Below are 121,896 nucleotides of genomic sequence, written 5' to 3'. Positions count from 1 at the left end.
ACCTGAAGAATACTCACCTGTTTGTCTAACAGAGGTACGCTCTCGCTGATCCTCCAACACGTGGTATGCAGATTTCACAGAGAAGATGCCCCTTGTGTCATAGTGCCAAGCCGCAAAATCCTCCATATCAGTTCTCACCGGGATCGACAGAATATTGGCAACATCTTCTTCCCAGAAGATATCCCGCACCAAAGAAACATCCCAATCACCTGTATGCGGATCCAACAAGTCTGCAACTTTATTCAGAACACATCCTCCCCTAGGGGTGATCGGCCTCCGAGAGAATCCGGCTGGGATCCATGGGTCATGCCAAATATCAATTCTGTTACCATCGCCCACTCTCCAGATGAGCCCAGCCTCAAGAGCTTTTATACCTCGAACGATACTTCTCCATTAGTAAGAGATTCCCGGCCCTTCTACAGCATTCATCAACTTGCCATCTGGGTAATACTTCACCCTCAGAACCTGCGCACACAGGGAATCCGGGAAAGCTAGCAGTCGCCAACCTTGACGAGCTAACATAGCAAGATTGAAAAGATGCAAATCTCTATACCCCAAGCCTCCTTTCTTCTTACGTCGACACAACAAATCCCAAGATAACCAATGCATTTTGTTCTCCGTCTCCTGCTGCGACCAGAAATATCTGCAAATAATTGCACTAATCTCATCACATAACGTTTTTGTTAGATCAAAACAGGACATGGCGAAGGTTGGAATAGCTTGAGCCACAGCCTTTATCAGAATATCCTTTCCTGCCTTTGATAGGAGCTTTTCCTTCCATCCTTGGATCTTTTTCCACACCCTTTCCTTCAGATAGGCAAAGGTTTTAGCTCTTGATCTGCCCATATACACCGGGAGGCCGAGATACTTCTCATTCCTGGCTTCAGTAGAAATATCCAAAATCTCCATTACCATCTTCCTATCAGCTTGAGAGGTATTTTTGCTGAACATAATAGAGGACTTATCCTTGTTCACAATTTGCCCCGAGCAGCTTTCATACAAGTTAAGCACATTTTGCAGACACTGTGCACTCCTTTCATTAACTTTAAAGAGTAGCAGCGAATCATCCGCAAACAAAAGATGACTAACACTCGGTGCTTGCTGACAAACCTTTACTCCTGACAAATCCCCCCGTTCCTCAGCCGCATAGAGAAGTGACGAAAACCCCTCAGCACAAATCAAAAAAAGGTAAGGAGAAATTGGGTCTCCTTGTCTCAACCCACGTGACGGTATAATCTGGTCTGTCAAATCACCATTGACCTTAATACGATAAGTTACCGTCGAGACACATCTCATTATCAACTTAACCCATCCTTCTGCAAACCCCAAGCGCACCATCATTTTCTCAAGGAAGCTCCATTCAACACGGTCATAAGCCTTGCTCATATCAAGTTTCAAAGCAGCATAGCCCTCCCGGCCAGTACGTTTTGTTTGCATAAAGTGCGTCATCTCATAGGCTAGCAACACATTGTCAGTGATCAGTCGCTGCGGGACGAAGGCGCTCTGATTTGGCGAAATAATATCAGGGAGGATCAACTTCAATCTATTAGACAGAACCTTAGAAGCTAGCTTATAGACCACAGTACAGAGGCTGATCGGTCTCAAATCTTTCAGTCTTTCAGGACTCTGTACTTTTGGTATTAGCGTAACCACGGTGTCATTCCATCCCTGTGGAATATCCCCACCATTCAGAAAGTTCAAGACTTCTTTTGGCATACCTCACCATAATGCTCATTGGAGAGCTTTTGAGGATGCCTCAAGAAGAGTTTAGGTTCATAAATGCAAGGGAATCATACTGCCTTGTGAAGAGTCATGGAATATGTGGAGAGGACCGTTCTTAGCTCTTTGGTGGTATCGTACACTAGTTATGTGCACTTTCTCTCTTTACTGGTATCTTACACAGTTACACTAGCTCTGAATGCGATGTAACCAGTCATTAGAAAATCCTACTCAGAGATATGTATGCCTGTATATGTGGTTTACACCAAAGGGTACATGTAATGGTTATTTGTTTATAAGTTAAGATTATTTTTTAAATATTTCTTAATAATTGATATAAAAAACAAGAAATGGATCATCATTCAGATACCATAAGGAATACGGACAAACTTATACATAATAGCACAAATAGAGGCCTGGAACGTTGACCCTAGCTAAGAAATCATATAAATCAACAGAATTTATATGTGTATATGTTTAGTGAGAACTGGATAATTCCAGGCATAGCTCCTTCTAAAGTTTCTCCTCAATACAAAACTGAAGAGATTACAGCCAAGCATTATTGAATTGACTGTAAGCCTCTAATTAGAGATAAGACTGTGACAGTGACACGGAGTGAGTCAGCTCTATCCGGGGTTATGCTGCAGGCCACAAATTACACTGATTGCAACCACATTAATGTGCAATTATGTGAAGGCTTTGCTAAATAGTAATGTCAGCCTCATAGTTCAGTTCTAAAGATTGAAGAACACTGACGAACGCTAAGTTAAAGCTCATGGTCTTGTCACTTGCCATGACCATATCTGATAAGAAGCTACCGAAAAAAATAACAGTTGAAGCACAACATTACTAGGACAAAGAGCTCCATACAATCCCATTGGTGTTTTCAGGACTTGGGGTGTGGTGTTGTATATATATTCTGTTCTCTATTTCAGTGTAATGAGGCAGAACTTCTTCCATTGATTCAAAAACAAAGAGCTGTCCATGCGATTTCGACTTGTGGATAATAAGGATCTAGAAACAAAAACGTGCTGGTCACTTGCAATTTTCATCATCATCTCTGGAGCCATCAGCCATCACACATTACATCAACAAGAACACGGAGGAGATCGCGAAGGGGGGCTTCACCCACCTAGTCGTGAGTTGGCGACAGGTACCTGAGGCACGGTGGGTACAGCCGCCGAGAAGGCGAGGGGCGGAGGCTCGCCATGACCGCGCCACTGGCGATGCCCACCGTGACCACCACCAGGAGAGCATCGGAGGCGTCGCGCTTTCGGCAAACCGCGATGATGCCGTGGAGGATCCCGGGGCAATGCCCATGCTGGGAGGTGCGGGCCGGTGGCGCTCTGCGTTCTGCGCCGCGCGGTGGTGGTGGTGGTGGTGGCGGCGGCGGCTGCGGAGCTCGACCGGCGACCGGTCGCCGCCGGCCGCGGTCTATTGCTGGGCTATAGCAGATGAAGAGGTTACGGCCCATATCGTAGCCAGAGCAGAAGAGATCTGCTTTAAGGCCCACTTGTGCCAACGTGAGTACGTAACCTGCAAGTGGGCCGGAACGGCCTGTTCCTAAATATTTAGCACCAGGTATGTTCATGGCCCGGCCCATATAATTTTAGGGATGAGCAAGTCCAGGGCTCATTAAACCCTCTCATCGATCGCATCGCGCGCGCGGCGGCGGCGGCGGCTTGAGGGGGTACGCGGCGACGCGCGCTCCCGGTGCGAATCGAGGCGAAGCTTCCTTTGCTCCTCCTCCCGGCTCCCGCCTCCCCGCGACGTAAGGTAAAGCCTTCTTCCAGCTCAAATCGAGGCGATATGACACCATTCACCTCCCTCATCATATCAGCACTGGTCTTTCATAAGAGATCCTAATTTGGAGGGAAGCAGAGATCTTTAAACGAGTAGATTAATTAGTGCTAAGTGATGTGAGCAGAATCACCAACAGCATCTTGATATCATTCCCTATGTGGTATTTTGGGGATTTTTTGATCAAAAATTGCTTCCAACAGATTCCCTACTAGCTCTCCCAATCCTCCCGGTACCCAAGTCCTGATTTTTCGTTCTCCAATTCTAGCAAATTGATTTCGCTCCCAATCCTTTGCTCGCGGCTGTCTCGCGCGCGCTTGGTGAAACGTTCCCATGCAACTCCTTTTGGCGACCTCGTCTACCGACGGCGTCCTCTTCCTCGCAACAGATCGGAATGCAGCAGGTGCTTCCCCATGGTTGCCGGGCGTCGGCTTTCTTCCAGGGAGTGGTGCATGGTATCGCGCGTCGACCGCATTACACCGATGGCTGGAGGAGGACAGCCGTTGCCGCTCCCCCAACCACCGCCGCCGCCTCGATTTAGAGCACAACCATGATACGGCGTGAATCGGCCCGTGCTCTGCCTCCCGGCCAATCCTCGACTTCCGGTGTTCATGCGACAGAGGCCATGTACCAGCAGGCGCCCGGGCAGTCACTGGATCCCATCTCCCACAACGCTTCTAGCGCCATTTTGTCCATGGCTTGGTTTGTTGGTGAAGAAGAGTTCCTTCATGGAAGCAATTTCAATAAGCCCTGTCCCCAATTCTGGATCATTGTTGTATCTCAAGTCTATTGTAATTGTGTATTATCTTATCCTGCTGCTGAATCTGATGTTTGTGGTTGAGTGGTACATTTGAACTCCATATTGATAATCAATTAATAATGAAATTTGCTAGCTTAGCAGTAACCAATTTTAAATTATTACAAATCAATAGCGATAAGTGTATGAAATGGAAAAGTTGCCCTTTTTTTATCTCTGTAGTTTGTAATAAGTCTGCAAAAAGCTCAATGTTTAGGTGTTCTGTTCTTACTGTGAACAGAGAGAAAATTATAGTGTCAAATTTATATAATTCAGAAATTATCTAACCCACTTGTGTTATCTGTTATTCATAAACTATGATGTCAGGGCTGATATGAACTGTGTATATTTGAATTTGGACAGTCGTGTCAAATTTATACAATTCACAAATTGTATAAACCACCTGTGCTGTCTGTTAGAGCTTGCATTTTCATAAATAACAGTAGTTGGACATGTTTTCATAAATGAGCATGTATTCATAGTGAATTTGGTGCTATGTATTGCTGTGGCTGCTTGCTGCTTGCTGCCTGCATAGGAGGCAATAAGAGAAAATTTGCTCTTTTAACTTTCTGGGCTGAACTTTGTAAATCCAAACTACTTCTGATATATGTTATTCTGATATATGTTATCCTGACAAGTGACAATTCAGAAATTAATGTAAGGATTCAGGGATATGATTTGTGCATTTCATATACAAAAGCATATAGGAGTATGTATAGAATATAGTTTACAGAAGTATATAGGGATATGATTTGTTGCTGTTGTCAAACTTGATGCTGGAGCTGATGGATGCAGCTGGTTCTTGTTGCTGTTGCTGCTTCCTACTTTCTACGGGAGCTGCTTGCTGCTGCAGATTTCTTGTTGATGTTCTGCTTACTTGGTGATTTGCTGCCTGCCGGCAAAAGTCATGGATGAGTTGGGCGCTGGCGACCCTCTTCTCCGCCCGGGCGCGGGGAGGGGGGGTCCTCTCCTGGACCCCGCGAATGTCGGCCATCGAGCAGAATCTGAGGGGCCATGCTCTCGTTGCCGTTCTTTCTGGGCGGCAGGAGGTCTCCCCGGCCATGGTGGTGGAGGAGCTCCGTCGTTCCTGCGGCGTGCTCCATGACAATGTGTGCGTCGAAGTGACTAGACCCTCCGATTTTCTCATATCCTTCGCGCGCGAGGAAGACTGCACGGCGGTTCTTGATCTCTCAGGCTGTTTGGCTGCTGCTGGGGCGAGGATCACCTTCCGTCGCTGGCACCGTGCCATTCATGCCCGAAGCACCAAAATGAGACACATCGTTCGGCTGGCAATTGAGGGCCTCCCTCCCCATGCGGCCGAGCCTGAAGAGCTCAAGCAACTGTTGAACAAGGTGGACTGCCAGTTCATTGAATCCTTCCCGCCGAATGATGCCTGCATGATGGAAGTGCTGGCTTAGGCGGTGAACCCTTCCGCCATTCCCAAGGAATTTGCCCTCGACATACCTGAGCCGATGCAAGAATGGTGGAACGAGCCGGAGACCGACAATCCGGATATGATCGAGGTGCTCTTGGCCGAAGGGCCGCCGGCTCCACCGTCTGAGAAGCGTTGTCTCACGTTCGACCTTCTCCTTCACATCATGGAGGTGGTCGACTCGCTCCAGGAGCCCCGGGAAGGCTCTTCTTCAGACGACAACTTCGCACCTCCTCGCCGCCGCACTCATAACACCTTCCTCGGTCGCATCGATGGAACGGGGCCGGGGCCGGCGCTTGGTGGCGGACATCGCTTCACTGGTCCGGGTTCTGGTTCGGTGGGGGTTTTCAGTGGCAGTTGCAGCGCGTGCCCATTTTGCCTGCGTCCCCTCTACAGCCCCCCGCTCGGCCGGCGGTGGTGCCAACTAGCACACCTCGATGCATTCCGGAGGGAGTTTCTGTGCTGGCGCTTGAGGCTTCATCCCCAGCTAAGTCAACGACTCCGCTCCTAGCAGCGACGGCATCGCCTCCGGCTACGACGCCGCCGCCCCAGGCTGCGCCTTTCCTGCCGCCGATGTCGAGTCCGGGGGGTACTTCTCTGGTGTCGGCAGCCCCCACATTCTGGGATGCCTCGCCTTCGACGACTTCGCCGGTGCGCTGCCCGTTGTCACCGGCTCTGCCTCAGCTCTCTTCCCCAGGCTTGGCGGCTCTGGGCCCACCGTCCCCATGCGTCATTACTCACCCCCCGTCAGCCCTGGCATGCATGGTTGTGGCCCCGCCTGTCAGGGAGAGGGGTCTCCAAAGAGAGCTTTTTCCTGAGGAGCCATTAATGTCGACGCCTGCTTCGTCGTCACCGGTGCGCCCTGACGTCGATGCTTCATCGGTCCTGGCGCCCGCTGAGCGGGATGGAGATTTTTTCAACTTGCCGGGAGCGCGCCTCGCTCCCTCTTTTGTGTCGACTTTGCTCGTCCCTGGCCCATTGGCTGTCTACCGCCGCCGCCGGGAGCTCACTGGCCCGCGGGCCTTTCCTCTTTTTGGGCTGGGGGTGGAGGAGTGGGCTGACCCACGGTCGCTCCTTGCCGACCCAGTCACTCTCTCTCCGCCGCGCGACCCTTCTCAATCTCCACCGCACGACAAAGCAGCTGGCAGCCCAGAGGCGGCTGTTGATGGGCCACGGCTGCTCCCCGCCAGCCCAGTCACTCCATCTTCACCGCGTGTCTCTGCTCTGTCTCCACCGCGCGATGGAGTGGCCATCGATCCGGAGGCGTCTGCTGCCGCGCCGGCGGCCTTGGCCGATCTGGTGGGACCACCGCCTTCGTCGCTTCTTGGGAAGCGTCCCCGCCAACCTTGACACCGACATCGCTCGTCCCCGTACACTCCAAGGTGGAGTGAGCGCCTTGCCGCCCAGAATGGTGGGAAACATATCCACACGATCACTAGAGCACAACGGGTGGTGATGAAGAGACTCGGCGTCATCGAGGATGAGAACAAGGCGGACGAGCGGGATATCCTCCGGTACCTTGAGCTGTTCAAGGCTCCCCTGGCGCCATCTCATGTACAGGCGCTGGCGGCGCTCTGCAGTGTGGCGGTGCCGGCGGCGGCCTAAAACTGCCGCGTCTGCCGCAATGTTGAAGCTTATCGTTTCTCATGTCTTGTACTCTTTTGGTCTAGATGTAAGGGGCCTAAACCACCCTGGCAAGAGGTCCCTTGTAGCGGAAGTTGTTAGAACCTCTAGTGCTTCTATTTTTTGTTGTCAGGAGTCTAAATTAGATGTTCTAGATCGGTCCCTGTCGATTCAGTCATGTGGGCATGCCCTGGATGGTGTTGATTTCATTCCTACTGATGGAACAACGGGGGGGCCTGTTTACGGCTTGGCGGCGTGATCGCTTCTCTGTTTCATGTCTTCACAAGGGACGGTGGTCGCTTTCTCTTTGTTTCTCCAACCTGGAAGGTGGGGCAAGTTGGACTCTCACCAATGTTTATGGCCCCCAATTGGACAGTGACATTGTTGTTCCTGGAGGAATTGCTGGTGGTTGGGCAGCTAGTGGTTGGGGCCTGGTGCGTGGTTGGAGATTTCAACCTCTTGGCCGCGGACGGTGATAAAAACAATGGGAATGTAAATCGACGGTTGATCAACAAGTTTAGGCACACCATTGACGCCCTTGAGCTGCGCGAGGTGTATCAGTTTGGGCGTCGCTATACATGGAGCAATGAGCAAGAACGACCGACTCTAACAAAAATCGACAAGGTGCTAGTAAACGGAGATTGGGAGGAATTTTTCTGTGATGCTCACCTGTAGGCGCTCAGCTCCTCTGCCTCTGACCACTATCCCCTGTTGCTGGCCTGCGATCAGATGATGCATAGGCCGAGGAAGTTCAAGTTCGAATCCTATTGGGCCAAATTGGAGGGTTTCGAGGTTGTGGTCCGTCAGGCGTGGGCGGCAGTGCCGGCCGGCTCCAACGCGCTCAGCAGCCTTCACTTCAAGCTGCATGCAACTGCTGCTGCCTTACGGTCCTGGGGAGCCAAGCGTATCAGTGAGCTCCGTCAGCAACTCGCGATCGCCCATGAAGTAGTTTTCCAATTGGACAAGGCCCAGGATGATCGTCTTCTGTCGGCTGGTGAAAGATCATTGCGGGCATCTCTGAAAGGTCGCTGCCTCGCGCTCACCTCCCTGGAGCGCATTCGGCTCAGACAGCGTGCCCGCTTGCTTTTCCTGAAACATAGCGGCACCACGGCTCAATTCTTCCGCCTCAAAATCAATGCTCGTCGAAGGAAGAAGGCAATTCCCTCTATTTGTCAGGACGACATCATTGCAATAACTAAAGAGGACAAGCTTCAGGCTGCGTATGATTATTTTCTCAAAATTCTTGGCACGCCTTGCCCCCCGTCGGCATCCCTTGCCTTCGATGCGATCGGCTTGGCAGTGCATGATTTCTCTGATTTGGAGCGCGACATTACTGAAGACGAGGCGAAGAAGGCGATCATGGAAATGCCGAGCGACAAGGCACCGGGGCCAGATGGCTTTAGTGCCACCTTCTACAAGAAATGTTGGGAAATTATCAAGAATGATGTGGTGGCGGCTCTTAACTTAGCATGGAGATCCAATTCCTAGCATCTTCACCTTGTTAACACAGCCTCAATTGTCCTGCTGCCAAAGGAGGAGGAACCGAATCAACTGTCAGATTTTCGGCCGATTTGTTTGATTCACAGCTTCGCGAAGATTCTCACCAAGATTTTGGCTTTGCGACTTGCGCCGAGGATGGATGAGCTAATTGGGCCGACACAGTCTGCTTTCATCAGGCGCCAAAGGATACCTCCACCGTTCTAAAACGCCAGCCATGCTCTTGAAGATTGATATTGCGAAGGCGTTTGATACTGTTTCCTGGGAATTCCTTCTTGATCTGCTCCGGCACCTGGGTTTTGGGGTCCGATGGAGGGATTGCATCGCGGCCTTGCTCTTCACCACCTCCACTTCTGTCATCATCAACGGCAAAGATACGCAACGGATCAGGCTTCCTCGTGGGTTGCATCAAGGGGATCCCCTCTCTCCACTATTGTTTGTCATTGTCATGGAAGCTTTGGCGGCCCTATGCGCAACGGCTGTGCAGCGAGGAGAGCTTTCTCCTCTTGCCAATGTACATCTACCGCTGCGTGGCTCGCTCTACGCCGACGATGCGGTGATCTTCTTCCATCCCTCCAGACGCGATGCGGTGACAATCAATTTTGTGCTCAAGCTGATGGGTGAAGCATCGGGTTTGGTCTCTAATCTGCTTAAAAGTTCGTTAACACCAATTCACTGCTCTGACGCGCAAGTTGATGAAGTAACGGATGTGTTGTCCTGCCCAGTCAAGTTGCTGCCAATTGTTTACCTCGGGTTGCCACTCTCCGTCAGAAAACCGACAAAGGAGCAGATTCAACCAATGATGGATAGGCTTGCAAAAAGCTTGGCTGGCTGGAAACCCAAGCTTTTATCCCCTGATGCCCGCCTAACGCTGATCAAACATGTCCTAATGGCCCTATCTCTTTACTTCATGTCAGTTTTGGAACTCCCTGTCTGGGCGATCAATGAAATAGAGAAGAAATGCCGGGGATTCCTTTGGAAAGGTGATGAAGAGGCGGCTGGGTCGTGTAGCCTTGTAGCCTGGGATAAACTCTGTCGTCCGTTCGAGTATGGTGGACTAGGGATCAAAAATCTTTGTCTGATGGGCATTGCTCTTCGTGCTAGGTGGATCTGGTTGCGCCGAACGCAGCCGGAGCGACCGTGGGCGCGTTTCGCGCCGCCGGCGGATAAGAAGACACTGCATTGTTTTGCTATCGGCTGCAAGGTGGTCTTGGGGAATGGAGAAGATGCTCTATTTTGGAAAGACAATTGGTTGCCGGATGGTGGTTCAGTGGAAAACAGAGCACCTATCCTCTTCTCTTTCATTAAGAATAGTGGAATGACTGTGGCGGCTGCTCTCCGTAATAATTCCTGGGTCTCAGATATCAGAGGCGGCCTCTCGGTTCAGGCGTTGGGCGAATATCTAGATCTGTGGGATGTGATAGCTGGAATCTCTCTTGACCCTGCTAGTCGGGATGAGATGATATGGAAGGCAGCTCCGGATGGTGTGTTCTCTATGCGCTCAACCTATTCCCTGTTTTCGGCAGGCAGGATGAAGTGCCCGCTTGGCAAGATTATTTGGAAATCCCGTGCACCGGCGAGATGCAAGTTCTTTATGTTTCTCGCCATGCGCAACGCTTGCCTCACCGCCGACAATCTACAACGTCGCGGATGGAGCCTTGCCCAGGTGTGCCATCTGTGATCCAATGATGGGGAAACCTGTCAGCACATCTTCATGGACTGCGCTTACACCCAGCAGATTTGGGGTCAGGTGCGCACGCGTCTGGGCCTTTCGTGCTCTTCGCCGTCGGCGGATTTCACTGATTGGTGGCTTACAGCACGGAAATCTGTTGCTAAGGTTGACCGCAAAACATTTGATGCGGGGGTTATACTTGTAACTTGGTTAATTTGGAAAGAGCGAAATGTGAGGGTGTTCGATGGAATAGCGGCAACGGTTCCCGTGCTTTGCTCGGCCATGGGGGATAAATGGGAGACCTGGATGGCTGCAGGTCTTGTTAGCCCCATTTGCCACCCTGTAGCAAATTTTGCTGTGAGATTTTAGCCTTTTCTTTTCTTTTGTGTCGGTAATGGTGGTGCTCTGACGCACCGCGCAACCTTGTACATTCCTTTTCTTTCTCTTAATATACATCGGCCGGCTATTCGCCGGCCCGGTGAAAAAAAAGTCGTGCTTGCTGCTAGTTGGTGCTTTGCTGCCTGCTGGAATTGCTGGTGTACATGTTAAAAACTGGGGGTGCACGTGTACCGGTCGGGTTGATCTGCCGGCATGGTACTGCGTGGAGAGGGGCGACAAAGGGGCACGCGCGCGAGCGTGATCTCGTGAGAGCGAGGGGTGGAAACTGATTTCTGTTGAAAGTTTTCTAAGGGCCCATTTTTTGTTTTTAGGAAACCAATTATAGCTAATCTGTTGGAGGAATAAAAATTTTAACACCTCAAATCTTGTTTAGAATTCCCATAACTGAAATGTTGGGGATAGAATTTCGGGATGCTCTTGGTGATGCTCAAGTCGATTGCTGTAAAATTTGTAATACTCTCCTTAATACAATGTGGGCGGCAAAATAAAAAACATACTGGTCCTTCATATTTGTATTGCCTCCAAACATTTCAGGCGATGGAGAAGATGACCGTGGAGAAGACTTGGACCGACAAGGCCTCCGTGGAGTTCAAGAGGGACCTGGAGAAGCGGGCGATGAAGGAGTGGACGGAGAGAGACTTCAGAGAGCTGAAGAGTACAGTGAGGATCATCGCCGTTACACTCGCCCTCATCTTCATCATCTTCCTCGTGAGCTTCTTCGTCCCCATGACCAAGACCTTCCAGATCCTGTGGTGGCAGTGGGGGCTGCTCTGTATCCTCACCTCCATCATCACCCTCTGGAGGATCGAGAGGGCCTTGACGCCACTAGCCTGATGATCCGGAACCGGCTCGGCTGACCAAGTGACAAACCCTCCTATCCTTCTCACTGTGTATTAGACTAATTCATGTGCACTGTGTTGTAAACTGTAATCGTAATCGTTTGCAAGGATTCAACGTTCGCAACTCGTGCTGCTGTTGCCGGATCCAACTAGGAATTCTTCTCATTTCAAATACTAGCAATTCTGGAATCGTAAACCTGCGTTGACAACCACATTCAATGTGGTGCTGGAAGTGTGGAACACGCACAGGTAATTCGGCGGTAAGAGCTAAGGCTAATAATACAGCTGATCTGTTAGCTATAAGGTTCTTTTGTAACCTTCTCTCAGCCTACCTATATAGTAATAGTTAGCTCTTTACAATTAATAAAGGGTTCGCTTGTCTCTCACAGAGTTTCTTGATTCTTGTGTCCAAGCTGGCGGTAAGTTTACAGCCTACTTCTCCTCTCTCCCCTCTCCTTTCTCCTCCACCTCAGCATTTAGCCGGCTTATAGCATACTATTATACTTGCTCTAATATGGGCAACATAGAGAATGAGATCGAGGTGGCGTTGGAGACAGGAGTAATGCCGCCAGATTGGCCGGGAAGGTTGCTGGTGTCGGGGCTGGACGACGACGACGTCCAGATGATTGCGACGGCTATTCGCCTGTAGGCTAATCCAGAACTGTGATGCATCTATTCCAGGCACGGCATCGCGTTTAAGGCGTTTTGCTTCTCGGCCGGATTGTCCAAGCGCCTGTTTTCCCTTCTTCTCGTCGACGGAAACAAAGGTGCGATGCTGGCATTATTGGTTCTGGGCCTGCTCATCCTAGTGATGACTGCTATATTGTTAGGAACCCAAATAGGCTGCCTGTGGACTGTCAACCACTCTTAAAAAAAAAAGGTCCAAGCAAACAAATCAGGAGCACTATACAAGCATAAGGAGCAGCACTAGAGAGGGGATCGAACAGAGAACGGACAGAACTGGCTGAGAGGCTTCTCGGCGGCGGCGGCGACCTGGAACCCGCCTTGGTTCCTTGTCGATCTTTACTCTCCCTCTTCTTCTATTTGTCTAGAAGCTACTAGAAACCTTCTAGCCTTTGTATCCTTCCATTTTTCACCTCAAAATCCATCCATTATTGTAACAGGCTCGGTTGTTCCTTGTGTTGAATTTGATAATACTACTACTACTCCTCAAATTGCATTGTTGAGTGGGTTTCTAACATATATCCACCTGGTTGATGAGTGTGATCGCAGGCGGGCCAAGAGGATCAGGGCAGAAGCGCGAATTATCTTCTAGGACTCTGCTGCTTTCTCCTGTTTAATTATATTTTTTAATAAAGTTTAATTATAATTTGATACGGACCATACATTAGAGTTCATATATAAGTCAGTTATAGCTTTAAAATTTGGAGTTATATTAGTACTAGACACTAGAGCTGTGTTCTTCCTCTATTTTCCTAACCCACCTCTCTCGTTTTTCGCGTACACGTTTTTCAAACTGTTAAACGGTATGATTTATAAAAAAAACTTTATATATGAAAGTTGTTTAGAAAAATCATATTAATCCATTTTTTTTAAAAAAAGCTAATACTTAATTAATCATGCAATAAAACAAACTTCGTTTTGCGTGCCGGAACAACCCCTCCTCCGAACACAGCCTAGATCTACGTCAGCAGGCTACAAGGTAATTTACATTATATTTGTGCTAGTTGAGTTAGAAAAACAGAAGATTAAGAGAGAGAAAGACACGTGGGACTAATTTACCGCCTGTCTGCACACATGCCCATATTCCACTGCACGCGCACCCATGCATTTTTTTCTTTTCTCAATTTGTTTCAGGTAGAAGAGAAATATAGATAAGGAGAAAGAAGATATGGTGGTGGGCATATAAACAATAAAGAAATGAATCTTTGAGATGTGTTATAAGAAGAGAGAATATTCGGTGGTGGGGCCATAAATAATAAACAAATAAATCTTTAAGATGTGCTAGAGCTGTTTGTTGTAAAGATTGTAAGTTAACCTCTAAAATAAAAGGAGTAAAATACAGCAGCGATCCTTAAACTTATCGTGAGGTTTCACTTAGGTCCACGAGTTTGTAAAACGTACATCAAGGTCCCTAAACTTGATTTATTGTATCATCCCGGTTCAAAGTCTCATTTGACCGTGGTCTTACATACGTGGCACGCCACGTGGACGATGACATGAAATTTTTTTTATTTTTTTCTCCCTTCTTCTCTTTTTTTTCTCCCTTCTTCCTTTTGTTTTTCTCTCCAGCGGCCGCTGCACCACGAGCTCCACAGTCGCGCCTCCATCTCCTTTTCCATCAGCCTCCGCTCCACTCGTCGAGCCGCCGTGCCGAAGGCAAGCACGCGACAGGAGGGAGGACAGTGGCGCTGACGGGAGGGAGGGGACGGCGGCGACTTGGGGAGGAGGATGGCGGTGCTGACGGGAGGGAGGGGGACGACGGCGCATAGATGTCCTCCTCAATCTCCTCCGGGGTGAGCGCCACCAAGAACGGCACGCTTTCTGGCGTCGGGACGAGGACGGCATGGGCACCGCCGCCGCCCACAACATGGAGGCGGTTGGGCGCCACCGTGTCCGCTGTAGCGGGTTCCACAGCCTCGTTGCACCGTCCGCTTGCAGCTGTGGCAGGGCGAGAAGTGGAGGCGGAGGTGGGGCCTTGAGCTCAGGCTCGGAGTCCATCTCTGCAGGTAGGCTCTCGGGCTTCGTTGTTGTCGGCGGCGGCGAGGGTGGGGCCTAGGCTAGGGCACGCGGAGACGGTCGGCAGCGTCTCGTAGGTGACCCATGAGCTTTACCCAAAGCTCCTCGATCCCACCATCGAAGGGAGTTGGCGGCGGCGGCGACGGCTGCCCCCACGGCTCGAGGTGGTGCGTCGACGTCGCGGCGGGCAGCTTCGCCCGCGGATCCGCCGTCGCCGCCATGGCCAGCTTATCGTCAGCAGCTACGGTGGCACGGCGCGGCGCGGAGAGGCGGCGGCGGCCGAGTCAGCGAGGAGGAGACGAGCGGCAGAGAGAGAGAGAAGAGGAGAGGAGGTTTTGTGGCCACAGTGGGTCCAAAAAAAAGGGGAGAGGAGAAAAAAAATTCCATGTCATCGTCCACGTGGCATGCCACATAGGCAAGACCACGGTCAAACGCGGCTTTGGACCGGGATGATACAATAAACCAAGTTTAGAGACCTCGATGTGCACTTTGCAAGTTCGTGGGACTAAGTGAAACCTCCTGAGAAGTTTAAGGAAATTTACTTGAAAAAAAGATTGTAAGTTAAGTTTACTACAAATGATGTCGACGATATTTAAAGCTAGGCGATACTATTGATCTTGTTCTTAGGACAGTAATAGAGTGGGTTCTCTTAAATAGAAAAAGACACGCATGTTGTAAGCCATACGATGACTTAGCACAGGTCAGAGGGAGGTTACATTTGTTTATGTACAACGGTGATTACTATGAATCATCAACAAAACAAAACATAACATAAACCTGGGTTGACAACCACCTTTCTCCAACATGGTGCTGGAAGTGTGGAACAACTAATCACCACCCAAACGAACGAACGAACGACCGACCAGAGAGAGGAGATCTCCACCCTCCTCAACACCGCACATCCCGCCGCGTTGGAGGCTGCAGCTGCAGGGCCACCGTCTCCTCCGCCGCACGTTCGCCAGCCGTTGGCATTCGGCCGGCGAGCCGGCGAGCCGGCTGGCATGGGTGGATCGGCCGTGAATTGCGCCGTGCAGAACGTGTCCCTGGACACGCTCTTCCTCATCGTCATCCAGGGCGCCGCCGTCATCGTGCTCGGCAAGTTCATCCACCTCTCCCTCCGGCGCCACAACCTGCCCAGCGCCATCTCCCAGATCGTCGCCGGTGTCGCCGTCGGCAGCCTGGGCCTGCACGACATGGTCGTCCACGTCGAGGTCCAGAACGTGGAGGACACCTACGGGTGGTACGTCTCCGAGGCCCGCATCTTCTACATGTTCTACGTCGGCCTCGACGCCGACCTCGCCGCGCTCTGGAACGACGCGCACCGCTGCACCGTCGTCACGTACGCCAGCGTCGCCACCTGCCTGCTCCTCGCCGCCTTCGTCTCCGGCGGCATCTACGGCAGCATGATGCACACCCCGGTCAGGTCCCCCGAGCTGCTCTCCGCCGTGCTCATGCTCACGCTGGCCAACACCGCCTCCGTCGACGTCTCCAGGATGGCCGCCGAGCTCGACCTCACGGCCACGGGCGGCGGCCGGCTCGCCGTCTCCACGGCGATCGCCACCAACATCATCTGCATCGTCGGGGAGGGGGTGTTCTCGTGCATGAAGCTGGCGTCGAGCAGGACGCCGGGGTACAGCGCGTCGGAGCGGCTGGGGATGGGCGTGCTCGCGCTGCTCAAGGTGGGCGTCACCATGGCGCTGCTCCGGCCGGTGGCAGCGTACATGAACCGGCGCAACGCCGGGCGCCACCGCATCGGGAACTGGGAGCTGGTGCTGCTGCTCGTCGCCGTCTCCTTCGTCGGCAACTTCCCGGAGCACGCCGGGTTCGACGGGGTGCCGGCGAGCCTCCTGCTGGGGCTGGCGTTCCCGAGGGAAGGGCCCGTGGCGAGGAGCGTCATGGACGCCATCGCCTACCCGCTCCACGCCCTGGCGCTGCCCTTCTACTTCGGCGCCATGGGCATGAGGATCAACTTCGGCGCCATGTCCGGCGCCATCGTCGTGCCCGCCGTCCTCCTCACGCTGCTCGGCCTCTTCGGCAAGTGCGCTGGCACCATGGCCGCCGCCAGGTACCTCAAGATGCCGCTCGCCGACGCCATCCGCCTCGGCGTCCTGCTCAACATCAAGGGCCACGTCAACATGATCGACATGAGCTTCGCTAGCTCGGAAGGGGTAACGTGTTTGCACCCGACGTCTAGCTTAGCCACCACAATGGCGCCACTAATTTGGCCGCGCGTGCAGATATGGGCGGAGCAGGCGCTCATGGCGATGGTCGTCGGCAGCATCATAAGCACCGTCGTCGCCGGGCCGGTGTTCGCCGTGCTGTTCCGGAAGGAGAAGGAGGCGTACGCGTGCAGCGACCAGGCGCTCGAACACATGGCGCCGGACAAGGAGTTGCGCATGCTCGCCTGCGTGCACGGCGCGCGCGGCGCGCCGGCGATGCTCAGCCTCCTCGAGCTCCTGGCGACGACGCCCCGCGCGCAGCCCACCATCCACGTCCTCCACCTGTTCGACGCCAGCCGCAAGCACGTCGGCCCGAAGCGCTACCACCAGCGGGTCCAGGACAGCGACAAGCACATTGACCGCCGCATCGACGACGCCACGCAGGTGAACTGGGCCGTCGACGTGTTCACCTCCGTCACCGGCCTCGCCATCCGCCAGTTCGACGTCGGCGACCGCGGCGCCGCCATGAAGAACGCGAAGAACATCCACCGCCGCTTGGAGGAAGTCCGCGCCGGGCTCCTGTTGTTGCCGTACCACAAGGAGCAGCGCTACGACGGCAAGATGGTCTGCCGGCGAGACGACCGCTGCGAGCTCAACCGCAAGGTGCTCGAGCTCGCCCCGTGCACCGTCGGCGTCTTCGCCGACCGCCCGTTCTGGAGGGGCGGCGCCAGCTTCCGGCTGCCGACCAAGATATCAACGAGCGAGGAGACGACGGCGGCGAGGAACCAAGGCGACCAGAAGGCGGGGACCCAGATCGCCGCCGTCTTCCTCGGCGGCCCCGACGACCGGGAGGCGGTGGCGTTCGCGTGCCGCCTCGCCAAGAACGACGGCGCCATCAGGCTGACCGTCATCCGCCTCGTGCTAGGCGTCGCCACCAACGATGACCACCGCATCCCGACGACGAGCGCCGCCAATCACATCGGCATCTACGACGACGACGACGAGGACGGCGGCGAGGAGGAGGTGCTGTCCGTGGTGGTTCAAGACGACGACCCCGACGAGCGGTGCGTGTCGGAGCTGCGGCGCGAGTACGTGGCGAAGGAGCGCGCGGAGTACGTGGAGAGGGCGGTGAGCGGGGCGGTGGACGTGGCGGCGGCGTTGCGCGCGACGGCGGGGGCGTTCGCGCTCGTGGTGGTGGGGCGCGGCGGGCGGCAGCCGCCGGAGCTGGTGGTGGGGCTCGAGGGGTGGGTCCAGATGATCGAGTACCCGGAGGTGGGCCCGGTCGGGGAGATGCTCGCGTCGGAGGAGTCGCTGGAGATGGGCTCCGTGCTCGTCGTGCAGCAGAGGACGGCGCCGCCGCCGCCGTTTCATCTCAACATTCCGCCGGCGATCTGACACGCTACATACAAAACGTACAAAAAAAATTAAATCAGTGTAAGGATTATTATAGCTGTGTATATTTAGAGCGTGGTAGAAGACTAGATCAAATTTTGTATTCAGTAAAATTCGGGGAAAAAGAAACGACGAAATAGTTAACAAATGCAGGGTCATTGCCTCATTGGTCGCTTTCTCAAATCGGTTTTGCTAAATTACTCCCTTTCGCGCGCTTTCGTCGTAAAATTTTTGTTATTCGCAAGCTAAGGGGTATTTGATGCCGCCACGCCTTCGCTTCAATTCGTCCCCCAGAATTTTCCGGCGTTGATGCGGCAGCTGCGCCATGGCCACGCCATCCTCTCCGGCGAATGCGCTCGTGGCGGCGACGGTCGCCGCCAGCGCCATCAACCCCCGGCGTGGTGTTCTCGCAAAACTTCCCCGAGGTAACGCGCGATCGTGTTCTTGTCATTCTCTCGGAATTCTCAGGTTCGGCGGCCTCTGATTCTCAGTTTCTCTCGCTCCATTGTTGCAGGTCGCGTTCTGCTACGACGACAGGTTTGCTTTGCGGCCGCCCAGGCGCCCACCACCTGCTCGACGGAACGTCCCTTCCGGGTGGCTCGTTCCTCCTGTTCTGAGTCTGATCAGTAATCAGTTTCTACTGGTTTATTTTGTTTATTTTTTTTAAGTTTTTGATAATCTTTCAAACTATATGAAAAACGATTGGACGCCATCTCGAGAGGTGAATAATAGACTTACTCTAATCTTTAAGTTTGTTGCTCGGTCGCATGTCTTCATCGTGGTGAGGCGAAGCTCATTTGGTCCTGTCCTCGCAGCAGCTTGTTTCAATTGGTTTATCGTTGGTTGGATGGTTGTTACTTGTTGGAAACCAATACATCGACAGCAACAAACATGTGTTTCGAATACCTTAGTCTTAATTTACTCCTCCTATTTTATATTATAAAACATTTTGATTTCCTTTTAAGTTAAAGTTTGTTAAGTTTGATAATATTTATACGCATACAAATATCTATAATACTAAATTAGTTTTATTAAATTTAACATTAAATATATTATGTTATTATATTTATCTTGCATTGAAAATATTGTAACGTATTCTATGAGATTGGTTAAAATTTCAGAAGTTTGACTTAAAAAAATATTAACATCTTATATAATATGATGAAATTTACCGAGCAACAAACTTTGTTAATTCATGATTTTCATATGTATATTGTGCGCTGACACGTGAAAGTTGTATGCTTGCATACATCCTATTTATCTTCTTCTACCCGATGTTGTTATCATCTAGTACTCCTACCAAATACCAAAGTAACAGTGACACTCCCATAAGTTTAAAACACATGGTTTTCACAAATTTTACTAATAGTAGTACTCCCTCCGTTTTACAATATAAATCATTCTATTATCTAGATTCATATAAATGTAGAAAATGGTAAAATTACTTACATTGTGAAACGGAAATATTAGTTTTGTGTAGTTGGAGGAAACAGTACGCTAGTGTTGGTATATTTTAAGCGAGAATATTTGATGGAGAAATTGTATGTGGCGGCTAAACTACCTACTACTTGACCACCTCTCCGTCTCTCTTCCCCTTCCACGCCACCTCTCCCCTTCCCACAGTCCCACGTCGTCGCCGGCGACACGCAGACGAACGCGCCCGGCAAACCATGGCGGCGCGATCCGGACCACCCGCCGCGGCCGTCGACCCCGAGGCCGTGCTCTCCCACAGCTTCCCCGAGGTAGGTGCTAGCTAGGTCGCCCCCGCATCGCCTCCCTCTCCCTTGCTTCGCGTTCTGTTCTGATGCCTCCTCCTCTGTTCGCGCGCGCAGGTCTCCTTCGCCTACGACGAGAGGTGAGCAGCTGGCCGGAATTCGCCCCTCGATGGAAAGGCCCCCGGCCCGCTCGCTCGTCCGGTTGATCTGATCGGCTCCCCGTGTGTGTGTGTGTGTGTGTGTGTTTTGCTTCGCAGGGATGTGGCGCTGTACGCGCTCGGAGTCGGGGCGTGCGGCGCGGACGCCATCGACGAGAAGGAGCTGCACCTGGTGTACCACAGGGACGGCCAGCCACACATCAAGGTGCCCCCATCGGTTAAACACATCTCGTTTTGGTGCGAATTCGTTCTTGTTCTGACGCTCTAGTCGTTGCGATTACGCTGCTGGATTTGATTTGGGGGAAATATTGTGTTGGCATTTTGCGATTGCGCTGCTGAATTTGATTTGGGGGGAATTTCGTGCGTGCGATATAATAGTGTTGTACTGAGCTACTAGCATTCTAGATAGCGATATGGAATCGTGTGTATTGTAGGGATTGTAGAATCTTAGTTAGTAAGCCGGCAATGCTTTTATTATCTTGACCAAGATGCACATTTGCGGACAAAATTAAATTGGAACGTACCAAGACATATTCTGCTTTGCCAAAGCTCTGATGGATTATCTGCTGTTACAATCAGTGTCTTGTCTTAGTTACTTTTTGTCAGGACTTGGGGAGCTAATGCTTGATTACAGTCCTTAGCTGAATTCCATCCACCTTAGAGTAATACTATATGCTTGACAGCTTGTTCACTATGGAGGATTATGTTGACCATCGATGTCATCAAGGTGTGACTGTTGGGAATAACACTACGAGTTTATGGTGAATAAACAGTCCTCTATTCTGGTTCAGCGACCAGCAATTCATAATTAATATTGTAGTTTTGTTGGATGAGATGGTGAGAATGAAACTAAAGTAATTGCTCAGGAATTATGTTTAGCCATGCCGAGAGTCCATGCTGTTCTCATCCAGTGAATATAACGAGTCAGACATGCATAGTCGTGGGACTTACCAACGCATTGCACTGCTATCAGATTCACATGCCATCAATAAACTCTGCTCCATTTGTTTGAAACACCGAGTCTTAATCTAGAAAATGGTGTGACCGTGTGAGACTAACACATTCCTTATTTCTATTAAATCACAGGCTCTTCCTACTTTTGCTTCTTTATTTCCTTTCAAGAACAGCAATGGGCTTGGAATTGTTGATGTGCCTGGCCTTAAGTAAGATTTTCATCAGCCATCACATAATTACAGTAGCTTATGAGTTCTACTTTCCCTCCGTGCCATGTTTCGCTACCATTAGTTTTGTCACTTCTTATCCATTTATCTATGTTTTTAGTAGCTCCAATATGTATGCTCCAATTTGTCTCTTTAGCTTTTTTTTTCTTTTATTATTTTTCTTCAGCTTTGACGCAAGCCTTCTATTGCATGGTCAACATTACATAGAGATATACAAGCCAATTCATTCGCGTGCCAATGTAAGTAGCTTTCCTGTCTCAAAACATTTTGTTTTAATATTGTTGTGCTTAGAGCCTGAGATACATATAGACAATGACTGACTGGAATGATACTTATCATAGTTTTGGTCTAGAAGTTGGCCAAAGGATATTTCATATTTAGTGACTTTATTTCCAAATAATTGTCAATGTGGATGTACATATATGGATTATCTTCCTTTGGAATTGAATTTGTATACTCATGTTAGGCTGTGTTCTTCCCCATGCTTTCCCAATTCACCTCTCTTGTTTTCCGCGCGCACGCTTACCAAACTACTAAACGGTGTGTTTTTTTGCAAAAGTTTTCTATAGAAAAATTGCTTCAAAAATCATATTAATCCTTTTTTAAAAAAGAAGATAATTAATCATGTGTTAATGAGTCACTCCGTTTTACATGCGCGGGAAATTAGCTCCCAACCCCATCTAACAAACACAGCCTTAGTTATGATCAACTTTATCATCAAGACAGGATAGCTCACAAGGAGATCATTCTCTAATGTTTTGTCAAAAGAAGTAAAGAACACCCATCATTTTGCTTGTTTCTTTTATTATTATTATTATTATTTCTTGCCTTGATGAAAGAACTATTGCCCAGTAGATAGTAATCTAACTACTTACTACACAGCTGAAAATTCCTTTAGCTTATCGATATCAGGATGGAAAAACATTCTTGAGACTCCCTCATCCTTTGTGGCAACTTATGGATTCCTTATTTTTATTTCTCCAGGTTGTAAACAAGACCAAGATAGCTGGCTTGCATGACAAAGGTACTAAATTTAACCAGCTCTGCTTGTTGCCTTATTGTTCTGAAATTAATTTTTATCATCTCTCTAATCCATGCCACTGCTAGATCTGAAACAAAAGCTGAAGCATTTCATAAAAAGAAAGAAAGAAGCACCATAAACTGAAATACTTCCCATGGAGCTCCTCAAGTATATAACCTATTTTCCTGATGACTTGCTCTATTGAGCCTTTAGCTCTGCTTCTTACACTCTCTCTTAAAAAAAAGCTCTGTGCTTCTTGCAATATAAGATTTGCAACTTCAAATTCCATCTATTATAGGAATCATATGCTATGGTGAATCTTTTTTTTCCCGTTTCATCCTATGCAAGTATCAAGTTTATTATTCATAGTGTCCCTCATCTACCAGTGTTCATCCACACCAGCTGGAGTGTTTGGTCAGACCATCAGAATACCGCAGAACAATATAAATCACTTTTGATTGACTGCCATTTGCATCCTTTGAACTCTTCGACCACTTCATCAATAAAATCCTATACCCACTGATTCGAAGCAAGCAAAACGATCTTGTGCTCAAAATTGGGAAATGGTTTCACTGAGACTACTTCCATATGCAGGGAAAGCAACTATTCTTGAGATTGAGACTACAACCCATGTCAAAGATTCTGGTGAAGTTTTATGTATGAACAGGTCTGTGAGATGGCCTTACGATTTCAAACATCCCAATTTATTTATTTATAAAATATAGAGAAGCAATGCAATTGATGCTTAATGCAGGAGTACTATCTACCTGCGTGGTGCTGGAGGCTTTTCTGATCCTTCACGACCATACTCCTATGCTAGTTATCCCACTAACCAGGTTTCTCGCATTTCTATTCCAAATTCAGCGCCTTCTGCAGTATATGAAGACCAGACACAACAATCCCAGGCATGTTGCTCATTCGGCATGCTATTTTATGTGTGTGCAATTACATGTCTTTGTTGGTAATAGTGGTACACAGCATCTCAATTAGACTATAGTAACCATTTTCTTATATGGTCTGTGTTTTGATGAATTTCTGTGTTCATTGTGCATAAATCATCCAAAGTACCATAATTTGCATCTGCTCTTTGAGTGTTTTGAGTTCAAAATTTCTTTTGGCAAGACCAGTTCTATTTTGAAAAAGATAAATTTCTCGATATGTAACTTGGATTCTTCAAAGTCTGATCACTTATCATTGTTCATCCAGGCACTATTGTACAGGTTATCTGGGGACTATAATCCTTTGCATTCAGACCCTATGGTTGCGCAGGTTGCAGGGTATGTATGCCACTACCGTTTTTGCAGTGTTTCTGATGTGCTTTATTTTACCAGGATGAACGCATTTATATTCGTACACTGACGTTTAGGAAATGATTGCACTGGATCTTGCATCAGAAAAAGTTTCCAGTGTTCAGTTGTTAGCAACATATGTGATAGAAATCGAAAGAGCACCCAACTATTTGTTGCCTCTTGTTCTTATTAAACAAGTCTATATAGGACTAAAGAACTTGACAGTGTTCCTTAAAACACTAATATATTCCCTAAAAAGGCAAACAATGTTTCACTGTAGCAGTGAAAGGTAATAAAAGTAGCAGTAAGAAACTCAAGTCCATCGAGCATGGTTATCCCTTATCAGATCTATTTGGATCTTTCCCACACAAATCGATGAATTCGCGAGGTCAAAATAATTTGTCACAGATCGTTTTATTCGTATTGGGATGACTAGGCTTCAGTCCTCCCAGTAATTTTCATCATTCTTCATGTTCACATGATTTATAAAGCCCTTGACTACCAATTGCGGGATCCTCATTTACCCGGAGTTGGCTTTCCATGCATAAGATTCTACTATCTGACAAGGACTTCTGTAGGTTCACTCGTCCAATACTGCATGGTCTCAGTTCCCTTGGATTCGCGATCCGCGCTGTCATCAAATCTTTCTGCAATGGAGATCCAACAGCAGTGAAAAGCATCTTTGGCCGTTTTCTTCTGCATGTCTATCCTGGAGAAACTTTAGTCACTGAAATGTGGCTCCAAGGCCAGAGGTAAACATATTTTATCTGAATTATTCCTGTAGCTGCTGAATTTTCGCAACACAAACCCATGGAATGATTGGCTCTTGTAGGGTGCTTTATCAAACAAAGGTCAAGGAACGCAACCGCGCCGTGCTTTCTGGATATGTGTTGCTCAAACACATCCCCTCATCATTGTAAGTGCTGTATCATATTCTTGACTGGATATTTTATAAATTGGTGCCTGCCTGCTTGTATTAGTTTGGTAGTGTGTAGTGGTCAGAAAAGCTAAAGCTTTCCGGGGACATAAAATCAGGTAAATGAAGAGCTTCAGCTACCGCAAGTGGTGGGTTGCCATTGTAATGATAACAAGTGCTCTGCACCTATCTTCAAATGATACATTGCCTAATTTCTCTTCTGTATATGATTCTTGTTATTTCCTCTCTTTCTTTTTCAAAACATGAAGGTTTGATAGAAAACGCTGGGGCCGCATGTAGAAAATTTCATCATTTCCTACGAAATTCATATGCTCTGTACTTTCAGAGACTGTTGGTGTCCAAGTCCCAACGATGTTAGATACTTTTGCGTCATGCTGCTATACTCATAGTTCGAGGGTAGGGAATACGTGATGATGAACTGAAAAGAACTGAGCAAAAGAAAAGGATAAGGATGTAATAGCTGGAGAAAGAATCTGTCAAGCATAGCAGCTGCACGGCTCTTACGTTGGCATGTGGTGTGAAGCTTTTTTCTCAAGTTCCCAACTGGCTATCTCTGGATTTCCTGGGTACCTACCATCGTAGTATAGTGGCGTACTCAACAGATGGCAGTATGGCACCGGTATTCTTCCTTTCATTTCACGGTATCAACAACCAACCGCTCGTAATTCTGCAGAAGTGAAGGATTTTCGGTCGAGTTTCATACGCAGTCCTTCGATAAAAATCAGCTAAAAATATTATTCTACAAAGTAGAGAACTGAATGCAATGCCGTGAAAACGAAAGCTGCCGGCTTCGTGAAGGAAAAAATAGCTGGGTCAGAAAACCAGCCCCATCGCCAAACGACATATTTGTAAATGAGAAGTAGTTTATGAATAAAACTTTTATATACGTGTTCCTAGTGATTTAAAAGTAAAGGCTGAAAAATAAACTTCGATAAAAAAAAACCCTAAAATCAGCTCTAAATTTAAAATTCAAAATTCAAATTTTAGCTGATAAGCATAAGCGAAAAGATGAGGCCCAACAATCTGAAGAAAGATGCTCCGAAATCTCGCTGCCCATTCGTGATCTACCGGTGACACGACTTCACTCGACACGACAGGTTTCGTCAATGCAGGCAAAACCTACATGTTCCAGCCCCATCTTTTCGCTTATGTTTATGTTTTATCAGCCAAATTTTGAATTTTTAACCTTAAATTTAAAGCTGATCTTGAGATTTTCTCATCGAAGTTTATTTTTCAGCCTTTGCTTTTAGGTCGCTAAGAACACGTATATAAAAGTTTTATTCATAAATTACTTCTCGATTGCAAATATGCCGTTTGACAATGGGGCCAGCTACATTATATGAAATCACTATTCCCCGTAGAAAAAAGAAAACATAAAGCATAGGGGTACCTCTCCCGTTCCAAAATATTATAGCTAATCGCATCCTAAGACATTAAATCTGGATAGAATATGAACAGAGAATAGGTCTAATTCAATTTTAGGTTGTAATACTTTAGGATGGAGGAAGTACTTGACATGATACCGTTGAAGTTATGGTATACTCCTTCCATCCCAAAATATAAATATTTTTGGACCCAGAAACAGACTCTGAAATGCTATTTTGACCAATAATATCTATAAAAGTAAGATGCTTTAAATAAAAATAGTTGCATATTTTGATATTTTGTTTAATGATAAATCTAATAACATCAATTTTACATAATTATTCTTTTTTATATTTTTTTCTATTAATGGTGAAAATTAAAAATATTTGACTTGTCACTATACTAAAAATACTTATATTTTGGAACGGATGGAGTAGTTTATTAGCTGACCGTTGAAGGTATGGTATACTCCAGTTTATTAGCTGACCAGTTTTCAAATTTGTTATATTAGAATATGTCACATTTCGAAAAAATACCTATAGGTATCAGGCTTGTTACTTGCGTCTCGTATTTAACATGGGCACATAAAACTATATATATACTGTTTCTTCAACGTCACCCTATGTGCTAATAGTACTCGTTTGAAAAAATAGATGAAATCACTGTTCCATCCAACGGAAATGAGCAAGTAGACATTGGGGTTTTTATGATACTACTTCCTCCGTTTCACCATATAAGTCATTTTATTATTTTCCACATTTATATTGGTCATTCTAGTATTTTTTACATTCATATTGATGTTAATGAATCTAGACATAATGTGAATGTAGAAAATATTAGAATGACTATACATTACATTATGAAATGGAGATAGTACTAGCTAGCTAGCACATGTGTATTCATTTGTTCCAACAACCAACATAGTAGCAAATTAGCAATTATACGTATGTAGTAGCTCGGCCCGGACAAGGTGAAACAGGAGGATACGTTGGCAAACAATTGTGGATTGTGCAACACAGCTATTTTGATCAACTATTGCAAAAAAAGAGGGGAAAAAAAATTCTGCAGCACATGCGCCACACTTCGCCGATCTAATTTGTCCAGAATAATCCAAAGTCACGCACTGTTTCTTCTGTCTCTTCTTCCTCATGTGTCGGAGGATCCAAAGTAGTACCCGGTAGCAGTTTCAGCACATTCCAACAATTAATTAGTACTTTGTAGGAGTAACAATTAAGACGGGATTAGTTAATTTTGGTATGGATGAATCACTGTTCTTTGTTGTAGGGAGGAGGAAAGGATTGACGGTTCATCAGGGAATAAGAGATGCAGTAGCCAGAGCCAGAAGAGATGTGCTGACGCGAGTGTGAGATGTATACTAGCAGAGAGTCTGTTCCTGTACCAGCATAGATAAAAAAAGATTAATAAACGAGTACATATATCATCACAGCCAGTGTGGTGTCACGTATTACTCCCTTTCTTTTTAAATAACTGATGTTTTTTTTTCCAAACACAATAAAAATGCATGCGAACATACACTTATAGCTACAAACACACGTACTACAATGACTAAGCTACTAGTATTTCATAAAGATGCATCTCATAACCGACGAGTACATCACTTATTAATAAGTGGTGGAGCCACAAATTTAAACCTGCGGGGTCAATTACTAGTGTTTTGTATTTAAGTGTGGTCATTTCTCTAAATTATTTTGAATTTATACATGAAAATCGAGGTTTATATGATGTTTTTTAAAAACCTGTGGGGTTAGCCGACCTCACAGGAAAGGCCTGAATCCGCCTCTGGCAATAATAATTAGCCGTTAGTACAAGCACCAATAATTGACTTACTAGCTAGTTAAAACCTACTATTTTGTATACTCTAGGAGCACCCTTAGGGCCCCTTTGAATCAAAGGATTTATGTAGGAATTTTATAGGATTCAAATCCTATAGGAAATTTTCCTATTTGGCCCTTTGATTCAAATGATTGAAGCTTCCCAAATCCTATGAAATTCCTATGGAATGGCACATTACATGTGGATTTTGGAGGAAATTTAGCAATAGCTTCAACCTCTTGGAAAATTTCCTTTGAGTCTATCTCTCTTATCTGATTCCTGCGTTTTTCCTGCGCTCCAATCAAACGACCATTCCTGTGTTTTTCCTATGTTTTGTAATCCTCTGTTTTACACTTCAATTCATGTCAGAATCATGTGTTTTTCATATTCCTCTGTTTTTTCTACCCTGCGATAATTTGTTTTTGCCATCTTTTACTGGAGCTACTGTATTGGAATGGTACAGGCCGTGTAAATACACCTATATTTACATGCTACAGCTGCAGAAGATCGATCATCAATGGAAGCTAAGCTGGCTAGTAGTTGAGAGCTTTGTTCGGTTGGTGGTTGTCCAAGCTACCATTTCGATCCAGCAGAGTCTCCATCAAATAATGCATGCCGTGGCAACAATGTGGCAGGAGGCATGGCAACAGGGGGGCAAAGTGACTTAGGCCTTTTGGACGACAAGCACACAGCCACAGTACCCCCCCTACAAAGCCATAGCTCCTACCCCTCCTTGCTATGCATGCCCACAACACAAGACGGCCATTGAAAAGGATGACATGTTCCGATCGTTACAAACTACTCTCTCCGTTTTAAAGAAGAAACTCAAATCTTGACTACAAATATAGATAAGCACTTATCCAGATTCATAATCGGGATTTGATTTATTTTGTGATGAAAGATGTACACTTACAGTAAGTACTACACTATAGGAATATCTCTACCGCTCGTTTTTTTTTGTTAAGTTAAAAAAAATCAAACTAAATTTTATGTTTTTGACAAAAAAAAAAGTCCCAATCTTGTAGTATTTTGCGGATCTACGAACGGTTTTCATGAACAACTAGAGATATATATTGCTCTCAGCGGTTTTCGATCGAGTAACAGGGCTGTGAACCCTGCTGCTTTGGGCACCTTCTTCCTCGTTTTTCTCAGCCGGGTTTCCTCCTCTCTTCCTCTGATTCCCTGAGCTCTCTTTGAGATAACACAGAGAGACACTGGAAAGAGGGGAAAAAAATCTACTTCGTACTAAAGTATGATTAATTAACCTGTATCTAATCTTGGATTAGGCGTTGTGTAGTAAAATATACTACTCCGGTATAGGATAGGAGCAAGTCGTAGTACATACACGTGAATACAAAAGTCGCAATGATGCCTGCCCCGCGACGCCCACCCGTACGTTCCGTGCGTGCGCCAATCCATGGAGATCAGTCCACCCCGTTTTCTGTATGAACCGAGCAAATTTCGCCTGAATTTCATCTTGGCATTTTGAAACGTTAATGCCGCTCCTCCGTCAAATGCCTATAATTTGCATCGTGCTAATAAGTTAGTTTTATATGCTGTTAACTTGTTCTAGAGCATCCATCCAAATGTTAGTAGGAGTACTTAACTTGTTCTAGAGCATCCATCCAAATGTACTACTAGTAGTATTAGAACAGGTACAATAGCAGACTATTAACTTACTATAAATATATTTTAATGAGATAAAAGATGAGAGAGAAGAGTAGTTGGCTACAGATTGGTAAGACACAATGTGTGTATAATAGGTGGGACTATATATTAGTAGTATATTAAACAACTATTGTATGAATTGATTATTATATTGGCTATAGATAAATTAAAGCTAGCAATTGGCTCCTATTAAACTTGCTCAAGTACTAATAATAAGCGGAAGAGCATGCAGAGCCCACAAATATAATTGCAATGGATGAAATTAAGTATAGTAATGATGCATGTGATGACTGTGGCGAGCGAGAGAGGGCCGGGCTCGCATCCCGAGGCAGTTATGGTCTCACACTTGCGATGATTAGTGTTGGAGTAGGAGAGACTACTAGTGATAGTGAGCTAGTACTAGTAGTTTGCGTTGTGTTCACGGCTGCATGCAAATTGCTTCTCTGCCCGGCCGGTTGCAACCAAGCAGGAGTACATGTAGAGACCACGTACGTTTGTACTCCGGCCGTGTATGGACATGACAACGAATTACTCCCTTCAATACGTACTAGAGTAGTAGTACTAACTTCAAGTGAGGTGTATACATCAACATGCATGGTATGTAGGACGGATTAGCTACTTGTTGTTAAGTACGGAGTACTATACTACGTCATTAGTACTTCGTATACTCTTCTTCCGTATGCTCACTATACTCTCCCTCCATATAATAATCCTTCCAAAAGTCCAAAAAAACATAGTATTTCATTTTCTGTTTTTTTATAGATGAGATGGATATGTTTGTAGTCTCTATATGTGCTAAGTTAAACTATTGACTATAACTGAAAGAGTCATATATAATATTCATTGGTTGCATTCAAACATATTGTTACTCGGTTTTGTCACATATAGTGGATGGTTTTTTTTTTTGGTTTTGGTGACAGAATAAATTATTTCCTAGACTTTTGGGTGGATGGAGTACATAGCAAACATTACTATGGGACACTTAAAAGTAATAAAGTAATATATGATATTTGTTCGTGAGCACCGTAAAAAAAACATGGCTCGAGGACATCCAAAACTAATGGTTTGCCAAAGAACCAGTAGCCATTGTTTCTTTATTTTCGAAAAAAATTTAGAAAAGACGAGTTTGCACCTCAGACCAGTAACCTATTGAAACCCTCATGGGTCGATATGGTCCGAACTAGATCCAAACCCTCATATAAAAACTAAAGTATACTTTGTGATAAGATAATATTCACAGTGTCTATTTCTCTATGTGTCATTAAACCGTATCACATTTTTAAAGTATCCCAAAGCAAATCACAAACTTTTAGTCGGGTGTAACTATTTTTTGCAGACATATGCTCGTTTGCACGGCTCTTGTTTCATAATTTCACTCGTCTTTTATCTGGATTAATAGATACTCAGTCCATCCTATAAAAATTCAATCTAAGACGAGACACAACATAGAGGTTGTTTTTTTTAACAAAAAAAGCGAACCTCAATAAACACCATTCATTTTCGACATCTAAATAAGGAGAGAAAAAGAGTGCAGTCAATTTAAGTCAAACATTCAACATGCAAAGCATGATTATATTTATTCTCCCGTCGTTTCAAAGACACAGGGGAGTGTGTACTTATTTGGTCCGTGGACAATCATCGGGTGGAGCCGACAGGTGGGGCCCAGGTCGTACACCCATTGACGGGCATGGCCCACCTCTCCGGTCCACACGCCACGCAAACGGAACGGCGAACGTCCTCCGTCCTCACCCCCCGCAACCTGCCAAATCCAACCAACCGATGCTGACGTGCTGCTCCTCCTCCTCAAACTTGTTCTAACTTGTTCAACTTTCTCCGTGTTTTTTTTTGATCTCATCATCTGTTGATCTAATAAGCTAAATCAAAAGCTAAAACTTATATTTTCAAACTTGATTTCGATTTTGAAGTTGATTTTACGATATTTTTAATGCGATTTCCTTTTAACGTTGAATTTTAAATTATTACAAACAAATATATAAAAACTTTAACAGTAAATTAATTTTTATTCACTAATAAACCGTTTTAGCTTATTAAGGGACATGGACAACTGATGAGGCTCTTTATCTTTTTCTATTTTTAGTAGTAATCCTCTTTCCTTAAGTCTCCTCTCCAAATCGAAAGGTTTTCGTGATATGATAGCGACAAGATATTAGGATTGTAAAAAAGAATCTTATCCTTTTCTTTTAAAAGTTCCATGTAAATTATATTGCCAGTTTCATTTTAGTTGACATTTTTCCAAAATTAGATATTAGCTAAAAGACAATCAGATAGATTTTTTCCCGTTTCTTAATTAACACTCCAGTATAATAATCCATACTACAGTTCTTTATACAGCTCCCTACTTTTGTATAGTACTATCAGTACTCCTTTTGCTGTCATTTTGCCGTATTATCGTGTAGCAATGTACTAGTATACGATGCTGGCATATATACACTATGGTAACTCATAAATAAGCGAAGACCAAATACTAGCACTACACAGTAGTAATTTAATAATAAATAAACGGGGAATGCTACAGAACGAGATCCCGTTTAGACGATATATCATAGGCATCATTCCGTCCTAACTGGGTATCACCCGATATCTATTAAGGAATATCAAATACTCCCTCCATCCCAAAATATAAGGGCCCCTTTGAATCAAATGATTTATGTAGGAATTTCATAGGATTCAAATCATATAGGAAACTTTCCTGTTTGGCTCTTTGATTCAAATGATTGAAGCTTTTCAAATCCTATGAAATTCCTATGGAATGGCACATTGCATGTGAATTTTGGAGGAAATATAACAAGAGTTTCAACCTCTTGAAAAATTTCCTCTCATCCGATTCCTGCGTTTTTCCTGCGCTCCAATCAAACGACCATTCCTATGTTTTTTCATGTGTTTTGCAATCCTTTGTTTTACACTTCAATTCCTATCAGATTCCTGTGTTTTTCCTATTCCTCCATTTTTTCAACCCTACGATTCAAAGGGGCCCTTAAACATTTTTAGACTGACACGATCTTCGAGATGCTACTTTGACAAACGATATATATAAAAGTAAAATGTTTCAAATAAAAAGGGTTGCATATTATGATAGTTTGTTTAATAATAAATCTAGTAATATTAATTTTACATGATTGATTTTTTTTTCTATTAATAATCAAAGTTAAAAATGTTTGACTTATTACTATGCTTAAAAATACTTATATTTTGGGACGGAAAGAGTAATACCTACTTCCTCCGTTTTACAATATAAGTTATTTTAATATTTTTCCACATTCATATTGATGTTAATAAATTAATATAGATATATATGTTTAGATTCATTAACATCAATATAAATGACTTGTATCGTGAAACAGATTGAGTATGAGTCCCGTCGGAATGGGATACGTTATGTAGCATTTTCCTAAATAAACACATCTCAAATAAGGAAAGGAAATAAAAATAAAAAGGAGAGCAGCCGCATCAGTAGTCATCAGTGTGCTTGCTCTCTCTCCCATCGCTTTCCCCTCCCCTCGCTTGCCGCCGCATCCATCCACCACCTCTCCCCCTCGCGGATGCGATTCCCTCCCGCCGCCGCCGCCGCCGCCGCCGCCGCCGCGACTAGCTAGCTAGCTCGGAGGTCGGAGGGGAGGGGTGGTACGACTACAATGGCGAGCGCGTCGGAGGACGACGCCGGCTCGGAGCGGTGCTGCGGGAGCTACAGCCCGAGCGCGGACGTCAGCGAGTCGGAGACATCCAGCGACTGCTCCGCGCCGACGACCACCACCACCACCCGCCGCTTCGCCTCCTCCTCCTCCCGCGGCGTCGCCTCCTCCTCCTCCTCCTCGCTCCTCCCGACCCCTCCCCCTTCCTCCGCCGCCGCCTTCTTCCTCTCCGCCAAGCCCGCCGCCGACCTCTCCGGTTTGTTCTTCCTACCAAACAAACTCTCCTCTCTCTGCTGTTTCCTTGTTGCGTAGATCTCACTCCACCCCTCACGAGATGCTTCGGTTTGGGGCTTTTGCTTTCCAGAGGTGGACATGATGAAGGAGCGCTTCGCCAAGCTGCTGCTCGGCGAGGACATGTCCGGGAGCGGCAAGGGCGTCTGCACCGCGCTCGCCATCTCCAACGCCATCACCAACCTCTCCGGTACGGTCATGAACCCCCACATTGCCGTGATTTGCGACGAGGAGAGTGGTGAATAATGTTGCTGCTGCTGTTGTTGTTGTTTCCGAATCCGCAGCCACTGTGTTCGGCGAGCTGTGGAGGCTGGAGCCGATGGCTTCGGCGAGGAAGGCGATGTGGACGAGGGAGATGGACTGGCTGCTCTCCGTGGCCGACTCCATCGTCGAGCTCACCCCGTCAATCCAGGAGCTCCCCGACGGCGGGGGACAGTTCGAGGTCATGGTGCCGCGCCCCCGCAGCGACCTCTACATGAACCTCCCGGCGCTCAAGAAGCTCGATGCGATGCTCCTCGCCATGATTGACGGGTTCAAGGAGACCGAGTTCTGGTATGTGGATAGGGGGATCGTGGTTGATGACAGCGGCGGGCCGTTCTCGTCGTCGTCATCCTCCTGCGGGCGGCCGTCGGTGCGGCAGGAGGAGAAATGGTGGCTGCCATGCCCGCGGGTGCCGCCCAAGGGGTTGTCAGAGGATGCGAGGAGGAAGCTGCAACAGGACAGGGATTGTGCGAACCAGATACTGAAGGCGGCCATGGCGATTAACAGCGATGTGCTCGCGGAGATGGAGATCCCGGAAGTGTACTTGGAGTCACTGCCAAAGGTAAACAATCATTTCAGATTATCTACTCATTGGTACTACTAGTTACTAATAACTGGTGCTCTATACTAGAAAAAACACCACTGGTGCTGGTAAAAATGGGCCAATGTGTTAAATTGCAGTGAACAGGACTTCTTCTCACCATACATGCTTGTAATTGTAGCTCAACTGGTGAAAGTGGGAGTGCCTTTATGGCAATGTGGTCCGTTCGCTTGAGCTAGCTGTGTTGCTATCACACTATCATCTGTCTTAAATCCAATTTATTTCCATTCTTGTTTGTACAGCCTGCCATTTTTTTCACAAGGAATCAATTCATGTGTAGTAGAGTTAAAGTCACTGTTTTTCCTTGTTACAGAAATAAGCTAATTAATGTCTTTCCAGTGCAATTCTCATGTATTTTGTGAGGGGGTATTAGCATATTGCACACTGTCTTGGTTTACTTCTTGCTGCCTTATATGGCAAGATGATTTTAGCATCTGATCTGGAATCTTGCAACCAGTATTCCATTTTAATGAAAAGTTGAAAACATTCTTACCAATTATCAGTGGAAGCTGACAGTTGATGGCATTTAGAATGCAAAGAACTTCATCATATAAATTAGCTTATGATGGAGAGTATTGTAAACATTAAACAGATACCTGGGCGAAGCTCAAATTCGGCTTCTTTCTTGTCTGTGCTTGTACACCATCACGCGCAAAAATAAGCTAGTGATGCATAGTATTCTAGTTAAGGCATTAATTTCCCAAATGTAATTCATGTATAGGTTGCTCAACCTGGTCATGAATATGGCATCTAGGCGTTGACTTTTAGGCTTGTTGTGTAATGTGCTTTAGAAGACGCAATATTGAAATTCCATGGCATCTTTTTAACTTTTGTTCTGTAATTGAATATAAATTATTTGAACTGTATCTTTAAATGAATATTCAAGTCGCTTCTGATATCCTTTACTGTGTGTTTATGTGCTTAATGAGTACCTTCCTAAAAGAGTTGTTCTTAACTGGTAATGATATCTCTCTGAGTTCCACACATAGTAACCTCTTCTTTTTTTTTTCTGCAGAGTGGTAAATCTTGCTTGGGTGAGATAATTTACCGATATATAACAGCTGAACAATTCTCACCGGAGTGCCTCCTCGATTGCTTGGATCTGTCATCAGAACACCACACACTTGAAGTAGCTAACAGAATAGAGGCTGCCATCCATGTGTGGAGGTTGAAGGGCCAAAAGAAATCCACGCCTCAAGCAAAATCAAAGAAATCTTGGGGTGGAAAAGTGAAGGGACTTGTTGGAGATACAGAAAAGAGTCATGTTTTGTCCCAAAGAGCTGATGGGTTGTTGCAAAGCTTAAGATTGCGATACCCTGGTTTGCCACAAACCTCTCTCGACATGAACAAGATCCAGTATAACAAGGTTATTCCTCACATTTTATCTTAGTTGAATATGTCAAACAAGTTGGGCACTTGGGCTTAGAGTTAGCATTGTATGGTTCATTCACCTTCTATTTCATCAAAACCGAGCATGCTAGCATGCCATACTAAGATCTGAATTATATGAATAGTTACATTAGAACCTTTCTGTTTTTAATATCACTTAACTTATTCTCTTCAAAAAAAATCAGTTTACTGTCAACATAATCACAATATTCATCTTTTTTTCTTGTGTTTCTTGTCCAGGACGTTGGGCAGTCCATACTAGAGAGTTACTCAAGGGTTCTGGAGAGCTTGGCATTTAACATAATTGCCAGAATTGATGATGTAATTTATGTAGATGATGCAACAAAGAAGTCTGCCGCTGCTGACTCTGTTTCCATCTTCAATCGTGGCATTGGCGTACCAGTTCAGAAGAGGATCTCCCCAAGCCCGTTCTCAATTCAGCATACACCATATGCCTCTCCATTTGCTACACCCACTTTCTGCTCCTCCACTCCAGTTACAGGCAGCCCTGGAAGAGTACAGCCTCCATTGAACAAAGACAACTTACCGACAAAACAAGAGGTTAAAGTTGAGAAGCTGTTTTCTGGTGATATCGAGAAGGTCTGGACGTATGCCGGGAACCTTAGCGCAAGGAAAGACGCAGGAGATGCCCCTGAAAGAGACTGAAAGGCAGTGAAGAAAGTTCTTCAGATCTTTAGACGTGTCTCAGCAAGGTCAACAGGTTTCAACACATCCTGTTCTGGTCTCTAGCTAGATTTTCCCTGTACAGAAGCAACATGATTCATTTTTTTGTGCTTTCTTAGCGAGCCAAGGGTCGTCTAGCCCTACTTACAACAAGTAAGGGAATGACTCTTTGAGTCTTGATCGCATCTGAACAAGTCATAGTTTCACGTAGCTGCCTCTGTCGGACATGTACTCTTCTTGTTCATGTTTATACTAGCTGGTTTAGTTAGCAGCAAGTGATTGAACTTCAGATGCTGCAGTTCTTTTTTTTTTTTTTTGTCCCTGGAGGCATCGGTTCCCTAACAATCAACTGCACTTGCAGTGCAATGTATCATGATTTTCTGATGCTGTTGTATATGGCACCTAATGGACAGATCTGACGCTCTTCAGTGACTCTGAAGACTTTCTTATATCAACTGTGAATCTGTGATCGATCACAACTGCTGAAGGCTTCACAGTTTTGTTGGTGATCCTCCTTGACTATAATTTCCATCACCAATATTTTCTTCTCTGCAGCTGCAACTTGCAAGCAGGTTGCCTCTGCTATTAGCTTAGGCTTAGCTCCATGGAAGAAGCAAAGAATACCTTGTTCCAGAATCACACGGCGACATTGCCAGATTGCCAACTAAACCCTCAGGTGAAAGTAACTTCATGTGCAAATATACCATGCCTAATTTGATCATCAAGTCCATGGCAACATCTTGCTTGATTACTTCTCCAATCTTGCAATCAAATGGCTACTACAATATAAGCTGTGCATTGCAATGCTGTTCGAGACGTGTGCTTTAACTGTTCGACAGTGACCTGAGAACTGAGAAGAGAAGACTAGAGTTGTAGCCACACGACCAGACCGGCATGGCCGCCGCCGCCGCGGCGAACGACACGACGCCGGCGAAGGCCGCCGGGCCGCAGCTGAAGCTGCTGGTGGACAAGCGGTCGCGGCGCGTGCTGTACGCGGAGGCGCGCAAGGACGCGGTGGACTTCCTCATCGGCCTCCTCCGCGTGCCCGCGGGGCTCGCCGCGCGCGTCCTCGCCAGCCACGGCGTCGCCGCGCCGGGCTCCCTCGCCACGCTCTACGCCGCCGCGCGCGCCCTCGACGACGCCTTCTTCCTCGCGTCGCCGCCCTCCCCGGGCCCAGACCGCCGCGACGCGGTGCTCGCCCCCGCCGTTCTCCCCTCCGCCGCGCTTCCCCTGCTCGGCGAGCGCCCCCCGCCGCCGCCGCCGCCGCCGCCGAAGCGGTACTACCGGTGCAACGCGTACGCGATGCCGTGCCGGTCGAACCCGCTGAACGTGACGGACACGGCGGGCCTCGCGTGCCCGGGGTGCCGGCAGCCGATGACGGTGGAGATGAAGTGGGCGGCCGGCGGCGGCAGCAAGCCGGCGGAGGAGGAGGAGGCGGCGGCCGGCGGCGAGGGCGGGTACGTGAAGGAGGTGGTGACGTACCTGGTGATGGACGACCTGAGCATCGAGCCCATGTCCACCATCTCCGCCGTGATGCTGCTCAAGAAGTTCGACGTCAAGGATTGCTCCGCCCTCGACGAGATGACCGTCGACCTGGGCCCCAAAGAGGTAAACTTTTGCAACCCTTCTCTATCCGGAGGGAGTGGATTTTGATCGTTATTCGCATTTCACTCAAATAATTATGAAATAAAATTAATAAGATATATTAATATGTGATACGTCACTCCACAAATATATAAGTTCAAATTCAACTTCTACATATCGTATAAAAATAAAACAAATTTGACTGTGAATATACATTAACTAGCTGTAGTTTAACTCAATAAGATTAATTATGGTATGCTCATTTGGCTATGGTTCGTACATATTAGACAAGTTAGTGCATCATGTTTAATATGTTTTTATAGTAGGTTGTACCCCCATGTTAAGTTCTTCTATCACTGATATAATTTATTCATTTATTTATTACTCATTGTGTACCATGATCATGTGTGTTGTGCAGTGTGTGAAGCTGCTGAAGGCGTCTCTGGAGTCGACGACGGCATTGACGGATGTGTTCAGCGGCGGCGTCTCCATTGATAGGCTTGAGTGAGCAGGCGAGGTCGCGGATGCACACGTGTGCGAGCTGGCTGATGAACTGAGATGGTGACAATATGTTGATATGCAATGGAGAATCCAATTCATGTTTTCACCATGAAACCATGGTACATGTATGCAAATGTTATTCTTTGCACAAAAAGTAACTTAATGATCACAAAGAAAACAGGGGTTAAAGTTCAAAAGATCTTCTCTCTCTCAACAAAAAATATTGCAAAAGATCTCTCTCGCTACCAATGATTGAAGGGTCGTGTGGACCCCCGTTTTTATAACAAGAATCAATCGTGTAATCAGTACCATTTTCCTGGATCAAGTGGTCTGGTACACACGAACAACAAAAGAGCAACAAAAGGCGATCGATCCAATGCTGCCATTAGCCAATACTCTACACATATGTAACCCGGTCGAAGCTTCACCCAATGCAATATTATTAATCATATAGTTGTGTTATTATATTTTGAGATACGAATAAATATACTGTATTGTGTCAGTGCTCTAGCTGTGTGTGGGTGCATGCATGATCTGATGATATGCTTATTTCCCGTGGAAAAGTCTGCTTATATTTGTATATAATTAAGGAACCATGCAAATGACGTATATAATTGCATCAAGGTCCACAATAGACAGTATATACCAATGGTCACTAGATCGATTCCTGATTCTTGAGTAGTCAACAAGAAAAATACAAAGTTGTGTTCTTACGGGGAAAGAATATGGCAGGTCAGTAGTCGCCTAATCTCCCGGTCTCTAGCTAGCACACAACACGTTCTCTACTACTCAATCAACACAGGTTGATGATGGGTTAGTGTGGACCCCGTTTTTATAACAGGAATCAATCGTGTAAACAGTACCATTTCCCTGGATCAAGTAGTCTGGTACACACGAACTCATAGCTGAAATATCAAGTGCACATACACGAGAGTCTAGTACGAATTATTACATCATAAGCCCGCAGGCACAGTCTTAAATCATCGGACCGAGCGGTCCGGAATACATTCCAAAAACAGAAGTAGGTAAGGCAGCGGAGTTAAGGCAGCGGTATGCCATTGCCACAGGCAACGACCGTACTAAGACCTACTGAGCGCCATCGTCTTCATCTCCCTCCTGGTAGTAGGCATAGGGATCCTCCGAAGCTTCATCTCCCGCTTCTGATTATATTTGCAAGGGTGAGTACCAACCGTACTCAGCAAGCCACCACAGCAATGATGCACATGACAGAGGAATTCAAAGGATGGCTATGGTTCTTTTGCGCAAAGCAAGTTTTGTAATTCTTTTCACAAGCCTAAGACCTAGCATAGACTGATCAAGTTTTAATACCAGTGTTCATATTAAACAATGATGGTTCTGTCCACCATCCATTGTGATCCCAAGGATAGCTTCCCGCCATTGAGTCGTTATGGTTTTCTGAGGACGTCCATATTCCCGCCTTTCAGGAAGTGGCTCCATCAGCATAAAAATCATCATGCAATATCCCATCCCACACAAGTTAAAGAATTTAGAGTCTAGCCAAGTGTAATACATGTCCCGGTGCTCAATAACCGCGAGCACGGCTATTCGAATAGATTTGGTTTACTCACACTGCAGTGGATGTACACTTTACCCGCACTCCGCGACTGCCCAACACATGAGCCTCGTCCCAACACATGAGACGCGCCACGGTAAAGCCTTTTGATAACCTCGCATTGGCAGTACCCGCTCCATGAACTTAAATCCTCATGCACTCTAGACATCCATGTTTCTAGCAGTGAGAGGAGTTCTGGCGCTCCCGGGAAAGAGAAGTCTCACACACATATTAAATTATGGCTCAAGTTAAGTTCTCCCTCTTACACACTCATGGCAGTCCTACCAATGGCGACACCGATGTAGGGCACGCCTCTCGGCCCTACCTCAACGGCTGTCCCACCGTAGCGCACCTGCCTCACTCAGGGGTGAACCATCTATGCAGGGATACTGCCTCCGCTCGGCTATCTACTCCGCTAGGTCTATACCCATACGAGAAGTGCGGTTGTACGAGGGTCATTTCATGCTTAACTTCATGGCTCGGTCCTTAATTGACCGGGGACGATACTAGCCTTTTCCAGATACCACCCAAATCCTCCGTCCACCCCAGTCGAAAATAGTTATTTAGTTTATTTCTCCTTTCACAAATCATGTCCTCAATATCATGGCAATGTGGCGCTCATGTCTCCACATGCCGCATCTCAATTACCTTCCCAAAGATAATTGCCCAAGCATATAGCATTTGACAAATATGAGTATGCATGATTCTAGAATATCATTTCTAAGCATTTATCATAGTTGACTAGGGACTCATACGTAAACATGGTTACGAAGGAATAAGGGGCAAACAATAATCAAGGCATGGCATAATCACAAGTAGGATGTTCATCATTGCATGCAATTTTATTTGTAAACAAAACAATTTCGCAATTGGGATCAACATGTTCAAGGAATAGTGATGACTTGCCTTGCTCAATGTCTTGCGGGTCTTGACCTTCGCTTGGATCCGCAACTCCCTCGGGCTCTATAGTTACGTGCGAAAATTGATTTGAATTCGGTTAGAATTCAAATAAAAATCCAAATGAATCCAAATGAAAGTCGAATGCGAAAGTCGATTTCTTTATATTAACTTTACTATTCGCGAACTAAGGCAAACCCAATTTCGATTCAAACTATTTTGCGGGTATAAATATTTTGTTGTCATAAGTTTTTAATTTAATCTACCCGAGCATTATATCCATATAATAGGTTAGAAATTTCTATCGCGAGCTAAATATCGGACGGAATCCTAGAAATATTATACGATTTAATTTAGTCTATGACTAAATGATTAAATATAATACACGGGTAAATTCCCTAGTAGTTAAATCCGAATTTCTACCGTGAATCGATTACTTATAGGGATTACCCATAAATAATCTATAATAATCCATAAGAATTCATCTATTCGTTTAGTTATTAACTACATCTAAATTATTACCGCGAATTGATTTCTTATAGAAATTGCCAAGAATAATCCATAATTTATATTAAATTTTGCAATTCTATGACTATAATTAATCTATAATTAAATTCCAATTATTTTAAATTTTCTAAACTTCCCTAATCTCCCTCTAATTTCCTATTTATTTCCTTTTTCTTTTTCTCCCTTTCTTTTTCTTTTCTTTTTCTCTTTTTCTTTCTCCTTTCTTTTCTTTCTTCTCTCCCGGCTCCTTCCTCCTTTCCTCTCTTTTCTTTTTCTCTCCTCCCTCCCGGCTTTTTTCTATCTCTCTCTCTCTCAGCTCTTTGCTTCCCCGAGCGGCGACGGTGGTGGGCGCGAGGTGGAGGGGGGGGGGGAGACGGCTCACCGGCGGCGGCGACGACGGCGACGGCGGCGCAAGGCGGCGACGCACGGCGCGGCAGCTCCGGGGCGACGGCGCGGCGGCTTCGAAGGTGGCGGCGCGGCGGCGCGACGACGGCGGTGCGTGGAGAAGGGGAAGAGGGAGAGGAGGAGGGAATAGAGTGGGGTGGAGAAGGGGGATTGGGCCGGGGTTTTTTATAGGGGACAGGGGAAGAAAGAGAGGGGAAGGAGGGGGAAGGGTGAAACGACGGCGGCGCGGCGGCGGGCTTGCGGCGCGAGGCGATGAGATGGCGCGCGGCGCGACAGCGGCGATGGGACGCGCGCGGCGACGGGACATCGATGGCGACGGCGACAGCGGTGGCGCGCGGCTCGGGGCGGGATGCGATGGGCGGCGACACGACGGCACGGCGCGACAGCGACGATAGGACGGCGCGGTGCGGCGCGGCGCGGGCTTGACGGTGACGGGCGGCGACGCGGCGAAGGGATGGCTGCGCGGGGCTTGAGGCGACACGGCAACGGGACGGCAGCACGCGTGGCACGGGGGTGGCGATGTCGGCGCGGGCTCGGGGCGGCTCGGCGACGTTGGCGCGGCGGCAGGCGGCGATGGCGACGGGCGGGCGGCGAGGCGACGGCGGCACGCGCGGTGATGGCGACGGCGACGGCAGAGGGGAGGCGGAGCGGCGCACGATGCGCGGGGCACGAGGGCAACGCGGCAGAGGAGGGGCTAGGGCTAGGGAACGCGATCGAACACCTAGGGGGCAATGAATAGTGACTTTTCCTATTTATCCCGATTTTAGTGTATTTCCCATATAAATTTGATTCCACAATTCCTAATTTTTGCATATATGCATTTTACTCAATATTTGTGTTATCTCAACTAATGAATTCACCCTAGATTAATATTACTCATATTTATTTTTATATAATTTATTTGAATTTTTAATTAGGGTTAATTCTTATTCCATCGTATTTAAATTTAATTGATCCAAATATGATCGCGATAATATTTTATTTATTCCTATCCACAACTAATCTTTATTTTAATTTATATTTATTTTACCAATTTGTTTTTTAAGGTTTATTCCTAATTAACTATTCTTTACTCACGATTAATAAACTTCGAGATCAAATCCAAATAAAATAGGCAAATAAGATCGGCATGATGCAATTAATTTAAAAAGTTTTTGAAAAATCTGTATTTTTAGAGTTTAGATTTTTTTTTTGTCGTCAAATTTTCAGGGTGTCACAGGTCGCTACATGTTTAAAAAAAAATCGTACCATTTGTTAAATTGGGCCTTTCGAAGTTGTGGCCCAACTCCTCAGCCCATAACAATATCTTCCAAGATTAGGCCGGCCCAATATGCTTGTAGCCAAATCTAGCGAAGGCCTCTGGCCTCTGCTAACCCTAACCCCACCGATTCAACTCCGGCGACTCCGCGCTCTCCCCCAGCACCCGCCGGTCGATTCATCGGCGGCGTACCCCAACTCATCGCACCTTCCGGATTCGCCGGTTTCGCACTGCGCGGCGGCGGCATGATCCGCATGGAGGCGACGACAACGAGAGAGAGAGAGAGGAGGAGCAGTGTGGCCACCGACACAGCGGGGAGTAGTACAGTATCTACCAGATGGGCCGAAAGGCTGTTTGTGTTCGAGGCCTGTTGGGCCTTCGTTGCGCCGCTATGTATTGGGCCTACGTTTAATAGAGGCCCACTACGATGAGGGACGTAGTAATGGACGTTCGTTTCGCGCTCCGATGGCGCGATGGGGGCTATGCGGTTTTTGTCCCCTTGTGCCGTCTTGTTTAAAAGAAGACATCCGTTTTATATTACAAGTTATTTTTTTTCTTAGTTAAACTTTTTTTATTTTAATTAATTTTATAGCAAAATAAAGTAATATTTTCAATATAGAAAAACATTATATATATACACACACATATATACATATATACACATATACATATACATATATACATACATATACATATTCAATGATACATTTAATGAAAACTAATTTTGTGTTGTAACTGTTACTAATTTTCTATAATAATCAAATCTAAAAGATTTTGACTAGAAAAAAATATCAAATAACTTATAATATGAAACGAATGGAGTAGTATAGTATTTACTTCCTCCGTCATAGTACCAGTATATACTATAGTATCTAAACTGATTTTTTTTATATTTTATCCCTTCTTTGAGACTTATTTTACGAATAGTCCCTAAAAGGTCCATTTGACCATTCTGGTAATAAGATTCTTAGGGGCCTGTTTGTAAAGTATTTTTTAAGAAGTGCTAAATTCTAAAAATCCATCCCTCTAGTGGCCAGAGCTGATGCAAGCAATGGACTGCGAAAGAAGTGATCAGATTCCAAGAGACGAGAGCAGCAGGATTGATGGACAGCAGCGGCATGTTTTGAGGCAAAAGATATGTGCAGCGATTTGCTCTCATCATCAGTACGGGTACGGCGCCGATCGATGCATCCATCGGTCAGTCGTTTCAGGCATCGTCTCCTCCATCTATTGCTACCAGTACTGCTCTATTCCGACTGGCAGGCAGCAGCAGCTACACTACACATTGACGGATTTTGTGGTTGCATTCGCGCGGCGGCCTCCTTTCCTATCGTTTCATGGAATGGGTTTTATCAGTAATCTACATTTAAGATTTTAAAATGCTAATTATCAGCACGGAGGATCAAATAAGACCGAGGGCTCCAAAGAAGCAATGCCTGTCTTTAACACGCGTTCAAATCAACCGAGCACCATCCAGCCCACAAAGCTACTGCTCCCTCTTCCATACGATCATGTTAAAAGAGTTTTGACAGGGATTAATGTTGAGCTGAATTTATTTTGATGCTCCTGAAAGGTAGCAAAAGTATAAGGAACCATGAGTGATGGTTGGATTGAAAAAAAATAGCCTTTCATTGTTTGCTCCATAGCTGATAAGCCGTAAAAAAATAAACGAAACAACCAAAATTATTTTATAAATAAAACTTTTATATCTGTATTCTTAGCGATTTAAATTTTGGTGGAAGAGGATAACAATTAATTTAATTTAATTATTCCGAAAAATAGTATTAGTACAGTATGAAAAGAAAAAAAAGCTCATATTGACTGGCATCACCTGTTAGTAATGGCAAATTGGCAATGGCGTTAACTCTTCCCCCACCAACCGTAAAAAACCTCCATTCACCTCATCTGCCACTTTGCCCCCATTCACCTCACCTATCCTTGCTCAAAGACTGTCTTATTTATCACCTTCTCAATAATCCTCACAATCTTGCAAACTCTGCAATTCAACAACAGTGAAGTACTACAACTACTCCAGTTTCTAGTAACAAACAGTACTTGCAGCTGGTTGGAGTTGATAACAAGAAAGAAGAAATGGAGGTGATGGACGGAGCAGCCATGGCTGAGAAGCTGCTGTACCCACCACCGCTTCTCTCCCACGAGGAGGTCGCCAACGACAGAGCGGCCTTCATGGACACCCTCAGGCGCTTCCATTCCCTCATGGGCACCAAGTTCATGTACTACTCCATCCATCCATTTCTTCTCTCATCTGCTCATTCTTGATCACTAATCCATACTCCCATAGTTGCTATTAGTAAATTAATCTTGTCAATGCATGTTCTTGCAGGATCCCTGTGATTGGAGGCAAGGAGATGGACTTGCACGCTCTCTATGTGGAGGTCACCAGCAGAGGCGGCCTCGCGAAGGTCAGCCATTTGCTGCTGTCGATTGAGGCAATGTGCGATTGATTGCAAAAATGGTGAGATTTTGTGTGTGTGGGTGGGTGTGCAGGTGATGGAGGAGAGGAAATGGCGGGAGGTGATGGCGCGGTTCAGTTTTCCCGCGACGACGACGAGCGCGTCGTACGTGCTGAGGAGGTACTACCTCAGCTTGCTCCACCACTACGAGCAGGTCTACTTCTTCCGCGCCCATGGCGCCCTCCTCCGCCCTGCTGGTTCGTAATCTACCTTTGTTGTTCATCAGTTCATGTCCAAGAACGCGAATTAATCTTGATCTTGCAAGATTTGGTTTCGTCGAGTGTTTGGGATTGAGCTGCTCGATCGCTCGATCGATCTTGTGTTTGTGTAGCGTCGGCGCTGACGAAGACGCCGAGGAGGAAGATGAGAGGAACCTCCGATCAGTCGCCGGCGGCGGCGGAGGCCGGGAAGAGAATGGCGCTCCCGGAGCGGCTAGGCGGAGGTAGGCGGCCACCGGCGAAAGACGCCATGGATTCCGTTGCTTGCTTGCTTCTCCACTCCGATGATGATGTGGTGGTTGCTGCGTGCAGAGCCCTGCAGCTTCAGCGTGACCGGCTCCATCGACGGCAAGTTCGAGCACGGCTACCTCGTCACCGTCAAGATCGCCGCCGAGACGCTGCGAGGCGTGCTCTACCGCGTCGCACCACCACCACCACCACCAGCAGCACCACCACCACCGCCACCGCCGGCGAGGGGCCGGCGGCGGCGAGGGCGGCGGCAGCGCGACCCGGCGCAGCCGAGGCCGAACAGGAGCGCCTACAACTTCTTCTTCAAGGAGAAGCACCCGGAGCTGAAGGCGACCCACCCGCACAGGGAGAGGGAGTACAGCAGGATGATCGGCGACGCCTGGAACCGCCTCGCCGCCGACGACAAGATGGTTCGTCGTCGTCCTCACGCACAGCCATTTTTTCTGGTCTCGAGTTTCTTGACGATGATCAAATTATCAGAGCCTGTTTAGATTTTCACCTATCACATCGAATATTTAGACATATGCATGGAGTATTAAATATAGGAAAAAAACTAATTACACATATTGCGTGGAAATTGCGAGACAAATCTTTTAAGCCTAATTGTTACATGATCTGACAAACAGTAAATATTTGCTAATGATAGATTAATTAGGCTTAATAAATTCATTTCGCAGTTTACAGGTGGAATCTGTAATTTGTTTTGTTATTAGTCTATGTTTAATACTTCAAATATGTGTTCGTATATCCGATGTAACACGCTAAAACTTTTCACCCATAGATCTAAACACATCCTCAATCACTCAACTCCTGAATCTTGATGCATCGCCATTGTTGCCAGGTTTACTACAGGCACAGTGCAGAGGACAAGGAGAGGTACAAGAGGGAGATGCAGGAGTACAACGAGAGGCTCAAGCTTGCGCCGTCAACAATGGCTGGATGATCAGCTGAATGATAAGGTCTTTTGGGCACGCAGAGCAGTGTGTACTTACTGAAGCAGTTGACAGCTGACAAGAAGAACAGCTACAGTATTTAATTAGCTTAACCATGATGGACACCAGAACAACCACCCTAATTACCAACTTATAAATATGTGTATTATGTCAATCAGATGTACTACTACTTCCCTGTGGGCAAGCTGATCCTGGAACTGAAACTACTGGTGCAGTTCTGTGTCTCACTGGCTGCTCTGTGCCTCTGTTCCTTCCAATGAAGCTTCTCCCAGTTTTGGTTTCAGCTGAATGGAAACATGGTATGGACTTAGATCAGCTAGATGTAGTGAATTAGTGATACATGCATACAAGATTAGCCACTGAACATTGTTATGACATGATTGTCTTGTGTTTGTCTATGGACCTGTTCAAATGGAGCAGCATGATTTGTCTGAACAACAGGCCTCTGCTTGCCCGATTCTCAAATGGACACTCTACATTCTTAATTTTTTTTTGTTTAAATTGAAACTTAGTTTGGACATGAGAACTGTTGGAGGCCTACATGCTACTTTAATGTTAATCCAATATCACTTGGTGATTAGAGTATCAGACATGTCCATAAGCAACTAGGAGTTAACAACTTCAAACAGATGACCATAGTGCACTTCGTGTTAGCAGCTACTTAATATTAGTAGCAACAGAGAGTAAAATTGAATGCACAATATGGGTTGCCACAACGGAGGAAATAAAATAAAATGAACGTTGTTGCAGCTTCATCATTAACATAAACACCCAGATAAAATGTAAATACGTTTACAATCAAGCAAATCACTTGGTTAAACAAAAAGAATCATAGTTCAGAATGGCAGTGGCATCATCCAAGTATGACAAGGGGATGTCCTTATTATATGAAAAAAAAACAAGGTAAATGTGCAACGGCTTCTCCTTACTTGATAAATATTTATTTAATAGTGCACTCCAGAATCTTGGGTAGGTTGACGGGTTGCAAAATTCATCGAGATGGATTATCTTCACTGTCTCCAGGTTTGGTGTCATTGGCTGAGCCATCGGCTTCTTTATTGTCATCTTTAGATAATTTTGTACTGGACATGTTAGTTTGCGGTTGCTGCTTTGATATTTCTTCGCTTGGCGTCCCTTCAGAATTTTCTTGAGAATTTGATGGTACCGTTTCTCCAGAGAGCGCTCCAGTACCAGAACCATTTTCAGATCGACCAAGTACTTGGCTAGCTGTGACAGAGGGACTGACATTTGATAGGTTGTTCGCCAGACCATCCAGAGGGACAGTGGTTTTCTCGTCGCTTGAAACCTCAAGAGAAGGTCCCAATGAAGGCTGAACACGATCCATCATATCTGTAATTGAAGGATAGTTGTTTCAGATTAACGAGTGGTGTAAGTTTGAGAAGCTTGTCCTAAAATTAAATTGCATGCATGATTTTAGAGAGGAGGCCAGAAGGCCCTGCTTCTATTGAAAGCAGCATTAAATTGCATGCATAATAGAACTACACAAGGTTATTATTATGATGAACTAGCAAATTTCCTCTGTGATCAACCTGATATTTCAACTTTTAAGGGCTCCTTAGGGTCGATAATCTAAAATAAAATATGCACATAGTGATGAACTCAACATTATATTACCTGTCGAAGGAGGAAGCGGTTTTCCCACGTTAGGAACAGATCCTCGATTTTCCATCAAAGAATACGAAGAATCCAAACTTAATGAGTCTCTAGGGCTTGCTGAAGATGGTGTGGATTCTTGAACAGCGGATGCTTGCGGTAAAAGGGTTTGACTATCTTCGGCAATTTCGGACTCCTTTTGACTGGATTCAATAGGGGGAGGCGGTTGTGTAGAGCGAGGTAAACCTTTGTCTGCAACACAACAGATTGACTTAGCTTTGGCAGAATCTTTATCACTGGTCACTTGTCATAAGAAAATATCTAACTCTGAGAAATTCTAATAATTCTAACATCAGCAGTGGGCATGTTCTAACATGGTTTCAGAAAATGTGCATTAGAGACCCATACAGGCAAGTACCTAGCAGAGTGGATTTATGTTCACAAAGGATTAATTCAAATGGTGCAGTACCTTGTGGAGCATCTGGGGCTGGTGCATCTTGGTAAGCCTCACCAGTCCTAGTGTCCTGCTGCTCTGTTTCGTCACGTTGCTCCTTGATGTCCTGTGGTGATTGCACAGAAGCTTGGTAAGTCTCACCTGTTCCAGTGTCCTGCTCCTCGGTTTCTTTAACTTGGTCCATGTTGTCCTGTGGTGATTGCACACTAGCTTGGTCAGCCTTTTGTTGGTCCGTGCCTTCTTTAGCTACTTCCGCGCTTTCCCTGGCTGGTGACGGTTGGTTATCACCAGGTGTCGCTGAGATGCCAGCGACTACTCCAGGTGTTGCTTCCGAAGAAGGCTGGACGCGATCCATCATACCTGTAATTGTATGACAGCGGTTTCAGATTCGTGAGTGGTGTAAGTATGAGAAGATTGTCCAAAAAATAAATTGCATGCATAATAAAACTATACAAGGCTTTTGTAACGAGGAACTAGTTGGGGGGGGGGGGTTCAAAGTGAACGACCGCTATGTACGATTACCTACGAGATCAACCTGATATTTGAATTTCCAAGGGCTTCCACTTCCAAGTTGATTAGCTAAAATAAAAATATGTATACAGTGACAAACTCAACATCGTATTACCTGTCGTAGGAGGAAGCGGTTCCTCCGCCTTAGGGGCTGATCCTTGATCTTCCACTGAAGGATATGGTGTGGACTCTCTAGGGCCTGCTGAAGATGGTGTGGATTCTTGAACAGCGGATGCTTGCGGTAAAAGGGTTTGACTATCTTCGGCAATTTTAGACTCTTTTTGACTGGATTCAACAGGGGGAGGCGGTTGTGTAGAGCGAGGTGAACCTTTGTCTGCAACGCAACAGATTGACTTAGCTTTGGCAGAATCTTTCACTGGTCACTTGTCATAAGAAAATATCTAGCTCTGAGAAACTCTAATAATTCTAACATCAGCAGTGGGCATGTTCTAACATGGTTTCAGAAAATGTACATTAGAGACCCATACAGGCAACTACCTAGCAGAGTGGATTTATGTTCACAAAGGATTAATTCAAATGGTGCAGTACCTTGTGGAGCATCTGGGGCTGGTGCATCTTGGTAAGCCTCACCAGTCCTAGTGTCCTGCTGCTCTGTTTCGTCGCGTTGCTCCTTGATGTCCTGTGGTGATTGCACAGAAGCTTGGTAAGTCTCACCTGTTCCAGTATCCTGCTCCTCGGTTTCTTTAACTTGGCCCATGTTGTCCTGTGGTGATTGCACACTAGCTTGGTCAGCCTTTTGTTGGCCCGTGCCTTCTTTAGCTACTTCCGCGCTTTCCCTGGCTGGTGACGGTTGGTTATCACCAGGTGTCGCTGAGATGCCAGCGACTACTCCAGGTGTTGCTTCCGAAGAAGGCTGGACGCGATCCATCATACCTGTAATTGTATGACAGCGGTTTCAGATTCGTGAGTGGTGTAAGTATGAGAAGATTGTCCAAAAAATAAATTGCATGCATAATAAAACTATACAAGGCTTTTGTAACGAGGAACTAGTTGGGGGGGGGGGGTTCAAAGTGAACGACCGCTATGTACGATTACCTACGAGATCAACCTGATATTTGAATTTCCAAGGGCTTCCACTTCCAAGTTGATTAGCTAAAATAAAAATATGTATACAGTGACAAACTCAACATCGTATTACCTGTCGTAGGAGGAAGCGGTTCCTCCGCCTTAGGGGCTGATCCTTGATCTTCCACTGATGGATATGGTGTGAACTCTCTAGGGCCTGCTGAAGATGGTGTGGATTCTTGAACAGCGGATGCTTGCGGTAAAAGGGTTTGACTATCTTCGGCAATTTTAGACTCTTTTTGACTGGATTCAACAGGGGGAGGCGGTTGTGTAGAGCGAGGTGAACCTTTGTCTGCAACGCAACAGATTGACTTAGCTTTGGCAGAATCTTTCACTGGTCACTTGTCATAAGAAAATATCTAGCTCTGAGAAACTCTAATAATTCTAACATCAGCAGTGGGCATGTTCTAACATGGTTTCAGAAAATGTGCATTAGAGACCCATACAGGCAAGTACCTAGCAGAGTGGATTTATGTTCACAAAGGATTAATTCAAATGGTGCAGTACCTTGTGGAGCATCTGGGGCTGGTGCATCTTGGTAAGCCTCACCAGTCCTAGTGTCCTGCTGCTCTGTTTCGTCGCGTTGCTCCTTGATGTCCTGTGGTGATTGCACAGTAGCTTGGTAAGTCTCACCTGTTCCAGTGTCCTGCTCCTCGGTTTCTTTAACTTGGCCCATGTTGTCCTGTGGTGATTGCACACTAGCTTGGTCAGCCTTTTGTTGGTCCGTGCCTTCTTCAGCTACTTCCACGCTTTCCCTGTCTGGTGACGGTTGGTTGTCACCAGGTGTCGCTGAGATGCCAGCGACTACTCCAGGTGTTGCTTCCGAAGAAGGCTGGACGCGATCCATCATACCTGTAATTGGATGATAGTGGTTTCAGATTCGTGAGTGGTGTAAGTATGAGAAGATTGTCCAAAAAATAAATTGCATGCATAATAAAACTATACAAGGCTTTTGTAACGAGGAACTAGTGGGGGGGGGGGGGGGTACAAAGTGAACGACCTCTATGTACGATTACCTATGTGATCAACCTAATATTTGAATTTCCAAGGGCTTCCACCCTCAAGTTGATTAGCTAAAATAAAAAGGTGAATATAGTGATGAACTCAACATGATATTACCTGTCGTAGGAGGAAGTGGTTCCACCTCCTTAGGGGTTGATACTTGATTTTCCGCTGATGGATACGGAGAATCCGAACTTGATGATTCTCTAGGGCCTGCTAAAGATGGTGTGGATTCTTGAACAACGGATGATTGTAGTAAAACGGTTTGACCATCTTCAGCAATTTGAGACTCCTTTTCACTTGATTCAATAGGGGGAGGCGGTTGTGTAGAGCGAGGTGAACCTTTGTCTGCAAGGCAACAGATGGACTTAGTTGTGGCAAAATCTTTAGTTTTGATCACTAGTCAAAAGAAAAATATCTAGCTTTGAGAAATTTTAATAATTGTAATATTAGCCTTGGGCATGTTCAAATATGGTTTCAGAAAAGGAACATTAGATACCCATACAAGCAAGTACCTAGCAGAGTGAATTTCTATTCACCAAGGATTAATTTAAATGGTGAAGTACCTTGTAGAGCATGTGGAACAAGTTGGGCATCTGGGATAGGAGAATCCTTTTCTCCTTGTGCAGGTGTTATGCCTTCTTGGTCAGGACTTGTCTGTGGTGCATGGAGTACTTGTTCTTTAGTTGGAACAGGTTGTACTGCTGAATAATCAGTTGATTGATTATCAGGAGAGACTTCCTGGATTTTGCTTATGGCACCTAGACTATCCGGGAATTGTACTTCTCTAGTGACTGGTACAGATGATCTGGCTTTTTGATGAAAAATTGTTTGTGGAACCTCGGGTTGATCAGCTGCAGAAACATTAGTATCTTCTTTGCTTCGTTCAACAGATGAAAGGGGCTGTGTGGCACGAGCTGACTCTTGATCTGAAACACATTAAGCAAACTGTTAGTTTTGAGCAAGTTGTTAAAATCAAAAAATTTCTTTTGTCAATACTAAAGAGAAACTGGTTACCTGACAGAGTGGATTTCTGCTCGTCATGGACTACTTCAGCTGCGAAGGTACCATCAGGTTGGGATTCCAAAGTTGATCTTGAACCAGCAGTGGGTGCCATGCCTTCTTGGTTAGTTGAGGTCAGTTTAGTCATTTTGGTTTTGTCCAACACATCAGTGGGCGCATCATGTTGTGATGCAGAGTGAGGTGGAGATTCAGGAGGCTGCTGTGGATGAGTTAATTCAGGTGACTGTGCCCCTTGATCATGCAAAAATCTTGCTATAGGCTTATCACCATTGGTACCACGTTGAGTGTCCAGAATTGATGCCTGGCTTGCCATAGGTTTCATGTCTTCTTGATCAGTTGATTTAGCTTTGTCTGAGGCCTCGACAGATGCACTTTGAGTTGATGCAGGTGCCTGTGTCTCATGCTCAGGCAAATTTCTTACAGTTGGCGGATGAGCATCATCATGAGTTGCTGTCAAAATAGAAGCATCCAAGACTTTTTCGCTACCAGATGTAGATGTGGTTGCGCTCTCATCAGTAATGGCATCACGTGAGTCAGTAGTTGACCCCTCACTAAAAGAACCATGTTCTTGGCCTGCAAATGGATTATCAGTAAGATTATCACTAGGAGACATTTCCAAAACATTCCTTAAAGCATGCTGGGTATCTGGACAAAGAGATTTTTCTCTGTATGGGGCAGTCATCATACCTTCTCGATCAACAATTGTTTCTGAAGCCTTGGCTTGATCAGATGCACCAACAACAGTCTTTCTTTTTGTTGGCTCAGCAGAGAAAGGAGGTTGTGCAGAACGAGTTAAATCTTCATAAATAATGCAAGAAACAATGTTATTGCTGGCGTATAGCAAATTTAAAGGGTGTTTGTTATGATTACAACCAGTAACTATCCTTTGCTAGACTACATGGCATTTATCCATACTACACACAGACAAAGAAAGAAATTTGTTACCTGGCTTAGCAATTTTTTGCTCATCATCTGGGACAGTAACACGTTGAGGGTCTAGAAATGTTGCTGGGACTACTTTAGGTGACATAACTTCTTGATCAGCAGAGGGTTTTCCGGATGACTTGTTTTTGTCCAAGGTCTCATCAGATACATTTTGGGTGTACTCGTAGTTCTTTATTGTCTCCAAAAATGGTGGTGACTCAATTTTTGCAGGTCGCTGCGGTTGCTGTGCCCCTTGATCAGTTACAGATCTTGTAGCGTCACTTGGGACTGGTACAGGCTGACCAAAGGTCATTTGTTTTGCCTTGGTTTTATCAGCTTCAGCAACATCTGTCTCTTTCCTTGATTTAGCAGAGGAAGGTAGTTCTGGGTACTGGTACGAGTCTTGATCTGAAATACAAGATAGAGACTTAGTCTTGATCTGAAATACAAGAAAGAACCTTCGTACTGACAGGACTATTGATATTATGAGATTTATAAGGCTAGTAGCCAGTATTCAGTTATTTTATCATTCTGTTCACCATAAGATACTTCACTCCTTGTTTTGAGCATCTATCATTTGTTTGGGGATTGGCTAAACAAATTCAATAGGAAAGCCAGAAATGCTTTGTGTTCCAAAAAACAAAAAACGCCAAAAGATCCCACAGAGTTAATTCACTCCTTGTGTTACCAGATCTCGTCCTGGGCTATGGGGCGCCAAGTTGCTCAGCCAAGTGGCAAGTGATATCTTCAACGCCGATCATGGATGGAGGTCAAGGATGGAGCGTCTGCAAGGATGAAGGAATTCTGAGGGGAAGATGATCGAGCTGAAACTGGACAGCCGTTGGTCAATTATGTACAAAATCTATCATGTTCGATTTTTAGTTGGCTACCTGCTACTGCTAGGGGGTGCTACAATGATATCTCTACACCTCTAGACATGGTTGGAGGGTTGATGGAGGCAGGCTGGAGTGGGAAAGCAAAAGTGAGCAGGAAGCTGGAGAGGAGAGAATGATCAAGCCCTGATGCTTCTGGTGGTGTGGTTCCTGATACTCGCTTATTTTGACATCTGGTGGCCAATGCTGACAGTTTGCTGAGGAAGGCTGCTATTCTGTCATTTTGTCGAATGTTGAACACTTGGGAGAATCAGTCTATCATAGTATACTAGCTTTAGTAGTCTTTAGGTCTTCTCCTAATTTAGCTTTGCTTCTCTTTCTTTGGCAATTGGATGGCATTGCCAAAAAAGTTAAGTGAAAAAAACTTTTTGTTTACTTTCCCAGCTTCTGTGTTCTGCTGTAAGAGACCTTGTAGCTACTTGCTTTTCTGATAATAGAAAAGGAAAAGGCGGATTGGCCTTAAAAAAAAAAAACCCTGCTAGGTGGTGGTTTTGAGGCTATACAGAATGGGATGGCATTCTGGGATGCTACACTGGGGTAGCTGTGGTGCTTTAGCTGGTGATGTCTAGAATTCTGTAAAACTCTGTGTTTGTTTTCCTTAATGGAAATTGGGGGTCTTCCATCTTCCTCAAAGAAGAAAAGAAATACTTTACCAGATGTCATACCATGTTGAGTGTCTAGGGCTGATGTTGGGCCTGTTATATGTGTCATGGGTTCTTCAACATTAGGAGCTTGTTCATGGCTTGGAATTGACCCATCGATGTGTTGATCCTTCGGAGCGACTTCCTGAACTTCCATAGAATCATATTGGACGCCGGAAGATGGATCTTTTTCTTTGCTTACAGCAGGCAATATGTCCTGTTGACCAACTGTTGTTTGTATTTCCTTGGTTTGATCAGGTGCAGCAACAGTACTCTCTTCTTCTTTTGGCTCACTTGACGAATACTTCTGTGCAAAATTAGCAGAATCTTGATCTGAAATGCAAGAAAAGGTCTTCTGTTTAGTATCATAAAATGTTGATTTCAGGTAGTTAATATTGTGTTAAATCAGCTATAGACTTTAGATATTGTACTGTGCTTCCTCCGTAAAGATTCCATTACATTTCAAGGTTATTTTCTGTTTGGCAGATTCTATGTTATCTGGTGTGCTATCATATTGATCATGAAGAGCTGATGCTGAACGCATTCTAGGCATCTTGGCTTCTCTATCTGTAGAGGATGGCCTACCTTTGTCTAAGTCACCGTCCTGTATATATTGGGTGGATATGGAGTCATATACATCCATGAGAGGGGCTGGTCCAGGAGTTTCTGCATGTTGTTGTGCTACTTGATCAGTTAAATATCTAGTAAATGATTAGTCATATGGTTTGGTAAGAGATCATTCATTGAATCCAAAATTTTGAGCTTAGCTAGATGGAGGTATCATTAGTTTTCCATCAATAATGGTGCTATGTACATCACCTGTTGGTCCTTCATTTGTTTTGGAAGCAAGATCTGGATGAGAGACTTGTTCTTGGCTTGGAATTGTTTTGTCAATGAGTTGATAATCAGGATCAACTTTCCTTGCACCATCATATACATCTGAATATGGAGATTCTGATGTTCCTGGTGCACGTGAAATGTCTGGTTGACCAAAAGTTCTTTGCAAGTCTTTGGCTTGATCAGGTGCAGCAGACGAAAATGGCTGTGCAGTGTGATCTGAATCCTTAATCTGTTCATTCCTTGGCTCATCAGATGAAGGCAATTGTGCAGCACGAGACGAATCTCGACCTGTAATGGAAGAGCCAACATCAGCAACATCATAACTTCTTCAGGAGTTTTTCAACATTTGAGGGAAGCTTATATGCAACTAATCTGTACACATGTAGATTGTGTGCTAAATGGCTACAATAAGATGTTAAGATAATTAATTACCTGCTGAAGCTAATTTCTGTTCAGAAAGAGCTACTTCACCAGGTGCGGTAGCATGTGGAGCATCTGGAGATGCTGATGGCTTCACGGATTTAACTTTGCCATTGGCGTCAGCACGTATATCTTCAGTACGCACAGATTTGTGAGATGCAAAAGGTGGAGGTGTTTGGGTAGCAGATGGTGTTTGTGCTTGAACTGGTAAAGCACTTCTGGGAGGCTCAGTGCTACTTGTAGGATGAACATCAGCACCTGCTGGTGTCAGATCAAGCACATCATTTGAACTTTTAGTTGGGCTAGCCAAAGGTCTAGTTTTCTTTTCATCAACAATGCTGCCATGCATATGAGGAGTTGATCCTTCATGTGGTTTCAAAGACAGTTCAGCCTGGGAAACTTTCTCTTGGCTTGGAACATCAGGAGCAACTTTCTCCTGACTTGGGATTATCTGCGAAGCATATTGGGTATCTGGTGTTGGAGGCTTTCTACTGTCCGGTGTCTCTTGTTGATCAATGGGTTTTGGCAGTGCCTTGGTCCGTTCGGCAGCAGCAAGAACAGTCTCTTGTGCAGAATGACTTGGATCTTGATCTGAAATGAAAGAAGCAATGCCAGTGTTAGCGTTTTGAGGAAGTTTCTAAGTTTGTCATTGATTTTCCACATGAAATAGAGATCAATTACCTGACAGGTCAGATTTCTGTTCAGCACGGGCTACTTTATCCAGTGAAGAATAAGGTTGAGCGCCCATACCTGATGTTTGGTTAGATGCAAATGAAATGTCCTCTTGATCAGTTGAACGTTGCTTGAATTTCTTAGGACCAACCAAGGAATCAGCAGTTACGTCTCGGGTGGATGCAGAATCTAGAGCATCAGGATGTGTTGGTTCTTGGGGTGCCCCCTGACCAGGTAAAATGGCAGGTTCATCCCTGCTTGTAGGATGAACATAGCCATGGGTTGGTGTTGAATCAGGACTAGCTTCCAAACTCCGATCTTGCCAAGATAGAGATTTAGTTGTCTCTTTGTCAACTACAGCACCATAAGTATCGGGTAGTGGCCCTTCATGTGGTTCAACATCATGTCCAACATGAGAACCTTGTTTTACACTCGAGACAAATGGCATTGTTGACTTGTCAGGGGCAGGTTCTTGAACTTTTGCTGAAGCAGGTAGGGCATCTGAAATTGGAGAATCCATTTCTCTTTGCGCAGGCGTTATGCCTTCTCGACCAGGACTTGTCTGTGGTGCGTGGGAAACTTGTTCTTGAGCTGCAACACGTGGTACGGCTGAATAATCAGTTGGATGATTATCAGGAGAAACTTGCTGGATTTTGCTTATGGCACCTTGGTTATCTGAGGCTTGAACTTCTTTTGTGATTGGTGCAGATGGTCTGGCTTGCTGATGAAAAATTGTTTGTGGTGCTACTGGTGCAGGTGGTTCAGCAGTTTGCTTAATAGATCTTTCGGTGATCCCATTGGCAATCTGAGTGCTTGGAATTGCATCTTGATCCATCCGTGTTGGCATTTGATCACCAGGAGACAATCCAGTCACATCATCGCCAGAAATAGGAGTTCCATCTGGTAATGTCTTAGATGCATGCCACCATCTGCTTCGGCTGCCTCCATCCCGAGTATCTTGAGCTTCTGCTTGAGCCTCTGCATCAGTTCTCTGAGAATCCACTTCAGGCATACTGAATGCTGCAGAATCAGGAACCTTTGTTTCTTCAAAGGTGTCTTGAGTATCTTGAGCTGTCATTTCCCATGACGTAGAAATGCTGTCGTTAACAGGCTTTGTGCTGTTTTGAAGTTCAGGCTCTCTCTTTTGAAATGGTACAGTAGTTCTGCGAGTACCATCTACTTCTTGGTTTGGGAGGGAAGCAGAAGCCCTGAGAGAATCTGAGGGTCCAGGGGATGATGTGGAGTCAACAGCCTTTTGTTCTCTAAAGACATCCCTACTATCTTGAGGTCTTATAGATTGCTTGCTGGTGTCTTCAGCACTTGGATATCTTGTAGGCAAAGGTGGAGACACACTAGGAGCATCATCATTTGCTGCTTTCTTTGATGGAGTGATTGCAGCTCGGGGCATATCAGAAGGTTGTTTGGTAAACAGCACAGAGTCAGTAGTTACTCTTTCTTCATAGGTGTCTTGGACATCTTGACCCACTGTTTCCTTTGGCTTATCTCTTGGTTCTCTTGGTTCTTTGGTGGTGTCTTCAATATCACGGTACCTCCTTTGGAATGGCATAGTTGTGCTACGAGAATCAGCAGCTTCTTGCTTTGGCAGGGAAGCAGCAGCTCGCCGAACATCTGAAGGTTGCTCTCTGGATGATGTGGAATCAACACTCTTCGATTCTATGAAGGCATCTCTACCATATGGAACTGCTTTCTCTGAAGGTGTAGAAGCAGTTCTTGTGGATTGCTTGCTCGTGTCTTCTGCAGTTGGATACCTTGTTGGGGCAATTGGAGTCACACCTAGAGCATCTTTGGCTCCTTCCAGCTTTGATGGAGTAACCGCAGCTCTTGGAGTCTCTTGTGGTTGGGCTCTGCCTCCAATTATAGCAGAGTCAAGAGCTTTTGTTTCTTCAAAGCCATCTTGACCATCCTCGCCCACCGCTTCCTTTAGCTTATCTCTTGATTCTTTTGTGGTGTCTCTAGTATCAGGGTACCTCCTTTGGAATGGCAAAGGTGTGCTACGAGAATCAGCTGCTTCTTGCTTTGGGAGGGAAGCAGCAGCTCGCCGAACATCTGAAGGTTGCTCTCTGGATGGTGTGGAATCAACACTCCTAGATTCTGTAGAGTCATCTCTGCCACCGCGAACTGCTTTCTCGGTTGGTGTAGAAGCAGTTCTTCTAGGTTGCCTGCTGGCATCTTCTCCAGTTGGATATCTTGTTGGGGGAAGTGGAGTCGCACCGGGAGCATCTTTGGCTGCATCCAGCTTCGGTGGAGTAATTGCAGCTCGCTGAGTATCTTGGGGTTGTGCTCTGCCTCTAAGTATCGAAGAGTCAAGAGCCTTTGTTTCATCAAAGCCATCTTGAGCCTCCCCGCTCACCTTTTCCTTTGGCTTATCTCTTGGTTCTTTGGTGTCTTCATTATCAGGATAGCTCCTTTGGAATGGCACTGTTGTGCTATAAGAATCAGCTGCTTCTTGCTTTGGAAGGGAAGCAGGAGCTCGCCGAACATCTGAAGGTTGCTCTCTGGATGATGTGGAATCAACAATCTTCAATTCTCTGATGGCATCTCTACCATCTGGAACTGCTTTCTCTATTGGTGTAGAAGCAGTTCTTGTGGGTTGCCTGCTGGTGTCCTCTGCAGTTGGATATCTTCTCGGGGGAAGTGGGGTTGCACCTAGAGCATCTCTGACATCTTCCAGCTTTGATGGAGTAATTGCAGATGGACGAGTATCTTGCGGTTGTGCTCTGCCTCTAAACATCGAAGAGTCAAGAGCCTTTGTTTCTTCAAAGCTATCTTGGGCATCCTCGCCCACCGATTCCTTTGGCTTATCTCTTGGTTCTTTGGTGGTGTGTTCCACATCAGGGTACCTCCTTTGGAATGGCAAAGGTGTGCTACGAGAATCAGCTGCTTCTTGCTTTGGGAGGGAAGCAGCAGCTCGCCGAACATCTGAAGGTTGCTCTCTGGATGGTGTGGAATCAACACTCTTAGATTCTGTAAAGTCATCTCTGCCACCGCGAACTGCTTTCTCGGTTGGTGTAGAAGCAGTTCTTCTAGGTTGCCTGCTGGCATCTTCTCCAGTTGGATATCTTGTTGGGGGAAGTGGAGTCGCACCGGGAGCATCTTTGGCTGCATCCAGCTTCGGTGGAGTAATTGCAGCTCGCTGAGTACCTTGGGATTGTGCTCTGCCTCTAAGTATCGAAGAGTCAAGATCCTTTGTTTCTTCAAAGCCATCTTGAGCCTCCTCACTCACCTTTTCCTTCGGCTTATCTCTTGGTTCTTTGGTGGTGTCTTCAATATCAGGATACCTCCTTTGGAATGGCACAGTTGTGCTATGAGAGTCAGCTGCTTCTTGCTTTCGAAGGGAAGCAGCAGCTCGCCGAACATCAGAAGGTTGCTCTCTGGATGATGTGGAATCAACAATCTTCAATTCTCTGAAGGCATCTCTACCATCTGGAACTGCTTTCTCTATTGGTGTAGAAGCAGTTCTTGTGGGTTGCCTGCTGGTGTCCTCTGCAGTTGGATATCTTGTTGGGGGATGTGGAGTTGCACCTAGAGCATCTTTGGCCTCTTCCAGCTTTGGTGGAGTAATTGCAGATCGACGAGTATCTTGCGGTTGTGCTCTGCCTCTAAATATAGCAGAGTCAAAAGCTTTTGTTTCTTCAAAGCCATCTTGACTATCCTCACCCACCGTTTCCTCTGCAGTTTGATATCTTGTTGGGGAAAGTGGAGTCCCACTGAGAGCATCTTTGGCTGCTTCCTGCTTCGATGGAGTAATCGCAGCTCTTGGAGTCTCTTGTGGTTGGGCTCTGCCTCTAATTATAGCAGAGTCAAGAGCCTTTGTTTCATCAAAGCCATCTTGGGCATCCTCGCCCACTGATTCTTTTGGCTTATCTCTTGGTTCTTTGGTGGTGTGTTCCACATCAGGGTACCTCCTTTGGAAGGGCAAAGGTGTGCTACGAGAATCAGCTGCTTCTTGCTTTGGGAGGGAAGCAGCAGCTCGCCGATAACCTGAAGGTTGTTGTGTCGATGATGTGGAATCAACACTCTTAGATTCTCTAAAGGCATCTCTACCATCTTGAACTGCTTTCTCTGTTGGTGTAGAACCAGTTCTTTTGGGCTGCCTGCTGGTGTCTTCTGCTGTTGGATATCTTGTTGGGGGAAGTGGAGTCACACTGAGAGCATCCTTCGCTATTACTTGCTTCGATGGAGTAATTGCAGCTCGCGGAGTATCTCGGGGTTCTGTCGCAGCGTCAAGAGCCTTTGTTTCTTCAAAGCCAGCTTGAGCATCCTCGCCCACCATTTCCTTTGGCTTATCGATTGGTTCTTTGGTTGTGTCTTCAATATCGGGGTACCTCCTTTGGAATGGCACAGTTGTGCTATGAGAATCAGCTTCTTCTTGCTTTGGGAAGGAAGCCTCAGCTCGCTGAACATCTGAAGGTTGTTCTCTGGATGATGTGGAATCAACACTCTTCCATTCTCTGAAGGCATCTCTACCATCTTGAACAGCTTTCTCTGTTGGTGTAGAAGCAGTTCTTCTGAGTTGCCTGCTGGTGTCTTCTGCAGTTGGGTATCTTGTTGGGAAATGTGGAGTCACACCCAGAGCATCTTTGGTTGCTGCTTGCCTTCGTGGAGGAATTGCAGCTTGATGAGTATCCTGGGGATGTGCTCTGCCTCTAACTATTGTAGAGTCAAGAGCCTTTGTTTCTTCAGAGACATCTTGAGCATCCTCACCCAGTATTTTGTCTCCAGGATGTTTGGTCATATCTTCAACATCAGTGTAGCTTCTCTTGTGTGGTGAAATTGCACCATGTGGATCTTCAATTTCTTCTTGATTTTGAAAATGAGAATCACTTCTCTGATAATCCGAGGGCTGAACTTGTAGCGATGCAGAATCAGACAACTTCGTTTCTTTGGCACCTTGACCTCTCCTCTGTTGTGGAGTGGTGTCTTCTGATTTCATGGTGGCGTCCTGAAATGGTGAGGTTGAGCTTTGAGCATCATATACTTTGTGCTCTGGGAGAGGACCCGTAGCTTGCCAAGCATCCGAAGGCTGCTCTCTGGTAAATGTGGAATCATCAGCTTTTGATTCTACAAATGTGACTCTAGCATCTTGGGCTCTTATTCGCCTTGATATAGAACCAGGGTCTCCACGTTGCTTGCTAACAGCTTGAGGGCCTGCATATCCCTCTTGTGATGGTGGAGTCAGGCTGCGAGCATCTTTAGCTTGTGCTTGCAAAAATGGTTGTTCTCTAGGCAATCCAGATTCGCCAGCCTTAGTTTCTTCTAAGCTGCCTTGAGCCTCCATTCGCCTTGGAATTGAAGCAGTGTGTTTAGATTTCTTGGTGCTATCTTGATCATCAAAATATCTTCTATTGGATGTTGAAGCAGCAAATCGTAGATCTTCAGCTGGTGGTTGCTTTTGTGGAAAAGCTTGTTGAGAATCTAATGTTCGTGCTTTGGATGGTTCAGAATCAGCCATCTCTGTTTCTTCAATGGCATCTTGATTCATATGCCTTGGAGTGGTGCTATCTCTAGCTTGAATCCAATCATCTTGATCATCTCCATATCTTGTTTGCAATGGACCAGTTGCACCATAACCATCTTCATTCAACACTTCTTTTGGTGGAGAAACATCGAGTCCACGAGAACCCAATATTTGTGCTTTGGATGGTGGAGATTCAGCCATTTTTTCTTCTTCAGTGCTGCCTTGGGCATCATAAGGCACTACTGACCTTGGTTTAGGTCTCTCCCTACCTTGCTGGATGAACTCTTGAGCACCTTGGTACCCTGTAGGAATATGTGCGGCTGTGTAAGGAGTTTGAGATGTTGATTTCTTTGATGGCAGAGGAGCATCGTGTGAAGCATCCATAGGTTGCAATCTAGATGGTGCAGAGTCATAAGTCATTATTCCTTGTCTGCTATCATGTGCATCTTGATCCCTTGTACTCCTTGTCACAGAATCAGTTTCTCTTGCTCTCTGGGTGGTATCTTGAGAATCATCGCGTGCTGTTTGGAATGGTATAGCTTGGGCATCTTCATCTGCTGCATGCTTTGACCAATGAGCACCTTTTATCCTTCGATCAGATGATGCCTCATCCTCAGAAATTCTTCTAGCATCAGCAGCATGTTGCCAATGCGGAGAAGAAACACCCATTGTCTGATCAGTATGGGGTGTTTGAGCTGTACCTTCTGGCCCTTGAACCAGTTGGCCGTCCATACTCAATGGTTCTTGAGCAACAGGACGGATGCTTACTTGCTCTGAATCTTGTGATGGATACTGTTGCACTTCTTTGCTTGGTTTTACTTGTCGACTAGGCACTGAATTATCAATATCTCCCTGTAGATTGCGCAATCCAGCTTGAACAGCGTGCCACTTCTCAGCCTGCAGCATCTGGTGTGCTTCAGTAGAGTGGAGCTTGTTGGGAGAACTGTCTGTAGCTCCCCGGGTGGGAGATTTGCCATAAGTAGCTTCATAACTGTGACCAGTAGATTTTCTGTCACTTCTATACAAATCAGATGCATGGAGTCGGTCAGAATCTTCTTTGGCTGTTCTTGGACTGATTTGAGAATGACTAGCACCACTGATAGGCCCATCAGATTCAGAGAAATTATCCAGCGATGCTGGAGGCTTTTGTGGGGTAGGTTCAATATAGGTTCCTACTTCCTTGGATGAACTTAGCATGGATCTAGTGGGGTGCTCTGTCTCAGTGGTGTCAGGGGGGACTGAGACATCTCTAATGCTAGACATATCAGCATGAATTCTTGGAGGTTTATCAGCTGTGCTAGGGAAGTTACCCAAGCTTGGGGTAGATGAGGTATTTTTTTTGCTTGGGGAAGCTATAGATTTATGAGTAGTACTTTGGCTTGAGAATACTGATGCCTTCTCAGATAAAGAATCAGCAGGAGGAGGCTGCTCTCCCTGAGGAGCCGTGGGAGACGCTGAGACAGTATCAGGAGGAGGAACCAATATTGTCTGAGACTTTGTGCGGGTATGCTTCCGTGAGTACAGTCGAGTTCTGCGTCCAGTGGCTGTATGATACTCTCTCTGCCACTCCTGCTGCTTCTGTTTCTCAAGTTCCTCTAATTTGTTGTCCTGCTCCACCTTTGTCATATAACTCAGTACCTGATCCCAAGAATGCCGGGTAGAAATAGCATTCCACCACCTCTGCACATTCTTCCTTGAGTCATAGAGGTAGGCAAACTTGCCAGATGCTTTGATGTAGTGGGAGTTTGGCAGGTGTACGAGGTCTGCAAGAGTAAATTTATTGCCGGCAAGGAATTCACTATCACTGAGCCTTTGCTCATAAACTTCCAGAACCTCATCCAGCTTTGCCTTCTGCATCTCTAGATCATCTTCTTGATCCAAGGGAAAGGCCAGGTGGCAGAATAAGGCTCGGCTTGGAGGGTTGAAAGCATGCTCCTCATGGTGGAGCCATTGCTCGATGGAAGCCCTCTCGAGGGCATCCTTCCCAAGGAGAAATGGATACCCATGATGTTCATAAGTTTCTGCAATGTAGCGGCAGATTTCTCTGGATTCTGAAATAAGAAAAATGATAATCAATTTGGACTGGATGATTAACCGTATTGTTTTGAAAGGCCTGTTTTCAGTAGTAATGTCACATAACAAAAGAATATAACTTAGAGAATGGAATGAAAAGAAATTTCAGATAAAGTGCTAGTGCCAAAAAGCAGTTTGAGTTATATTTGAATCAACACTGGTAAATCATTGTTTCACAATGTGCATTAACAATTATGGATCCTCAAGAATTGTCAACTCAATGTGGGGGTGCAGTTCAATTTAACTGCCCCTACAATGGTCCATACTTGTAGAAGTTTGCAGCTTGCATTATCTTTCGGGATTGGATATTGTTTTTGAAAATATGATAGTCTGGACCAGTGTAATACTGTAATGCCTAATTAGGTTTATTCAGCCTGTACTGTATTGCAAGTCTGCCTACAAATACACTAAATAAGATTCGTTATTGTCCTTAAATCAGTAAAAATAACTCACGTGAACTGTGTGAGAAGGAAATGATATCATCTAAAGTTTACTTAATTTACCCATCACATCTTACATAGTTATCTACTAGTACTTGATTGCAGGCACATGTTTTGTTTCAATTTCAATGCATGATTGTGTGATCAAGTTCATATATACAACTAAGCACATCAGTACTTCTGGTCTGGCATGCTTTCATCCAAATGTGGATCTTTAGTACCTTACTATTAGCCACACACAAAATGGGCATTCGGAAAAAATCTATGCTATCTATCTTTCAAGAACAAACTACTACAGAAAAAACATACTACGTGTTTTAATTAGTGTTAACTGATAGATCCTCCTGAGTAAACATGTGAATTCTATGTTCTACCATTTTGTGGAAGCAGTATTTCTGGAGTCCGCTTTTGTAGCAGAATCAATCCTCAGATCATATGTAGTTGTTTCAATGCATAGTGTGAGGACTAATTTGCTGGCAGAATGTGTGCTTTCAAACAAGATGGTTGGGCCTCGATTAAGATAATCAGGCATCACTAGCCAAGTAGCCATATACTCGTTAAGTACCATGTCCAAATGAAATAAGATGTTGGTCTAGTGAACTACTAAAGATTTCTTTTTCTAAAAGTCAAGAAAATTTTATGTAGGTTGTAAACAGCGCTACAGAAAATTGCCACCAAATATGTGGTTTTAGCATGTTAGTAATATGTGTTCCTAATAACAGCCCAAAAGATTAACTAGCCTTGTTGCGAGCTAATTAGATTATTAATATTTAACTGTTAACAATAGAAAAGGTAACCTTCCAGAAATGTACGTCCAACATGGATGGTAACCGTTATTCAAAAATCTGAAATATTACCTTCCAGAAATGTAGGTCCATCATAGAATGGAACTGGAGCATGGGTTGATGCCTGAAGAGCGCAGGGAAAGAGAGGATGATAATGAGTTTACAGTGCATAAGCTCTTGATATGGTGCCTGAACAATTACAACAGTTAGAGAGTACCTGGAGTCTAAGTAGGCTCTTGTAAGAGGTTGTGCAAGGCTCAAACTTGACATCCTTCTCATAGAGGCATGTGAGCACCCTTGAAACATCAGGTAAGATCATAGATTTCTCATGATACACCTTCACAATAGGCGCTCCGGTGCCAAGCCCTGCCATGAGGGCAAGAGCCTATGCTGCCAATGCTGAAACAATGTGAAATCAAATGTATTAACTCCACCCTCAAATAGAATAGGTTCCCTTCCTCTTGGACCAAGCAAAGAAAAGATGCCTAAAGTAGAAAACTTAAGGATGGGCAATAAGTATAAGAGACCAAAATGGCTGGTTAAATAAAAAGAGAGTAGATAAAGGGGGGAAAGAGAAAAGGCTATGGTAAACAAAAATCAGATTACTGAGATTGGTTGACCTACAACCTATGGATCTCTCTTCTGAATAAAAAAAATTCTAGCAGGCATTCCAGGAATTGCATGTTTTCAACATAGTGAACCTAACTATTTATAGACAAAATTGTACAGCAAACTATACAGAGCATCCAACATGCGGAGGATTATGTGCTTCCTTTTTCCTGCTCTGTAAACGCCTCATACATGGAATTCCTTGCAGCTAACTGCAATTTGGCATTGGTAAACATGCATGTTAATTTGGCAGTGCTACATTACTTGTAAGACTGCAAACAGAAGTTACTGCTTGTGTAATAACAATTTTCGGTTCATTATTTGCCGGTAATCCATTACCGCATATTTTGTTAGAGATCTGGGTAAAAACTAGAAACCGAGCAATTGGCTATTTGGCCTTGACAAGGTTATATAACACCCACAAATCATTTTCTCCACCCCCTTAATAGCACATAGAACTAGTGCATTAAATTATGTTGAGTAGCTCAAGCAGAACTTGCACACTTCAACAAGCATAGTGCCTCCATGGAGTAGAAGGTGATAAAAAAAATGCATCTGGAGGGGAAGGGTAAAAGCGCTCCACTGTCATATGCAGCTGAACTGCCACTTTATTCATTCCTTGCTCTGCTCATCAAAGGGGAAGCAGAGACAGTTACGAGAGCAAAAAAGCAATGCTAACGATGCAAGTTTAGTATCAGAAGCTGCTACCAGTACAACCCCGTATAAGCTCAGAGGGCCACTGAACGGCAGTAGGAATGATCCACGTTGCCATGTCAGTAGAGAACGCACTAATAATCTTTTGTCGTCACGGCAATGCGAGGAAAAATCTTGGCACCAGAGGGCATGAAACTTTTGCTCGACCATTGTCACGAGCAAAGCTGAGCATGCAGTGCCTTGTTTCAGATCACAACTTGCAGGCTATCTGCATTTTTTGTTCGCACTCCTACACACCATGATTGACAGAGCATGTGGGCATCATTGTGTTGAGACATCCTTCTTGAACACAAAATTATTTAGAACCTGACATAGACATAAGAAACAGGACGGCACAGAACATTATATTGTCGAAAAAGAATTCAGGACAAAAAGTAAGCAGTAGGTAGTAGATAGATAAGCATAGCTAAACCACAGGATCTGGGAGAATAATGCACGCCCTAAATCTGGCTTCTTATTCAACTACAAGTTACAACTCGTCAGTAGAAGAATCAGGTCAATAATGTACACTTCACAACAACTCTTCCTATGTTACAGCTGTAATGGAACCCGGAAGTTGTACACCAAAAAAATAGTATGACAACAGTTAACACCTTGATGGACTTGCATCTGAAAATTGCTCATTAAGTCGACTGCAGCAGTCTAATCTCAATGTGGCGCTGCACCTGCCAAGGAACTGACGCTGATCTTTTTCTCAGGCCCTTCCATATGGAATGAAAACATGTATTCCCACACCATTTAGTGCCCACGCCCCCTCAAAGCTGAAAATAGTCCGCCCAGTATTTTCTCCTTGTGCTTTCCATCATGCTCATCACCAACCTGCAACATTGGTTCACAAGAACATAAACCTTCAACCATTTAAGTTAGTATGCATTAAGTTCAATCACAAACCTCCTCTGCTATTCTCTGAAGAGTTTCTAATATTTCAGAGAAATCTGGTCTTTCAGCAGGCTCCTGTTGCCAACATTTCTGAAGAAGCTCAGAAAGTTTTGCATGAGCATTTTTTGGTATTGTAGGCCGTAATCCCTGCAAATGAGGGTTACCATATTAGAAGTGGGTTTCCGTGCTGTAGACGGATATATAATTAATATTCTTAGTTAAGAACTTTCACAAAGGGTTTCATAACCAAGAGCATATTCATATTAGTATTTCACTATATTAGAATGTCTTTTATCTGTCAAAGAGGTAAACAAAAACCCTGAAGAAAGAGAGCCCCAATGATATTTTGCAATTTTCACTAGTGCATTTTCCATAATTTTCTGAAGCTGTGTTTGTTAAATTATTTATATCTCAAACATCTACTACATGATTTCTTGGACTAAAAATAACTCAAACCAATCCATGTTATCCATGTGCATTAGGCCAAAATATATGTGCATGGCAAAATCCCTTATATTTGTGTACCCATTATCAGTCTCATGCAATTATTTGGTTGGAAGGATAAGTTCCAGTTCTAAACAAAATAAAAGAAGACGACAGCATGTAGAAAGAAAAACAATGTTCACCTTCTGAACCACACCTACAGCTGCTTGTAATGGTGTCAGGTACTCATAAGGAATCTGCACACAATAGGTTGTTATACCAATTATAAACAAGTCTCAAAACAATTGATTCAGAGTTACGAATGAATGGATTAGCAAGTGACAAACAAAAGTACCTTCCCTGTGAGCAGCTCCCACATCAAAATTCCAAAACTAAAAACATCGGCCTTGTGATCATAGGGCTTGTGTTCTATAACCTACAACAGGTAAAATTTTGTGCGATGATAATGTGATATACGATCTGACAACAGAATAGTAAACTGAAGCTGGTTTACAGCAATTGCAAACTTATGATCCAATTTGGAAGGTATATTTTAAATTTTACAGCACTAAAGAAAACAGAAAACAAATATTTTGGGGCATAACATTAATAACCAAGTTCCACCTAAACAATATAATAAACAGTAGTTTGTAGAGTATAATGCTAGGACAGTTAGTACTAAAACTATGTCAATGGGTAAATCACCTCTGGAGCCATCCAACGATATGTCCCTGTTTCAGCAGTCATTACTCCAGATTGAGCTTTAACACGTGCAACACCAAAATCAGCAACCTTAACTGTCTGCAGGATGAAAAAAACCAGTGTTTCAGATAAACCTATCCGATTTTGTTATATAAATCACACATTCAAAGCCAAAAAAAAGTTTGTATTAACGCTACAATTCATCATAAAGGACTTCCAAGTTACCACAAGGATATGATTCCCCTGTAAACCGTGAGTTGATTTTTAACAGTGATGGCAAAGTTCGGGTAGTTAAAACCAAATTCCAGTTAACAGAATCTGAAATCTGAATTACAGGTGACTACTTTACCGTGGCTACTTTTCTCTTCAATTTTCATGTGAATATTGCTTGAAAACATTGTTCCATCATTTTCCTTTTTTTTAAGGAAGAACAAGAAGTCGGATACCAATGCTTGACGCAAGATTTTCAAACGAGGTAGCTGGAGAAGTACCAGTTGAAGTGAATTTGATAGGCAACAAATTCACTAAAGTAAAAATAAAATAAGGGACACGAAGCATTTGTATTATGGAGTAATTTCCCTACATTACTTACCCCATTTTCATCCATAAGGAGATTAGCAGTTTTCAAATCTCGATGAATAATATTGTTTTGGTGCAAGTAGCTCATGCCTTTTGAAACATCCATCACAACTCCAAGTAAAGCAGGGAGCTTGAATACACCTTTATGTTTATGCAGGTAATCATAAACACTCCCACCTGACATATATTCTGGAGAAGAGAAGAATACCAGGTTATTTTGTTATTACAACACTCAAAATAAACAAACAAAAACTCGCAGTGCTAGAGTTTTCCGGTTTCATACCTGTGACTATACATAGATTGGGGGGTTTAGTGCATGCACCAATAAATTGTACAACATTCTTGTGGCGAACCTTCCTAAAATCCAAAATATATCCCCATAAACTTAAAATCTGAACAGATAAGAACATAGCAGAACTAATGGAAGACAGCTTCATAAGGGTGATGCAGTTACAAATAGTTATAGGTAATACTCCCTCCATTCACAAAAGTTACACATATTACTTTTGACACCAAGACCAAAGAGAAATTAAATCACTTTGGATGTTACAAAATCAAGGAGTGAATGCAAGCATGCAACCAATGAGTATTTAGATGACTCCTTGGGTTCTAATAAAATATTTAATTTATCTCTTCATTTAAGTCTTGAATGCATAAAGACTACAAATAGGAACAACTTAGTTGGAAAAACTCAAATGTGAAATAGGTGTAACTTTTGTGGATGGAGGGAGTAATAATATGAACAATCCATAAGCAAACAAAAGATTGATATAATAAGACACTGGCAGCAAATAGCGATTGAACGAATGCATTTCAGCTATGAAGTCATTCAGCGCAACCATGGCTTTTTTTTATACGATATCATTCATGGTAGAAAAGAAGAAACAACACTTAATGGGATAAAATAAATATATTACAGAACAAATAAATGACAAACAGAGCAGATCTTGTAGCATACCTCATAATATATACTTCCTGGGCAAATTCACGCTGCATGTCCGCATTTATCCTCTCAGGTTTGAGCACTTTGATAGCAACATCTTGGCTGCAATATGTACCCCGATAACTGGAAGAAAAACAGATTGGTTAAGTGACTCATCAAAGCATAAATTGGACTTTTTCTTTAATGATAGTAATCAACAAGCACTCACAGATCACCATATGATCCGGATGCTACTTTATTCCCAAACTTGAGTAGCTTTACATCAATCTCCCATTCACTGGCACCATCCCTAGGTATTTCAACATGGTCAGCTGCTGAATTCTCCCCAATCTGCATATTTTCAACTGGAGAAGACCATGAATGAGTTGTAGACCATCCCTGCGTCTGTCAATTCAACACCAAGCAGAAAATAAGCATGTGATAACTAAGAGCGGAACCACAATTAAGTAGAAACTCAGTGGTTCACCTCATCAATCTTGCCAATTTCTTTCCGTACTGATTCTATTAAATCCTCAGTTTCCTATAAAAATAAACAGATAAGCAAACGTTAAACAGTAGAGAAAATATTTAGAACAATTATGGAAATCAGAGGTATTTGCTGGCTCATCTTTTGACAAATTGTTTGATTACAAAACTGTTGGGAAGTTAGGGAATACCAACATCACCTCCTTGAATATAGCAGCATGATCCACAGTATTAGTTACAGAATGTTGAGCATATGTGCAAAATGCACACACTAATTCCATCAGAAAAGTTTAACTCACCAACCATTGGACTGATAACCTTAAAATGCTACGCTATAAATTATCATGTACTCGCTCCATCCATAATATAAGGGATTTTGGAATATTATAGAACGGAGGGAATAATTATCATCACATCAAACATGCTAGACCTCACCAGGCTCTCATGAAAGCACAAAACGCATCTTCATCAATATCAGACCATAAAGTGCATTCTGATTACATGTTTCCGTTCAAGTACATATGCTACTCAATTGTGCAAACTAATGTAGTTCCACATGCCTAGTTAGATATCAGATAGATTTGTACAGAGAAGAAAGAAAAATTATATGAAGCATGTTATGGTTTCCATATTCTCTGATAGTCAAATGCCCACGTCATTTGTATGACATGTAAAAATCTGGTGATGGAAAATGTCCACCAATTAAAATCATAGAAAAGTGTGGTTCTTTTTTCTACTGCTGCAGGTAACAAGTGCACAGCGATGCAAGGACATCATCATCAAATGCGTAGCCAGCATAGTTCCAGTAAAATGTTCAAATACCTCATCATGCCAACCAACAACAACAAAGACATCGAGTGAGTAGCCATCATTTGTTGAAAACGCATGTGCTTCTTGAATGTTTAGACCAAGTTCGCCAAGCAGCGATGTGAGCTGGATGTATCAGAGAACATGGTATCAGTTAAAAAGTACAAATTGAATTTTAGCTATTAACATTTAATCAAGATATAGACCATGAAATGTATCAATAAAGATCTTGAACATATAAACTGTTCCTGATGGAATCTTCAAGCATGCATAGGTTTACCTCGCTAAGAAGCTTTGGTTTGTCAATGGTGGAGAAGGTGATTTCATGCATGGGTCTGTAAGGCCACAAAATACAAGGAAATTATTGTATGCTGCAGGGAAATAAGCACTTCCATAAGAGAAATGCAACAATTAAGATTCCCAATACCAATGTTTACTCCCAAAATATAATTATTTAACTTGAATATGTGGTATTACTAAGATTAAATAGAGTCACAAAGGTACCAGCAGCAGCGACTAACCTGTAATTGACATTATCTGAGGTGCTATCATGGTCTTGTCCTTGGGACTTGCTAGCCTCAAGAGCAAGGGCCTCAAGATTTGTAGATGAACCAAAGGCAGGAGGAGGGTGAATGCTGAATATAAAATTACATATTAAAACATGTTAAAGGCAGGAGGAGGGTGAATGGTGAATATGAAACTTAGATATTAAAACATGTTAAAGTACAATATTAGTCATATGCAAAACCAAAGAAATATTAAGCAAACGATGAAAAGGCACAGGTACCTCTGTTGTCTGTTCAACAGCCTTGAAGCAACCTCCTCCCCTGCAGTGTTTGAATCAGCATCAGTCTGATTCCCATCAAGAATTGGAGACACCTAATGAATCAAGGTCTTCCAATAAGGATAATGGTAAAAAAAATAGTAGGCCTCTACAGATTGCTAATATTAGTTTAAGAGTCCTAAGAAAACGAATATCTAATATATAAAAAGTAACACGTCATCACTTAGAAAACAAAAGAACAGCATTGACACTGTCAACTAATGAAAGCATAGATGCTAGCCTTGAACAAGTCAATCAATGTTCACGGGACTAGCCACAGAAAGTGTAGATGTAAATGTTCATATTACTTTAACACCAAAATGCACATCACCACCCACAAGAATAGAGATATCTGACTATAAATTAAAATTAGAAAAAGGGCAGGGTTCATATAATGTTGAAACTTTTCTTTAGTCAACGAAACACTGAGCCTACATACAATATTTTCTATTGAAAGTTTGGAACATCCAGAACTCAAACATGAAATTTGTCAAGTACACGCTACACAGCATGTCGAGGCAAAACCATAAGGTGATTTTCCTATGTTGGTAAGGAAAAGAACTGAAACAAAGTGAGACAATGAAAACACTTGCACTGCCTTCAGTGATCTTCCAGAGTGGAGTGTTCATTTGGTCACATGTTGCAAAAGTCTGGTTGGTTTGTAAGAATTGGTGCTTTAGATGCATTTTGGCCTGGAACACTGATATTTGCCAGTGGTATTAATGAATCTGAACATAATGAAAGGATTTCGTTTTTATAAAAACAAATGGAACCAGGTAATAAAAAAAACGATGTATTGTTGGATCAACTGCATATCCGATATCAAAAGGTACTGCATGTCTATGATCCAATATTTGATGGAAACTAACTGCAGCTTAAAAGCTAATCAGAAGAAACTTTTCAACTTTCTGACTTAAAAACCAAATTACAACCAGATAAAATCCCAATTGACTCACGCAGTGCAACCTTCGTGCTGATGACTTAATCAGAGAGTGAAAACAATTTGAAAAAGAGGAAATGTCCAATGGGAAAACTGGCCCCCAACCAAGCAATTATCAGCAAGCAGTCAAACCATATAATTTCGTGACCTTAAGTCAAACTATATGATACTGCGAAATTCGCGTTCTGGATTGCCTACAGTAATTGCATCGGTGGAGTTGAGAATTGCCTCCCAAAAAACTATGAGATGGTGACGAAGTCGTAGGAACACCCCACCTGCACGGCCCGCACGGCGAAAGCCGGCCGCTGCGCCGGATCCTTCGCCTGCTCCAAGAGCCGCTTATGCGTCAGCACGTCCTCCGCCCTCTCCACGTTCACATCCATGGCGTAACTGCAACACCAACCAAAAACCAACCCCCCAAATCAGTTCAGGCCGCCGCAGCAGCAACCGCAGCATCATCATCAACAACAACACCAACACTGCCGCGCTCGATTCGCGCCGCCGCAGCAGGGGGGGTCGCTCGCGCACGCACCGTGCGGGAAGGCGGTTGAAGTGGTTCCAGAGCTCGTCGTCGAAGCCCTCGCGCCGGGCCTCGGGGACGCCGCTGTCGTGGAGTCGGCGGAGCACCTCAGTGTACACCTCCAGCTTGTGGCGCTGCTGCTGCTGCTGCTTCCGCGCCGCCGCCGCCGCCGCCGCCCCGGCCGACGCAGACGAAGACGACGACGTGGCCCCTCCACCGCCGCCGCCTCCACCACCACGACGACCAGCGGCCGACGCCGCCGCGTGGCTTCCGCAGCTCTCCGCCGCCTCCTCCACCGCCATTAGCGCCGCCCTCTAGGTCTTCGATCTCGCAGAATTAGGAAAGGCAAGCGGGCGAAGAGGGCGAGAAAATATTATCGTGCGCGATATTTTTTTTTCTCAGGAGAAGAAAAAAAAATAAATCGGAAAAGCAAGCAGCGGCTGTGGTGGAGGAGAGAGAGAGATAGACTGGTTGCTCATGTGTTTTTATAGCAGCCACCTCGCCTGAATTTTCTCTCCTTTTTAAAGAGAAAATCTCCAGGGAATTTAAATTTTGTTTTAAAATCAAGTCGAGCGATTTAAATATTGTAGTTTTTTGAAAGGAGTGAGGAGTGACGTCAAAGTTTGGTTGAATTTTGGGGATTTCCGGGCCGCAACAAAACGGGGAGGATGGCCAATTCGGATTTGGATTTGGCTCTTTGGTTATAGTCAGGCTGTTCAGGTTCAGTGTGCCATGTGCTTCGCTACACTGTAAGATAGGATTGTATATTGTTCAGTCCTGTTCTTCGCTGGATCTCTAGTTCAACAAGGAAGAGAAGCTGGAATGGGCTTTATTCATCTGGACTTCTGGAGGCGGCGATCCTGACAACGTGATCTTTGTTTTGAATACTGTATGTTTTATGCTAAAAAATGGGTATTCAGCAAATCAGAAACTACCACACCACATAGACACAAAATGTCACACCGAAAGCACCAGATATGAATAACAACATAAATAATATATCTCATGATAATATTTGGTCATTGACTTGCCATGAGTTCGATTTTCCGCGGCATTTTCTCGTGGAACATCTTGATCACATATCTTACCAAGATTATGAAAGAAAAAACTAACTTTCAAATAATTATCAAATCTCAGTTAATCACAAATTTTCCTTTTTCTAGTTTTCAACGAGGGAGACTCCCCACCTGAATACATTAAACGTTAAGGTAAATTTTATTAACCTTGAGAAAGTATGAGGTATCGTATTTTTTGGTGTAAAATTTGGTAGCTCTAGTTATTAATTAAGTATCGTAAGATACTAAAAATTTTATGTAAAATTTAAATATCTTAAGATACTTTCTTAATGACTGTAAAATTACTGCAAAACGTAACAAACTATAAAAGAAAAGGAAACAAGGCGTAGAACAAGATCACGTATTATTTCAGACAAACTGAAATGGTTCGTATCTTCGACCTCGGCCAATAAATATGCAACCAATAATCGCATATTTCATATTTATATAAAATATTTTTTCAATACAAATATGGAGAGACAAGACGATCAGACTAGGACGACGCAGTCCCGCACTACTCTGCCCCCCACTACTCATCAATCAGCTGAAGCTGTGTGCTAAGCTAAACAGGATCTGCACTTGCACAGCTCAGCTCAGCTGTAGCCACAGGAGAGAGAGACACACACACAGAGGAGCAGGAAGAGAAGAAGAAAAGGCGATCGAGGTCGAGGCCGCGCGCGACGAGCCGACGGAGCGGACGGCGACTCGGGGGGCGATAAAGAAAGCGGAGGAGACGAGGGAATATGCCGCCGCGGGGGCGGTGCGGCAGTTGGTAGCCGCGCGCGTCGTCCTCCTCCTCTCTCCCTCAGAGCAAGTCAATAGTATTGCCTACTATTAGCTCCTAATTATCTATATCTAATGTAATAGCTAATTCATACAATAGTTGCTTACTATACTATTAATATCTAGTCCCACCTATTATACACATATTATATCTTAAAGTCCGTGCTGCAGCTGGCTATAAATTTATAGCCCGCTACTCTTCTCTATTCCTTTATATTTTTAAAATATGTTTATAGCTGATTTATAGCCTGCTATTGTACCTGCTCTCATCAGCGGATTGCCCTTTCTTTTTTGGCGGGTGGATAAGGAGGATTGGTCAGCGCTCAGCACACCACCCCCAATTGGGTCATTAACAAATAACCCCTACAAACCCCTAGATAATGATGGTTATTGTGGTGGTAATGATGTGTGATTAGTGGTGGCCATGTGAACCCAGTCAGCAAGATCTGCTTCTGCTACTGGGAGCTACTAGCTGTGTTTGAAAACTTTCATAGCCCATCTTCTCTCTGAATTTTATTATGCCCACAGTTCAGGCATGGGGTTTCATTCGAGAAAAAAAATATTCAGAGTTTTTTTTAGGTACCACGTTTTAGTATGAGCATGCTTGTTCTTGCTCTTAATTTTGCAAAAAAAAAAAAAGAAGAAGAAACAGTTCTGCACTTTGTTCTGCCTCTTCTTTCTGCCACATGATCTGTTCTTTCCAACAGGATATGGTGACCACAAAGTTGTTAATATTTTAAAAGATTTTGCAAACTGTCTTTCTCTTAAAGCAGGATGCAATCAGAATGGGTATCAAAACCAGGGTGGGTTACAGTTTACAATGTACTATAAACTATACATATACTGCAGTAGTACATTTCTTCCGATCCGCTTGGGTCAGCGAATCATTTCCCGGTCCTTTCCTAATACTTCCTCCGTTTCAAAATATTTGACGTCGTTGACTTTTTTAAATATGTTTGACCGTTCGTCTTATTAAAAAAATTTAAGTAATTATTAATTTTTTTTCTATCATTTGATTCATTGTTAAAAATACTTATATGTATACATATAGTTTTATATATTTCGCAAAAGTTTTGGAATAAGACGAACGGTTAAACATGTGCTAAAAAGTCAACGGCGTCAAATATTTAGAAACGGAGGGAGTAAATTTCATCGACTTCAAATAAGAAAAGAAAACAACTGTATTGAGACTGAGCTCCATATCTCCTTCACACAGAAGACGGCAAACTGTGCAACAGTTTCAACATAGTACTGTAAAAAAAATATTTCCTTCACACAAAAGACTGCAAACTGTGCAACAATTTCAACATAGTACGAGCACACATCATCAATCAGATTGTAACTGCCTATTCCTGATCCAAATCCATAGCAACAATAGTCTAAAATACAGATACTGTACGAGCATGCAATGCAAGCCCCGTACGACTGAATTTGAAAATTTCAGTGCAGTTTCATTCTTAGCACACGATATTCAGTAGTCAGTAATACTGGGTAGCATATATTACTTTTGATTATGTTTTCATTTTTGCCATGTGCTCTGATATTTCCAACAGGATAACGCTAACCAAACGTCAATATCCCAACAGTTTACTAATGAAAGCATGCAACCAATGAACCAAAGTGCGTAGGGGAGTATTAAAAACACAGATGATTGTCCTACTCAAATTTATTTTCAATGGTTCTGAAAGAAGTCGGCATTTTTATACTGCGAAAAAAAACTAAAGAATTATATCAAGAGTAGTACGTCTCTGAACCTTTTCGTGTCAGCAAACCTAACAGAAACCTGCACATTTTCTCCAAAAGAAAAAGACTGCAGTGCAAACCAAACATACGTCCACGTTTTGCACGCAGCTGAATTGAGCACGCAGGATCATCAGACAGAACTCTGACTGAATTAAGACTCGGAGGCACATTGATCTGCACAGTACTACCTCCATCCAAAAATAAGTACAACCGTGATATCCGTGTCCAACGTTTGATCGTTCGTCTTATTTAAATAGTGCATAAGTACATTTATTTTAGAACGGAGGGAGTACAGTGGTCGCTTTCGGATAGACGGATACTAATCCATTTGGATCACCGGCGACGGATGGGATGGGAATCGCCGGAGTGCCGGAGGAGGAGGCCTCTGACGCGGCGACAACTCATGGAGCGGGAAAAAAGCGCGCGAAGCAGACGTGTGCAGGGTATCCGCTTCAAACAGATTTGATTCTTGGATGGAATCCTCATCTCTGATCTCTCTCACTCTCACTGCCTCTCTTTTTTCTTTCCCTTTTTTCTCATCTCATCTGATCCCCTCGGATGCCGGACGGATGATCTCATCGGCAATATGGGACCAACGTGAATGTCAACATGCTCAGATTATCTGTAGCAAATGTCAATTGCACGCATGCGACAATCGCACAACTATCCGCTGAGAAACTAACTTATCTTGAGACAAATATTAGACTAAAAAATAATATATTTAACTTACATGCTTGTAAAATGATATATTTTAAATTTTTTTCTAAATTTTTTTATGATAATTTAGGTAGCATGCACGAAACGAAATGATATCTTCTCGAATGATGAAAATACCTTCCCTACAAATGAATCTATTTTGGGACGGCGGTAGTGCATTCTAAGGCATCAGTAGGTTTTAGAGGGCATAGAAGAGCTATAATTCCCGTCTTGATTGTGATTGTGATCGATCGATCATCGATGTCGCCATTAGCCATTAAGTCACAGGGATCAGCAATGTCTAATTCCTGAACAGTGAGCGTATCAACAGTGGGCCCCCAATGTCAGTGTCCGTGCATGAGCCTCTGCGGATACTAGCTGCCTGTTCCAGCCCTTGGGGCTTGCCAAGGGGCCAGGGGGGTGGTGGTGGGGTCAGCATGACATGCACCGTGGGACCCACATACATACATGTATACCTTATCCTCACTCCAGTATCCTGCCACTGGTGGAGAAACCCTTTGTAGTCCCGGTTCGTAACCCCCCTTTAGTCCCGGTTTCCAAACCGGGAGTACCAATCCGGGACTAAAGATCGCTATCTTTAGTCCCGGGTGAAATAACCGGGAGTAAAGATCGATCTTTAGTCCCGGTTGGTAACACCAACCGGGACTAAAGATGGCTCAGCCACGTGGCCGGCTGAGCCATCTTTAGTCCCGGTTGGTGTTACCAACCGGGACTAAAGATAGAGCTGACCTTTTTTTTTTTTGCATGCCCCTGTTGCTGCATGGTTTATATATATATATATATATATATATATATATATATATATATATATATAAAACAAAAATATATATGTTTCAATACATATATATGCATACATATATATATGTATTTATACATATATATGTTATGCAAATGCATATGTATATAGATATATATATGAACAAAATATATTTACATTATAGAAAATGTGTACACATGCATATAGAAACATATGTAGTCATGTATTAATTACAATCCATTATATGTCCTAGCTAGCTACGATTTCGACGTAGTAGTACTCGCTGCTAGCTCAGAAGCTAAGGACCGGTGAATTGTGTTTCCGTCGTAGTAGAATTCACCCTTGGGATCAAGGATTTCTTCGTTGATGAATCCCATGAGTTGTTCTTGAACCGCCGCGATAAATTCCTTGTGTGTGGTCAGGTTATCCCTCATGCGAATAAACTATATGAATGTATGAAATTGATTAGTAATTAAACAAGAAATCGCTACGTAATGAAATTTTGAATTTATTTGTACGTACATCGAGCTCTCTTGTGGTGATGATTTGGTCTGCAAGGCAGTGGCAATACTCGCACACGTAATAGCCGCACAAGTTAGTTCCCTGCTTTTGCTTTGCGCACTACAAATAAATGACAAACAACGAGAGATCTAATTAATATACACTTGTATGTATTTGAATCGGAGAAATATAAATGTAGAGCATGTGTACTCACAGGAAATTTGAACTTCCGCCTAAGTCTTTCTCTCCATTTGCCGCGGACCAAATGACGGAACCGATACCAAGCCCTACATGGAGTTTAAAGCTATGATTCGTAGTAGCAATTAACATAACAAGATTTTCTTAATTAACAAAGGAACTTATGACGGTACCTGTCTATAAGTTCGAAAACCTTGTCAAACGTAGACTCTTTTTTATCCATTGAGTCATATACGTTGACGGTGCAGGCCTCCAGGTCGATGAGTAAAAGCACCCAGTGGAATCTGCAATGTGCGTGGGATGCATTACATATGAAACACTTAGCAAGTTCGTACGGGAATGAAATTTGGTATGTAGGAAGACAGTAAAATTAAACTAACTCTGTGTTGTATGGCAACAGTATGAACGTCTTGTAATGCTGCGCCTTCAGGAGATGGACGAGATTGTCCTCTGTTTCTTGTGGATATTGGTCGAGCATTGCGACGTTTACTTTCCAAGGGTCGATGAATCCAGTATCGAAAACCCTCCGCCGTCGGGCCCTTTGAATCTCCATTCTACAACGATAAAAGGGAGTGTATTATTTTCTATGGTCTACTTATATACAAGGACCTAATTAATTAAAGGAGACGTATAGTAAGAAATCTAACTGAATGATATACTTACAAAATCCAGCAACTCATAATACAGACGTCGAGGGCGTCCAGCTGGTATAGTTCGTAGATTCCCCTGAAATTGATCCAGAGAATGTCATCTCCTTGCAAAAAGTCCGTGTCCCTGATCCTCGCTCCGATCATCTCTCTACCGGTGGCGCTCATCTCCATGTACAGCTGATGGAACTTGTACATTTGTGTGGGTAGGGACTGCAGCAGCTCAGGCTTGACAAGCGGTTTACCGAGTTCGTACATGTATTTCACTTCCGCCTTTTCGATTGGTGCGACTCCTAGCAATTGATCCGTAGTTAGACCGGTGTCAGTAATAAATTATTCTATCGTCATTTCTTTACCGGTCACCAACGGCTCGATCTCCTGGTTTGGTTGCTCTCCAAGCTGAGGGACTGGTTTGGACTTTCCAGAAGATGCTTTCTTCAGCGTTCGCTCATAGTCCGATAGCTTGATGGCCTCCTTGACAGATGCAGACATACCCCTGAAGAAGTTCCTGACACTGGGGTCTATAGGAATCTTCTTTTCTGGACTTCGAGGCTTGAATTGTCTCTTGACTTCTGATGCAACGTAAGCGTCAAGCTCCTCTTGCGTGCAATCGTACCCCGGGTCATTGTTCTTGGCGGCGTCAACTTTCGCCTTCTTTGTTGCCCTTGTGTGGGCAAGCGGTGGAGCTGGGGGGGCCCTTGACTTTGAAGGTGCCGGAAGAGGAGCTTGCGGGGGAGTAGGTGTAGGAGCACGAGGAGGAGTCGGTGCAGGATCCTGAGGAGTCGATGCTGGAGCCTGAGGTGGAGACGGTGCTGGCGGAGCATGAGGAGGAGACGGTGCAGGATCCTGAGGAGGAGATGGCAGAGCCGGAGGAGATGGTGCACGAGACGCCGCTTGTCGCCCAGGGAGGATGATGTACCGCCTGCGCCATAGAATAATGGCATGGCATGTGTCTCGTAGATGCGTCTCACCGTCTCCTCCAGGGTAATCCAGCTCGAGGTCCTCGTACGCGCCTTCGACCAACTCAACTTCGACCTTGGAGTATCCTGCTGGAATCGGCCTGCAGTGGTAAGTACCTGAAGGGTCCGTTGGGATGGCCATGCCCGACGCCACCTTCATGTTGTGAGAGATTATTTATTAGTAATCAACATATATAAGCAGCAACTAGCGGAATGGCTAAATCTTACCTTTATTGATAAGTTCTTGAAAGGAATATGCAGCTCACATGGTGTCCGCTGAGTGATGTCATCAACGGGACAGGTCGATTCGTCCTGTGTTTGCATGGCGTCCATGCTCTGTGATCCTACCTGCCCCGTTGAGGCGCAGCTGCTACGGTTTCCTGACGGGCTCACCATTGCAGGAGGAATGGTCGGCTGGGGATCATGGGACCGATGTGCGGCCATGCGTTCATCAACCTTCCTTGCAACCTCCTCTTGCATGTTGAGTTCGTAGCTCGATACCCGGAACTCTAGGTCTGCAATCTTCGCCTCGGTATCTCTCTTGCTCCTCATCCGACTCCTGTACGTGTGGATGTCCTCCTTGAAACCAATCTTCCAAGGAATCACCCCTTTCCCTCGAGTTCGTCCTGGATGCTCTGGAGTCTGCAGGGCGAGTGTCAGCTCGTCCCTATCTCTGTCTGGTCGGAACGTGCCCTGAGAGGAGGCCTCCACTGCATCTGTTAGTCGTCGCGCAGCCTCTTGTATCTGATAGCCGAAGACCAGTGAGCCATCAGCTGGGTTGAGCGTTCCACCGTGAGCATAGTACCAGAACTTCGATCGTTCCGGCCAATTGGCTGTTGCCGGTTCGATACCCCTCTCAATCAAGCTAGCCTCCATCTGCTCCCACTTCGGCATCGCGACGCTATAGCCTCCTGACCCCAAGTGGTGATGGTACTTCTTCTTGGCGGCATTTTCTTTGTTTCTTTCCATCATCGCCTTCCCTTGTTCACCTGTCTTATATGCAACGAACTCGTCCCAGTGATCCCTTAGCTTTGGGAATGTGTCGAAGTTCGGTGTCTGCCCCTTCAGTATATACTTCTGGTACAGATCTCCCTTGAAGCTCTGAAACTGTTCTGCCATTTTCTTCAGAGTCCACCTTTTCACTTTGTCCTCTGTACCCGTAGGAAGGGTGAATGTCTCGAGCATTGTGGTCCACAGCATCTCTTTCTCCGAATCTGGGACAAAGCTCTCATGATCTCCGCGTGCCCTTGTTCTTCGCCAGTACACCGTACTGACAGGCACGTTATCCCGCACAACCCAACCGCTGTGACGTACATAGTTCTTGGCGGCTTCGGCCGGGGCACTAGGACGTCTATCTTCTTCCACTTCCGTTATGATGTGCCGACCCTCAAGCTTCTTCGCTGCACCTCGTTGCCCGCGTGCCCTCTTCTGTCCAACGGAGGGTTGACTACCACTAGCCTCCTCCTCCTGGTTCCCCTCCACATCCCTTTCCACGTGCCCCTGCTGGTTCCCCTCCGCATCCCTCTCCACGTTCCCTTCCTCGTTCAAGTACTGGTTTGGATCCTCGTTCCCCTCTTCTTCATTCCAGTACTGGCTGCTTCCCTCCGCGATTGTATCGTACAATATCTGTTCCTTATCGCGGTCAGCCATCTGTTGATACAAGAAACATCTGCTAAGTCACGAGACATTTATGTTTTAACAATCTAATTCATGTATGCTAAGTGTAAATGTCGTACATTAGAACCCTACACAACCTTACGTGCTAAGTCTAATTACAAATCGTGATATAAGCTAAGTCTAGGTGACGTATATTATACAACCCTAGCTAGTAAATAATTATATACTAAGTCTAATTACAAATAAAATAATCTTATATTAAAACTCAAATAATATTACATGCTAATACTAAAATAGTCATGTATATGCTAAGTGTTTCGTGCGTATATGCTAAGTCTAATTAAGACTACAATAGTCAATTGCTACTTGTCGCACCAATTCCGTAGTCAATAATTACATACCAAGTCTAATTACAAATAAAGTTATATTATATTAAAACTCAAATAATATTACATGCTAAGACTAAAATAGTAATGTATGCTAAGTGTTTCGTGCGTATATGCTAAGTCTAATTAAGACTACAATAGTCAATTCCTAGGAGTCGCACCAATTCCGTAGTCAATAATGTCATACTAAGTCTAATTTGCAATAAAATAATCTTATATTAAAACTCAAATAATATTAGAACACTACACAATCTTATATGATAAGTCTAATTACAGGTCTAATAATCTTAATTACATTGCATTACAAATATAACAATCATTTATATTATTACGTCACTTGCCTGCTCCAATTCCTTATAGGGCTAGCTCTTCCACTCAGGCTTGACGGACGACTCCGACAACACGTCTTTTCTGCAAGATAAAAAAAATGTATTAGGATAAATGCGAAGTAACATATATATATATATACATGTATATATATATACATGTATATATATATATATATATATTGCATTTCACGTTAACGTTCGTCCTCGTTCGTTCGCTCGTTCACGTTCCCTAGCTCGTTCACGTTCGTTCGATCGTTCTCGTTCTCGTTCACGTTGTCGCGGCAACGTACGTTGACGTGTTCGTTCTCGCTCTCGTTCGTTCGATCGTTCTCGTTCTCGTTCGTTAACGGCGGTGTGGCGGCATCGGGGCGGCGGTTGGCGCGGCGGCGTGGCGACGGCGGCGGCGGCGTGGCGTTGTGGGGCCGTGGCGGCGGCGGCGTGGCGTGGAGGCGGTGGCGTGGCGTGGCGTGGCGGCGGCGGCGTGGCGTGGCGGCGGCGGCGTGGCGTTGTGGGGCCGTGGCGGCGGCGGCGTGGCGTGGCGGCGGTGGCGTGGCGTGGCGGCGGCGGCGTGGCGTGGCGGCGGCGGCATTGCGCGCGCGGCGGCGAAGGCGGCGGCGGCGTGGCGATGGCGGCGGCGGCGTGGCGTTGGCATGCGGCGGCGGCGTTGCGCGGCGTCGAAGGCGGCGGCGTCGAAGGCGACGGAGAGAGATCGAGATGCATGAAGGGAGATGCGGCGGCTCTCACCCCAGAGATGCGGCGGCAGCGGAGGAGGCGGAGGCGGCGGCGAGGACGACGAGCTCGAGACGACGGCGAGATACGGCGGCGTCGGCGCGGGGATTTGCCCTAGGCAGTGGCGGCGAAGGAGAGAGGCCGAGAGAGATCGATCGGCCGAAAACGTTTAAGTGTTGGTGAAGAAGACGAGGGCGCACCGGGAATATATATACCCCTGGATCTTTACTCCCGGTTGTTCTCAACAACCGGGACTAAAGATATCTTTAGTCCCGGTTGTTGAGAACAACCGGGAGTAAAGAAAAAATCTTTACTCCCGGTTGTTGAGAACAACCGGGACTAAAGATATCTTGATATCTTTAGTCCCGGTTGTTGAGAACAACCGGGAGATCTTTAGTCCCGGTTGTTCTCAACAACCGGGAGTAAATATCTTTTCCCGCTATTTCGAAATTCTTTTTAAACCCGGTTAGGGTTAAGAACCGGGACTAAAGATTATAGCACTGCATATGATTTTCGCTTACATATGTGTTTATAAAATAGAAGTTAATGCATTAACATTATTTAAAGTACAAAGATTGATGACAATTACTTCGAAAAATTATTTTTGTCTGTAATAAATTAAGTGGATAAATCGTAATAAGCAAATATATGACTTATAATTAATAAAAATTCCAATATATATATATATATATATATATATATATTCTTAGCATATATATGAATGATATTATTATATTGGTAAAAACTCTAATTAAGATATTAATGTACATACTGCATGATTTAAAATTAATAAAAATTGTAATCATCATATGTACTTAGCGTTGGAATTATATTAAATTAAATGCTAACAACTCTAATTAACATATGTAAATGCCACATGCATGATTTAAACCTTTTAAAAATTCAAATAGTCATATATAAGTAGCATATGAAAGATAGTAAATTAAATTGTGAAAAACTCTAATATATGAATGATAGTTTTAAAAATATATTAAATTTAATACTTTTAAAAATTCTCCAGTCAATTATAATTAGCATATGAATGATAGTAAATTAAATGTTAAAAACTCTAATTAACATATGAAATTGCCACTTGCGTGATTTAAAACTTTTAAAAATCCTCTAGTCAATTATAATTAGCATATGAATGCTAGTAAATTAAATGTTAAAAACTCTAATTAACATACATATGAAATTGCCACCTGTGTGATTTAAAACTTTTAAAAATTGTAAGTATCACATATAACTAACATATACATGATTTAAACTTGTTGAAACCTCTAATAATCGTGCGTAATTAACATATGCCATACATCAATTGATTTATATGGATAATCAATACATCCAAAATAGTTTACATCGTGTACACAATAATTACGGCATTACATCGGCGGTGACGGTTGACTGCACGTACTTTCTCCTCACTATTGTTCCCTCCTTGTGATCGCTGCGTGAGTAAGGGGTGTCTTCATTTGATAGGAGGATGCTAGGGTCAATCGTCACCGTGAAAGGGGGTTGCCCATCCAACTGATCGTAATCCTCGTCAGTCTTGTCCTCAACTCCGACGATTTTTCTTTTGCCTGGGAGAACCACTTGACGCTTAGGCTCATCAGGCCCTCTGCCCTTCTTTCCTTTGCTAGACATGTCCTTCATGAAAAAGACTTGCGTTACATCATTGGCAAGGACAAAAGGTTCGTCCGAGTATCCAACCTTGTTAAGGTCAACAGTTGTCATCCCACTGTCATCATTCATTACGCCTCCACCAGTCAACCTAACCCATTGGCATCGGAACAGAGGAACCTTGAGAGGACCATAGTCAAGTTCCCATATGTCCTCGATGGCACCGTAATATGTGGCAGTTGTTCCATCGTGTCCCATGGCATCGACACGAATAGCGCTGTTTTGGTTCGTGCTCTTCATGTCCTGGGCTCTCGTGTAGAATGTGTACCCATTGATCTCATATCCCTGGAATGTCGCGATAGACCCAGACGGTCCCCTCGCCAGGAAGGCAAGTTGTTGGTTGATCGACTCGTTACCCATGAGATGTTGTCGTAGCCACGCGGGGAAAGTATCAATGTGATGCCGTGTAATCCATGCATCGGACTTACCGATGTTCCTGGCGCGAACTAGAGCCAAGTGCTCCTCGATGTAAGGAGCTACCAATGAAGAGTGTTGCAGAACAGTGAAATGGGCTTTACGGAATAAATTGTTGTCTACCGTCATTATTGCTTTCCTTCCGAGAGTTCCCTTTCCCCGTAGTCTCCCTTCATGGCGTGATTCAGGTACCCCGATTGGGCGAAGGTCTTCGATAAATTCTACGCAAAATTCGATGACCTCCTCTGTTCCATAACCCTTGGCGATGCTTGCCTCTGGACGAGCACGGTTACGAACATACTTCTTCAGAACGCCCATGTACTTGTGTAGGTACATAGGCCCGAGAATACGGATCTCTTTCACAAGGTGACAAAGCAGATGCGTCATTATATTGAAAAATGAAGGTGGAAATATCAACTCAAAACTGACGAGACATTGCACCACTTCATTCTGAAGGGCTTCTAATCTATCCGGATCGATGACCTTCTGCGAAATTGCGTTCATGAATGCACATAGCTTTGTTATTGTTGCCCGGACATTGTCTGGAAGGATACCCCTTATTACAACTGGTAGCAGTTGTGTCATCAACACGTGACAGTCATGAGACTTTAGGTTTATGAACTTCTTCTCCTTCGTGCTTATTATTCGCTTGATATTCGTGGAGTATCCAGACGGTACCTTTATGCTCTCCAAGCATTCAAACATACTTTCCTTCTCTGCCTTGCTAAGAGTGTAGCTGGCTGGACTCAAGTAATGGCTTCCTTTCTCCTTTGGTTCCGGGTGAAGGTCGCCGCGTTGTTCCATATGCTTCAGATCATTACGTGCTTCCAGTGTATCTTTCGACTTTCCGTATACACCTAGGAAGCCAAGAAGGTTTACGCAAAGGTTCTTAGTGAGGTGCATCACGTCGATTGCGTGGCGTACGTCCAAGAATTCCCAATATGGTAACTCCCAAAATATAGAGTTCTTTTTCCACATCGCCGCGTGACCATCTTCGCTCTCTATATGCTGGCTTCCAGGCCCCTTTCCGAACACTACTTTAAGATCTTTAACCATAGCAAACACTGTTTTCCCGCTGCGATGTTTAGGATTCGTACGGTGGTCGGCCTTATGTTCGAAGTGCTTGCCTTTCTTCCGTACCGGGTAGTTTGCTGCAAGGAATCGACGATGACCCATGTATACAACCTTCCTACAGTGCTTAAGATACGTACTTTCTGTTTCATCCATACAGTGAGTGCAAGCCTTGTACCCCTTGTTGGACTGTCCGGATAGGTTGCTAAGTGCAGGCCAATCGTTGATGGTTACGAACAGCAGCGCTCGTAGGTTAAACTCCTCCTGTTTGTCCTCGTCCCACACGGGGACACCTTCCTTCTTCCACAACTGTTTAAGATCTTCGACCAGTGGTCTTAGGTACACGTCGATGTCGTTACCAGGTTGCTTGGGGCCTTGAATAATAATCGGCATCATTATGTACTTCCTCTTCATGCATAGCCGGGGGGGGGGAGGTTGTAGATACACATCGTAACGGGCCAAGTGCTATGGCCGCTGCTCATCTCTCCAAAAGGATTCATGCCATCCGTACTCAAACCAAACCGTATGTTTCGTGCGTCCTTTCCAAATTCTTTAAATTTTCTGTCGATGTTTCGCCACTGCGAACCATCGGCGGGGTGTCTCAGCATCCCGTCCTGTTGACGCTCTTCAGCGTGCCATCGCAACATTCTAGCATTCCCCTTGTTCCTGAACAAACGCCTTAGCCGTGGTATTATAGGGAAATACCACATCACCTTAGCAGGAATTCTCTTCTTTGTTAGCTGCCCGTCAACTTCTCCTGGATCGTCCCGTCTAATCTTGTATCGTAGTGCTTTGCAAACAGGGCATGCTTCTAGGTTCTCATACTCCTCACCGCGATATAGGATACAATCGTTCGGACATGCGTGAATCTTATGAACTTCCAGTCCTAACGGGCAGACTATCTTCTTAGCCTCGTACGTTGTCTCGGGCAATTTGTTTCCCCCCGGAAGAATGTTCTTGACGAGTTTCAATAAATCGCCAAATGCCTTGTCACTAACCCCATTTTTTGCCTTCCATTGCAACAACTCCAGAGTGGTATCCAACTTTTTGTGCCCCTGCTCGCAACCTGGGTACAACGAAGTTCTGTGGTCCTCCAACATCTTGTCCAATTTATGGGCCTCCTTTTCACTTTCGCAGTCTTCCCTGGCGTCCTGCAACATCTGACCAAGATCATCCGCAACGTCGTTACCATCAGCAGCTATTTCCTCCTCGCCCGTTTGATTTCCTTCAAATCCAACATACTGAGCAAAGTCCGGAATATTGTCGTCTTCCACTTCATCTTCTTCCATTTCAACACCTTGCTCTCCGTGGGATGTCCAACAATTATAGCTTGGCATGAACCCCGACTCAAACAAGTGGAAATGAATAGTCCTGGATGCAGAATACTCCTTCTGATTCTTACACTTATTGCATGGACAACAAATAAAACCCCTTTGCCTGTTAGCTTCGGCCACTCTCAAAAAATAGTGCACGCCGTCAATAAACTCTTTGGACCGCCGGTCAGCGTACATCCATTGCCGATCCATCTACATGAGTCAAAAAAACCGCACACAAATAATTATTCTTACAATAATGACAGTCATACAATAATTATAAGATATCTTTATTCATACAAAAATCATAAAATATCACACCAAATAATTCTTAAAAACTATTTGTAAAGTTTTAAACTAATTTTAATGTGTTTTACTTCTTTTAATTTTTATTTTAGTTTGTTTTCTATTATTTAATATTAACTTTCACTAGAGTTTTCCTTCTCAACTATTTTATAAAACCTTGTTTAGCAAATGAACTAAATTTCTATATATTCTTTCTTCCCCACACACATTTTCTCTCTCATCAACTTACAACTAAATTTTGGAGACAAAAAAAGTGTGCAAAACATAGGTGCAAATGTAGTATGACAAAAAAAAAACATTGGAGGATGAAGTTGCAAACCTTTTAGGCACCTCCGATTTGTATGTAATCACCAAAATAAATTCAATAGAAATTTTGGCATGACCTCCCCTCTTTTTTGAAGAAATTTTGAAGCTTGCTCGGGCAGCTGGAGGAGGAAGAAGACATATATATAGGGGTGGGACTTTAGTCCCGGTTGGTAGCACCAACCGGGGCTAAAGATCACCGGGATCTTTAGCCCCGGTTGGTATTACCAACCGGGACTAAAGTTAAGATCTTTAGTCCCGGTTGGTAGCACCAACCGGGGCTAAAGATCACCGGAATCTTTAGTCCCGGTTGGTATTACCAACCGGGACACCGGGATCTTTAGTCCCAGTTGGTATTACCAACCGGGACTAAAGTTAAGATCTTTAGTCCCGGTTGGTGCTACCAACCGAGACTAAAGGTCCCGGGGGGGCCTGACAGGTCCTGACAGCATTCGAACCGGGACTAAAGATGATCTTTAGTCCCGGTTGGTAACACAAACCGGGACTAAAGATCAAATATGCCCGTTACCCTTTTGAACCGGGACTAAAGATCATCTTTAGCCCCGGTTTTTATTGCATCCGGGACTATTGTGGAAATCGGCCGACCGACGAAAGATGGTTTCTCTACCAGTGTGCCAAGTGTAATAGCTTCACACGACAGAATTCCCTGATGAGAAAAGAAAAAAAAACTGAACGCTAGCTCAAGTGCGAAAAAGATAGTAGGAAAAAGAGTAAAGTGATATCTTCAACAAATTAGTCTTACTTTTGCTTCACTTTTACAGTAGTTTCTTATAACTGATCAATTCACGTTGGGCACGTTAGCGATTTGGCAGACGCTTCACGTTGATGATCCTTGGCAGTAGGCACCGACAGAATTCGGTGGCATATGGCCAATTTTTATGATTTTTTTTCAAATTGTCTGCATTTAGTGAATTCAGGGCCGTCCCGAGGGGGGTGCGACCAGCACGATCGCGCAGGGCCCCCAATCTGACATGCTTGTCGCTCGACGTCTGTGCGTCTGCCGTTGTGTGTTGTGCCGCAGCAAAGTAGCAAGCATCAAATCGGCAAGGCAGCAAGCAAACGCCTTTGCCCTCCATGACGAAACCGCATGCAGTTGTATGTGCACTAATTTTTTATTTTGCACACAAGGTTTATGATTTATCTAGTATGCATACTAAATTAAATAATATTTTTGACATCTTTATCTATATGTGCATAGGTTTATATAGCATTTCAACTTTCAAGTTTCAACCAATGTCTTCTGCAAATCATTGAAAATTTTATTTCAGGAAGCACTAAAAGAATTATGCTTTTCAATTGAAGATTATGCACATATACAATTTTTGTTCCACTCTAGTTTATATTGCTACAAAATATATCATAGAGTATAAGGGTGTGCGTTTGAGAGGATGGGAAAAGAGAAATTGACAAGATACGTCAGCCATTAGTGTATGTTTAATTGAGTAATAATAATTTCAAACTTGAAAATGGATTAATATTATTTTTAAAGCAACTTTTTAAAATTTATTTTTATAAAAACGCACCGTCTATAGCATTGCGGGAAATATGTGCGCGTAAAATGAGAGAGTTTTTTTCTCTCTTCGTGCTGCAATTCAAGCATCCTAAGTTTTTTTTGTTATTCCATTTTATAGCTTATGTTTAGTATTTAGATAAGATTTTTGCACAGGGCCCCCAAAATTCATGGGACGGCCCTGAGTGAATTAGTATCTCTTGGTATGTTGTGTGAGCCCTGCACACTTTGACTACAAAGAAAAGGAAAACATGTCTCTGAAGATCAAAAAAGAGAGGAAAACATAAATAAGGTGCACAAATCACCCTGTATTTTAAGCCTTTAACGCAGACGACGCTTAACTGTTTGGTGGCAAAGAGTGAGGCGTTCCACCACGTTGTGAACTAGTGATCGACGGCGAAACAACACAACATTGCATTGGCCACTTCGGTTCAGATTAATCAAAACGTGATTCAGGCATTCAGCTGGAAGTGTGACGTGTTTTTCATTTTTTTTTCTCCTCCTCTTTTCGATCAGGTGTTAGGCATTGTTAATCCAGTCTTCTCTTTTTTTTTTTCTTCGCGACAATTAAGAGCCCATCGGTTGCCTACTAAGCCAAAACAAAAAAAGAAACAAAAATTTAAATTTTCAAACTTAATTTTAAAGTTAATTTTTAAGATATTTTTAACGTAGTTTTTTTAACATTAACTTTTAAATCGTTAAGAACACATATAAATTAGTTTTTATTCTCTAATAAGGCAAAATGGCTTATTAAAATATGTGAGCAACCGATGAGGCTTTTTTAAAATGGAAATATCAGTGCTTATGGGCTTAATTATGGTTTTTGTACATGGCAAATTAGCACTCTGATGGGCCATTGAATGCAGCCCAAGAAAACATACATCAATCAAAGTGGGCTTCACCAACAGTACTGGCCCAGAATATTCGGCCCACGGCGGAAATCTCAGCCTCTCAGTTTCGTCCTACAACGACTCCGCCATTCGATCGGTTCGTCAAAAATTAGTGAATTGCCATGTTCTCGGCATGGTTCATTCAGTTTTAAACAAACTATATATGGCAATGTGCAGTGTCGGTACATCCGATCAACAAATGGCATTACATTATCAAGACTGTCTGTTCAAGAAAATCTAAAAAATATATAAAATGAGTAGACCTTCTTAAGAGAAGGAGATGGATACACATGATAAACACAACTGGAATGGTAAGCTGAACGGTTGGGACATGCGGTTCATTGAACATGGACATGTAATTCCATGATCCCGGCCAGGTTCATTTGACTTGTTGGAGAATACTGTATATCCTTTTGGAAGTAGTTTGATAGTAGTACTCAGTACAGTGTATAATAACATGGATAATGGATTACCTAATCCTAACACATGTCCACGATATTTTTTTAGAGAAGGGTATTTTTTATCCAGCCTCTACATTCAGCCGGATATATGCGGCCTTTCTTTTAGGAACTTAGCCTATGGATGTATAATTGTGTAGCCTGCATAATTTCTTTTCAGAACATACAGTATTTGCATGGTTTTAATTAGTACTTTGATGTCAACACACTTTACGCACGGTGTAAAGTTATGTGGAAACATTTTGTTAGGGCATTGAGATTGATGAGGTGATATATAGTTTAGCAGTTGTATTACTTGTATGGAAAGATTCTAAATTTCAAATGTGGATTTGTGTGTGTGGAAGATAACCTTTTTGGGCTTTGGCCCGAACAGTACAATGTGCTAAGTAATAAGTCCACTTTGACACCCTTAACTAGTGACCGAATTTGATTCATGTCCTTAAACCGTAATGCCGGTGCAATTTGTGTGAATGAGGAATGGGCCCCACATATATGTTTTTAATTCTAATGCCACCTAAGTCAGCGAAACCGCTCTAAATTTCAAATGTGGATTTGTGTGGAAGATAACCTTTGGGCTTTGGCCCTAACAGTCAGTATTACATCCATGGGCTTAGAAAGGCCTACACGTGCACTACCTGTCCAAAACGGAGGCCCAGCGAGATTAGTTTTCTTTTTTCGTTTTCATACTAACTTCAGTTTATCTGTTCTTTGGAAAATTAAAGTGCCAATTTGACATGAACTCCTGTTAATTAATAATAACAGCAGACACATGAATTAGTGAGACTGCACGTCGTGAAAAGCTCCATTCGATCGACCGCAGCACTCGATCGAGTATATATGATTAATATCTGACCAAACACAGTTGACTAATGCAAAAACAAGAAGTCAGTCAGTTAATTGATTACCCGAGAAGAAACTGCAGTTTGCACTAATTAATTTGGTCTTATCTCACACACAAGACAGTTTCTTCGTACGCGTAGACCGAGCAATCACACAAGACGTCGGATGCTAGAGCTTGCGGATCAAACAAATAATTAACTGATCGAAGTGATTATGACGATAGGTTCATGCTAACTACTACGTGCCAAGTCTTCATTTGACATTCGCGTGGTACACTCAAATGCACCACGGGGAGTAGGTAGACTCTATATTATTGGATATAATTTAATTTCGCCCTGAGATAAATCATTTATAAATAGAGCAATTGCAAATTTACCACTGATTTAAATCGTTATTGTAATACTGCCACTAAAATAATGTGAAAACAACACAAATAGAACCGTTATTCGAGTTGCATCCTTGCAAAATTAAAAAGGCTATCATCACTAGCTGGGATGATCGATAGTGCACGTATATATGTCATGCAACATTTTAATGTCAATTCCACAAATGACGTGTAATTCTTTTGTGCGTAAAAAAAAATAAAGTTCACGAATTTGTAAGACCTTGAAATTAATCCTATGTTGTAACGGGGGGACAACGCCCTTCCTCCTATCCGGTCAAAACACCTAAGATAGTTTATGGAAAGATACTAAGTGTAAAACAAGGAAAACACTCTCGAGTAGGAAAACACTCACGAGTTGGAAAATACTCTCGACTGGCTTCTTATCACTTATATATAACTCATCTTGCTTGGAGATAAATTCTAAGTACATGGCAGGTGAACCTGGGCGATCGGTAAGTTGATGAAGGATGTGCGAACCCTCAAGCATAGAAGACATTTGGCTAAGAGAACTCGAAGGAAAAACCTATTCGAGTCAAGATCAAGTCGAATGGAAGATTCTGTGGGGGCCACTTCTCAACCACTCTTGCCAGCTGGAGCCAAAAGACTATAATGACCCTGAGAATGTACTGTAATACCCCTAGGGTTGCTGACATGGCAAGGGCATTATAGGAAGTCCACTAAAACCCATGATGGTAGAAATGTAACATCACATGTAAGACCGTAGGCTATAAAAGCCGGTCAAATCCCTGTGGCAGAACAAGACATTTTTTAATACAAAAGTAATCCTCAAAAGTTGCGTTTGCTGTTTGAGTTCATAGGCGAGAAAACACTTCTTTCCGACCTATCCCCGATCTTGTTCGTGACATAAGATCACAACATACTACATGCGACGAGGCAACATTGTGCAAAAAGTAAAGCAATAAAAAATAATGTCATGCCATAACTTTTTTATTTCTACCGGAGTACTAGTGATTTAAGAGCTAGTTAAGTCTTGAAAATAGAAAAGCTGTGCAAAAACACGTACATTAACTCAAAATTAAGTTTGGAAATTAAATTTTGCTAAGGGTACTTATAAGCTTTACGAGCTGCTAGAGCAATACTGGTGTTCATTTTTCTCTCGAAACTCTGCGGTCATACATACATCATACCTCACAAGTCACAATTTTCGTTGAAAAGATGATCCGAGAGTAGTTACACCTTAATCCAAAAGTACGAGGAGATCGATCGAGCCCGAAAATTCAGTCAATAAATAGACAACCCAACAGGAGTTACATATCAATCGATCGAAAAGGCCAGAGAAAACCAAACTAAAGTGCAAATCTAGGGGAAAGAAGAAGAAGAAAACAGTTCAAAAAATGTACATACGTTTGCTTTTGTGTGCAGTCTCCATTGCTTCACCTACTCTCAGAGAGATGAAACGAGAGATCGACCATACACTCGCCGCCGTATGCGTGCGTGACGTGCCTGACCGGCTGACTCCGACGTGCGTACCCCCCTCTGCCTTCGTCCCGTCGCAACGTCGCAGCCGCCGCCGCGATCGATCGATCGACCTGCACGTCGTCGTCGTCCTCTCGTGGCCGCTCTTTCACCGGCACAGCTAGCGCCGAGACCTGCGTTTGTCATCAACTTGTCATACTCACACTTCACGTGTTTGATCACCCTACTACGTACCAACGACGAAGCCTGTCGAGAGTATCACTGGGACGTTGTGCTTAATTCATTGGGTCTGTTTGGGGAGGCTTCTGATAACAACAATTTCTTATAGTATCTCCGGCTGCTAAAAACTACTTGAAACAGTCCAGATTCTTACCAAGATTCTAAGATTTTGTAGTTGTAGAATTTAGAACATGAGTTATAAGTCAGAAGTTGGTTTTCCGAACTTCTCCAGATTCTCACCAGCTAGCTTTTCGCCAGCTGTTTCTCAGAATTTTAAGCTTCTCCAAACAGATCCATTGTACGATACGTTAAATCTTAAATCGAAGTAATATTTTACTACAGAATTGTTACTAGAATTTTATCGCGATCGATCGGCCGGCTATCCCAATAAAAAGGGCTAGCTAGCTCCACCACATATGTATGCACACTTTGTCTGGTATATACTCAATATGCAACTTGATGCGCATCTCTCTCTACAGTGACCGGCTTATTGTCTTCCTCTCTGTCTTTTTTTTTGGGGGTTTGAAAACAGACCGGCTAATAATTGTCGTATTGCATCGATCGATCGTTGTATATCTTTCTAGCTAGACTAGTACATACTTGGACAGGTTTCCTAGAACTGCTAATTAAGTAGAGTATTGATCCCTACATTACACAAAGTACGTATTAATATTGTTGGGTATTTTTTGACTGATGAACTTATTTGTAAAATGCATGAAAGTGATGAATCGGACAAAATTGGACGACTTGTGAACAAACAAAAAGTTGGTGGTGTGTTGTGTGGATTGTACTAGTACATAAACAAGTAGAGGAACATAAGTAGAGTTGTTGATCAGGGTGTTTCTGGATTGTCGTAAAGTGGACTATCATGTATTCATGGGCCTGCACGCATAAAGTTGTCAAATGTAGGGACAAATACTACACCTGATAAACTAGAGCAATTCTCAACATGACATCTACTCAATTCTTCTTGTGCTGGTTGGTAGCTATATAAGGCACCTTGACTACTCATAAAATCTCATCAAGAGCTTGAGTTGTCTACCTTTTACTTTTCAAACCTTAAACCGGGTTATAGACATGTAACCTTTTGTTTTATATTATAAAACGTTTTAATTTTTTCTTAGTTAAACTTTTTTAAGTTTGATTAAATCTATAAAAAATAGAAACATTTACAACACCAAATTAGTTTCATTCTAATATTAAATATATTATGATATTATATTGTATTATTTTAATATTTAGATGTGTTTTTCTATAAACTTGATTAAACTTTAAAAAAATTGACTTAGAAAAAAGTAATAAAATGTATATCTTATAACACAAAACAAAGAGTACAATTTTCGCTATCTTTCCTTATTCTGTCTACCCAAGACCGTACCCGCGTAATCCCCTCTCCCCGCGTCGCAGTCACTTGTCCTTACACAATAGGATACTACATAGTACATACTAAACATTCTTACAAATATGTCACTAGTACGGATCATAGTTGGGTTTGATCCAGGCTTTAGGGAAACCGATCGACATAGAACCAAAACGCGCCATGTCATCAAATCGAAAAGCATTTTGAAGAAAATAATACAATACTACCTCCGTTTCCGTTTTGAATACCATATTTTTATTCTTTATCTATGTAAGTGGGCATCCATATGATTCATCATAGAAAACCTCTATACCTACGCACATGATCCAGATTCCACTGCAAGAAGGATCCAAAAAGGACCATCTAGGATAAAAAACAAAGAACACACCCTACCTACAAATATTTTTCGACCACTTTCTAACAAACCAAACTGTATCTAGCACAGAATTCAAATGATCGGCCCCATCTCATGGAAGAAAAAACCACAAGAAACAACAAGAGGAGAATGCTCTCAAGCTAAAGTTAAAAGTCAATCGTGTTGGACATCTGCAACACAAAGAATCGTCTAGGATCTGACCTATACCATCGATCTCTACCAAACGTACAAAAAGGTAGCAACATTTCAAAGCTTGACATATAGACAATTAGATAAAGGTTTATGTATACATCCTGCAACAGAAAGACCATTAGGAGACATCGAACATGCATGTACAGCACACAAAGTACATAAAGACACCTTCTTTTTTTTTGCTAGCTGCTCACGGATTAAAAAGCAACCCTACATAACTTACAACTCCGGCAAAGTAAAAGTCGATCTCTCTAGCAACGCACAAATGCACACGGCTACACATACCGGAATAATTAATATACTGTATTATAATAATAATAATAATAATCGAACTATCAGCTAAGATCGATCGGTGTGCATAAACACGCGGAAATACGGTTCGGTCGGTCGGTCGGTGTTCGCCATGCACGCAACCGTCGCATGCAACACAAAATGCAATATAGAGATTTAGGATAAAACTCGAGCGAGAGCTAAGGTAGAGCTACTCTATGGAGTAGCAGCTCTGCTTGAATGCCTCGAGGTTGTGGTCGAAGACGGGGACGAAGGCGTCGACGCTGCCGTCGCCGAGGTACGACGGCACCAGGAACAGCATCCCCTCCGTCGGGAAGTAGGACGGCATGAAGTAGGTCGGGCAGCCGCCGCCGAAGTCGAGCTCGTAGAACGGGAAGGTGAGCCAGCTGTCCACCTCCAGGTCGGGGCACAGCACGTCCTTGAGCACGGCGGTCGGGGCGAGCCCCTCGCCCTCGACGGCGCCGGAGCTCGCGAAGTCGACGAACGACCGGAAGTAGGCGGCGTCGGCGCGGGCGACGGCGTCGTGGATCACCTGCGCCGCGTGCTTCAGCGGCCGCCCGAGGAGGTCCCCCACGGTGGCGCGCGGGAACGCCCAGAGGACGAGGTTGCCGAAGTACCCCGCCGGCGCCGACAGCCGCTGCCGGCCGTCGACGGAGATGCGGATGGTGGAGCTCTGGAGCGGGTTGCCGAGCCCCCGCGCCCGCGTCATGGTGCGCCACACGTGGGCGAGGATGGTCTCGAACCGGCTGAACGGCCGGCCGCGCCCCTCCGACGCCGCCGCGCGGAGCCTCGCGATGAAGTCCTTGGTGAAGTGCGCCTTGTGGATCACGATCCCGTGGCTCGCCTCCTCGCCGCCGTGCCCGTGCTGCTGCTTGTGGTCGCCGCCGACATCGCCGTCGACACCGGCCGCCGGCGGCGGCGGGCGGTAGTATTCCACGCCGCGGTGCTCGAACTCGACGAGCGGCGGGTCGCGTGGCCGGAACATCCCCGGGTGGTGGTGCGGCGGCGCCGCCGCCGTGGCGGCCACGGCGAGCCCACGCGCGGCGCGGCCCCACGCGACGAGGAAGTCGCTGGTGGCGTGCCCATCCGCGACGGCGTGGTTCGCCGTGAACCCGACGGCCAGCGAGCCGCACGCGAACCGCGTGAGCTGCACCTGCACGACCTCCTCGATCTCCCCCTCGAGGCTGGGATGCAGCCGCAGCACCACCGGCGACGGCTTCGCCGGTGCGATGTCGGCGAGGCTACCATCCACGCAGGCCTCGACCAGCCTGGCCCCATGGTCATTCAGCACGACGCCCCGCAGCTCGCCGCCGCCGCCGCGGACCACCTGTCCGGCGAAGAGGCGGTAGACGCCGAGCACCGCGGCGAGCCCCTTCTCGATGTCGGCCACGGAGGGCCCCGGCGGCCGGAACGCGTAGATGATGGCCATCTGCATGTCGTACGTCACCTTGTCGAACATCGACGACGGCACGAACTCCTCCTCCGGCGCCGCCGCCGACGCCGGGTACGACGGCCTGACCAGCCTAGAGCTCAACACCTTCACCTCCATTATTTCCAGCAACGTTTTTTTTTGTTCGTTTGCTCGTGCAGGTGAGGCGTTTGATGCTGCTGCACACACTGCCTCGTGCCCCTCATGAGCAAGTGATCGCTCGGTATAAATAAGCAGCTCGCAGCCAGGGAGTAGGTGAGAGTTATTTGCTAGCCATTTTTCCATGTAAGATCACTAGAAAAATTAAAATGAATTGAATTGAAGCTGCATATATCGATCAGCGACGGTGGAGGAAGTCCACGACGGCATAGTCTGGATCTGTTTGTAATTAAATCATGAGGAGGAATAATAATTGAATTGGTTTCACATTCATAGGTCATCGATCAACTAACTCTCGTAGTCTCATTGACGCTTTTAAATTAAAGAGGGGGAAAAATTGCACAGCCAAGTAGCCAACTAGTGACACACCCTACTATTGTCAGTAATTATCTACCTTTAAGTGTTGAAGGTCGAGAAGTTATAACCCAAGTGCAGTACTACGGTGCGGAAACATGCGAAACGAGATGATAAGGTCGTTTTTGTACGTATTTACGTAACATGCTAGCTAGCAGCAGATCTGAACCGTGCGGGAAATGATAAGCTCATCTGATCAGGTCAGTTAATTCTAACCTCTTTTGGCAGTGGTGGATCAGATCGATTACGGCCTCATCTGATGAGGGCTAGCACGCACCGGTGGTGCACTGCACGGCGAGGTTAATTTTGTCTCGATCGCTTTGTCGCTGTGAAAGTTGTGGACCAAAGTTGGCGGTGTGCGCCACCGCATGGAAAGGTTGGATTTTCGTAGACCTTCTCGGACAGACGGACTAGAGATCGGTCCGCACACGAAAATCACTTTTGACCCGTCTGAAAAAATTGTTTTTCACATTGGCTCTGTAGTATGTACGCTTCAGGCTAAAGCGTTTTAGTATACATCCATCTATCTATCTCGATCGATCGATGGCAATGTTGACAACAACGCAACAAAAGGATCCATCGGATGAGGAGGTTTACCTGTGCTTCACTACTCAGCTACGTGAGACGGCGGTCGACGATGGATGGATCGAGCATACGTACGTGGTGGCATTGTGTGCCGTGACACATGTCTTGGTTATATGTCTTCACATGTTGTGGATGAGAGCACTGCAAAGCTATGGCTTAGCTAGTTAGTCAGCGTAATGATCACTTGATCACTACGTACGTCTATCTGATGATCTTGATGAGTGGCTAAGCTTAGGCCCCGTTGGATCGTGCCGTGGCTGGTGAGAGCTGATCACGGCACCGCAAAATAAGACAACACAGTAGCACATACTCCCTCCATTTCAAAATATAAATATATTTGGACTTTAACACGATCTCCGAGATACTATTTTAAACAACAATATCTATAAACAAAGTAAGATGTTTTCAATAAAAAGAGTTAATATTATGGCTGTGTGTCTCATTTTGATTTAATTTTATCTTACCTTTTTATTACTATTAAACTTATGGCTGTGTGTCTTGTGACAGAAGCCAGAGATGTAATACATTTCCATTATCTAAAAAATAAAAAGAGTTAATATTATGATAGTTTGTTTATTGATAAATCTAATAATATCAATTTTATATGGTTGACCTTTTTTTATTTTTTTACTATTAAAGTTAAAATGTTTGATTTGTCACTATTCTAAAAATACTTATATTTTGATACGGAGGGAGTAACAAATCAATTATCAACTATTATGAGTTTAAACGTATTATATTTGTTTCGTGTTTATTAAAAATATATATTTTTATACCGAACCATTTTATATGAAATTGAATCACTGTTTGTATATAGTTTAGAAATCGTGGTTATAAAACGAGAGGATAGCCCAGCCAACAACAACAATCAATTAAAGGGGCTCTATAGCTAGAATTGAGCTGATTGATCAGCAAGCTAACTACAAAACTGCGTAGGGCCGGAAGGTTCGGGTGGCTTCTGAAGGGGAAAATTTTTTACAAGTACTTTTTAGTATACCTACTTTGTGCAGCGAGTCCACACAACACCAAGAATGTTTGGTGAATCTCTGCAGATCGATCGATCGAAACCGGCCAGGCGTCGGCAGGACGACGAGGTCAGGTCAGATCTCGTCGTTCCGCACCGCCGCTATCGTCCCTGCGTGCGTAAAGGCGGTCTTATGGTTTATGATTAAGCAGTTGCTAATTAAAATTTGCATTTTAAAATTAATTTTGAATTTTCTTTTTCAACGTAGTCCTTTTAAGCATTGTCTTAAATCTCTAAAGACATATATGCATGTAAATATTTTACCTAAAAAATTATTTATTATTGTCACTAATAAACCATTACGGCTTATAACAAACATAAGTAAATGACAGGGACCGATGATGGTTAGGCCCTTACTGCAAGTTAATCTTAGAGCATGGCTATTTCTGTGTAGCTAAATTGATTTTATTAACCTCCTAAACATGCAAGATGTTGAGTATATGTGATCAATATACCTCCAAATTTCTTGGAGGTTGTCGGCTAAAAAATTATTTGGAAGCGATATATTAAAAGTCGTTGTATTTAGGGATTAGGAATATCTATGGTCGAGAAATGCTCAGGGTCTTCCGCGGCTAGCACCATAAGATAATAGACTCGCTAATCCGGTTCGAGATTCATCTCCCTCTTAATAAATTTTGATATAAGAGCCCCTCCTCTCATATCTAGCGAAAATGAATATATGTGGTCCTATAATAGTATCTTTACTCTATCTATTTTCTTCTATTCCATTTTTCCTTGGTTTATACTAGTAAGTATTGTCAACATTGCAAGATCTTTTGGAGTACAGTTACTAACAGTACCTAGATAGAAACAAAACATAACCAAATGCCCAACATTGTCGCCACTTGCATCATAAATCGCCGTCTCTGACTCTGTGGAGGACGACACAGGTATGAGAGAGGATGAAGCCGACACCGGGAGAAAGAGCCAAACTTTTCAGCGTTTAAAAGGGAGCTAATTTGCTTTGATTTGCTGCGCCACCAACTTCATTTCGATCCGCTCTCGCCGGCATGCCATGTTCTGGACATCTCAGTGAGAAAATCTGAAATTGCATACTCCATATATATATATATATATATATATATATATATATATATATATATATATATATATATATATATATATATATATATATATATATTAAATTTGTTTGGTGCTCCATGATGCCCGGGCACCATTGTTGAAATTGAGTATATACCCAATTCAAATGAGTATGAAGCTTTTTCAATTACTTAGGTATTAACATTAACTACTTTACTAACTAGTTTAAAGCAAGTTTGAACTGAATTTGAACTTGTTTTTGTTAGATTTTGATTCTAGGTATATAGCATCCATACATATAATTAGTTAGGTATGTAATCATGGATTGTGAAATAAAGTTAAATTTGAGTTGTTTTGTTGATAAGTATAGGTATGAATCAAATTATTATAACTAGGTATATACTCACAATTTGAAAATTTTGTCAGCATAATTTGTTCGCTTATCAGCCTCAGGTAAAATTTAAATCTTGAAACTTAATTTTAGAATTGATTTTAATAACATCTTATCATGTAAACTAAAAAAATAATATATACACGTATAACTCAAAATTTGTTGGTTTTTTCCGGTATTGATTTTAACTAACGAATAATACAGAAATGTACCAAAAAAATTGTTATTTTTGTTGATTTATTCATATTTCTATGGCTTAGCATCCGTATATATATATAGTAGGTCTACCAATCATATTTTTTGAGCGGGACATCTGAGTAGCATTAATTACCCACGACCGAGGATAAATTTAATTAGACTTCTAACACATGTTTGATATAGTTGTAGCTGAATGTAATGTGGATTTTACCATCTTTGGCATGTTGTGGTTCGATATATACCACACATTAGTCAACGCGTGCTCTTATCTCTGCAACTGCAGTATAATTGGTCGTTGATGAGTTTGCTGTGCCTTAATTTACTTAATCTTCTCTTGTGCAATATATCCATTTCTAGATGAAGAATGCGGCAGTTAATTGCATCTCTATTCATTTGGATCAACTAATTAAAAGAAATCAATGCAGTATATCCATTTCTAGATGACGACTATGGTAGCACTCCCTCCATTCTAAATTGATCTACATATAGTTTTTTTTAAGGTTATTCCTAAATGATCTACATATTTGTGTTCATTTATTAGAGTCTATTCGTTATTTGTGTATTGGAGTAAATGGACATTGATGCATGCATCCATGCACACAAGTATTTATAACCCACATGCAATATCTTGATTTGCTATTGGCTAGGAAATATTGGGGATGGTGCATGCATTGAGTTTGTTGCTAGAGTAAATATAACATGAGAAAATTATTAACTTTTCTTGGTTTTAGTGTACTTATGGAATATGTAGATCAATTTGGAATGGAGGGAGTAGTTAATTGCGCATCTCTATATTCATTTGGATTAACTAAAAATCAACGCCCAATTTGTTTTTGTTTTACAACAAGTAGTACATTAATACTCGACAAAAGTTGTTGGAATAGTACCGATCGACGAGATAAATTAAGCTTAGACTTTGTGTTCCCTTGAACAAGTTATTTTTTCCCTTGATCTGATTAGGTATTAGTATTATACTATTATGAGATTAGGAGAGGCTATTCCTGCAGGGATTAGTGCATTTGCTGTAATCGAATACGTTGACAGTATATTCGATCGAGCTGTTCCTAGATGCTTTTTTTGCGTTAGTTAGCTGTTTACGATTACCGACACGTACTGAGCTAACCTTTGTGCGCATACAATCATATTGTTCCTTATCTCCTTTATATTTCAATCTATGGCCAACAAGATGTACACGTGGCAAGGAGCCTGCAGGCCATGCTATGCTGATTGTCTTTATCTACCTCGACCCTGAAGCTTCTTTGGTGATAATAACTTTTGTTCAAGTTGTTAACACGTCGAGTCGATACTCGATAGATCTCAAAAGTGCAAACTTTAGAGCTATTATTGTTTTTTTTTCTGTCAGCTATTAATTTCTGACGGTCCATCTCAGATATAACTTTTCTACTATCGGTAAACGTTTATTGTTTAAAAGCTTTTAATCCACATGATAGGTCTGTATATAGTTTGGTAGTACTTGTTCCAATCCGCGAGATTATGGGAGATTATATTCGATTGTTTTGTACAAAGCTGAAGATAGTAGTACCACACATCTTTTGGAGTAGTATAGTCCCATTCGGTAGGTAGGTGGATTAATTAACCATAAGATTAATTAACCCGTACGTTCTGACGGGCCAGTAATAAAAGGGCAAACTGGATAATTAAGAAAAGCATTGCACTGCTCGATGCATGCATGATGAGTAGGAGCAGGAAGGGCAAGTTTTATAAAAGAGATGGATGTTGCATCTAATCTTAGACCACATCATCAACTAATAAATGTAGAGGTAACATGTACAATATATCACATTTATACTAATTCTAATACACTAGTCTCAATGTTTGTTTGCCCAATCTAATCTTCCCCTCTCTCCTTTTGTCTTGAATTTTGTGCAGTGGTTGTCTCTTGCATGAGAGGTGGCTACTTATCTCTCTCATCTCTTCTCTCCTCCACCTCACTATTTTAGCTTATGTGGTATTTAGAAAATTGTGCTTGGATGCCCATAGTACTTGCCCTAATTAACCCACTTGTCCAATGTATCTGTATGAGCTCTGAACATTTCCGACAGCACATGTATAGTATCCCCCTATAATCTATGACCTGTTCTCTGCAACCAATGTGTGAATGCCTGTCTGAATCATGCTCGCCAAGAAATGCAACTTGCTTCATTTAGATCGAGGGTGTTGGATGGATCGATCGGTCCAAGCATTTAACATGTCAAAAATAGTACGAGTAATATACTAATATTTCCAAAATATAAAAAGTTTTAGAATTAATAAACATGGTTTAAAAAATAAGAATTTAGGTGAAATTAAGTGAAGGAAGGTTATGTTTGTTGAAAAGGGTAAAAGTTTATGATTAGTTAAGAAGAAAAGAAAGTGTTATATTTTAGATAAATTTCAAATGTTAGAGAACTCTTGTTATAATATACTCTTAAATTGCGGAATAAAGTTTGTATCTTGGAAGTTTTTATACTCCCTTCTTTCTCTAAAATACATGACGCAATTGACTTTTTCACAACATTTGACCATTCGTCTTATTTAAAATTTTAATATAAATATGTAAAAGTATAAGCTAAGATTATATTTTATTCAATGATAGAACATGTAAAAAATAATATTTATATAAAATTTCAAAATAATACAAATGGTTAAACTTTAAGAAAAAGTCAAACACGTTGTATATTTTGAGATGGAAGGAGTATTTTGGAACAAGGCTAGCCTGGGAGTTTCGTTTGTGCTGGCAGCTTGCCACACCTAAGCAAATTAATTAATTACCTCGTCTGGTTAGAGCTTTACTTTGATTTGTTTGGCCTAAGCTTAATTATTACCTCCTTTGGGTTGGGTACAGTACAGCTGTACAGGGATGGATCAGCCGGAGATGGGCTTAGGCCTTTGTGTTTGTTTACGCAAAAATGGCCCAGCCCAGTAGCCCAGTGCAACCCAAGGTGCGTGGCCCAGAGTTGACCTGCAGTGAGGCCCTAACCCGAATCCAATCATTTTTGGATGATGAAAGAAAGGGAAATCCAGGCATCAGAGGCACCGGAGACCGGACCACCGATCCCAGTGGCTTGAGGTTTGACACCTCTGACATCAGCCAAAATAGGGTCTTCACGCCATGTGTGCGCGCGCCTTGCACTCGCACGGACACTAGTCCAGTGCCAGTGCCAGTGGGTCTAAATGTCTAATGGATGAGTATGCGCGTGCGCGTGGTACAGTCGACACATGTTTAGCTCGGTTCATATGTAACTATCCTTCCGTGAGACGGACACTACCCTAAAAAGTTTAGTTTTTAATATAGAAACAATATTCTTAAAAAAACTTAAACTCAAGTATGGATATGAACCGGACACTACTTCTTGAGCATAAACTTTTTTTTTAAAAAAAAGAAGTGGAAACACGTGATGAAAGAAATAAAAAGAACATGACCATTTGCACGAGTCCGATGTGTGCAAAAGTCCGTGAATTAGCCGTTTCCGTCCAACACACTTCCTGATGGAGTGGTGGACAGGGGCAGAAAAGAAAAATAAGAGCTATTCATCTGGACTATGTTTAATTAGCACATTTTCAGCTAAATAAATCAGCGTGGGCCCACCGCTTGCTTTCTCCCTCGTATTCAATGGTCTTCTCTTTGGCAAAGCCCCTTGTAACGGTGTTGGATGAAAACAAAACAATAAATACACAGAAAATAGAGAAACCCTGTATTTTATTAATCAAGATTCATTAACATAAATGTTTACAAATACATGAGGGCTCCCGCAGAAGTTCGCCTTTTGCCTTCGCGAGGAATGCTTAATAAAAAGGTATGCTGACTGGAGATTGCGTGCAGTCCGCTGATTTCCGATGCCTAGCAATGAGGCTATCGATTAATTACATCTACAGGACGAGCCTATGGAATACCTCCGATTAAGCTGCGCTTTATGATCGTCGTCTTCAAAGTTGTTTGCTCGCCGAAGGTTGAGGTTGGTGCAGATTTAACGGTGAATATAGTGAATGTGGAACAAGTAGCTTTGTTTCGCCAAAACCCGGTCACAGTACACCACCACCACGTCGGAGTGCGGAGAGAATTTGGTGAAGCGGGTGACTTTTGCCTCGTCGGTGCCCAGTCATGTACCCTAGCCTTCATCAAACATGGATTTTATGGTTGCTTTTGCCTCGTTGGTGCCCAGCAACGGTGTATCCGGTTCCCGTCCATTTTAAATGTGTTTATAGTATAGTGACCTGTCCTTGTAGGCACTCGGCCATGGTTTCGTCTAGCCTCGTCGGTCATAGACAAATGAAATGAATGAATAGCTGTAGCCTTGTTAGCTTTAGCCAATACGTTGCCCGGCCTTGTCGGTCTCGGACATAGCATAAATATTGATAAATCGGCCATTTCATCTCGTCAACACTCGGCCACGATGTCGACGTGTGTTTTAAATTTGCACGCCTCGCCCTCATGGCTAGCGTTATTTTATTTAGTGAATAATGCTTGTCTTCAGAAATTGTGAGAATTGCTCCCGTCCATCTAGTAGAATTTGGAGAGAGAAAGAATTGCTCCTGTACATGACATGCACAAGGCAATATGTGACTCATCTGGCATGAATATAAATGTGTATAAATCTTGGTTGGTCTGATGCCAATAAGACTTAAACTCATCCCAAGTTTATATAAATAAATATCCACATCCACTATTTGATATTGATAATTTAGACGGTCCAACCCTCACGAGGGTCAGGCTCGCCTTGTATTTATTTGAAGCTCATGTTAATCGCTTGACAAAGATGACGTGTGCGTGTGCATGCGCCGCAGGGGATACTTATATCCATGGCTACAAGTTCACAACGTATCCACGACATATTCATCAGTACTCCACTTTACTGTTTTACCGTCCAGGCTGCGCAACTGCACAACACTACGGTGTATATTTGCTCCCTCTAGAAGATAATGCCGAGCTATGCATAATATCTGCATAGCACTACGGCGCCGTTATGTTGTCGATGACAAATAGCTTGACGGAGAAATTATGTTGATGAAGCGTGGCTCAATGGAAGGCGAATGATTAATTTGGAGTTGCACCAGCGACGATGAAGCAGACTCCTTGACGATTACTTTGCCTTCTCCCGAATCCTCCCAAATATTGTGTGGCTATAATATTCACCATCACCAGCTCAGGGCCTGTATCTTGGCGCAGCGCTTGGCGGCGGCGTGTACAGTGTGCGCCCCGGTGACGGCGTGTAAATTGTGTAGATGTTGGATATGGGATTGTGGAACTATAAGCAGATCAGAGAACACAGCAGAGTTGCCTGCTTACGTCTCCTCCTCTGCCAGCCGCCTCTGCGCCGGGGATTTTCTCCCATCTCCTTCCCTTGTTTTATAATTTGGGGCTCGCCCCCGGTATGTGCACCGTAAAAACATATGTTTTGATTATAAAAAATACGAGGATAGTCCGATCCGTAGATTAGACATATCAAGTTTATGTTTCAAGAAAAAGCAGATACGATTTGATTTTCATCGCACTCTAATTGTTGAGGAGAAAAGAGGTACTCCGATCATCCATTAGAACGACCGATTTACCAACAGGATTGGAGGAAATTATTCATCGTACTCACCGCCTAGCACGATCATCTCCGCCTGCGACATCAGCTCGACGGGGGAATGTTTAATCTCCACTGCACGGCGCGCCTGCTTGCGAGCCGCCGGCAAGTCACCGAGAAGTTTTTAATCTCCTTTTGCCTAATCAGAATTGAGCTCCTACTAAAATATTTGTGGGTGCATGTGCCGCCGGCCACCGGCGCAGGGCCTGCGTCTCTGCGCAGCGCATAGCGTCGGCGGCGCCGGCGTGGCGTGTATGTGCAGCGCCTTAGCGCTTCTGCATGGATGCATCTGCCAGTCCCCCGAGCAGTGGGAGTCAAGGTGCTTTATATAGGCAGATGTAGGGATGGATAGATCAGGCTGGGACTCTCAACCACGTCCGAATACAACGGCAAATCACGCGTGAATTTCCTTAGATAAGACAGCAAACAGCCTATTTGCACGAGATAACTACTGCCGATTAAATCATCCTGCTAATGACAGTGGGCCTCCTGTGTTTAATCTCCAAATTAGAGATAATGACTGCATGCTCACGTACCAAAGCAAGTAACGATAGCACTTGCTTATTTATTTTCTTTCCATAGCTCAAATCTTTTGAATCGTACATCGGATTTAAAATCTGTTTGAACCATTATTTTCTATTTAAATTATACAACAAACCGAGTCTAATATTGAATATATTTGAACGCCGCCTTGTATTTGATTTTCTTGGGCCCACGTGTCAAAGACACCCTTCATATATATTTTGGAAAATTGAGCGGCAAATTATATTCGAATATGAAATTAATGACCAATGATTTATCATTTTTTCTATAAATTTTGGTAAAAAAATCCATCAAACAAACGGTTCGATTTCGTCACCATCTGTAGTTGTGGCAGTGCTTCGTTTCGATGGCCATTGGTGGAAGAAACCATGAAGCATCCCAGAGCTTTAGTTGCAACGGCGGAGGACGGGTACACCGCCACATGCACTGAGCGAGAAGCATGGTGGTCTAGCAAGTTGCTCCCATACGACCAACGTGTATGATCTTTGTCCGACTAGTGCAGAATTGTTGCATGTCGATCTAGGCCCACATGGAGAGATGCTGAGAGTACTGATTGGTGGCCGAATGTGATATATGTAGTATGTATGGCTCTAATCGTATGAATAGCAGGACTCCTCTTCTTTGTGCTTATCACGCGCGCGGCCATTCACAATGGTCCATAATTATATTCCATATCACTAGTAGAGAGAGAGATCGACAAACTCTACTTCTTGTTGTAGAAGAACGGGGAATATATGCACACAGCGTATCGGAAAAAAAAATATTCGCAGCCGTTGAATCTAGATGGAAGGATTAGATGTGTGCTAATGCAGAATCCCCCGCGGCCATAATGCAGGGGAGCACAACATTATTTCTTAGTACGGGCACCATTCGAGTTTAAACTTTGACCGCCTTCCCCTGAAAATTTATAAATATTAAAAATATATTGTATTATCAAAAATATATATGTACAGTTATAAATATAATCTCATAGCTTTTATTTATCTTTATATAATAATCGTTTGAAAAATAGTTTATGGTCAAGATGAGATGGTGGTAGTCAACCGCATCAGTTACTCCTATTTCCTATTTTAAGAATGGATGGAGTAGCAATCCAGGTGGATAATTATCCTGGGGTTTGGTTGGTGGCCTGGTGCACGTCGACAACAGGAATGGTTCGGATTTGGATGCAGCTTGCTTGTGTTAGGTGTGCAGCGGCATGTCTGTCCGAACTAGTTGACGGCGACGGTTGTATGGTATTTGGTCACCAGAACTGACCACCGCATTGATCACGTCAACACACAGAAAAAACAAGAACAAAATTATTTCTTGTATTTATAGCCGAATTCCAAGCAACATTTCCATTCACCTCTTAAACAAATACTATACTAGACCGGTTTACATACAGTGTGTTACACAGATATCATCCAAAACTTGGTGAAACATGGAAACGCCCCTGATCCAAGCTAAATGAATCCAAGCCAGAAAAAAAAAACAGTAGAAGAAAATATAGTACTCCTCGTACTGTATACGTTGTCGTAATTCGTAAACAAACAAGCAAACGCCTTATAATTAATTTGATTAATTAACGTGCGCTTCAACCTAATAACCACCCCTCACCAAATTGATAACCTCGACATCTAACCACCCCCCGCGTTGGCACCAATTTGGCACGTACTAAGTACCCAGCCTGTAACCTTTTCCTTTCTTTTTGTACGTACCCATGCACATGCATACGTACAAAATGGTGAAAAGAAATGGTTAATTCACTACCTAAATCTTGAATTTCCCTCTCTTCTTCTATATATATCATTAATCCATAATTTGCTTTTAAGACAATGGAATAATAATAAAAATTTAACTTATTATTATTACTCCATAATCAATAATAATAACGAATAAATGATTTGATTTTGATTTTGATTTTGAATTTTACTCCATGGAGTAGCAGCACTCCTTGAATGCCTCGAGGTTGTGGTTGAAGACGGGGACGAAGGCGTCGACGCTGCCGTCGCCGAGGTACGACGGCACCAGGAACAGCATCCCCTCCGTCGGAAAGTACGACGGCATGAAGTAGGTCGGGCTGCCGGTGCCGAAGTCGAGCTCGTAGAACGGGAAGGTGAGCCAGCTGTCCACCTCGGCGTTCGGGCACAGCACGTCCTTGAGCACGGCGCTCGGCGCGAGCCCCTCCTTGTCGCCGCCGGCGCCGGAGAGGGCGAAGTCGAGGAAGGAGCGGAAGTAGGCGCCGTCGACGCGCGCCACCTCGTCGTGGATCACCTGCGCGGCGTGCTTGAGCGGCCGGGTGAGGAGGTCGCCGACGGTGGCGCGCGGGAACGCCCAGAGGACGAGGTTGCCGAAGTACTCCGCCGGCGCGCCGAGGCGGTGGCGGCCGTCGACGGAGAGGCGGATGGTGGAGGCCTCGTCGGGGCTGAGCCCGCGGGCGCGCGTCATAGTGCGCCATAGGTGGGCGAGGATGGTCTCGAACCGGCTGAACGGCCGGCCGCGCCCCTCCGACGCCGCCGCGCGGAGGCCGGCGATGAAGTCCTTGGTGAAGTGCGCCTTGTGGATCACGATGTTGTCCGCCGCGCCGCCGTCGCCGTGGCCGTGGCTGTCGTCGCCGGCGGCGGGGAGGTAGTACTCTCTGTTGCGGTGGTCGTGCTCGACGTGCGGCGAGGGGCGGGGCTTGAAGAGGGCGGCGTGGTGGTGCACGGGCGGGGCGCCCATGGGGAGCCCCCTGGTGGCGCGCCCCCACGCCACGAGGAAGTTGCTGGTGGCGTGGCCGTCGGCGACGACGTGGTTGGAGGTGAACCCGACGGCGAGGGAGCCGCACCTGAACCGCGTCAGCTGGAGCAGCACCACCTCCTGGAGCTCCCCCTCCAGGTCCGGGTGCAGCCGGAGCAGCTCCGGCGTGGGCTTCGCCGGCGCCATGTCCACGAGGTCGGCGTCCACCGCCGCCTCCACCAGCCGCGCGCCGCGGTCGTTCAGCACCACCGCCGCCTCGCCGTCGGGCGACTCCCCGAGCTGCCCCGCGAACGCGCGGTACTGCGCGAGCACCGCCGCGAGCCCCTTCTCGATGGCCGCCGTCGACGGCGCCGGCGGCGGGAACGCGTAGATGATCGCCATCTGCATCTTGTACGTCACCTTGTCGAAGATCGACAAAGGAATATACTCCACGTCGGGGGCCGCGGCGACACCGCCATTGTAGGCGGGCTTGACGAGCTTGCTGCTCAATACCTTGACCTCCATTGCTGTCTGAGCTAGTAGCAATCAATCAACTCAAGGAAGAAGAAGAAGAAGAAGGCAAGTAAGCTTGATTGCTTGGCTAAGCTCGAGCTCGTACTCTCGAGGTGTGAGCTTGATGCTTTGCTTTGCTTTGCTTTGCTTTGGATGTACGACTTGTCCCCTCCGAGGCGAGCGATATATATAGGGGAAAAGGGCGGGAAGCGCCAAAGCGCGGGAAAACGGTAGGTGGGTGGGGGTCAAGTGAGCGAGCGAGCGAGCGAGCTGCTGGTTTTCCTCTGCTTCGTTTTAATTTTTGAAAAGTTTGAACAGAGACCGCCTCTCACGCTCATGTGTTGACTGCATGCATGCATATGCTCTTGTTGCTTAGAGTTTGAGGTTGTTGGATTCAGTTATAAAAAGGGAAAAAAACGTGCTCTCTGAATGTAATTAAGTAATTAAACCAAGCATATACTACATAGCATAATACCAAGTCTCGTGATTGCTTACCATGTCGCTAGCTAGTACTCATATTTTAATGCATGACGCCGTTGACTTTTCGATCAACGTTTGACTATTCGTTTCATTTAAAATTTTTATGCAAATATGAAAATATTTATGTCATGCTTAAAGAACATTTGATGACGAATCAAGTCATAATAAAATAAATGATAATTACATAAATTTTTTGAATAAGACAAATGGTCAAACGTTGGAAAAAAAGTCAACAGTGTCATACATTAAAATATGGAGGTAGTAATAATCAATGTATTGATTCAACTGGATGTATAATATGCATACTTTGCTGCAACTTTGTAGGAGAGTTTGGAATTAACAATATGACAATGTGCATGCATGCATGCTAGCTGCATTCGGCAAAAAGTTAACTTTCTATATTGCATATCACCAAATAATAACAGAGTGATTATTGCTGTTGATCAGTCGTCCACTTGTATTAGTGCTGCACTGCTGCTAGCAGTGCAAGACTGCAAGAAAGACAGAGTAACAAACAGAGCAAGCTCAGCTATGCATGGGAATCGATCGAGCTCAACAAGCTAGTCTCTACCAGAAACCAGCTGAAGTTGTTGGGCACATCGATCGTTTCATGGGTAGACTTTTCTTCAGTCTTCATGCAATCTGTATATATGTCCGGTTTGACCATGGAATTTCAGCGAGATTATTGCATGCATGCTACAGCCGGAAAACCATATATAATTTCAGTATTTCCTGCATTGTCCTACTCTGTCCTTCGGCACCAGTTGAGTTACTGATTACTCCATCCGTTACATATTATAAATCGTTTGACTTTTTTTATATTCAAACTTTATTAAGTTTGATTAAGTTTATAAAAAAATTTGGTAACATCTAAAATATTAAATTAGTTTTATTAAATCTAACATTGAATATATTTTGATATATAATATATTTGTTTTGTGTTGAAAATACTACTAATTTTTATAAACTTTTAAAACGTTTGACTAGATAAAAACGGAGGGAGTAGTTAATTAGCAGAGAAATGCATGCAGTCGATCTTTGCTAGCCGAAAAACTAGACAACAAGTCTACATAAATATTTCGCCTTTATTTTGTTCTTGGCGGCGAAGATCACTTTGCTTTGTACTGGGGTCGGTACGGTGCAGCTTCCCTGGATAGTTCTTGCTAGTTCCCTGGATGTACATGTTTAACGTGCTGTACATGTTCGATCTTTTTTTATCATTTCTGATAATGGACATGAAAGAGGCCGGGCTACAATCCCTTTCTCAATGCAAGATCAAAAAACATGTTTTACGTGCATGATAATTACATTATATCTCTGTGTGAAAAGCAGGTCCAAAGTTGAGATGCCAACATGCATTATACTTAGAAAAGTTTAACCGTATTTATAAAAAAATAACAATATTTTTAAAACCAAAAAATATATTCAATGATGGATTTAATAAAATTAGTTTGATCTTGCGGATGTTATATATATTATTACTCGAATTGAAATCGAAGCATGACATTTTCTCATCCGTGAAGAAATCTATATATCATTTGGTAGGTAGGTATCATGTATATATATGCACCCTTGTAAACCATATGTTTGACCGAGTTTAATTACATCCGAATGTCACGAATATACGTGTTTGTTTGACTGACGTAAAATCAATTTCCCAGCTAATCCATCGATCGATACTAAATGGTCGTCCTAGCGCTTTCACATTTATACTTCTTGACTTCTTCAGTATATTCTCTTGATCGATCGTCATCACAAAAATTAAGCTCTCTTGATCTTCCTATGTTTCATTTCTCACTCGTTGCGCGTCGTTTTCATTTTTCCCTTTTCAGGGCGAAGAGGAACTAGATGTTCTGCCTTCTTCGCACGTTCACAAAACGAAATGACGAACCGATATATGATAGCTACTATTTCTGTGTTTTTACTTGATGTTTGGGGATATTGACACGGTCACTCTAATGCACGCACATGTTTCATCATTATATTTTTTTAACTATATATTTATAGTAATTATTAGAATATAATTGTATGAAAGTATTTTTGTAGCTAATTAATGTCTATATCATTTTCACCTACTACTCCTAAATAGTAGTAGTAATAATCATTCTGATAATTAATATTTGACGCTTAAGAGAGGATTCGGTCAACCCCTAAAATTCCGACCATTAATTATATATATATATATATATATATATATATATATATATATATATATATATATATATATATATATATATATATATATATATATATATATTAGAATAATTTTATATAAAAAACCTCATAAGTTTATGATGCTATGATAGTATTTTTTAAGACAGTAATATGCTGATATCATCTTTCTTAAAAAAACATTATTTGAGAAATTAATGATGACTAATTTTTTTTAAAAAAATTAACTAAAACTTATTTTAGACGCTAACCATTTATGACCGGTGGTAGTAATTCTGCATCTGTTGATGGATTAAGCTTTGAAGGGTTGAGTTCACGCACTCTAGCTAGGATGTCATCTGGTATTTGGGAATGGGTCGTCCTAAAATAAGTGTAGCCGTGAAAATCCGTAACTAACATTTGACCATCCGTCTTATTTGAAAAATTTATAAAAAAAATTTAGTCACACATAAAGTGCTATTCATGTTTTATCATCTAATAACATTAAAAATAGTAATCATAAAATTTTTTCAAATAAAACGAACGGTCAAACGTTGGACATAAATAGTACAAAACTGTATTTATTTTGGGACGGATGGAATAATTATTACTCTCTATGTTGATTTTTATACGAGTCGTATCTTATATTAATCTATGGCATATGATAGTTGACATGCACGAACAGTAACATATTCCAAGCCGTACCACTGAGTTTTGGCAGTGATCTTGCTAGAGGCGGCTAACATTTTAAAAATACAAATATATTATCAAAAGAAAACAATGAGTAAAGTCCATCACCGGTTCCTAAACTTGTACCGCTGTGTCATCCCGGTCCCTAAACTCGCAAATCGACCGTTCAAGTCCTCAAACTTGTTCGACTGTATCATCCCGGTCCTTAAACTTGCAGATCACTCGTTTAGATCTTCCAACTTGTTTAGTTGTGTCACCTCGGTCCTTAAACTTGGATTTGAATATCATCTGGGTCAAATAGGACGGTCTAAAGACTTTATATTTAAAAATAATTCATAACTTTTTTATGTGAACTCTAATAAAGACAAACTTTATATCAAACTTGTAGCCCTCGACGTGAACTACAACTTTGTAGTTGAATTTTTTTTATTCTAAGTCATTTTTTGTCCCAAAATATAATTTTAAAATTAAAATTTCAAAATCTATAAACATGCAACAATATTTTTGGACCCTAAACAGTTTTAATTCAAAAACTTTTCAACTACAAAGTTGTAGATCTTGTCGAGGGCTACAATTTTGGTGTAAAGTTTGTCTTCATTAGAGTTCATATGAAAAAGTTATGAATTATTTTTTGATATAAAGTTTTTAGACCATCCTGTTTAGGGACCGGGGTGACACAACTAAACAAGTTGGAGGAACTAAACGAGTGATCTACAAGTTTAGGGACCGGAATGACACAGTCGAACAAGTTTGAGGACCTGAACGGTCGATTTGCGAGTTTAGAGACCGGGATGACATAACGGTACAAGTTTAGAGACCGGTGATGGACTTTACTCGAAAACAATTATAGGATGGCGGCCAAGGGAAATTAACTATACTCTGCACATGCATTATAGGTAAGCCGCATGCACATGCATGCATGAAGAGAAAGTAGTCCTTTTTGATGCTTAAACAAAGACAAATTATACAGTTTCATGCATTCAGGATTGGTTGGTGAAATCTACTACCACTTTTAGCATGGACATGTGCCACTTGAAAAGGAAAAAGGAGGGCGAGAAAATTTATGAAATGATTAAAGAGGCCAAATTGAAACAGAGGAGGCATGCAACTTGTGCTAAATGTTTAACTCCGCCGCAGAAAGTAACCCAGTACGTAACGTACGAATAATAGTCTTCTCTCTTCCAGGAACCTTCAAACGTCAAGAAGCTTTTACCTAAGGGGTTCGGTCTCACTAGATTTAGCCATCGATCATATCATACCATGCCGCTAAACGGAAAAAAAAATTCTTGTTTGATATGTCCATCAACACAACACATGATATCTCCGTCTCATTTTAAGTGCAATTATGAGTTTCTGTGTCCATTTTTAACCATCCATCTTATTTGAAAAATTTATAAAAAACTAAAAAAATAAGTCATGCATAAAATATTATTTATGTTCTATCATCTAACAACAATACAAAATACTAATCATAAAAAATTTAAAATAAAACAGATGGTCAAACGTTGAGCACAAATACTCACGATTGCACTTAAAATAAGACAGAAGAGGGAGTACATGTTTGTAGAAAAAAAAAGCATGGAATTGGGCACCGAGCAATTCATACCGCGGCATTTATAAGAGACACCACGATACTTAATTTTGTACTTTCCAAAAATACAGATTTTAAAATTCACTTCTCAGTCTTCAACATTTCTAATAAATTACTCGAGAGTAAATTCATATTTCACGGACAGTAGTTTTGCTGACTCCAGTACCCACGTGCTGTGGACAAATATTCCCTGGCATGCAGGCATGTGCCGGATTGGCTGATTCACTGCCACATACTCCTATATATGTATACACAAGGAACTCTTTGTCGGGGATCCAAATAGCATACGGAATATAGTGAAGTTTAGCTTATTGTGGTAGCACATGCGCAAGCAAAAAAGTCCAAATTTTTGAAGTTTTCAACTTATTACAAATTAAATTAAAATACTCCCTCCGTCCCAAAATATAAGCATTTTTAGCTATGAATCTAGACACAGTGCTTATATTTTGGGACGGGGTAGTAGATAGGAGTTAGCTCCATCGATTGCTCTTTAATTAGCTTATCAGCCCAAGCCAAAAATTTAAATTTAAAACTCAATTATAGAGCCGATTCTAATATGTTTTGAATTATAGTTTAATTAATTTTTAGCACCGGCTTTTAAGTCATTGAAAATAGATATAAAAATTCTACTCATAAACTAATTTTAATTGCTAATAAGTATTACAACTTATAATTAGTGTTGTAGGTGAAAACGATAAAGCTGTGACTATACATGCATACAACGCAAATATTAGGGAAGTATCTAATATATAAAAAAAGAAAGGGTGAGCCTTTAAACCCAGGCCGGCTAACCCACCAACTTATGGAGCTAGCTCAAAGACCCAAGGGTGTTTCTCATATATATATATATATATATATATACATGTATATGTACTGTCGGTGACATGGGATCAGGAGTATCATGACTAGAGGTTTGAGGCAGACACAATCGCACACGTGGCCTGGCACCTCCGAGGGACGTCGGGCCCGAGGGTGATGTGTTCGCCCTCCTCTTAGTCCCCCCGAGGGGGTCGGGCCGCACCCGCCTCGGCCCCGAGGGCCGAGGCGCCCCGACCCCTCGTGGGTCTTTGCTCTGCGTGTATGGGTTAGGTGAGCACAGTGGGGCTCACCTAACCACATTTATTGCGGTTTGGCTGAGCGTGTCACGCCGCATGTAACGCAGTGCAGTGCACTAGTTTATCCGGTCAGTGACCAGTCACAGACCGGTCAGATCGCGGGTTATGTGGCGACAGGCGATCTGACACACGCCTCGCCCCATCCCGTCAGGACGAGGGCTTCTAGGCGCTCGTCCCCAGCTGGAGCTAGCGTGTTACCTCCCAGAGATGGCACGTTAGTCCTGGTCAGATATATGCCAGGCTTCATCCTAACCATTGCAGGCAAGATGTTGTGTGAAGAAGGGCGAACATGTAGATTGCTAAGCTGACACGTGGTGGACAAGAATGACCGACGTGACTGGTCTGACACCGGTCATGTCGTCAGCAGACAGCCACGATTCCACGTCGCACCTGCTCCCGGCGAAAGTGGAGGTAGTTGTGGCCCGTCTCATCAGAAGGTGACTCGGACGGCAACTATACAAATCTCCGTCCATTTATGAAAAGGTGGGGTAAGTCCCCACAAAAAAAGAGAGAAATGGTGCATGTGGTATCCCCTTAAGATATAAAAGGAGGACCTTGCCCACTGAGATGGGGACTGGACTTTTCCAGATTGGGAACCCAGAACAAGGGAGAGGCTGGCTCATACCTTGTAGCTCCTTCATACGCAGATCACCCAAAATACAGGAGTAGGGTATTACGCTTCTCAGCGGCCCGAACCTGTATACATCGCCCGTGTCTTGTGTGTTTCCGGTCTAGCGAACCTTCCACATACAGAGAGCTTAGAATCTCACCCTGAGTCCCCGGCCGAACCGGCAAAGGGGGGCCTGCGCAGTCTCCCGGTGAGGAGCCTCACGCTCCGTCATCTGGCGCGCCAGGTAGGGGGCTCTGCGAGGGATTTTCTGAGCTCTCGCACTCTTTCGTGTGCGCCAAGCTTTTCCTGTTCAGCCCAATGGCCGAGCCAGCAAAGGCACACGACCTCTCCCCGAGTATGAGCGGTGACGACGGGGAGCCAAACCCACGCCGTCGACCTCGTACTCCACCGCCCCTTCCACGCCAAAGTCATAGGCGGGAGAAGGCGCTCGAGAGGGCTCAAGGATCCGCGACTTCGACATCCACAGGAGGTGGAGAAGGGCGGCGAGATGGGGAGCGTCGCCTCCTCGTCTACGGCGACGGCAGCACGCCCCAGGGCGCGCTCCAAGCTGCAGGCGCGCTCCTACGTCACCCGCCCGTCGCCCATGACCCGGAGTCTCCAGCCCAACGTTGGCTGGACGATGTGGCCAAATTGGTCATGACTGCACGGCAGCGCCTAGATGCTGGTGGGCGGTCCTCCGCCACCAAGGCCTCTGGTGCTGCTACCACCGGCTCCGCGTCGTCAAGACGGAGGGCGCGGCGAGCGGCAGCCGCTATTCGCCATTCGGCCGCCACTCCTTCGTCAACGCCTCCGACCCGGGAAGATCTGCGTGGGGAACCGGATGCCCGCATCAGTATCGAGCGCCGGCGTAATGGCCGACGTGCTCCCCACGCAACGGAGGGCGCCTCCTCGTCCGGAGTGTCACCTCACCACGGACGCGGGTATCAGCCCTCCATGCCCCCGGTTGGTGGTGTCGGCTGTAGAGCCTTTGTGGCGAGCCTTCGGAATGTCCGTTGGCCCCCAAGGTTCTGGCCCACCATCGCCGAAAAATATGACGGGAGCGTCAACCCCGCCGAGTTTCTCCAGGTCTACACGACCGGGATCGAGGCCACCGGGGGTGACGACAGGGTCATGGCGAATTTCTTTCCCATGGCCCTGAAAGGACAGGCGCGGGGTTGGCTAATGAACTTGCCACCCGCGTCTGTCCACTCTTGGGAGGATTTGTGCCAACAGTTCACCATGAACTTCCAAGGCACATATCCGCGCCCAGGTGAGGAAGCGGACTTGCACGCAGTACAGCGAAGGGATGATGAGTCACTTCGCTCATACATTCAGCGGTTCTGTCCAGTCCGCAACACCATACCATGCATCCCTGCACACGCGGTGATTTACGCGTTCAGGGGGGGTGTGCGGCACAACCGCATGCTCGAAAAGATCGCCTCCAAAGAGCCCCAAACTACCGCGGAGCTTTTTCAGCTCGCGGACCGAGTGGCTCGTAAGGAGGAGGCATGGACCTGGAACCCCTCCGGTTCCGGTGTGGCAGCTTCGGCCGCCCCCGGATCCGCCGCTCAGATAGGGCGGCGTGACAGGAGGAGGAAGAAGAGGTCAGCCCATACCGACGACGAGGGTCATGTCCTCGCCGTCGAGGGCGCTTCGCGGGCCACCCGAAAGGGGAGGCCTGCGGGAGGCAAAAAGAACGAGACCGGCGCTCCCAGCAGGGAACGCCCAACCGGCAAGTGGTGCACCGTCCACAATACATCCCTTCACGACCTCGCGGACTGCCGTGCAGTCAAAAGTTTGGCTGAGCGGACGAGGAAGTGGGAGGAGGAGAGGAGGCAGGAGCGCCGAGAGGGCAAATCCCCGGCGGTTCCTTCCGGTAATCGGCGAAGTGAGGCCAAGCAGAAGGCCCCTGCCGAGGACATCGATGACGGCGATGATGACCTAGGTTTCCAAGAGCCTGGGGCCACCATTGCTACCGTCGATGGGGGAGCGTGTGCTCACGTTTCTCGCCGGAGCTTCAAGGCCATGAAGCGAGAGCTTCTGGCCGCGGCCCCTACTCATGAGGCGACGCGCCGGGCGCGGTGGTCGGAGGTTGCCCTCACCTTCGACCAGACCGACCACCCACCGTGCGTTGCCCGGGGAGGGCAGATTGCGATGGTGGTTTCTCCCACCGTTTGCAACGTGAAGTTGGGGCGTGTCCTCATTGATGGGGGAGCGGCCCTCAACATCCTTTCCCCTGCGGCCTTTGACGCCATCAAGGCCCCGGGGATGGTGCTCCGGCCGTCCCAGCCAATTATCGGTGTGACGCCGGGGCACACGTGGCCGTTAGGACACATTGACCTACCGGTCACCTTCGGTGGATCCGCTAACTTCCGCACGGAGCGGGTGAACTTCGATGTGGCGGACCTCAGTCTGCCCTACAACGCGGTCCTGGGGAGGCCCGCATTGGTGAAGTTCATGGCGGCGGTCCACTACGCCTACCTACAGATGAAGATGCCGGGCCCCGGTGGCCCCATCTCTTCCATGGCGACCTCAAAGTCGCGCTCGCTTGTCTGGAGCAGCGCACGGACCACCTCGCCGCTGCGTCCAAGCCCGAGGGTGGCGACAAGAGGCTTGGCGCCTACGCCCCCGCCACCCCGAGGCAGCGGATGATCACAGGCGACGAGGTCCCGGTCAAGGAGGTTGCCCTGGGCGACGGCCCGTCCAAGACCACACGGATCGGTGGTCTTCTGGACGGCAAATAGGAAGACGCGCTCGTCTCCTTCCTGCGGGCAAACGCTGACGTCTTCGCATGGAGACCGGCGGATATGCCCGGGGTCCCCAGGGGGTTGATTGAGCACCGTCTTGCCGTGCGGCCGGGCGCAAGGCCGGTCCGGCAGAAAGTGCGGCGGCAGGCCCCGGAACGTCAAGCCTTCATCCGCGAGGAGGTGGCGCGACTTCTGGAGGCCGGATTCATCCGTGAGGTCATCCATCCGGAGTGGCTGGCGAACCCGGTGGTCGTTCCCAAGGCGAACGGCAAGCTTCGGATGTGCATCGACTACACCGACCTTAACAAGGCATGTCCTAAGGATCCTTACCCCCTGCCTCGCATAGATCAGATTGTCGACTCCACTGCGGGGTGCGACCTTTTGTGTTTTCTAGATGCATACTCTGGTTACCATCAGATTCGCATGGCTAGGGAGGATGAGGAAAAAACTGCGTTCATTACCCCCATAGGAACCTATTGTTATACGACAATGCCCTTCGGGTTAAAGAATGCAGGTCCTACTTTTCAACGTACTACTCGAATTTCTTTGGGTAGCCAATTAGGACGTA

General features: G+C 44.4%; 9 protein-coding genes, 2 long non-coding RNA genes and 1 pseudogene across 15 annotated transcripts; 7 read left to right on the top strand and 5 right to left on the bottom strand.

Annotated features, from left to right (window-relative positions):
• The first annotated feature begins 3,384 nt into the window (after positions 1 to 3,384).
• On the top strand, positions 3,385 to 11,903 carry LOC136351780 (uncharacterized). The gene is made up of 2 exons (XR_010734985.1): positions 3,385 to 3,495; positions 11,473 to 11,903. It is a non-coding gene; the product is annotated as an uncharacterized lncRNA (long non-coding RNA).
• Positions 11,904 to 14,005: 2,102 nt separating this feature from the next.
• On the bottom strand, positions 14,006 to 14,773 carry LOC112936377 (proline-rich receptor-like protein kinase PERK9; annotated as a pseudogene).
• A 504-nt stretch (positions 14,774 to 15,277) lies between these two features.
• LOC4347753 (cation/H(+) antiporter 2) lies at positions 15,278 to 18,176 on the top strand. The gene is made up of 2 exons (XM_015756001.3): positions 15,278 to 16,645; positions 16,715 to 18,176. The coding sequence occupies exons 1-2, from the start codon at positions 15,479 to 15,481 to the stop codon at positions 18,029 to 18,031; spliced, it is 2,484 nt and encodes an 827-aa protein (XP_015611487.1). The 5' UTR covers positions 15,278 to 15,478; the 3' UTR covers positions 18,032 to 18,176.
• A 15-nt stretch (positions 18,177 to 18,191) lies between these two features.
• On the top strand, positions 18,192 to 18,778 carry LOC136351820 (uncharacterized). Its single transcript, XR_010735059.1, has 2 exons — positions 18,192 to 18,453; positions 18,543 to 18,778. It is a non-coding gene; the product is annotated as an uncharacterized lncRNA (long non-coding RNA).
• Positions 18,779 to 19,627: 849 nt separating this feature from the next.
• LOC4347752 (enoyl-CoA hydratase 2, peroxisomal) lies at positions 19,628 to 24,533 on the top strand. Of its 2 annotated transcripts, XM_015795662.3 has the most exons (12): positions 19,628 to 19,770; positions 19,861 to 19,883; positions 20,001 to 20,106; positions 20,988 to 21,064; positions 21,249 to 21,321; positions 22,067 to 22,106; positions 22,698 to 22,770; positions 22,858 to 23,008; positions 23,310 to 23,380; positions 23,971 to 24,144; positions 24,225 to 24,308; positions 24,428 to 24,533. In XM_015795662.3, exons 1-12 carry the CDS (start codon positions 19,699 to 19,701, stop codon positions 24,429 to 24,431), a joined length of 948 nt encoding a protein of 315 aa, XP_015651148.1. In that variant the 5' UTR covers positions 19,628 to 19,698; the 3' UTR covers positions 24,432 to 24,533. The 2 variants fall into 2 exon arrangements, with proteins under 2 accessions (XP_015651148.1, XP_015651147.1); XM_015795661.3 differs by having other exon boundaries at positions 24,225 to 24,533.
• An 8,139-nt stretch (positions 24,534 to 32,672) lies between these two features.
• On the top strand, positions 32,673 to 36,520 carry LOC4347751 (rop guanine nucleotide exchange factor 1). The gene is made up of 5 exons (XM_015795679.3): positions 32,673 to 33,101; positions 33,210 to 33,326; positions 33,421 to 33,959; positions 35,014 to 35,364; positions 35,628 to 36,520. The coding sequence occupies exons 1-5, from the start codon at positions 32,849 to 32,851 to the stop codon at positions 36,051 to 36,053; spliced, it is 1,686 nt and encodes a 561-aa protein (XP_015651165.1). The 5' UTR covers positions 32,673 to 32,848; the 3' UTR covers positions 36,054 to 36,520.
• A 10-nt stretch (positions 36,521 to 36,530) lies between these two features.
• LOC107277584 (uncharacterized) lies at positions 36,531 to 38,353 on the top strand. The gene is made up of 2 exons (XM_015795680.3): positions 36,531 to 37,679; positions 38,074 to 38,353. The coding sequence occupies exons 1-2, from the start codon at positions 36,966 to 36,968 to the stop codon at positions 38,161 to 38,163; spliced, it is 804 nt and encodes a 267-aa protein (XP_015651166.1). The 5' UTR covers positions 36,531 to 36,965; the 3' UTR covers positions 38,164 to 38,353.
• Positions 38,354 to 44,461: 6,108 nt separating this feature from the next.
• On the bottom strand, positions 44,462 to 66,047 carry LOC4347750 (uncharacterized). 3 transcript variants are annotated; one of them, XR_010735100.1, is made up of 20 exons: positions 65,764 to 66,047; positions 65,619 to 65,670; positions 56,779 to 64,299; positions 56,110 to 56,688; positions 55,657 to 55,965; positions 55,423 to 55,503; positions 54,862 to 55,170; positions 53,325 to 53,711; positions 53,067 to 53,177; positions 52,374 to 52,952; positions 51,923 to 52,285; positions 51,474 to 51,704; positions 50,862 to 51,206; positions 50,428 to 50,646; positions 49,818 to 50,162; positions 49,384 to 49,602; positions 48,774 to 49,118; positions 48,326 to 48,556; positions 47,620 to 48,040; positions 44,462 to 46,974 (listed from the first exon to the last, which is right to left on the bottom strand). XR_010735100.1 is itself a non-coding variant. In XM_015756129.3 (19 exons), exons 1-19 carry the CDS (start codon positions 65,917 to 65,919, stop codon positions 47,682 to 47,684), a joined length of 12,741 nt encoding a protein of 4,246 aa, XP_015611615.1. In that variant the 5' UTR covers positions 65,920 to 66,047; the 3' UTR covers positions 47,416 to 47,681. The 3 variants fall into 3 exon arrangements, 2 of the variants coding, with proteins under 2 accessions (XP_015611615.1, XP_066160381.1); XM_015756129.3 differs by lacking the exon at positions 44,462 to 46,974 and having other exon boundaries at positions 47,416 to 48,040; XM_066304284.1 differs by lacking the exons at positions 44,462 to 46,974; positions 55,423 to 55,503 and having other exon boundaries at positions 47,416 to 48,040.
• Positions 44,904 to 46,776, top strand: LOC107276213 (high mobility group B protein 9). The gene is made up of 6 exons (XM_026020352.2): positions 44,904 to 45,030; positions 45,141 to 45,219; positions 45,305 to 45,467; positions 45,602 to 45,712; positions 45,801 to 46,147; positions 46,579 to 46,776. The coding sequence occupies exons 1-6, from the start codon at positions 44,912 to 44,914 to the stop codon at positions 46,678 to 46,680; spliced, it is 921 nt and encodes a 306-aa protein (XP_025876137.2). The 5' UTR covers positions 44,904 to 44,911; the 3' UTR covers positions 46,681 to 46,776.
• A 1,243-nt stretch (positions 66,048 to 67,290) lies between the features above and the next one.
• Positions 67,291 to 74,288, bottom strand: LOC4347749 (serine/threonine-protein kinase STY46). Of its 2 annotated transcripts, XR_010735101.1 has the most exons (17): positions 73,963 to 74,288; positions 73,706 to 73,820; positions 72,455 to 72,546; positions 72,189 to 72,302; positions 71,948 to 72,002; positions 71,683 to 71,793; positions 70,862 to 70,915; positions 70,604 to 70,779; positions 70,411 to 70,518; positions 69,736 to 69,809; positions 69,466 to 69,641; positions 69,223 to 69,352; positions 68,877 to 68,972; positions 68,527 to 68,607; positions 68,375 to 68,428; positions 67,761 to 67,895; positions 67,291 to 67,688 (listed from the first exon to the last, which is right to left on the bottom strand). XR_010735101.1 is itself a non-coding variant. In XM_015756133.3 (16 exons), exons 1-16 carry the CDS (start codon positions 74,250 to 74,252, stop codon positions 67,608 to 67,610), a joined length of 1,812 nt encoding a protein of 603 aa, XP_015611619.1. In that variant the 5' UTR covers positions 74,253 to 74,288; the 3' UTR covers positions 67,291 to 67,607. The 2 variants fall into 2 exon arrangements, 1 of the variants encoding a protein (XP_015611619.1); XM_015756133.3 differs by lacking the exon at positions 69,223 to 69,352.
• Positions 74,289 to 97,210: 22,922 nt separating this feature from the next.
• On the bottom strand, positions 97,211 to 99,068 carry LOC4347748 (putrescine hydroxycinnamoyltransferase-like). The gene has a single exon (NM_001422931.1). It carries the CDS (start codon positions 98,984 to 98,986, stop codon positions 97,628 to 97,630), a length of 1,359 nt encoding a protein of 452 aa, NP_001409860.1. The 5' UTR covers positions 98,987 to 99,068; the 3' UTR covers positions 97,211 to 97,627.
• Positions 99,069 to 110,025: 10,957 nt separating this feature from the next.
• LOC4347747 (putrescine hydroxycinnamoyltransferase 3-like) lies at positions 110,026 to 112,107 on the bottom strand. The gene has a single exon (NM_001403936.1). It carries the CDS (start codon positions 111,954 to 111,956, stop codon positions 110,643 to 110,645), a length of 1,314 nt encoding a protein of 437 aa, NP_001390865.1. The 5' UTR covers positions 111,957 to 112,107; the 3' UTR covers positions 110,026 to 110,642.
• Between the last annotated feature and the right edge of the window lie 9,789 nt (positions 112,108 to 121,896).

The sequence above is a fragment of the Oryza sativa genome, chromosome 9, assembly GCF_034140825.1.
Source record: "Oryza sativa Japonica Group chromosome 9, ASM3414082v1".
NCBI classification, from domain to species: domain Eukaryota; kingdom Viridiplantae; phylum Streptophyta; class Magnoliopsida; order Poales; family Poaceae; genus Oryza; species Oryza sativa.
The sequence above is the reverse complement of the archived record's forward strand: the minus strand, read 5'-3'. Positions and strand labels throughout refer to the sequence as shown.

What these genes read in the sequence shown, in the direction of transcription:
- LOC4347753 (XM_015756001.3), top strand. Translation starts at nt 15,479, where the DNA reads ATGGGTGGATCGGCCGTGAATTGCGCCGTGCAGAACGTGTCCCTGGAC. An exon ending in GCTTCGCTAGCTCGGAAGGG is followed by an intron (nt 16,646 to 16,714) that starts GTAACGTGTTTG and finishes CCGCGCGTGCAG; the next exon opens with ATATGGGCGGAGCAGGCGCT.
- LOC4347747 (NM_001403936.1), bottom strand. Translation starts at nt 111,956, where the DNA reads ATGGAGGTCAAGGTATTGAGCAGCAAGCTCGTCAAGCCCGCCTACAAT.
- LOC4347749 (XM_015756133.3), bottom strand. Translation starts at nt 74,252, where the DNA reads ATGGCGGTGGAGGAGGCGGCGGAGAGCTGCGGAAGCCACGCGGCGGCG. An exon ending in TTGTTGGTTGGCATGATGAG is followed by an intron (nt 70,916 to 71,682) that starts GTATTTGAACAT and finishes TTATTTTTATAG; the next exon opens with GAAACTGAGGATTTAATAGA. An exon ending in CAATCTATGTATAGTCACAG is followed by an intron (nt 69,642 to 69,735) that starts GTATGAAACCGG and finishes TCTCTTCTCCAG; the next exon opens with AATATATGTCAGGTGGGAGT.
- LOC4347752 (XM_015795662.3), top strand. Translation starts at nt 19,699, where the DNA reads ATGGCGGCGCGATCCGGACCACCCGCCGCGGCCGTCGACCCCGAGGCC. An exon ending in TCCTTCGCCTACGACGAGAG is followed by an intron (nt 19,884 to 20,000) that starts GTGAGCAGCTGG and finishes TTTGCTTCGCAG; the next exon opens with GGATGTGGCGCTGTACGCGC. An exon ending in ACGGCCAGCCACACATCAAG is followed by an intron (nt 20,107 to 20,987) that starts GTGCCCCCATCG and finishes ATTAAATCACAG; the next exon opens with GCTCTTCCTACTTTTGCTTC.
- LOC107276213 (XM_026020352.2), top strand. Translation starts at nt 44,912, where the DNA reads ATGGCTGAGAAGCTGCTGTACCCACCACCGCTTCTCTCCCACGAGGAG. An exon ending in CTCATGGGCACCAAGTTCAT is followed by an intron (nt 45,031 to 45,140) that starts GTACTACTCCAT and finishes ATGTTCTTGCAG; the next exon opens with GATCCCTGTGATTGGAGGCA. An exon ending in TCGCCGCCGACGACAAGATG is followed by an intron (nt 46,148 to 46,578) that starts GTTCGTCGTCGT and finishes CATTGTTGCCAG; the next exon opens with GTTTACTACAGGCACAGTGC.
- LOC4347751 (XM_015795679.3), top strand. Translation starts at nt 32,849, where the DNA reads ATGGCGAGCGCGTCGGAGGACGACGCCGGCTCGGAGCGGTGCTGCGGG. An exon ending in GCCCGCCGCCGACCTCTCCG is followed by an intron (nt 33,102 to 33,209) that starts GTTTGTTCTTCC and finishes TTTGCTTTCCAG; the next exon opens with AGGTGGACATGATGAAGGAG. An exon ending in ACAAGATCCAGTATAACAAG is followed by an intron (nt 35,365 to 35,627) that starts GTTATTCCTCAC and finishes TTTCTTGTCCAG; the next exon opens with GACGTTGGGCAGTCCATACT.
- LOC4347750 (XM_015756129.3), bottom strand. Translation starts at nt 65,919, where the DNA reads ATGGCAGGGCTTGGCACCGGAGCGCCTATTGTGAAGGTGTATCATGAG. An exon ending in AACAAATGAAGGACCAACAG is followed by an intron (nt 55,504 to 55,656) that starts GTGATGTACATA and finishes AACAACATGCAG; the next exon opens with AAACTCCTGGACCAGCCCCT. An exon ending in GCAAAAAATTGCTAAGCCAG is followed by an intron (nt 53,178 to 53,324) that starts GTAACAAATTTC and finishes TTATTTATGAAG; the next exon opens with ATTTAACTCGTTCTGCACAA.
- LOC4347748 (NM_001422931.1), bottom strand. Translation starts at nt 98,986, where the DNA reads ATGGAGGTGAAGGTGTTGAGCTCTAGGCTGGTCAGGCCGTCGTACCCG.
- LOC107277584 (XM_015795680.3), top strand. Translation starts at nt 36,966, where the DNA reads ATGGCCGCCGCCGCCGCGGCGAACGACACGACGCCGGCGAAGGCCGCC. An exon ending in TCGACCTGGGCCCCAAAGAG is followed by an intron (nt 37,680 to 38,073) that starts GTAAACTTTTGC and finishes TGTGTTGTGCAG; the next exon opens with TGTGTGAAGCTGCTGAAGGC.